Below are 144179 nucleotides of genomic sequence, written 5' to 3' on the forward strand. Positions count from 1 at the left end.
CATTTCTGTTTTGTTTTTCCCCTGTTGACTTGATAACTGTTTCGCAGTTCGTAATTTTGTGTCTGTCGAATAATAATTTAATGATAAGAACATTTGAATTCTGCTGTTTACATGGTAAACCAAACTGCATTTAGTTTAATGTAAAATTAACTTCATAAAATGAAATGTAATACCGTTTCATAAAAATCGTAAAATTCCATTGCCATTCAACTGCAACCAGAAAGTAAATAAATGATCTCAAGTTAAATATGTTATGTATTCAACACTCAGTCGCAATCGTTTGAATTTTAAAATTAACATTAACATTTGCGCTTTGTAAAAACTTAAAAGCCATTTTGGGATATGAAGTGCTTCCAGTGGTTAGGTCACATATTTCCGCATTCGGCATTTAAATTCAAATGAATCAATATCCCTCAAAAAATGTGTGTATGTTTTTTTTAGCAATGAAGATCTAGTTCTTAAGTGCCGATCAGAGAGACAGAAAAAAACAAAACAGGAAAAATCTTGCTACCAGTTTGGGATTAATGTCGGGCCCGAGTGCAGTTAGTATACGCAAAAAAGTGACAAAAAAGTGCTTGGCGAGACAACGTTTTTTGTTGTATTTCGACGAAATAATAAAAAAAAACCTCCGAAATTCGGGCGCACGCTCAAAATAGTAGTAGCAACAGTCAGGAGCACCAAGCAGCTGTCATATAACCTTTAACCGATGACGTCGTCATTCATAACATGCCAAACCGAAAAAAGCGCGTATTATTACTATACTTGTTTTTGCTTTCTCTCTCACATATACATAGTTTCTGCACACAAATACACACTGCACAACATAGAACGATTGCATCAAAACGCACACATTCATATGATGTTTTACACAAACAACCATATTAAGCATTACACCACAGATGTTACACAGCTCTCGCATCAAACCCGGATGGATTTCCAGCACGAACCAATGAAACACCACATATGCACAACTCACTGTTTTCGTATGCACTATTGCAGCAGAATAAAATTGAAAGAATTTTTTTTCGGTAAATGTTCAACAAAAACACACGAAAAATGTACAAAAACATGGAAAATGTTTTTGAGAGAGAGAGAGAGGGAAACTTTAACACGTATGCAGCATAACGTGTCGAATTTGTTCGATTGCAATTCGATTCTTTTCGGTTGAATACAGACTTTTTTCCCCGAAAATATATTGAACGAATATTCAACTTTTTTTTTAAATTTATGGATTGTCAATTTGCAAACACAGAATTGGGTAAATTTCATGCAGAAAATGCATGCACTTTTTAACAAAGCAGAATTTCATTCAAATTCTTTTCATATTCAAAAAATGGTGCAATCTTTTGGAATTCATGCAAAACATCATTTTGGAATCATTTCCAACGAATCAAGAACTTTTTCAACTCGTATATTTTTGTCTATTCAATCGCAATGAGGATTTCAATCCTTTTCTCCGTTCCACACAAATCGATATAATGCGATTGTAATTAGACTACATAAAAAAAGAGAAATCACCTTGAAGTAAATTCATTTATAAATGTGAACTTGAAATGTTGGCACACGCTTGGTGTTTAAGATGGTTACGTTTCTTAAGTGTTCGGTATGTTTGTCGGCACTTCTCTTGATGACGTTTAATTGGTATGTAATTGTATCGTTGGAAATAAAAGGCAGAAAAAGGGATTCTAACATCACTCTCGTTTCACAATTCGGTTTTTTTAAAAATATGTATGGGTTGTGTAAAGAATGCCAGCGCGCTATTGTTATTTGCGTCATCGTTTGATTTTGTTTTGCAATAAAAAAGGAGTTTTTTTTTAAGATTTCAAGTGTTATTGAAGAACAATGCGCACGCCATAAATGAACGACTCAGAATAACTCTTATTTTCATTTCAAAATCTAATGTTTGCCATTCGATCGGTATGTAATTAGAAACAAATCGGAACAAAAGGATAAAAAAAATCTTTTCAAATAAAAAAGAAAAACACAGTTTTTTCTCTCTTGTCAGTAATGATTTTAAAAAGTGGGCGATTGCCAGATAAATTGAAGAAATGATTCGGAACAATGGATAATCAAAATAACAACAACAAGCAACGACGACAACGATATGACAAAGGCATTTGGAATAAAAGAAAGTCGGAATCAAGAAACAGAATGGGAATAGATTTGGTTGAGGTAGGTTGCTATTACGGCATGCGCTACCTTCTAATTTAGCCATATAAATTAATCTATTATCGATGCAATTGCACACATGAAGGTAGCAAGCAAAGACGGCTTGCACTCACTCTCTTTTTTCTCTGAATCGCGCGCGCCTACCCATTTCATCTATTTATTTGTTTACGCTTTTCATGATAATAATTTCTCTCCTTTCGCTTTCTATTCATCTCAGGGCAAACAATGCAATGTCGTATCGGGCCTCAACATCTCCGTTACATTCATTTTTTTTCTTTAGCAATATGTTGTTTTCGTTAAATCGATTTTGTGACTCAAACGGAACAATTTTGAATAGAAAATAAATACAAATCGATTTGGTTTTTTTTTTTGCTCGACACGTGATATAAAGCATAATAATTCACAAATAAATCATATTATATTTTCATATTTCCTTTGTTGCCTATAGATCACCACATTTTCAATGCAAAAGAAAAATGAAAAAAAAATATTTTTGAGGAAGAAGTGGCCCACAATTCAAATACCAAATCTTTCAAAGAAAAATATTTTTTGAAATTACATTTTTTTTCGTATTTAATGGATTGAACTAAAACTGTGTTTTGCTTTTAGTATCTTATCTGTTTCTTTTTAAACCTTCATAGGCTTGATGTATCGAATGCGATGCTATAAGTTCCATCACATTGCGGAAGATGCACATCACAAATAATGTTCATTATAAAAGAAGACAGATTTCATATTGTTGTTACAATTTCAACGGAAATAAATAGAAGTTGCCGAGCAGGTTTATTCGATGCGCGCACGTTCAAATATGGAATTTGTTGATTGAAATGACGAGAGTTAATCGAATGGGCAATTTTGTTTTCGTTTGCAAAGATCGGATAAACCTTTTTCTTCTCTTTCGTTTTGTGTTGCAGTTTTCAAATGCAATTTGATGCAACAAATGTACAACATTCATGCATCGATCTGAGATTATCTGCTTCTCTCTTTCTCTCTCATACCAAAAATTGGTACGAAAGCGTAGAAAATAGAAAATTAACCAGAAGTTTTTTATTCTATAGATTATGCTATAGAACTAACTGAAGAATGATATACGTTTTGTGTGTGATGCACAAAAAGGTAATCTTCGGTCAGATCGAAGCAAATTGTAACGCACATTTCAAATTTCAAAGGGCAAAATAAAAGTAATAGCACACAACACGGCAAATTAAAAAAGAGAGAAACGATGAATCGATATCTCTGTGTGTGCATCTTAAGAACAATGGCCAATGTTGAAAAATAGAGTAATAAAACCAGAAACATTTTAAGAAAAGAATCCTTTAATATCCCATTACATAGTTGAATCGCCAAAAAAAAGTTATTTCAATGTTCATTGTCAGCTCTATCGTATGAAACGTTTCCCATTTCGATTCTGCTGAAAATTCCAAGAATTGTTGTTTTTGGTTGCTCAACTTTAATTTCGTTTTCCTTTTTCCACATTTTCAATGTATCTCTTTGCCTTTGTCTTCATACTTCATACGAAGCACAAAAATTAATCTCGTTACGTTTCGAGTGGGAGAGAAGAGATCATTGCTGAGGCGGAGGTAGACGAAAAATGGCCAAAACTATGATAAAGTCAATTGTTAATCAATCGTTTTTCTTCCTTTTTCACGTAAAACACGGCCGAAATTGACCTGTTGCTCTCTGTTCTCTTTTACGTTTGGTCGATATAGAACCTTGAATCTTAACTCTATTTTATCTTTCAATCCAATGTATGATTTGCTATTTTCTTTTTTTGAGATGGCCAAATCAGGCAGAACCTCTATTACATCACTCATATAATACGGAAATTTTTTTATTCCTCTTTAGCAATTCACAAAAGCAAATTGTAATCAAAAGGTGAATAAAAGCGCTAAAAAAGTAAAATGTTGACAAAATATATATTTAAAGCTTGACATTAAGATGAAATTGGGATGGAAATCATAAAGAAAATATATGAGAAAAATGCGGACAATGTACAGCCAAATCGAATAAATGGATTACTTTGAATGAAGACATAAACATATTTATTTTTGTTCGATCGAGAAAATGAAAATAAAATCGAAAATTTAATCTAATTAAACGATAGAAAAGTAATAATGGCAGCGATATGTCAAAAAGAAGAGATGAAATCAAAAATAAAAAAGGAGCATCGGTACTATGTCAATCGATGATAATGATGAGTGCATTGGTGTGTGCACAGGTACAAATCGTACATGCCATATTATTGGCGTCAGCAAACTCTGCCATAAAATATGAAAGAACTTAAAAGAAACCAACTGAAATGTCAATTTATAACCGGCGTATCGAATTTTTCTTAAATCCTTTCCGTCTCAAGAAGCGAAAAAAAGGGAAAGATAGTGACTCTTCACAAAAAAATTGGTAGGTACGAATGAAATGACGAATTTCGAAATCGAAGCAATTTTAATCCCGTAATAGTGCAGATTTGGATTGATTAAGTGGTCAGACACAGACATATTTCAAAACGGGAAGACCTTTTGGGTTGTTTTGCTGTTTTAAAAAAACAATTTCGGCTTTGAAGGGCCCCTTTTTAAATTCCAATCAACACAGGTGGAAATCATCAAGAGAAACATAATTCAAATCGATCGAAATCACCTTGTGTATCAATTTCATGATGATTTCCAAGCGAATGGTGTCCTTCAGTTTTAAACTTTGTTTAAAAAAAATCCACAAAATTGACAAAAATGTTATCGCAATCCCTTCATAAACAGAGTATTAACTGTCATATTGATTCAATGTCTTACGATAGTGTGTATGTTTAAGAATGTAACGGATTGGAAACTGTGCACCCGCAAATGTAGTAACATATAACTTTGAAATGTTGTTTATGAAACATACGTTTTTTTGGTGGTTTCCAACTGTGAATTTAAGAAGCGAAAAACTAATGCTCTTCACTCAAATTGAGTGAAAATAACTAAAACTAAATGAATAAATGTAAATCTCTCTCTAATTCTCCTCCTCTTATATAAAATATTACCAATAAAAATTTATTGGCTGATATTCTCATTCGATTTTCTTTTGTTCCACTCATGTTCACTCTCTTTTGTCACAGCAGTGACAGTCATCGAAAATGATCAAAGGGTGCAACCAGTGAATACAAAAAAAAACTATATAAAAGGATGAAATGTTGGGTTTTTGTATTAATTTTCAGGTTCGGTCGATTATTTCCTAATAAATAAAAAAAAAACAATCTGGATTTGTTATTTGGATATGGAGTTGGTTTTGTTGTTAAATTTTGAGGTATCCGAAATTGAGTATCGATTGAATTATCGACTGTTTTATGAGCCCACCGATCAAAACCGGTAATAAACACTCTTCATTTTTTTTTGTTACCCCTTTTTTGATCAAAAACGAATAAATCAACATTTACCCTCGAGAAGAGAGAAAAAAAAAATCAGCTGACAAATGAATGTTGTTTAGTTCATTGGATCTTTCTCTCTGATAGAATCTCTCACTTTCGACGTAAATCTATCGATGGCAGATAATGTGAATGTTATGTTAGGTCTTATTTATATCGCTATTTATTGCCACAATTTTATCCACTCGACTCGCTTTTCACAATAACTCGGGCCCGCGAATTTATCCACATTGGATCGGATGATTTGTTTTGTTTTTTTGTCAAGCGTCTGTGCCGCTGCCATCGCTGTTGCTTTTTGTGCTGTTGTCGCTTCTGATTGCTTTAATGCGCCAAACAATAAAATCATCATTAATAAATTTAACGAACTATATTTTCATCATTGTTTGGATATGGTTTTGAAGTGCTTTCGGCCTTCATTGCAATAAAAATATGCTCTCTTTCTTGAAACATCATTAATTGATTGGAGAATGAGAGCAAAAACATTCACATTGAAAATGAGATTTAAAATGGTATACATTCCGTTTCGTATTCCATTGTTAATTGAAAGCACTCTCGCGCATTGATGGCCACTTTTCCATTTCCCAGCGAATGCAATAATTAATTGCCCCATTTGCGATTATGACACTTACTTCAATGATACAACTGCGAACAATAATAACAAAAATTATCGCGTTTCCATAAATATGCCAATAAAATGAAATCAATTCGCATTTCCATATTTTCTTCTCTTTTCTTCGCTTTTTCTTCATCTGCGCAATAAGCCAATTCAATACAGTACGCACTTTCGCTTTGTCTCTTGTTTTTTGTAGAAAAAAAAAAAAAAACAAGAAATAATGTTCGTTGGCCGGTAAAAACGAATCAAACCGAAACAAGCGACAATTTGAAATCGTTTGGATCAACGGCATTAAGTCGGGCAGTGTACCAACGCGAATCCCAAAAGCACTTTACTATATTTATCAATATAATGACAACAATTCAATTGACGTCCAATGCATGTGCTTTATGGGTGAGCTCTTTTATGGTCCCATTAATTCATTAAAATTGCCATATTTAAATGGCGTTAAATGTCGAAACGCGACGCGGCCACTTAATCACAGTGAATGCGCTTAAAATATCAACAAAAACCATATGACAAATTTGTTCAAACATAATTAAAATGTATGCTGTCTGTCACAATGCCGGAAAATGAGCCTTCTGGGATGTGATATCCAACTGAGAATTACTGCACCAAAGTGCGCGACACCAAATTGACCAACTTTGATCTCATTTTTTTTTGTTTTAAATGATTGAATTGCTTAATTTCAAACATTTGTCAACTATTCGCTTTTTGACCAATTCGAGCGAGAGTTGCTTATCATTAAAATGTTAAATTTGAAAATCGATCGGTAGAAGTTGTTTATGCCAGACATTTCAATTAATTTGCCAAAAACACACACACATATATACAAATGAATCGATGACGTTGTTTTGAAATATGGGCAATTAAGCGAAGACGAAATAAAATAAAAAAAGAGAAATGTGAAAATAACGAAATGCACACGCACCTTGTATTGATTGTTGGCATTTTTGCTTTTATTCAAAGGAACGCATTGTTTTCCATTTCAATTGTTGAACAAACGAAGAGAGGATGAAAACCTAGAAAAGAATAAAAAAAAACTTATGTTTTGCTGATTAAATTTCAGTTTGCCGCCAACAAAAACACACCACCAGCACTGGGTATATGGTTGCAGAGCGACAGACGCAACGAACTCCAATTATGTGGAAGAGAATATAGAAAAGAAAACAACACACGAAACTAGCAGGCCTTGTGTTATTTAAATAGTAAGATCTTTTCATTGTTGGCAATCTTGCGTCCATATGACGATTAAATAAATGCAGTTTTTTTTCTCCTTCCTTCTGTTTTCTCAGATCATTTTATTTTTCTGCCTGCTTGTCATTGGTATACGTTTTTTTCCATCGTCTAATGGCAAACGTATGCCGTTAGATTAGTCGTTATTGAGTCATAGCCGCAGAAAATGCAACGCTCACAGATACAATAAACGCATTTTAATCCAACAAAACAGGCGTATGCACACTTCTACCGGCCATTGTTAGGATCTTCCATTTGCTGTTTTGTTTGGCATCAAGACGAACGATGACACCTGCTAGTTGTTAGTGCACGCTTCTTTCAACCATTTACATGTTTGTGATCCTTTGCACCTAGACACTTTGTATTGTGAGTGAGAGTGAGTGAGAGTGTGTAATCAATGCACGTTGCATCCCATAGCCGGTTGGTTGCATCCATCTAAAAACCACACTATCGTGCCGTAAACCATCACAATCTATGTATGTCAAAAGCATTTCGAAATTAAAAAGAATAACATAGAGATTCAGAAGGAGAGACAGAGAGTGCACACTATTCAAAATTGTATGTTTTTCACTTCCTTCTCTTGCCTCACAGCGACCATCGACAAATTCACAAATCGCCGATTAAAAGTGCTGATAACCATGCTCTTTTTCCATCTTGATTCTTCTACATTAACTCGATTTATTGTGATGTTCGCTGTATTTTTTCTTCGTTTTTCTCGTGTTTTTTTCAATTAGAAACATCGTTCTGGTTTGAGCCTTTTCGATAATTGTATTTGGAACGGGCTCTCTCCAAGTCCGGTTACGATGGCGTCATTGATATTGCTTATTTTCGCTTCGGTGCCATTTTTCACAATCAATCGAACTCATCATAAGATTAACAGAAACCCATTTCGAATGAAATTTGATGCATTGTCGAAATCCTTCATCGTATTCAGCTGTCGATTGAACTTGACCATCCATTCCATTCCAGTTTTTCAGTTTTTTTTTTATTTTGCTTCACATTCTTGGTCCGCTATTCATGTCGTTGCTTATAATATGTTTTCGTTTTGGATTTAAACACCATTTTAACGGGATTAATCGATGCAAGAACCCGTACGAATCGATTAGCGTTTAAACGACAGACATTTTGATGAGGCAAACAAAATATTGAGAAAAACAATTAGAAATACCATCTAGATTGACTTCACACAGAGACCATTAATAAATGAATAATGTGCGCGCTCTTTCATGCCCAACAAATGGTTTTCATTCTCTCTGATGGACAGTGTGCACACTTTTTATTCGGACATATCGGACTCGGTGGCTGGGGTGGTTAAAATATGCGGTTGATTAGCGATATGGTCATGACCAAAAAAAATGATAAAAATCTCTCACAAGAATGTTAATGAATGTAGTTCTATAAATTTTCGTTGGTTCAGAGTGCATGACGACATTTAATGAATAAATTAAATCGAAAATTCACATGCATGTGCACGTATTGTAATCGATTTTCAATGTAAATTTCATTGTCGACATTTCTTCACCAAATTTTTTTTTTTTGTTTATTTTCGTTTGACTGACACTGAGTCAACGAACTAAGTGTTTTCGAAACAATTCGCACGAATAACAAATAAATAAAAAGAAACAAAATGAAAACGGACTTCTGTGTCGGTAACGCTTCGACTAACATTGAAATAGTTTATGTAAACAAAGTGCTTTAGATTACGATGATCGTATTCATTCCGGAAAAGAGGGATTTCATAAAAATTGATTCAGGTGGGAATGAAGCACAATAATTCTGAAAATGATTTGTGTGCAAAATAAAAACAACAAGTGCATCTCATCGCTTGTTGTGAGTCAATCGATAAAAAAATGGCAATACAATGGCCATTTAACCCTTTTCCCAATTACAACCAATCAAATTCAAACCATTCCGCCATTTTATTTCACACATTAAAAATGTGCCGATTTTTACGCAAAGCCAAATCAATCTCATTTACAATTTTTTGAAAATACTGCGCAGATTCGGTGTGGCCAAACCCTTTCGATAAAAGGGTTCATCACAAAATCAAATCAAAAGGGTTGTGTAAATGGGATTACTTGATTGATCAATATGATTATGGTGACAAAATCCCATTATGTATTCACCATAATTGAACCCTTTTTTTATAGCTGTAAACACTCAAAATGGAAATTTAACACAAGCTCAAATGGGCTTGTTGAAAACCATGCACCAATTGAGCATGGCAAATAAAAAACACGTTTATAACTTCATTGTTCGCATCAAATACACCAATAAAAAAACCACGTTGATATTTTCATTTTGTGTCGTTAAACCCTTTCGTCATGGAAAAAAGGGTTAAACCCTTTCATGTCACATTTGTGAAAACAAATTAAATACCATCAAATAACAAACAAGATGGTTCAATGACATGCGCATGATTCACCCCTTTCGTAAAAATTAAACGTGTCGTGTACATTTAACGGAACAACTGAATTTTTCATCAACCACGCACCTAAATACACCGATCAACGCCCGAGAATAAAAAAAAAACTCGACTCGACACAGTTTTGAGCGAAAAAAAATGTGGGTATAGACAAGAAAAAAATGTGAGTGAAAGGATTGAGCGATAAAAGAAGAGAGAGCAAAAAGGGTGAAAACCCTTTTTTTAACAGGTTGATGTTTTTTTCTATGGTTTTTTATGAACCTTTTTTTTTCTCTCTTAATACATTCCATATTTATGGGAATTCGAATGCTTTTGGGTTCGTTGTATTTTTTTTTGTAGGTAGAAAGTATGTGATTCGAGTGTTTTCCTTTTCTTGGTTTCGATCATAAATTCCTACGCCACACACTCAGTGGTGCTTTGATGTGGCGCATAATTACCATATGTGTGTGTTTTATTGATTTATTTATATTATACACACCCATCACATACAAATTGATGTTGAACTTGCACATCCAGCGAAATATTACTGGGTATTATTGAAAAGGGTACGAAGAATTCATTACGATTTAAACCGATAAGAAATATGGTCGAAAGGAAAATCGAAAATGACAGAGAAATGATAATGATTGAGATTTATTTACACAAATTTTGGATAATAATAGCAGAATATAAAGCTGGTGGCGCTATCGCTGCTTCAATCGCACACTTCCGCATTCTTTTCTATTTAAACCTTTTTTTAGTGCGTCTTTCGTTCTATGTCTATGTCTATTTCTGTCGATCTTTCTCTCTCTCTCTCTCTCTCTCTCTCTCTCTCTCTCTCTCTCTCTCTCTCAATTAAGTGCCGAAATATAAAGTGAAAGGAAAATCGACAAAACTAAGTGATTAATAAGTAATAATAAATGGCAATAATACAAAAAGAGAGAAGAAAACACACTGAAAAGGGTAAACAGCAACGAAATCCGGTTGAAAAAAAGGGTAGGGGTCTTATATATCATAGACACAAAAAAGTGAACACCACTCATATCTACACACAATCAATAAAAAAAACCTATGAAAGAAACCGCATGCCAATAAAACATCGAATTTATATATATTAATTTGGCTTTTGTAAAGCTACGGATAAATGAACCGGTTAGAATAACTTTGAAACGAAACAAATAAAATAAGATGCTATCAACGACGAAGAGATGGTGAAATGGTAAAGGGGAAATGCCAAATAGATTAATTGGAAGACAGTAAAAAGGATACTCGTTGAATGAAACTTTCTTCGGAATCGATTGTGTCGATTCACTTGTTTACCTCTTTCGATTTGCTGGGAATTATCGTTGAAAATTTATATGTATGTCTGAAGATTAATTGAAACTGATATAATCGAATCAACTATCATTGAATGTCGTAATGTAATTGGATACCCGAACATTCTCCAACTCAATAATAAACTGAAAAAACTTTATCCTTTAAACTTTGATTTTTCCAAGTGGCAAAGAAATTAAATCCATATTTCATTTCATCCAAACTTCGTTTCAATGAACAAAACCATTTTCAAAAAAAAGTATCGCCACCAGAAATTCCCCATTCCTTCCATTTATTCCTCATGTATACAAAAACTTTTGTATTATTTCAATTAAAAATTCAACAAAATTTTCTTTTTTTCACTAGTTTGAAGCGCTTTGTCCATTTGAAAAGTTGATTTAACAAAATAAAATCTTAATAAACTGAATAAACGACCTTAAAATCAATAATTAATGAATAAAAAAAAAACAAATCAACGCTATTTCAATGTATTTGTGTGCCAATCTATCGAACGGTGTTTGTGTATTTAAGTAGAAAAGTGTTTTTGTTGAATGGCATCAATAAACAAAACCAACAAAAGTCTCAATGGGGTTGCTTCATATTTTCTGCACGCATTTGGTGGCGCGCACCAAACCAATATCTCTATGACAGTGCGTTGCGAGTCGACAAAGAATAAAAAAGCGCAAGATGCAACAACCAGACAATGAGATGAGCTGGAAAACCCGCAGCGTTTGTTAAAACGGCATTGTATTTTACGAAGATTACACATTCATTTGTGCAACAAACTTGAAACGCTATTTTTTTCTCTCTTTCTATCTCTTTTATCTGTCAAGCGCGCTATTGTCTTCGTTGTTGTATATTTTCCAGTGAAACCCCAAAATAAAAGTATGAGCGAAACAGAGAAACAGCCACGATGGGTCATAGTATAATCGAAGACAAAACTAAAGCATTTAATTCGGTGTTTTCGTCTGTCTCTTTTTTTTACTTTGCTCTATTCGTGTATTGTCTGTTGACACTCTTTCGTCTCACTGAAAGAAACAACGAAAATACCTATTTTTTTGCTGTATATTGTGCAAGTAGCGCGCTTCGAAAACCGATCATCGAAGAGAATCGTTTTATTATGACTTTTTCAAGGTATTGTTGTCTATATTTTATTCTGTGTATTTTTTACTCCGTTTTTCTCCGCGTCAGTGTGTCATTCATTTGTTCGTATTGCTTTGTTGTGCCATTGTTTGAACTTAAATTCCTTTTTTTTACCTGAACACGCGCGTAAGGGTTGATTATTCTCTCTGTTTTATCGTGATATTCTTCTCTTTCTCCTCTCTTTCTATCCCTCGTTAGATCGTCTTCATTCGCATTTGATATACGATTTAAAGCGATGCATCTATAACGGATAAAGTAAGCATGGTGCCGTTGGGTTTTTTCTTCTTCTTTTTTGAACTAATCTTCATACCCTTTGCACCGTTTTCTTCATGTGATTCATTAATTTTCAATATCAAGCCGTTGTGTGTGTGTTGATGGTGCCTCAATTGCCACCACAAAACTATCGCATACGGCTTTTTCTTTTCTTTATTTTTTTTTCTTTCGAGAAAAAAAATTAATGTGCTATAATGCTCGCGAGCTGACTGTGTGCTACAATGCAATCCATCAGATCAGATGCACACGGGAGAAGATATATAAAGAACGTAAGCGAGAAACACACACGATCGGATTCAACGAGTTTTTTTGTTTCGAAAATTGTAAATGATTCATTTTTTATTCGATGAACAAATATCCAGGGAGAAAGAAAAAGGGAAAAATGCTCAAATAAAAAAAGGATATCCACGCGACAAACAAATTTAAGGTAATTTTGTGTGTTTCATTTTCAGCGAGTGCTTTTTTTCTCTTGATATTAATGTTCAAATTACGATGTTGTTTAGCCATTAAGTATTAAACAAGGGAAAAATAGAAAAAAATATATAGAGAAAAAACGCACACAACATAATATGTATCAATCGCATCAAATGCTCAAGCCACGAAGACACACACATATGTTGTTAATTGAACCAGCGTGTGCAGCATGTACTGGTGCGTTGAAAACATTTGAACCCGACCATAGTTTTTTTTATTCACTCTCATTCTTTATCCAAAGTAATACGATTTTGTAGCACACGATAGCGCGTTCAGTTGCGCCTATTTCTTTTGTCTACATTTATCTTTTCTTTTCGGTAGTGTTTTTTTATATCGACGCTTTTTTTCTCAAGTGTGAAAAACTTCGATTAAACGTCTTTGAACAAATTAATGACAATAAAAATGAAGTCACTTATAAACCCTTTTATGATCTCTCACACATTGTAAATTACAACGCTTTTATTATTCAAATTAAACAAAAAATAAGAGAAAGAAAACTCGTTTTTTGTGTACATCTTTCGACTCACCTGAATGATTTTCGATAAAAGGGAATTTGTTTTTTTTTTAAGTATTTTTATTCTGGTGAAAAAAGTAAATACTTCGTCGGCGTCTTTTGTGTCTGATCGGATTTACGACGTAAATTATAAGTGCGAAATTGTTTGAAGGTGTTAAGCTGCTTAGTCTACGATTGAACGTTGCAAAAAAAAGGCGATACCAATAAATACTTTAATTTTCCTCTGCATAAAATTACAAATGAATATACTTTAGCCTCTAATAATACACATTCTCTCTCTCTCCCTCTATCTATCTCTCTTATGGGTGGTTTAAATTTTGTTCAATTGTTTCGTGTGTTGGTATTTTCAGATCAGCTTTTAGAGAACTGGAAAGGATTTCCGTGAACACTTTCGCCCACGTTGATATTGAAGGTGTTATGTGTGGCTGATTTCCATTTAACATAAGCAATTTGATTTTGAGATATCAAAGATGTTTTTAGAAAAAAAAAACAATATACGAGCGTCTATTCAGAATCATTTTTAAGAGGAAAAAGATGTTGTCCCAAAAGCATCCAAGAAACGCTCCACCCATGAAACGCGCAACATTTTCAGGGCCATTGAAGTAGAAGCGTATTTCTTGAAATCTCTATTTTTTTCTTTCATTTCCAATTTCGTACATCGTTGATTCCTTTGCATATTAGGTTTATTCCATCTTCTTCTCCTTCCCATTCAACGACGAAAAAAAAACTAATAAAAACCTGGAGATTCAAAATATACATTTTAAAAATAAAAAGACGAAAAAAAAAACTGGAAAATGGTTTTTAAGTTAATGTTATGTTGCGCATTTAAAACATCCAATAGAAACAACACATAACCAACAGAATCCATTAGCATTTTTCCCGTTGATGTGTGTGTGCGCGCGCGCTTGTATGTGTTTGTTGAAAAACCATACGCGAATAACGAATAAAAAATAGTAGCGAAAGTGAAAAAAAAAAGCAGACAAAATAATACAATGATGATGGCAATGGCATTGCGACTGAAACACGAATAAAAAATAGCGCACATGATGCGCGCGTGTTTTTTTCGCCTGTTTTCTAAATACATAAGAGACTTAGGATATATACACAGTAGCACATGTATTACCATTGGTATTCCCCACATATTCATGTAATGTACAACATATGATGAGCCGGTAGTTAAATGCCACGCGTATATTTATTTTTAGGGTTACGAGCATCTTCCTTGCATCATGCTTTTTTACTTTCTCCGATTTTCTATTCGTCATTACATATGCACCCACACTCCACACTCCACACATATGTGCACATCGTTCGTTACACATCAAAGTTAAATATACGCCACATAATATATACACACAAAGAAAAAAAAACCAGCATAACATTCAAGGTATTACCAACAACAACAAAAACCACACATCTCAAGTTCGAATAACAAACGCACATATGCGTGCATATAAAATACTCTCCCGCTTCAACTGGATTTTCTTTCATTTTTTTTCTGCTATGTGACGAATACATATGATTCTTTGTTAAAAGAGAGAAAAAAACGCACGCAACGATTAAAATGATAAAGCCAAACCTCCATCGAACCATTTCTTTTTTCCATTCGTTTGTGTGATTTATGCTCGCTCATATGCATATGTGGAGAATGGGCTGAGTGAATGGGATTACTTTAAGCCGTTTTTCGAACGATTTTTTTTTCACTCTCACTCTCTCGTATGTATTCAGCCAATAGACTTCTTATATTCATTGCCATTGAAAACATTGAAGACAAACATTTTAAAAAACGGAATCGAAAAAAGTGAATAGTAAACGGTATTGTGTGCAGACATTTTATTATGCTTTGGCACCGTGATATTCACCGGTTGACTTGTGCGTGACAATCCTTCATTCGATGGTGTGCAAATCAATGAGCGGCATAGAATTCAAATTACCTCGTCATTTTTTATCGCTTTCTTTTTCCATCCAATGAATATTTCCGTTTACAATTACCATTTTTGTTCAACAGTTTCCTAACCACATATATTTCTTTTCATCAAAAAGGAACAACAACAAAAATAAGCACATCGCATGCAATCACTCACTTACCCGTCACTCATTTTCAAATCATTTATGTTTGATTTTCATCATCAATTTACTATCTCTTTATATGATAATACGAAGAATTGAGCAAAAAATGCACAGTCCTTCCTACCACAGCACCACCACAAATCACGAAGAAAAAAAACCGTAACGTTGAAGAAAAAATCGACTTTCAAATGAAATAAAAAATTGAGGAAACTTTCACTATTTGAAAAACTTAAAAGGAATTGAAAATATACACGTAATTTTTTCACCAGTCCAAAGGGCTCATTGATATTTCGTTATTTCGATGGTAGAATTACCTGAAAATGGCATAAAAAGAGTTATGGTCTTTTGATGACTTGTCGATAATTTAATCGGAAATCATTGCTAGAATAAACAAATGACAAACCGTCACCCCAATCAACTGATTGAGTTAAGAAGGTGTTTAATCGATACAACTATAAAGTGATTTGGTTTGTCTCGGTTTTACTAAAATTAACATATATCGTTGTAATCAAATGAAATGGTTTTTCTATGGAAATCCAATTGTATGTCATTTCGAATGGTGTTTCGTGCCAAACAATCATAAATAAATTCGAAAAAAGTTTGGCAACGCGTGTGTGCCATTTCCAGGTGACGTCGGATTTTTTTTTTATTTTGGTATTTTGCCGGGCAGAAGGAGTGGTGGTCGTGGTTCGAAGGTTTTGGATGTATTATTTTTTTTACACCTATTTTTATATAGATTGGTAGATGGGCGGCATTGATTGGTTCATCGGATGATTTGAAGTATGTATTGCCACGGTGTCTATGTCGATCATTTTGCATGTCAGCAATTCATTAGATGGCAAAAATCGTTATTGGTTTTGAATCCTCATCAAAATGTTCAATAAAGGACAAATTTCGAAAGTGATTTCTTCACAAATTTATCGCCGCACTAAATCCAAGTGTGTGTGTATGTGTGTGTGTGTGTGAGAGAGAGAGCGAGAGACAATAATTTTTGCTCGAATTTTTCTTACCATAACTTTATCGGTTCATTGCGTTGTGAATAATTGAAAATGATACACGTTATACAAAATGACAATGGTGATTAATTTTTTAAATACTTCCTGTCATTTATATTTAGAATGTTCAGAGATTTTCGCATCTAATATTCATTTCCATCAATTATTGTTGTTCATGTTCGTCATTTCATGGAGATTGACGTGCACAATCACAAGATAAAATAAAATCATTTTTATGCTATTGTTACGTACATCATTCGTAACGATACATGTGAGTTTCGAGCATATATTCTTATGTCGATTACAATCAACTCACCGACACTGTCAAACACTTGCTAAAAATATAACCTTCCAACCAAATCATCTCATATCGAAGACGACAGATTTTTGCGGCACTCATTCTCGCTTACAGTCTCGATACACACATGAATGACAACGGTTTGGACCGACGGAAGGGAAAACTAAATAATGTTCACACACATGGATGCCGTGAATTTATTAAGAAACAAACATCAAAGACAATGGCATTGACTGACATTTTCATATTATATTTATTGAATAGCAACAAATTTAACACTCATTTTTCTCAGTCTCTCTCTCGGTGTCTCCAAAGCCAATATGTAATTGATTTGTTCCACCGATCTGGTTTCGTGGTTATTGGTGTACTTGCGATATAAGTTGTGCTCCTGATTTTGATCGAATGTGTACTATACTCACGTAAATCGGGGGAATAGAAAAAAAAGAACAACAATTCCATTCGACAATGGCAGAGAAATATAAACTAAATACATTAAAATATGTTCAATTATTTAACTTGAATGAACAATACGAACGAGAATTCGCCGATTTCTTCTCAATTTTTCATACACTTGAACACATCATGTCTTTCAGTCTCATTTCACTTTCCGTTTGCTCAACAGTTTGGGCCTCTTTTGTCATTTGAGTGAAATGAAATTCATATTTCAGTCTTCATTTCATTTGTTTGTTGAAAAAGAAAACGAAAATAAAAAAACCAAACAAATAATAAATGCGATTCATTCGTTTGATTTGCTCTAAACACTGATTGAAATAATGAAATGGTAATCAAGGTGATGGATACCATGTGTCCTTGTATCGAATCCGTATTCATTTTTTTTTCTCTTTTGACGAACTCAAGAAGCCTACTCTCAATGTCCAATTACTTGCACTGTTTCGTTCATCTGAAATGGAAGCATATTTATCAAAATCAAAAGGCAAACGTATTGATAAGGATATCAAATATCACAATATCAATTGCTTTAAACAGCAAAACATTTGACAATGAATTGGCTCAGTTGACTAAACTCCCACCCAATCAATAACAACAAAAAAACTCGCCAACTCCTTGGTAACCGAATTGTCTCCAATCAATATCGTTACGACGTTGTTAATCTCATGCCATTTCAACTCCGTTAAATTTTCATGGCATTTTGAAAAACGGCACCGAGGACAACACTTGAAAGGAAAATCATTCAAAATTGGAAAAACTCACTTCAATAGACAAAGCAAAGGGCAGTGATTTCTTAATGAAAGAGCAGTGATTTTGAATTGTGAAAAAAAAAAAAATATTGTCAACATTTTAGCAAATAGTCAAATTAATTCAAAATATTTAGAATGATAAAGGAAAGGTAGAGGCAATGACCGTCATACATCAAATTACTTTTGCTCGGCCGATTCACTTGATTGGATCATATGCATGAATCTATTAAATTGAATCTGTCCCATTAAATAGCCTACGTCATATGCATCGGTGCAATGATTCATTGCTGCTCATTTTTTAGTCTTTTTGTTTAATATTACGGTTTGAGTCATGATATTCATGTCTGTAGTTGATGTAAACGGAAAAATTGATAACTACAGAAAAACAAACACAGTCAAAAATCCATATTTCTGAGAAAAGTGTTGCATTTCCAAATAGTTGCAAATATAAGAATATAATTCAAAAATGAAAAGACAAAAAAAAAACATTGAAATGAAACGCAAACACGAAAAAAGCTATCCATTTCTCATTAGTACCGTTTACAATGCATAGATAATTATGCTGTGAAAACGATTTAAAAAAAAAAAAAAACTATCCTAAAATAACAAATTATAAAGAAATATTCTCATAAACGTATATCATTTCAAACTATTTCCCTTTGCGAAACTAGAACATTTTTTTCAACAATGATTTTATGGTGTGAAACAAGAGGTGAATGCAATTACTCTACATACTCTGCGTTTTAGGTGTGCATTGCGATCGAAAGTTCAAACAAATTAGCCATTGGAAGGCCTAAATTCTCGGAAAATAAAAATAAAATTTTGCAACATGTTTAAATGCACAAGGTTAACCTATGTGACGCATTTTGCATTACCTTTCATGTAATTTCGAATTTTATTTGCAATGTTATTTTTTATATGCAGTTTTACATCTTTTGCAAACATTTTCGGTCGTTCGTTCCCACTCCTTCGATGAACCAGCCAACCGACCGACAATGACATACAACTTAATGGCTACATCATAAAAACTGGAAAAATGTTCACTCCACATTGGCCAAAAAATGTCCGTATGGTTCAAGCGTGCGATGGATGGTGTATATATGTGTGGGCATTGGCACAGAGCATCGATGACACATTTTATGGCTCTCATCAGGCAAATAAACGATTTACAAACATAAACGTGAGCATTTCTTCTGTCGACTAGCCGGGTTAACGACAAACACAGATTACTCTACCAAATGCCAATTTCACTTTCCACCTCGTTTCGGGGTAACAAGCTATCCATTTTTATTGAACTTATACTCGGGCGCACACACACACACACATACTGACAATTGCACAGGACAATCTCGCCAAACCGAAACTAGTGCAACATCGAACCAAGAAGAAGTAGAATAAAAACCCATAAAAATATGGTTTTGTTATCGACATTTAGTGTGATTTTTTACTTACAAATATGCTCTACTGCTGGAGTCATACATTTTTTTTGCTTTGCTTTGTTCGGGACAAAGAGCAGGTTTATGACTTTTCGGAAATGCAAGAAACATAAACGGTTTACCTTTTTTCGAAACTTTTGTCTTTCGTTGGATATGTAGTTGTGTGTTTTTTTTGCGATGCGTCGAAAAAACCTTCATTTTTTCAGTGAGTGCGGGTGGGTTTTTTTCGCAAGTCAGTAACAATTACTTTTTTACGATCGGTTTTTTTTGGCTTATGCCAAAAAATCAATCTGTATGCTACAACACAGAGTAATACTTATGTGTTGCGGTTAAAAAAGCCATAAAAGAATCTCCGCATATTGGTTTAGTAATAACAACTCGTATACGATTTTTATTTTTCGTTCACATCGAAACATTTGTTCATTGAAATTTGATTAACTTTTTGAATTTCGATACAACGAATTATTCTCTCGCCACCAATAAAAATATAACTCCTTCTGTTGTTTTATATCTTCTACATTTGCTACATTCGCCAACGTAGTTCAATCGGTTTTTACTTATGTTTTTCCGTTAATGTCGAACATATTTTTGATGGAAAATGTTTTGACTTGAATATTTCAACCCTCGGACTTAATTTAATTTAAATCCAGTCGTCTATGAGCCAAAAGCACACACATCTTTAATTAAAATGACCTAGAGATGAATGATGATGAAATTTCAGTTGTTTCTTTTTTCTCTTGTTATTGATTTAGACGAAATGACCAAATGTTTGTAGAGTTGAACACGATAACTTTTTGTGTTCTCAAAATGTTGGGCTTCCTTCATTCAAAAAAAATAAAAACAATTTTTATTCCAAATATTCAGATCAGTCATGCTTTCAAATGCCACATATGGTCAATATGCCACGTAGCATTCGGGTTCGGTTGGGTTAAACCAATTATTTGGCCATTGTTTAAATACAACTCTTAACGACCACAGAAAGGATTATTGAGCTCATATATTTTTGAGGAATGGTATGGTTTATTTTACATAAATTGCTCTTAGAGTCAGAAGGCGCCATGCATTTTTCAATACCTGAATGTGTATGCCTGAATGATTGATAACATGATGCCATGATGGTAAATTGATATCTTTGTGGATGAATGATATACATTTTGCGAGAATGTCTTTAGTATTTTGAGTACAATTTCCAAGTTCAATAACTTACATTTACGAATAAATATAGTAATTATAGTAATAATAATAATAATAATGCAGTACAGTTATCTTATTGATTGTCAATACAATCAATTGAGATGGCAATTGAAATCAGTTTCGATTATTTTTTCGAATCAGATTCGTTCTTCATTGATAAGGTGGATTAATCTATATAGATATTTATAACTTCCAGATTCTGTTTGTTCAAATTCACCAACACGATAGTTTCCCTTTCCATGATTTTTTAAGAACCTAATTAATTTGAATAAAAACAAATTTTCGTTTAATTTTTTTTTTTAATAATCGATGAAATGTGACTTGAAATAATGAACATACGTCTGCAAATAAACTGTAAGAAATAATGCTAAATTTGTAAATATTCAATGTTTCGAAAAATCTGGAACGTTGAATTATTAGTGGAATTTTGATTTTTTGCAATTTTATATGTCCTTACATCAGAATATTCCGTCTGCAATGCTTGCACTCCGAAATTAAAAATCGATTTAAAATTGATGAAAAGCATATTTTCCATAAAAAGATGTTGATTTTACTGTTTCAATGAGTTTTTCAGCGATCCAAGCCATGAAAAAAATCTGACACAGAACGGCGAGCAAAGAGAATGCAAAGATAATAAAATGATCGTTATATTCGGTCACCATAACCCAGAAACCCATTTTACAAATGACGCGTGTACTAGTAATATAATTTACCAAACTCGATATGTAGAATATTTCATTTAATTTACGACTTATTCTGTAAATATCGAAAGTTATGTGCAGAGAGAATAGTCCACTGTAGTCGCATTTTTTTAATTTTCAAATAATTGATAGCATTTTAATTGATATTGACATTTACCCAATAACAGTATTTTGTTTTGACACACATAATCTGATAACGTCTAATTCGTTAAATTTGTCAATTTATGGCAAGATTTGTGGTTGTAATTCAATGAAATAACGATGAATATAATCGAATTGAATGCATACTAAATGAACTATTGCCAACAACAGTAGATCGGATGCCGAAAGGCTTAACGATGCACTGAAACCAATCCATATTTGAACAAAATAAACGGATTAAAATGTGGGTATTTTCTCTGTTTCGAATGGTAGCCAAAATTTCAATGGTAATTTCATTTTCCATACTCCAGTCGAATTATACACTTTGATATATGTATAAAACGGTAGTACAACATATGATGCAATCATAAAAAATTATATGCACGAATAACGTAACATAAGATTTGTTGTTAAAAACTACCTTTTAATATTGTACTCTGTTTGCTCATTTACGGATTTTCGGATGAATATCATCCAAAAGGATAAATAACTCTTTTTGTTTCGAACTCGACAGGCAATCGCAATGATTTTACTGAATGTAGTACTTTGGTATGCAATACATGATTGAGCATAACAAAACTCGTTCAAATCGAAATCAGTGGCAATTATATGATAAATAAACTCTACTTGCAATAGTGCAACACAAATCAAATATATAATGTTACACCAAATCGCAACAGATCTAGGGGGTAAACAAACTAGAAAACTAAAAAAATTAATGGTAAGAAAAATTAGCAATACTTAAGCCCGTGTCTCCCCCTAGCAACAGATACACTTGATTTGCATCGTTTTCACTGGTTACACACATCAATTCCAATAAAGTACGGATCACTTTGTAGAATTCACTGGATGATATCACTCTTGATGTCTTGGACATAATTGAATAACTGATTGAATTTTGACAAAATTTACCGAAATTTATAGAGTATCTTTTGGACATGTGATTCAAATTATTTTTCTGAATCAAGAACTTATCTAAAAGCCTTTTTTGGGATATTCATTTGATCTGATAATTGACGATGACAAACAAAAGAGATAGTAGTTGACATTTGACGTGAACATTTTTTATTTCTGGCTCGTTGAATTATTATGAAATAACCGAAAAAGAGTATTGAAGTAACATTACAGGTTAAAAGAAAGAAAATGTAGTTTTTTCGAAATAATTGCCCCTTTCAAAGAAACGTATCATGTAAAAATCTCTTACTTTGAAGTTCAAACATCGTTTGAATATCGAATTTAAATTTCTTTTAGGAATGTAAAACGTCTTTTGTCATAAAAAAAACTTGACGACAGTTGTCCAATTTGAAAAATGACGTTGATTTTTGTTTTGTGTTTTAAAAAAAACTCCTAATCACTCAAAAAGTACATTCTATGAAAGGATTATGACCAACTTCATTGTTTGAGTCGCTTAAGGGTTGTCGTATGGGTTTTGGAACAAAAACCATATACTATACATTACACAAGTCATTGTTTGACCGGAAGTCAGACACAACTTCATAAATATTTGATATGCACAAAATATGGGCTGTGCATTACTATTTCATAATTAATTTCCACTCGAATTTGTTTCCACTTCTCTGTTCATTTCATTTAATTTGGTCAACATTTTGATTCGATGCGATGAAAAAGATAAACAGCAATTGTACGCACGCTACCATCGACATTTTGCTAATCGCACCAGGCCATACAATGCGAACCGGGGTAGTGTATGTTGGTGAAGGTGTGTACTGGCACTGTAATATTCCGGCAATGATGGTCATTAATATTGTGTACGCGAAGGGTTAAATGGCGCATAAATATAACGTTCTCTGGTTATATCGATTCCGATGACCGATAAACTTTTCATATCAAGATTTCATTTCAAATATGAAATGGATAAATTAACCTCTAAAATGAATGTAGAGGATGCGTGAGCGCTAGCACGAGCCAGTAATTATAATTAGCAGTTTACTTAAAGTACAGCTAACGATAAAATATGATGGCGAAAATGGTTTCGAATTCGTTCAAAAAGAGTGAAAACAATATGTGCACCCACCAATGGCACAAACATTTCAAATGTAATCAATACGGTACGAAATGCGTCATGTGAATTTGCACAGAGAATAACACGTAAAAATCAGTTAAGTTACATTTGGAATTGATGATCGGTGCGAAAGTCATTACTATCCTTTTAATGGCATGTAAACCTTATTAAGACCGATTTCACGCACAACAGGACATCTAGAAAGGACAACGCGTAATATGAAGAAATAAAAGCACGCACACACACACACTCACAAGTTCAATACCTTTTTCCAATTTCCTATTTACTACTAATCATCATCGGTTTCCATAGAAATAAGCATAAGACTATTTGAAAAGGATTGGCCATTTGCTTCGATTTCTTGAACAATAAAATTGTGAATTTGGTGTTAGTCTTTCGTTATGTACTGAACGCCATCGAAATCAAATCGCCCGTATTTTGAACAATCATCATCTAGAGACCACTGAACGGATGTGAGTGGTGTGGGCGAACGAGTGAGAGAGACTTTAATGGCAATTTTGTGACTATTTCGAATCATACGGCAAACGGACCAGTTAACAGTATATAAATATTGGAATCGGTTATGTAATTGCTTAGGCGCGCACATCGTACGCATTTTTATCGAAACATTTTGCTATTTATATATACAGAAGCATACAATACATTCAGATCCCTGTTTGGCGATTACCGTACGCATTGGTGCTTTATTCGTTGTTTCTAAATGGCTTTCAATTCTGACTGTGCATGTCTATGTTCTGTGTATGTGTTTTTCTGGCATAAGCAATGAACAAAGGGTGAGTTTGCAACGCTGGACAACATCAGTATAATACGGCAAACATATTTTAATGATTGCGCGTAAAGCAAACTACAGATTAAATGCGTATGCATTGGCTATGGCTGGTTCATGCCAGGCATTGAATTGTTTTCTCGTCATATTACGGCTTGCTGGCACAACAAATTGCTCATATTTTCATGTGGCGACGATGTAATATAAAGTGCATTTCGACAGTCCCTATGATTCGGATAAAAAATTTCCATTGAAATTCGACGATAATGAAAAGGCATATTGATGAAATTTCGAAATCGAAGTGTTCACCTGGAATGATTGGCATCGAATACAATATTATGCAATGCAAAAGATTCACAATACCATATTGTTAGCACAATAACACACTAATCCTTTGCTTTATCCAAATTTCGTTCTTCTTTCATTCGTTTTCATTGAAAACGGGCTCTCTGTTCATTTCAATCGTTTCCATTGTCTAAAACAGAAAAAGCACATAAAGAGAGAGAGAGAGAATCACGCAGAACAATGGGGTACTCTTTCAAATGGACATGATTTATGAAATGGACACACACTCACAAATACATAGATACGAAACGGATAGGTGCACGGATCATTTATGAAAGAGGAAAAAAAAAATGACCGATACGAATGAACGCAAAAACAGAAATAAAAACCCATTCATTTTGATCTACTGTAATGGGTGAGTGAGAGAGGCAAATTCAGAAGGGAGTCGCCGGCAACAACAACAACAACGAAGAAATTGAATAGAATGCATGTGTTTCTCTGTTTTTGTGCAAAGCGATATTGTTACATATGCGAGCCAGAGATTATTTAATGCGCTTTGCGAAAGGATGGACATAAATCTTCGAGTCGACAAAATGCATGTGTTCCAATCGAACAAAACAATAACAATCGAATCTTCCAGAGTCAAAAAGAAAAAAACAAAAAACCATCGAAAGAAGAAGAAGAAGCATGTACGAAACTATAAAAAAGCGAAAGAGATAAGACACTATAGAAGAAATTCATTTGATTTCAACATCAACACCATCCAAACTCGAAAAATGAAAGTGAGAATTGATGCTTCCGTTTCAAAGAGTAATATTAAAGCAGAACGAAATGATTTTCACTAAAGATGAAGCCCATGGAAATGGACACAGCAATTAACAAAGGAAAAGTCTATATCATCACAAGCAAAATCCAGCGGCCACTCAAAAAACCATAGCAAATCAAGACCCCCCTGTGCCCATGTATGCAAAGAATCAAAGCAGTTATGTACGTGGCGGTGAGCATCCCAATTTTATACTGAATGAAAATGAAAATATCTACATTTTAACTGAAAAAATTGGAGTTTTCTATTCTTTATTTGTGAAATCGAATAATTTTTATTGAATAATCTCTTTATTTATCAATTTAAATATACATTTTTTTTTACCAAACTTTCGTTTTTTTCACGTGAATGTGTATGTTATTAGATCAAATCATCCATCAAATGGTTGATTGGCTGAATTCAATCAGCAATTTGTTGCTTTTTGTAAATTTTGCTTTCGATTTAAAGTTTCAGCATCGTCCAAATCATCAAGATCTTCTTCGTTAAACAGTGTTGATTCTGAACGCGACGAATACGTGCTAAGATCTTCTGGTTCGATTTGTTCCGATATTGGTGTCATTTTAATGGCATCTTCCTTAAGCATGCGTAAAATGTTACGCGGATCATTCGATTTATGTGTATTTCGTTTTTCGCTACTTTCTAAATTTGATTCAACGCTTAAATCAAGCGGCATTTCATGGCTCGGGTTCGTTTGTTGGGCCGCACGTTGTTCCATTTTAAAATGTTTGAGTAGTGGTGCATTTGATGTGCTCAAATCTGATGATCGTTCACTAGTTTCTGATCGGGATGCTATTGAATTATTTTCCAATGAAATGGCCGGCGATGTGGCCGGTGTCAATGGTGCATTTGCACATTTATGATTTACTAAATGATGACTGTGTCGAAAGCTGGCATTGCATGTTTCGCAACGATATGGTTTTTCATCTTTATGAATTATCATGTGGGCTTTGAGTTGATTCGAATCGGAATATTTGCAATTACATTGATCACATACGTATGGTTTTTCACCAGTGTGCACACGTAAATGACGTCGCAAATTGGCCACTTGCACAAATTGTTTGTCACAATATTTGCAATGATACGGCTTCTCACCGGTATGTAGACGCATATGTGTTTTCAAATGATGATCGCGTGTAAAACGTTTGTTGCAAATTTCACAGGCGTATGGCTTTTCACCGGTGTGAGTGCGTTCATGATTTTGGAGTACATGTTTGTAGCCAAATGATCGGTTACATGTTTGGCATGTGAACGATTTATCACGTGTTGGCTCTTTATTTGGTGTGGCACGAATTGTTGATAGTGATTGATGCTTCATCGAACCAATTGACTGTGGTGATGAACCAGATGTTTGCGGACTTATTGAGCTCCGACTAATATGTCTTTTTAAATCATCTTGCATATTTAATTTGTAATTGTTATTTGTAAGCTCTTCGCTGGTTGTCGTTGGTACGATGTTATTGTTGTTTTTCACACTTTTTATGCTGAGCGCAGATGAAATGGGCGAAATTGGCGGCGATGCAACAGCCATTGGGGGCAATTGCCATGAGAAAAAAGATGGATGTGGATAGAGTTTTGAAAGTAATGCGGCTGCAGTTTGGTTGGCAGCAAACATTTGCGGTGTTAGCATACCGATCGATGTAAGACCTGAGTATAAATTGGATGTTTCGTGCATACCAGCATTTGGTAATGTTGCACCAACCAATGATGCTGGTGATAACGGTGATGATTTGTTTAATTCGTCATGATCATACTTCATATTCGATAAGAAACTGGCTTGGAATGCAAGTGAGGCATCTGTACACGAGACGGAAGAAAGGATATTTTTGGTTGGTTACAACTTTTATTGAAAAACTTTGTGGCAAAAATTGTACGAATATTTTCTATGAACCCACACACCACAAAAATATGTGGAAAATAACGAAATTTTGAAAATTTCAAAAATAAAGGTTGGAAAAAACTTACTTCTTGCATTTTGTTCTTGTAAAAGGCTCAGCGCTGACATTGACATGATGCTTGCTTTCTTGTCTTCCAACAGAACTCGATTTTAATAATTTCGTCAAATTTTATAAAATAGTATTCACTAAGTTTATTTCACCAAATTCATAATTATTCTCAATGTTCCTTAATTTTTTTTTTCTTGTTTCGTTTATATATATATATATAATTTCTTTGAATTTGTTACGAAAACTTAGTTTATACTTTATTTAAAATGTTGTATTTGAAATTTTTTTACTTTTGTCGATGTATAACAGAAAATAATGAACAAAAATCCAAAAATAAAACTCAGTATGTGAACCAATTTAATGCCAAAACATAAATGAGCTATTTTTCAAACCTACACCTACTAATATCGATGTGCGACCAATAGTCCTCGCAATAACATGCGACAATAACACCGTAATAGCAGCAATAACAAGAAAAGCAACAAAAATAGAGCAAGAAACTGCACGTTTGCTTCACTTTACCCTGTACACTTCTTCCTCCGTTAAAATATGGAAAAGGAAAATAAAAGGAATAGAAAGATGCATTCGTAGGTATGCAAACACACATACACCATGACATAGAAGATTTTCATTTAATTTGCTACACTTAAACTCACCATCGATCGATTGTCGCTGATTCGTAATTTTTGCACGATAATCTATTTATGAATGATACGATGATTTAAATAACATTTTTTCATTCGATTGGAATGTGTGTTCCAATTTTCGTTCAGAAAATATGTAACTTCTCTGCAAGCGCAATACAACGGGTCTTCGTAGAAATGTAAACGATTAGGTGAAAATATGTAAAATGTGTAACAAATGTGCCAAAAAAAGATACAACCAAAGAACTACAGAAAGTGACAAGCACCCTCATCTAAGAAGACAAGAAAAGTTCATTAAAGAAGACAATTTTTGCAAACGAAATGATAATTCAATCAAAGGGACAATGAACAATTTTATTACAACCATAAAAAAATCGTCTTAATCTTGTTAAAAACATATCATTTGAATCCCTTTTGTTCTTCTACAGCAATATGCAAATCATAAAATAGACCATGTACACATTTGAAACGAGTTTAAATAAACACATGTCAGGTAAAGAGAAAAGTAAAGTAAACGCACTGGAAAAGCAATACTTCAAATTCCAGGGAATATCGTCAGATAGATTTAACAACTTATGTGAATCGATGCAATGGATTAGTGAAAATATAGTTTATTTAACCTGATAAATTCATCTGGCAGTATTCCCTACCCAAATGTATGCACATTTTTTTGGTGCAAAAATATTCATGCAAATGTCCATGTTGTAAATGCACTTTTCTAAGCAGAAAAGAAAACAAATCATAAACAAAACTGAACGCATTTCGACTAAGCAAAACACAAAAATAAAAGAATCAATACTTTTTTGTCTCTCCTTCTATAAAATAAACAAACAGTCAACGAATTTTTGGGAGCAAACCAAAGTGGAAAGTGTGATAGCAAAGGGAATATTTCGGCCATTTGTTATGGCCAGAGTTAAAAATGTATGCTAAAAATATATATTAGTCTTGCTGCTTAAAAATCCGATTGCTTATACACAAATTATCTGCAGTCCATATTTACACTTAAACATTGAACTGATTAAATTGGACTGATTTTGTTATCATCGTTTTTGGAAAATTTCTTAATTTCAAATATTCACCGTTGACACTGCATTTTAATTTTTGTCTGTTTTTTTTTTTATTGCGATATTTTATCAAAATTCTTGCAAAATAAGAGACATTTGTGTGGGAGTTGCTTTGTTTTGGATTTTTTTATTCGATTGTAATTCAGTCGGTAATATCCGCTACTAGAAAAGTTGAACGTTATAATAAGGTGATAAATATCCATGATTAGATGGTATTTACGTGTTTTAGCACGAATTCTAAAAGAAGATTTATGACGAAAGATTGGCAAAGTAACGAGAAATGGATGAAAAAAATGAAGATTTTGAAGAAATCAAGATTGGTTTGATGTGTACAAGCGGTCTTCGATTATATTTAAAAAAAGAAATTTTCAACCGAATGTTGAGCATATTAGATTCAAAGAATTTTGATAATACTTATGAAATAGCTCTTGATGTTACGATTTTGTTATAAGTATCTTATGTATGGACCATGCATATCGAACATCATAGAATCAGAGCTATAAATAAGATTCACAACAGATATTGGAATGAACGGAAAGAAATTGATATCAGACAATATATTGAACTAACTGGTCAATTGAGCTGACAGTACGTTAGCCAGCTAAATGGGCTAAAACAATAGAAGTGACTCATCATTATAACAATAACTTTGATTGTTTTAGCCCATTTAGCTGGCTAACGTACTGTCAGCTCAATTGACCAGTTAGTTCAATATATTGTCTGATTGATATCAATCGACCAAACGAAAGAGCTGAATTTTTTTCTAAAATGTCTATAAAACAATGTACGTTGAATATACTTAGCTTCTTCTAAAAAAAATCTCAACCCCAAATGGATTCTTCAAAAATTTATGAAATTCCAGAATGTGTAGTTATTCTATCATAAAATTTCTATCAAATGGGAATTGAATAGTTCAATTCATTATTTTATGTATTTAAAATATATTTTCATAAAAAATTGATAAAAAAATGTAAAAATACATAGATATAACCACCAGGGGTGTTCTAAATATACATTTAAAACAAGAACACGGAAATGAAGCTCCTTTTTTTGAAATGGATTTCGAAAAAAATTCGGATTTTTTCTTCATCGAAACGGATTGGATTTAAAACGGTAATTAAAATACAAAACCAACACGACAAAAAAATTACGCTACAAAAAAAGTTGTAAAAGTGAAATCGATCCGAATGCCACACATATATTAATGAAGGAAAAAAACACTCCGGAAAAAATCATCACTAATCTAAATTTGGCGATTTGTACAAAACTAGTTAAAAAGAGGCTGAAATATAAAAAAAGGATGTGATGAAGCAATCCTACGTTCACACGAAAATACAGACGCATAAAATCCTATGAGCTGAGATTAAATGTTCATTATCCAGATGTGTCATTTGAATATCCTGCGAAAAAAAACTGTAACCGTCCGTTGTGAAGCTGAAAGGAAAGGAAAAAAGACCGAACACACTGCCTGAACTGAATGAAAACTTGCGAGTTAGAGGGAAAAAACAGTAAATGAGAGAATGATGAACATATGAAAACTGGGTGAAACAAGGATGAATATTAATTTATAATGTCTTTATGGTATAACGGTCTTTATCTTTCAGTTTTGTGGCATTGTTTCGTCAGTTTTGTGGCATTTTGCGTTGCGCGATGCGCAGCTCACAATAATTAATCAATCGATTTTGGAGAAAGTTTTTTTTTGGTAAGGCGTGAGGCAACAAGCGAAGAAAGAACGGTGGTAATGAAGCCAGCGACGTTGCCGTTAACAAGGCACCGGAAATACCAGTGTGTCACTTGTAGTTATGCGTTCCAGACAAAATGTTTCGTTAATTAAAACACATGAATTGTGAAATATAATTATGATTATTCGGTTGTAGAGCCTACAACGACCGCATAACGATTTGCATTGATGGAATTGTGGTATGTGCCATGGTTTTGTTGCACGGCATTCTGGTTTCAATTTATATAAACATTGAAGAGCCTCTCGCCCAAGGTGAAATATACGTATATGTTGCGCAGCGATGTGCGCACATGTGCAATGATCGACGACTACAACGATGATGATGAAATGAGTCCTCGGAAAAAGAACGGTTTTCAGAAGAAAGAGTCACTCAATCTTCAACCGAATAATTTTTTGGTTATTCCATTTCAAATATCATTTGGTTTTTGAAGATCACATTTTATGCTCACATTAGATTTGAAAAAAGGGAAGGAAATGCTGCAACTGAAGCAGTTCGTGTCGCTGAATTCCAACGCAGAATGATTGATTTGAATAAAATTCATATAATTAGACAAATTTTCGGCATTAAAGCATGTGGCAACAAGAGATACTACCGGAAAACAAATACGATTTTTTTTCTTCCATCGAAATGTATTGGTAACATTTTTCAAACGGTTGTTCAAATCGATATATTCCTTTCACGTCGGTCACATCTTTATAAGGAACACTTGTGATTTTTCTTTCTGTTCCGTTTGAAAACAGCTTTATGCAACCCGAAAAAATGAGCAAATTTCATGCAATTCACATAATCCGAACTTAAATAAATACTACTTCATCGTTCTCAAGAGTTGAGCATATCGGCTTGGCAAAAACCAGGTCATAAATAAACATGCAATAAGATAATAATCCCAAAACAGAAAATCGGAATTTCTCTGTGTGTTTCCGTTTGATTTAAAAACGACAGCAAAATATAGAGAGAGAAAATACTCTTTTCTACCCGCTCATCCTTGAATTTTTGTTTTGGTTCCCACTCGAGTGAAAAAGATTCGACTGCGAGAAAAATAAATATGTTTTTCTACCACTTTTTTGACAAATGTTTTGCCCGAAATGGAAACAAACAACAAATTTGAAAAATGAAACTTCCAAACGATATTTTTTTTTCTTCTCTTCTCGCTCTCTCTCTACTTTTTGCTTGGTTCCGAAAATGGGATGAAAGAAAAAAAAACTCTATGATTTCCTGAACATATAAAGTTATTGGTGGCAAAATTTAAGATAAACACTTATCTTAAACTATTAGAACTAAACTCTATGACGTTTTTATTTCTTTTTCTTGAGTTTGTCCTCAAACATGAGACCAGTTTTATGATTAACGGAAAATCATTTCGGCGATTCGGTCGGTGAAACAGGTTTCACACACACACACACGCACTCATGATATCATATGTGGGAAAAAAATGAGCACGTCGCGACCAATTTGAAATTACCGACCGGATCTGAATCACGGAAATTTGCTCTTTCCGACAACAAGACCGAGAGACGGTTGAACGAACATTTTTCGATTGGAACAACGAGAAAAATGAAAGTGTCGCATATAATTTCATATCGCACTATTTCATACGCTATATTTATTTATGTTGATTTTATATATGCTGTGAAATGTATTCTTCATTGAAAACAATGCACATAAATGCATCTTCCATTTGATACAAAAATGACCATCAAAAAATGTTAAAGAAAACGTTAAAATAATATGTTATTTTAAAAAAACACACACTTTACAAATTTCTTCTTCTAATCAGCAACGAATAAACGCCACATTTTTACTAGTTTCTTGATTGATCAAAAGTATCAAACATTTGATAACAAATGAAAAATGGCTAAAGAAATAACAGAAAAATCCATCAATTGTAGAACAAAAATGGAATTGAATGCTCAATTTTAAGACCAAAAATCGAATTTTTCAAATAAACCAAATTCTTGAAAAAAAAAAATGACAAATCTAACGATATTTTCTATAAAGATGTGACCAGATTTAATATATTGTGTCGTCCAGCATTTGGTCTCAGTGTCGCCTTGTTTCGCAATTTGAAAGGAAAGAGAATGCCATACAACAAAAACTCGATAAAAATTTCATGGAATCTATTCTTTGTTTCCGTCGTTGTTATTTTTCCCCCCCCCAAAAAAAAAATCGATAATGTACATTTGAAATTTACGAGCAACTAGAAGAGTTGAGCATTCAAAGGATGGTCATTGTTGTGTGTTCCTTTACTTTATTCGTCTCGTTTCATCATGAGGAGGAAAAAATCAAAAAAATGACCCGATCAGACATAAGGATACGTGTTGTGCAACCACTGACTGACTGTTGGCGATTTGGTTCGGTCCAATTTCATTATTTGTTTTTCACTGGCATTGTGGCGTTGCACACACATTTATAGCATGCACCCTGAGCATCATAATGAATAGTTACAGACTTTATTGATGTTCGATACTTTTTTTAGAACAAACACCCAGCAAGAGACCTATTGAGTTTTGGTAACAATGCAAAAAAACACACACATACAATAAAATTCTAGTGCAAGAATTTTGGTGCACTTTAAGTTTAAAAAAAGGATGTTGACAAAAAAAGGCATTGATTACAAAAAAACCCATCTAAAAACAAAAGCAAATGGTCAACGTACGTTGCCAGAGATAGACGAGAGGATATTGTTGTGTTGATTAAAATGCAATTGATATTGATGAAAATGTGTGCCATATATTCTATTCAACATTTTTCTCATTCGTCGAAGGAAAGGACAAAAAACATAAGATAATGAACACCTTCACATTGTGAGTTCTAATCATGAGGCCTCAGATAAACCATATATATCTTTCCGTTGAAGTCGAAATCAAAACCCATTGCATTACCTGAAATTGACGTCATCGACTGTCGCCAAATAACCACACTGAATGCGCTCTCCTTTTCTCTGAATTTGGCAATTCACAGCGAGACATCGTATATTCAGTGCGAACAGAGAGAAATAAAAGATTAGTTATTTTAATGGACTGATTGATTTCAACATGGATGGCGGGAAGCACTGCAAGCGTGATGAGGGGTTAGTTATTCACAAATGTCGAATTTGAATAAATGTTACGTGAAATTCACGTAAATGTTATGAATTTTCTATACTATAATGCATCGATGCATTTTGGCTTGAGAAACGAGTGTATGCGAGAGAGAGAGAGACCCCCTTGAACGCATCAACAGCCAGCGACCGAAACAAAAATCGAGGGAAAATTTGGCTAGTTTTCTATTGTTATACTCTTTATGTGATCTCATTTCGATTTCGATTCAATTCAGAGCGTTCCGCATTGGCTTAAAATATATAAAGAGGACGAAAACATTTTTTCCCATTTTTTTTTTGTTTCATTTCGATCAAAAATGTTGCCAATGAAACGGAAATTCTCCCTTTGCACCCTTCTCTGGTCAGTTTACAGACGATAAATGTACACATATACACGCATATACGCAATTTTGTGTCAGTCGTCCGTTTCACATACACATACAGTAGGTAGTAGTAATAATGTATTTCTCAACCAGTTCTAATATAATCATGTGTTTAAATGCTGAACTTTTTTTTCGTTATTTCAAAGGCAAAAACAGCAAATTGAAATTGGAGAGTGCACACCAAACCAAATGTGAAATGGAAAAATCGGAAAACGAAGCCGAATTGCATGTGTCCAAGAAAAGGGCGAAAAAAAAATGAAATAATAGACACAATAGAAAAGTGATGGCCAATAGACATAGACATAGAGATAGATAGAGAGAGAGAGTTAAAGATTCGAGCAGTTGGTCAAATTCCTTGAAGACAAAACACATAAAAATCGATTCTGACGTTTTTGAATTTAGTTTTTTTTCTTCGTCTTCAGTTCGTAATCGTCATCATCATCATCATCGTCGTCGTCGTCATTGCCGGCTTCCATTATTGCTGATTTAAGAGGATTTTCTTATCTTTTGAATGCATGCTGCTGGTGCACACGTTTTCATCTTTGTTTCTCTCATTCTTGTGCAAAATAACGTAACAAAATGCAACTCAATCGCCACTCATGTGTCTATATCCCTGTTTGTCGAGTGCAGTCGGTTCAAATACGCATTCAATTCGATGGCAATATGGTAGGCGAACCAGCCATTATTTCGAAATGTGTTCATGATGCTGAAAACCCGTTGAGCCATTTGCAATAATGGGCAACACATGTACTGCATTTCGTCTCTTATGCTTTTGGCGCGCGATCGAGATATGCAATATTATTTCATCTGGTCAATACTTGGAATGAACTTTTGTTAGTTTGTATCAAATATATTTTCTCGTCTTTTGTATCGATCGGTACACAATCAATAATTGTAGAAATGTTGAATTTATTGACGGAATGATCAGGTAAACGGACCATGGAATGGAGTAAAAATCGATAAAGGATCATCATTTCGTAAAGTCACCTGAATAGAATTTTGCAATGGGTAAAATTTATTGGTCGTTGGTAATGCCGAAGCGATCCGGTAAAAGGCTGGGAAAAAAAGATACCAAACTGATTGAATCTCGATAGTTTTGCACAGAGAGACGAAATGCGTTGAGTCATTGTTGTGTTTCACCAGAGCCAAAACTGTTTAATATAATTTCTCTGAAGCTTTTGTTGTACAATAAATGATTTTCAAAAGTGAAATAGTAGAAGATGAGCAGAATTTTCTTTCTTCTCTTCTTTTTTCTTGCAAAAGAGAATATTTTTGATAGGTCATTAATATTGTTTATCGGTTATGTAGTTTTGTTTGGACTGTGAGACAATTTGAGTTTTTCTTCTTTTCCATCTTCTTTCTAATATTTGGCAAAGATCAGTGCAATTGTTGATTGTTTAATACTTTTCATCTTCAACTCGCTCTCTATTTTTTTTTAGATTGATGCACATTTTATGCGCTTAGCAAATTCACAAATGGGAAAAGAAAAAAAAAACATTATTTGACAAAATAATAAATGGATGCAATGCAAAAGAAAGAAATGAATCATGCACACAAAAGATTGCTCTTTTTTTATATGTGTGCGTATTGCAACAGGAAAGCAATTTATGAACGATTTCAGCAATTACAGGTACACAAAGCACAGTAAAAATGAGTAATTATGAGATTACAAAAGTGCTGCGACCACCATAAAAACCAGCAACATTGATGTAGCCTGGAAAAATATGAAAGTAAGTCGAAACTCTATACTCTTGAATAAATTGATTTTCTCATTCTTGTTGCTCGTTGTGAAAGTCTCAATGTCACAGAGTTGTTTTTTCTATTTTCTTCTCTTTCCTTTTGCAAACAAAAAAATCACATTAAAAAGAATTAAACGTAATGTACACGAAGTAAACCAATATGGATAATTGGATTTGAGTGAAAGAAGAAGACGATGAACCGGAGTTTTGAATAACCAAAATTTCAACTCACGACGAAAGAAAAACCTATTTCCATACCATTCATATGAAACCAATCAAAACCATTTTTGACCTCCAAATGGTACTCGTTTCAGCCCTATATCTATCTATCTATCTATATATTTTTGTTGATTTGACATAAAAGTACCTCTGATAAACATTATTTTTCAGTTTGTTTTTGCTTAATCATTTTGAAAAGTTTTGCAACATTTTTTAAAGTTTTAAAAAATTTAGTGGAAAATCATCCATTTCAATTTTCGGCCACATTTAAATGACACACATCGAATTCCCATACGAAATGCTATCCATTATCGTATCGAGTTGGTAAAACCACCTTTGATTCCCACGTGAATCCGTATGATAAGTTGTGACCACCATATTCAACGCCTATATTGGTGGCGTCGTTGAAAATTTGAACATGACGCAATTGCCAATCATTTTTCTACTCACTTACAAATAGCAAATTGTCAAAAAAAACTAGCACATGATAAACATACAACGAATAAAATCAAAACACGATTCGTCTCAAGTACTGGAGTTTTTCATGTGATGCATCGTTCGAATGTACTTGATTCCCCACGGGCTTGATTTTTTACACTTTGCAAATCGAACACGTTTTTCTTTTTATAAGTCCAGTTTTTTTTAAACTTCTAAAGCGCCAATGTGACAATGTTGATTTCAGCAGCAACAACAACAAAAAGTTTAAAACCAAACAATATTTACATTATGCACATAGCAATCCATGAAAATATTGAAGACTTTTTCAACGACAAAACAAACTTTTTAATTCCATTGGAATTTATCGAAATAAGATAAACTTCCAGCATTCGCATTTCATTTATTAAATAAATTCTTTCGTAATTGAATTCAATTCGAATTGCATGAATACGAGGGGAAAAACGACAGTTTCATAAAATGAGAGGAATATATTCAAAACAGGAAGGTTATAAAGAGTTTGTTGAAAAATCAAACATCATTAAAGTAGTTAGATACTGAAATAGTTTTTTGTTCAGTCATGAGAAAACTACTTCAGACAAACTTTTCGTCGAAAAAAAAACTTGACTTGACTAAGTATGAAAAATGTTGCATGAATTCGCTTCTGGTGATTCAAAATGATTTAATTAGGATTTTACCGGTATATGCACAGCATCATGAAATAATGATGTTAGCAAACATTTCTTTTTAAATTCAGAAATATTCGCGTTTGTTGCTGGAGAAAAGTTTCCTTTTTTTATGAATTCAAGAACAAATCAGATAAACACAAACAATCTCCAAAGGTGGACATATTTCAATGAAGCAATTTATTTTACATTAAATGTTAATCGATCAAGAATGCTTATAGTCAGTTTGAAATTTGGTCTGATTTAACAAAAAAAAAATCGTATTTTGGTTGGAAAATAATTTTGTTTTAGATAAATTTAACGAAATTTTTACATATTGCCTAACCATGCATGGTATTTCTTAATTTCACATCAAATTTTGAATTTCCGATACAAATTCATCGAGTTTAAAAGAAAAGTATTTTAAAGATCGGTTTACAGATTTACAGATTTCAATACAAGCTTTCAACGAATTGTAAAAACAATTCAATTTCATTGTAATAGATGTCGCCACATGCTAACAATATTTCACGTGAGTGGCACGAACTTTCTAGACGTTGTCAAAGTGGCGAACAGCTAATTGAGACTATAAAACATCTGTAACGCATGCATTTTTCTCTTTTAGTGTAAAACTCCATATCTTTTTTTTTTCTTCAAATTTATTGGTTGAACGAAAAAAAAAAACAGTATTGACCATTTTCGCACTATACAATAAATGATAGGCATTGAAGCGCAACTGCAGGAAATTTAATTGACGTAAGCTTTATTGCGTGACAATAACGAAACGTATGTTGTTAGTTTGATTTATTTTGAACGAAAGAGCAATAGTAAATGGCAGTGCGAGAGTGAGATAACAACGGTATGTATGTTTGTATATATGAGTGTGTGTTTTCCGCACAAAAATAACATCGTTCCATTCAATCGTCATTCTCAAAACGAAACGGTGATACTTAACAATTATATGCAACAGAGAAATTGGCAAAACATTGAAAAATCGACAAATTTCATGGGAAAGAGATAGAGAGAGTTGTCAATAGTCTAGACAGTTTTACAACGATATACGTGTGTGTTATCCGGAATCGTTTGTGAATAAATATTTCGAGTGTTTAATCGTCTTTAATCATAGAAAATTGATTATAAGTTGTATCACTGAAGCAAAAAAAAAAAAGAGTATCGGCATTGCACAAAACCGAAAAGAGAGCGAAAGAGACTTTACAGAGCAATTTGCAAGTGTTTGTAAAGTCGGAAGCAAAAAAAAAATCGAAACGAAATACAAAAAATACACACACAATATTTCGATCTTTCGAGAAAGTGCATTAATGCTATTGTAATTATATCGAATAGGCAAAAACAGTACGCGTCGAAACCGGCATAATATTCGTGTGGTATTTTATAAAAAAAACAGCGGTGACCAACTCCAAACCATAACAACAACGCAAAATAAGGTAAAAAGGAAGAGAAAAAAATGGCACAAATCGATGACAGTATCATATGGGCGATTAAAAACGGCGATTTGGATCAAGTAAAGGAGCTCATCGAGCAGAATGGTTTCAACGTGAATCAACAGATTACAACACGAGCTCCCATTCATTATGCGGCCGACTATGGCCAAAGTGATGTGCTGCGATATTTGATTAACAAAGGGGCCGACGTCAACGTGAGTATTCATTTATATTTTTTCTCTCGGTGTTTTTTATTCATCCATGCGTCTCGTGTAAGTGTGCCTCTATTGAATAATACCTTTTTTATAATAGACCCGTGATAAACATGGTATCACTCCAATATTGGCAGCAACTTGGGAAGGCCATACCAATTGTGTTCGAATCTTGTTGGAAAATGGAGCTGATAAAAGTATTACTACTCCCGATGGTATGTAAATTGGAATTAAAACTTTTGTGTTATTTGTTTTTTTTAAATTTATTCATTTTTTATTTAATTCAGGTACTAGCCTAATAGACGCGGCCGAAAAACAAGAAGTTAGAGACTTACTTTCTTAATTTGCCACATCAACGATATAGAAAATTAAAAAAATATGAAATGTCTATCAGTCTTCAGTAAAAAAAAGATCACAACTCATACATACAAAATGTGAGAGTATAATATAAACAAATAATTAAGTAGACTCTTTTTTTTCAATAATAACCCAAACGAAAAGTTTATTCATTTGAAAGTGAAACGCAAGTGAAACCGAAAGCACATATTCAGCGAAAATATGAGTTTTTGTGATTATTCGCATTAAAACTAGTAATCATTTTGACTTCGTTTCAATAACGATATGTTGCCGCTGCCTACTTGCTAACAAAACTAAAAAATCACGCACTCAGAAAATGGGCACGAAACCACACGTTTATTTTTTGTGTTCACGTCATTCAAAATGCACTCAAAACTTACTTTCGTTATCATTTCATTCGCGTGTTTTTGAATGCTAACACTGAAAAAACGATGCAAACACTCAATCTCAATCACCAATTATGAGATTGCATTTCTATGCGAAATGAAGCCATTCATATAAAAAAAATATCCATTTGGAAGTCGTTAATTTTACGTCAAATTTTTTTTTGTTCCATCAATTGAAATGCAGCAATTGTTTCTTTTTTCATTTTTATTCCATTTTCACCATACCGGAAAAAATTTCTCAAAAATAAATTAATTTCTCTTTAAGTAAATTCATAAGTGATTGTGAAAACATGGAAAAAGAAAAAAAATCTCAATTTAGTAGAAAAAAAAACAAATTCAAATATTTGGCTAAATACTTAATAGAATCGATCAATTGCTGAAATTGAGCATTTGGATTTTGTCAGCTATAACAACAAGTCGTAATGATTTATTTTGATTCTTTTTTTCGGCGAATTCAACTGACATTCCGGACAATTCTAAGATGCGATTTAATTAAATCTTAAGTAATAAATGAATTTATATATTTTTTAGAATATAAGGAAGAGAGAACAAAAAGTATTTTTTATGACACGAGCATTGACCGTGTCTACTTTGTAGTCAAACACGGAAGATGCACTATCGTGCCGCTCAATATATGCATACAGCAATTCAATGTTCGCTTTTAATCAATTAGTTTCGTGATTTATATTTGTTTTGTTTTTTCTTAAGATATTCAATTTCTTGATATCATTTTGTGATGGAATAACGAACAGCAAACAGTTCTAACAAACATATAAAAATTAACAAAAACTATTGATCAAGATGAAATTTATGACTGTGGAATTCAGATGAAAAAACTATCGAACGAATTGAACGAACGAAAAGAAAATAATACAGAGAACCATATACAATATGAAAAGATAAATGTATTCTTATTTCAAATAATAAACAAATCCAGTATTTTTGTTAAAAATGCTAAAAATCAAAATAAAAAAAATGTCTTTTTTTTTAACTTTCTGATTGCATAAAAAAAATTTATTCGAGTATAATGAAAATTTCTAAATTTTTATGATTTTCTCTCGCAAATCGAAAGCTAAGGAAATCGATATATTTTTTTTTGTTGATCCCATCAAATAGAATTGGACCAAACCTTAAAATTCATAAAATAGCCGCTATCGATCTATTCAGCTTCATTGGCTTCCTTCTTGAGCTGGAAGAGTGTTAATGGAGAAATGGTGGTGTTTTTGAAAGATTTTTTTTTTATTTCTCAATTGAATTAATGCAGTCAAAATGTGAGAGTATCCTGTATCGACTGCTCCCTGTAACGAATGCTTGATCGAATGACTGTAAGAATGAGCATCAAATAGTTTCTTTTGAGTGTTGAAACTTTCTTCTGAAGTACTTGTCTAACGAAAAAAGCACTACAACGGCTATAAACAGGGATATGGGGAATGATGGAAAATAGTTGTTGTTGTTGTTTTTCGCAGATCCATGAATGTTGAAAGGCGCAAGCTCGAAATTGCGTATGCAGGTATTTGTATGTTTATTAACAGTGTCATGCATAAATGGTGAATGAAGTCAACAAAACTTGAACGATGAGATATACAGAATTGAAAACATTGGTGTTGTGATAGTATACAAAACATATTGCTGGAGCTTTTCGAACAAAATTTCTGAATCTATTGCTATCGAGCGAACGAAATTTTCACGCACACTATACACATATGTATAGATTTGCTGAAATGAAAAATTAGTTGGACTAAAAATCAAAGACAGAGATAGAACGAGAATGATTTCAGCAAAAGAATGAGAAAGATGTGTGAGTGTGTGTTTGTGTTCACTTACTATTTGTTGTTGTTTGGTGTGATTTAATAATACAAAAAAGCTGAATTTTTTTTAGTTAGTTCGTCCATTCGGCAACAATTGTAAATAACGAATTTGATACAGCGAAATTGATTGATGTAACAGTGCTGTTTGCCACTTTTATACATTTAACAAAAAAACAAGAAAAACCCATTTGTATCGTCATTTCTTTTTATTTATATATATATATCAAACGATTCGACGCAGGATTTTGTTTCTTTTTTTTTCAATCGTTCAAATGCGGATAGAATTTTTGACAATTTCATGCTTGAATTGGAGGAGATAGAAAGAGTGGTGAATCGAGAAATATCCGTCGCAAATAAGCTCAAACCAACAACAATAAAAACAAACACAGTGTGAAACACACGAAACATTGTGATGACATGAATAATACAAAGTATTATGCATATTGTGCCATCGTGGAAGTGGAATGAAGAAAACAAAATACAAATAGAGAACAGAGAGTGATGTGGTTCAATTGTGAACTTTATCAAAGTCAGCTGAGATATAAATAATCGCATAAACTATGATACAATCACCATTTTTTATTCAACATCGTTGAAACCCTAAACATTAAGCACGTAATTCGACTTTCTTTGACTTGAATACATCATTTTACTGCTGATCGATGTAATTCATTGTGTTTTTACATTTCTACTATTTTAAAAAGCGAAACATTGCCAAAGTGGAAAAAAAGGGCAAAAACTGAAACTTAAAAGACTTCTTTTTACTACAATCAAATTAAACATCATCAAAAATCATATCAAGCTGACGCTTTAAATGGTTGGTGGTTCGTGAAGAAAAAAAAACCATTTGTCGAAATAAAATATAAAATCGATAATTGTATAGTAAACGAAAAGAAGCCAATGGAATACAACTTGAGTTCACTTCATCCACATTATAAATGTTTTATACAGGAGTTGTTTTTTTGGTGTTAAAATATTGACAGAAGACGAAAAAAAGAACTACAATTCGATGCAGCATTAAACCAATGAATCAGTCATTGATTGACATTTTGCTCTTTTGACTAATATTTGCGCGTAATAAAATAGAAGAAGGCGAAGAAAAAAAAAACAAAGCAAAACCAACGGACAAACCATACAGTGGTAACAAATGAAAATCAGTCACAATAATCACAGCTATTTGTCACCATCGAAATTGAATAGCCTTAGCAGCTTGAAAACAACGTTGCTAACGCCATCAAACACGGATGGCACGTATACTGCAAATGATCTTGATAAATTAATCATTGAAAAATCAACAGATCTGGATAATTTGAATGAAAATGAAACGAATGACAATATATTGTCGATGCCAGCATACACCGAATACAATAGCCCATATCGAGATTATATGCTGGCCAAAAATGATAATAATATACAATACAATCGATCTGTTGACACCGATGATGTTCTATGCACACCACAAAGTGCGAATACCGTAACATCATTTCGATTTGGCGATTACAATAGCGATGCTGTTTTGCTTCCATCAACAAAAATTGAAACGATTTCAATTCCAACAACGGCCATTAAACCAACCACACCTGACTTCCTTACCAAAGATTTTTCACAGTTGAATCGCATTCAAAATATTGACGATATACTGAGTTACAACACTGCCACTTATACAACGGCCACAACAACAACATCGTCCACATTGAACGATAGTTGGAATGATGCCAACAGCGAATTTGCGCGCAAAGAAATCGCACAAAGTGTCAGCAGAAGCAGCGGCAATACACGCAACCCATTGCTATCAGCTCAGAATCGATTTCTGTCACTTTCCATCTCACCACCGCTCAGTCGACGCCAAGATATGCCAGTTCTTCGTGGAACTTTTGTTAGTCTGTAAGTATTTCATATTTTATATTGTATTTTGACACTTTTTTCGATAATTATTTTCAACAGATTTTTTTTTTGTATTAAATTTTTCCATCTTTAATTATCAATTATTTTGATTGAATAGATCCGAGCCACGTTCATTTGCCTCAACATTTCCGAGTGTTCGAGCAATAGTGGGCATTGTGCCCGAATCAGAGAATTGTAGTTTATATGGATCCGATGAGGAGCAAGAGGATGACACCCAATATTGTCGCGGTGGTTATCATCCTGTGGTTATTGGTGATGTTTTTGACGATCGATATCGTGTCGTCCGTAAGCTTGGTTGGGGGCACTTTTCAACTGTTTGGCTGTGTCGTGAGATTTTGTGAGTTTTTTTTTTTTTCAAATTCCTAACTCCTTCACAAGCAAATCAGCTCCGTCAATTAAAAACAAATTAACGTATCAAAACCTCTTCTAGGAAAGATAATTATGTTGCGTTGAAAGTGATTAAAAGTGCTCAACATTATACGGAAACGGCGGCCGATGAAATTCGATTACTGGAGGCAATTAGACAAAATGAATCGCAGCACCCGTACTGTGAGAAAATTGTTCGTCTTCTAAATCATTTCACGATTCGTGGAGTGAATGGTGTGCACACATGCCTAGTGTTTGAGGCTCTTGGCTGTAGCTTATACAAGCTTATTGTTAAAAATAATTTTCAAGGATTACCCATTATTATGGTTAAATCCATTATTAGACAGGTAAATGACTAAGCTGACGCAACTGTGTTTGCGTCAAACAATTAATATTGAAAACCAAATGAAATTCAAATGAAAACATTTATTTGACGTTCGCGCATAGGTTTTACAAGGATTATATTATCTGCACGCCAAATGCGACATTATCCATACTGACATTAAACCGGAAAATATTTTATTGTGTCCCAGTAATCCAAATGAAATCAATCGACAAATTGACAATGAAATAACAGCCTTAAAAGAACGAAACATCAAACTTCCCGTGTCTTATGGTAATTTTTAGATTTCATTTTTTCTCTATTTGGACAATTGGCGCAAATTCAATGTCGCATCTTTCTTTTGTTTTCACCATTAAAAAAACGACAAATAAACGTATTAATTTGGCCGTATGCAGTCAGCGCAAGCACGAAACAAAAGTATGATCGTGATTTTTCTGATCCGGATATATCGAGCTTTTCGAACTACGATAGTTTGCCAGCAGCTGATTTATCTTCCAAAAATGATTTTGATACAAATTCTATTGATAGTTTAAGCATTCAATCGGATAAAATTGATTTGATTGAAAGGTATATGCCAAACGCATCGGCCAGCACCGCCGCCCTCGCTATCAGTGGCGGTGGAGTGCACATCAAACGCTACAAAATGGAACGAAAAAATAGCCAACAATCACAACATGGAAAACAAGAATCATCATTGGCAAGCGGTGTCAATTTAAATATTGAATGCGATCCAAATTTACTTGAATTAATTGGTGATACGGATATTTGCGTTAAAATTGCCGATCTGGGTAACGCTTGCTATAATGTAAGTCATTTATATTATTTATTGCATACACAAGTGTCAAGTATTCACATTTTATTTTTGCCGGATGATAGGATCATCACTTCACCGAAGATATTCAAACGCGTCAATATCGATCGATTGAAGTCCTTTTGGGCTCTGAATACAATTATACGGCTGATATTTGGAGTACAGCATGCTTAGCATTCGAACTGCTCACTGGTGATTATCTATTCGATCCACGCGGATCCGATGAATATTCACGTGACGAAGACCATCTGGCGCATATTATCGAGCTGTTAGGCAACATTCCACCACACATCATCTTTCAGGGCAAATATGGACACAAATATTTTAATAGCTACGGTACATTGGCTTTTGTCATAGTCTTTTTTTCTATTTTTAGAAGCATTTCTCTATTTTTAACATACTCGATTTACATTTTTAACACCCGGACCCACAATCATTCCGTAGGCAATCTACGAAATATAACGAAATTGAAACCATGGGATCTATACAGTGTTCTTGTTGATAAATACAATTGGAATTCATTTGATGCGAGGGAATTCACTGATTTTTTGGAACCGATGCTCAATTTCGATCCAAATGCTAGGGCAACGGCATCACAATGGTAGGTTGAAAAAATCTATTTTTCATTAATTTTTTTCGTCGTCATTCATATCTTTCGTTTTTCATACATTGTATTGCTTTTTGTTGTTGTTTTTTTTTCTATTTATAGCCTAGATCACCCGTGGCTTTTAGAGGAAAACTGTTGAAAATCAACATTGAGACTGGCAACCTCAATGCATAAAAACACTAATGTTAATGTTTCTTAGAACTGAATTTCAATGCCATTTAAATATATGTATTTAAAACAGAAATTTGATTCAAAAACAATTTAAAACAAATATATATATACATAAAATAAAAACAAATTTTAGAATCACTTTATGTATTGTACAAAGCATGTAGTTTTTCATTTTATTATTCGTTTTCTTCTTCGTTTTTCTTTTTCTTATTCTTCCATGGAGGGTTTATAAAGGGGTATAGTCAGTCATTTATGTCATTAATTCTAGGCTGTAGATGATAATACGACCGAAAAAGTCGGAACTTTTTTCAAATACAATCGATAATTTTCTAACATTTCCTAGTGATTTTCCATTTGTGTTGGCATCAAGTGTAAATGTTTGCAAATCGTTTATATCATCTGGATAGAAAGATTTTTTATAAATATTTTGACTATTGATATCATCCAGTGACACGGTCATAACATTTCCGACAAAACCGCCTTGAAACTTTATCTTCAGCTGACACAAACTCAAATTCAATGATTCAAGCGGTTCGTTGAACACAATATTTATGCTTTGTGGTAGACCCTATAGTTTGAGAATAGTATGAATTATTTTTTTTAAATTACATTTTTACGTCATTCGAAATGAAAAAAAAAAAAAAAGAAAAACATCAATCTGCTACCTGATCGGAATACCAAGCTGTGTCTTCTAGCCCATCAAACATAAACGGTTTTCCGTATTGTTTAACATCCTTATTCAGTACGGAACTCACACTAAATTTATACGAGACATTTTTATTAAAATCTTTAGCAGAAAATAATTGCAAAACAATATCCCCAACAACCAATTACCTGCATTTAAATTGTTTATTTTGGAAAATATTCTGTAGTTCGGACATATTTGATTGTTTCTCTTTTTTTTTGGTGATGGTGTGCATTTGACGTTTCTACTAAACAAATGCCAAAACCATGTGTCACATTGAAAACACACGTGCGTGTAAATGAGTAGCCATGAAACATATACACATGTATAGTCTAACATACACATGTATATGTATAATTGTACAGAACAGCAAATAATTTTTTGAATAAAAATGATTTGTTGCGTCGACACAATTTCAACTAAAATTAGCCGATTACGTGAGAATTCAAGACAGATACGAAAGAATGAATCATTCAAAATGCACATTGTAGTGCTCCAGTGAGTGTGACACACGAATTCTACAAAAAAAGTGTCATATTCCGTTAGAGCTGAGCTCTATTAAATAAGAATGTACTTCAAAGGGGTCAGCAGAAAAAATCAAAAAGAATTTTTATATATATTTTTTTTATCAATAACTTTCATTGTTTGACTTTTTTTTTTCTTCAAATTCTTGTATTTACAAATATTTCTAATTTGTTTTCACTGTGTCTTAAAGTAAAAAAAAAAATGAATGAATAATAGATTTTATTTTAACATTGGGAAATCAATTTTTGTTTTACAAGAATTGGCTGTCGTGTTGATTTTTCTTTCACATAAAATGCCAACTTTTTAAATGTTTCTACTTCTTTTCTTTAACCCATGCAGTTAGTTCTTTTTTATTAAAACAAACGGAAATAAAATGAAGGAAAATGTTTTTAAAATGAAAAAGAATTCCAATGATTTGAAATTGCGGCTGCTCTGTTGTTGTTCTTTTTTCGCTTTGTTTTTACTGTAAATTCATAATTTGTTTGTTTCATCATTTGAAAATGTCATTTTGTCTGTTTTCCATTTTTATTATCATCAGTTGTGAATGGTGTAAATATTGTGTTTTGCTGTTGTTATATATGTGACAACGTTTCGTTTATGGTCCATCACGTGCACCACCATAATCTCGTGCACCAACATTCAATCGATCCTCCGCCGATGTTACTGAGAAACCCAAAATTCGCGAATCAAGCTTTGTCATTTTGCTTTTCTTTTTGTCCTTTTTTGCCTTGCTCTAATTCAAGTTGAACGGAATATAAATAAAAAAAAAAGAAATAGAGAGGAAGACAATATTATTTTATTATGTGGTCAACTATGCAATCAACGACAAAATCACGGAATTGAATAAAAACACTAACCTTGGCCTCTTGACCATCACTAGCTGACGTTAAGCCAGGTGTTAAAGCCGGTGCTGGAGATGACATATCATCAATGTGTGCATTGGCGGCACGTTGTTGATTCTTATATTTGCTGCGACGTTCGAGGAAATGTTTTGCAAATTCACCGCATTCCTTTGTTTCACCTGTGTGAATCACAATTTAAAGATAGGTTTTAGCATAACATTGAACTTTTTCCATGCACAATTTTCAAGCGATTTACCTAAATACATCCGAATGTAGTCCTTGACCTCAAACGGTGACTCAATGTCACGCAAAAAAGACACAAATGTTGGCACTGTATTTTTTTTTCAACGAAACACCAAATTGTATTAGCATTTTAAAGCGTGCGATGGTGAATAATGTTTTGATTTTATTTCATTTTAAAACTCACCATCAATATAATCATTATGGGCTGCAAGTGCCTTAGCGCACCAAGCACCAAACTCATCATCTCCATCTGAAATGAATTAATGCACATTAGTGCTGTCCATTGTATTCTTTTAAATACAAATAAACATACCTTTTTTCGAATTTGCATTGCTGCCTTTAGCTTTCTTGTTGCTATTGTTTGGAGTTGAATTGGCAGCGGTTGTGATGTTGCTGCTCGAATTGGTTTTCGATATTGTCGTATTGGTTTTGGATGCATTTTGATTGGCTTTCGGATTATTTGCAATCGTTTGCATATTTGATACTGTTTGACTCTTGGCCAACGGTTTGCCAGTGCCATTTTGTTGAATATTTGGTTTTGTTGACGGTGGTGGTGGTGGTGGTACCTTGGCTGGTTCCTCCCAGAAGCAATTGGCACTGCCGTTACTTGATGCCATCGTTGCCCCATCATTACCCCAAATCATTGACCACTGAGACACTGATGCCCATTTTTCCTCTTTCTTGGCATTTTGTTGCTTTTGCTGTGCCGCCTGAAAAAGAAAAAAAAAACATTTAAACATTTTAAAAATTCATCCAAAATGTAATCATCTTACATTTGCCGCCGAAATTTGTTGAATGGTTTGTCTAGCCTTGCTCTCTTCCGCCTGAATTTCGGCCAATGACTTTGCTTGGTTTTGTTGCGGTTTCAGCTTCCATTTGAGTACCTCCTTTTGTTGCTGTTGTTCCATAATTGCTTGATTTTGCTGTTGCGCTTGTTCAATGCGATACAATTCGGAACGTCGTTCACGTTCGGCCTTTTGAATTTCAGCCAGTGTGAGCGGTGACGCAGATGCCATTGTACTAGCATTATCCGTTATGTTTGACCAAGGTGCTGAAAGTATGATTTGATTTTATTTTTTCGATATATGGCAATCGCACTAATATTCAACTTACCGACAGATGCAGCCAAATTGTTACGTTTGGGTTGTTCGGGGCGAATGGCATTTTGATCAACTAATTTTGCTTTGCGTTGAGCGGCAATCAGTTCAAGTCGTTTTCTTTCCTCCTCTTCTTCCTGTTGTCGTCGCTTTTCTTCGGCGACTTTTTGGTCCTTTTCCTTCGACTTTTTCTTTGTACTCTCTTTCACTGAACTCTTTGGCGCTGCTGTCGCATTTATTACATTGATGTTATTATAAGCTTTGTTAGCAACATCGCTTGAACTCAAAATGCTTGTTGGTTTTTGTTGAACCTTTGTCTCATTCACCAATGGTTTTGTGACATTTGCAACGACAGTTGTGGCTGGTTTCTTAATATTTGCTTTTGTATCGATCTTATCCACTTGCTTCTCATCATTTTCAAGTGCATTTCGATTGATTTTAATGAGATTGGATTTTAGTTGGTCCGATGTCGGTTGTTTTACACCGGTTGATGTATCGATTTTAGCCTGGGCTTGTTTTGCCGTTACACGATTTGCTTCATGTTCTTTGATATTTTCGTTCTTCGTTCGGAAGATGTCAGTTTGTTGCAATAATTCAGACGGGGTATTATCAAGTACTAGCGACGACGGTGTTATCTATTTACATAAAATATAGCATTTTAGATGTGAATTTCATGTCGAGTCTGTCACATATGGAAACTCATGGAAAATTCGCTGAACATTTACCTGTTGAACATCTTGATGGTGGGGCATTTGTTGTGGTGGTGGTTGATGTAATGCTTGATGCTGTTTCTTCCATTGATCTAGTTGTTGAGCAGATTGATTCTCGAATTTAAATTGTTCGATGATTTGCATTTCAGTTTTCATCGATGAACTTGGCACTATAATAGGATAATAGGATGAGAATTAAATGAATGAACACAATTAAATTAACATGCAGGCATTTCAATAACTCTTACCAACTGGGGGCGCACTAACATTGGCTGGTGGAATTGGTAAATCCCAAATACCAGCCGGTTGATGTTGATGCTGTGTCTCGTCGATGGAATGATGAGGCAACGGCAACGACGGTGAATTCATCGCATTCATTATGAGTGATTGTTGATGATGTTGTTGAATTTGCTAGATAGTGAAGAGAAATGGATTTTATTTAAATTTTAAATTTCATTTTAACTAGAAATTCAAACCAAATTGAATCAAATGACGTTTTTTTTTTTATTTAGGAGTCACAAAATTGTCATTTATGTCGTGAAAGTGAGTTATGTAAAACGAGCGAAGATATAAGTTACCTGTTGCAAATGTTGCTGTTGATTATGCATTCGAATCTGCATCAACATAGTTTGGAATGGACTGTTTTGTGTGGTAGTTTGTGGCGGAATTGTCGGTACTTGCGGTAGAATTCCAACTGGTGGTGAGATTTGTTGATGATTTATGGAATTTAACATGTGATGCATCGGATCAACCGAATCGGATGGATTGAAATCATTTTTGTGTTGGCTTAAAAGATGTTGCAATGATTGGGTTTGATGTTGATTTTTCAGATGTGTTTGTTTGCTCAATGGGTTCGGCAATGTTGGTATGGCCGAATTCGGATGCTTAGGCAGTGAATTCGATAAGACTATTTGAAAAACAAAACATAAATATCAATTTGGCACATCTTTTAAGGCGACAATTTAAAAAGCGAATGAAATCAACTTACGAAATTCATTTGCCGGCGGATTCATAAGACCAAGGAAATTTTGCGTTGGCAAAATGTCGAAAAAGGGTGGATTATTGGCAGATGTGGGTGGTGGCAGTTTGCCCGTATGAACTAATGGATTGGCTAATGGTTTGATTGGTGTTGATGGTTTGACACTTGATGCGGTGCTTAAATTGATTTCGTTGGCTTGACTTTGTAACAATGGTGGGATGATTGGCGGCGGTGCCGGCATTGATATAAATGGAATTGAACCGCTGCATGCTTTCAGCAAATCGCCAAGTTCAATGAATTGTGGATCACATACGCGTCGTACATTCAATGTTTCATCAAAGTAACCGGCTCGATACCATTCAAGCATTTCGGTTGCGGTGAACGGTCCTTGCACCTTACCTTGTGGATCACGATAGAACCATCGATCGGTTTCTTTCGTTTTTTCATTTAATACATCATTCACAATCGGATGCTTGGGTGCATCGCGAGCATGTATATGTGATGACGTCAATAGTGCTTCATTATCGCTTTCATTACACGATTGGTCATCGTCCATGATTAGTTTTTCAATATCTTCGGCCACCTCTTGCAGTCGATCGATTGGCGTTGAATCCGAAACTACATTCGTTTTATCCGTGATGCCAATCGATTTAGGCACTGCTTCACGTTTCTCAGACGCAATGTATGTTGAGGTATTTTTGTATGATGAACCAACACTCATCGATGTCACCTGCTGCTGATTATTCAACGATGTTTTCTCATCATTTATTGGCTTGACCTCCGATTCGTTTGGATTCAGTTCTTTTTCTTTTGCGATTATAAGACTGTCATCCTTCTTAAACGACTCATTCGGCAGATCATCGAGAGCATTTGAATTTGACGTTTCCAATTTTTCTTTTGTGCGCATAATTTCGGCAGCATTTTTCCCATGTTTATCAGTCGCTTTATTGTCACATGCTGGTTCCATTGATTTTTGATCACCTTTTTCATTCGGTTGTGAAGTTGGTTGCAATGTATCCGATATTTTCTGTTTTTCGCCCATATTTTTATCATCAGCGCCCAGAAATGCGCCAGTCGCATCAAAACTACCACCGCCTTCGATGGGCTCATCCATTGCCCTAGAAAAACGTGATTAATTATTTAATTTAATTATTGATCAAGTTTCTTCTTCTTTTCTTTTTTCAATTGTTCAATTGCCTACCATTCGGGTAGATTGTCTTCGTCCCATGACGCATTCAGGCCAAATCGCCGATTTATTCCTGAACCCGGATGATTTGAAGAATCTGGCGGATGTTCTCGACTCTGCAAACTACCTTGTGTTGATTTTGAACGCTCTAATCTAGGTGGTCCACTTGAATCCGAACTAAATCCACCTGCACTTGAGCCCGGATCATTTTCACCACCTCGCCAACTTGTTGAACGAACAGCTGCAAACAGATAGAAACAAACAGTTTGATTAGTGATGCCTTCAGATCGATTTATAAAAATGTGTGGTCATTTTCGATATAAACGTCAAATTCAATAGATTTTTTCCACTATAATGTACTCATATAAGTAGGATAAAAATGGAATGTGTCTATATTGAATAGACTTACGCCACTTGTACATGCTATTACTTGAAGATGATGTAGACGTTCGCCAACCCTCGTTTGCCGTTCCATTCAAAATTGTCCCTGTCGGAATCGATAATTACATATTAATTATTGTAAAAAACGGCAAATCCCCGTACAAAATGGTTTATTAAAATCATAAAAAAGAACAAACCGTCGTCTTCAACTCGACTGCGTCGCCAACTTTCACCCGAACTGCCCGATCTCAGTGAGGTGAAATCTTTTCTTGGGCTTGGACTTCCGTTTGCTGTCGCATTCCAATCCGTTTCGCTGCCATTTCGTTCCGACCAAGAGCGTTCGCCTCTCGCACCAATTCCACGTGAGTCTTCATCGTACATGAAACCCGATCGCTGATAGCTACCGAGTGATGGATGATATAGACCGCCTCTTGATGCACGGCCTCTGCCACGATCTATTGAGGTGCCACGTATTCCACGGCCCGACATTCCAAGCGTACTGCTCATACCGCCCAAAGCACTACCACTTGAACTATTTGTTAAACCTAAAGCGCTTCGATCGCCCGACAAACCACCAATTGGCGTTAATCCTCGTGGCTGGAGATGAGAAAACATACACAAATATTTAATTTATTGTACAATGGATAAGAAAGAAGTGCTTTTGAACTAACCGCTTCTTCGTCGGCTGATGGTGGCAATAAGGCCAATGGACACTGCATTTTTTCAATGTATAGCTTGTTGTATTTTGGCAGTAGTTCTGGTATTTTAAAATTTTTATCATATAACGACAGCATTTCCTCTCTCCCGTATCGATATTCAGCTAACGGAAATCTTGTACTTTCTGTTCACCACCAATTTATCCCAAACCATATTTAAATGAAGAGACCACCGCACAAAAAGCAATACGAAAATAGACAAAATCAATAGAGAAAATAGATATTAGTTTTTTGATGTTTTACTATGTGCATTTGATTATACGCTCGATGATACGTACGACTGTTATATGATAGGCCTCCTCCACTGCCCATACCAGTCGATGACGACAAACCGCCCGTGTCATTTGACATGCTATTTCTCAACCACTCTGGACCAAACTTGATTGAATCGCTCATTTTGATTGTTATCAGTACACTTTTTACTCTCTCTCTTTCTCTCGTTTACTTTTTTCACTAAATTTCTTTGCTTTTCAGTTGAAATTGTCAGTTGAATGCTCTGAAAATATGATTTCATCGAAACAAAAAGGAAAAAAAATAAAATTACTTTTTCACGCAATCTACATTTTTGATAATGGATAGGGGTATTTTAAAAATTGAATATATCAGACTGTGCGCTACAAACATTTTCAAGGCACACACACACACACACACACAAAATTTTCCCTACTGCCTTCAAAATCACTTGTCACATTTTACTGAATTTTTTTTTTTTGATTCAGTGTCAAAAGTTCACCTCTCATCAAATCGATTATTTGATTAAATGTCATACATAAATTCATTGATTTAATTTGTTAAATTAAAATTTGACCAATTTTTTTTGCGCTTCTGCCTCACGGTCGCTTTGTATGCGTTTCTCTAAATAATGAATGACAACATAAGCAATCACATTTTTTGTATGTACTCTCGTAGCTCGTGGGGTGGTATTATGCACGTTTGACAACTGACTGATTTCGATTTGTTGTTATTATTTTTTCAACAAACCATCAAATTATGCTTTTTTTATTCAAATAAATGGATTGAAGTAAAATCAAACAATGGTTTTGGTTTTCAAAGATTCTTGGAGCTGACAAAAAATTCCAGTATTATCGCACCTCGTTGCTATTTTTCAACGTCAAAAAAAAACGCGATGCGAATGCTCACACACCAAACTTAGTTCAACAGCAGTAGTAGTAGTAGCAGCAGCAGCAGCAACAACAACAACAATGCAAATAGCAATAGCAACAGAGAGTTGTGTATGTGTACTTCACGTTTTGGGTGAAACAATGTGCTTTGCCTACTGCTGTCTTTGCTCAACTGTCTTTCGTTTCTCGACACACACGACCGAATCAAATAAAAAAGACCTACAACAAAAACAATATTGACGAGTTGCCGAATAGATGAAAATTGCATGTTGTTCATAAAAAAAACTATGTGTTTATGTGAAGAGAAGCAGATTCGAAAGATCGACATTTTTTTTTGTCATTTTCACAACGAAATGGAAACACAATTTTAGACCATCAAATTTCATTGAATAGAAAAGTCTGCTACTACAACTTATTATTACTAATTCCACTTGAGAAGTATTCTCTAGAAGTTGGTGTGTGAGTGCAATCGGAGTACCAAGATTCATAACTTAATTCGAAAAATAATCATCATCGTTGTCGTCCATCTAAATTATATTTTCTCTCTTCTGACCAAAATTTCACGAATGCATGAGATGCGGAGATAAAATTAATTTGCATTCGATTAAAAATAAGTCGATTTCTATTCAAAAAAAAAAAAGAAGTCGAGAAGAAGAAGAGAAATAGCGCTGATAAATAGCCCCTCTCACTCTTTCTCTCTCTCAATCATTGCATGATGTGGTGTGAACCTGCACTTCATAGTGAATTATTACATGCGTTCGCATATAAATTTGTTCCTTCATTTCAATTGATTCAACCAGAAGATAAAACTAATTCAGTTCGATTGATTTCATCATCCTCATCATTAAATTTCAATGCAAACCGTTCACATTTTTTTTGTCTTTCCATTTTTTAACACATAATTTGTTTTTGTTTGTCGTGATTGGTTTTTTGATGGTGTGATAAAAAAATTTCTTGTTACCGTAAGTCGGTTTTTACACTAGCAAATTGAAAATACACCAATTTCACTGTATAGAAGAGCAAAATCACTTGATGTGTCAAAGAGAGAATTGCACAAAATAACCACAATTTTTTAATGTATACAAGAACAACGTACCGACAAATTCTCAAACCAATTTTTTTTTTTATATATCTATATATATGATTTCGTTTTATCGTAAATTCTTTCAAGGCACACAAATGCAAAATTGTTAAACCGAATCGACGTATAAAATGATAAATTTGTTTTTAATTAAAATAATGTGCGAATTAGTGGTTTAAATAATTTCTTATAAAAAAGAGGTCTCTTTTCGGAAATTTACTTGCTTGACGATTTTGATAGATTCTTTGCCAGTGTCGACAATAGACAGACGTCGGTATTTGAATTTCGTTTAGCGATGATTCGATTTGACTTGGTGTATATAAAAAAATATATTTTATATATATGGGTAGAGCATTTGTTGTTGTTGCACAAAAATACTTATGTGTGTATATTTTTAACGCGACCAACGACAAAAATTTGAAGACTTTTCGACTTTTAGATCACACTGCTGACTACGCTTCGTTATTATAACACGCACGGAAAAAATATATATGTAAGAGGCTAATATAAAATTACTACACTATTTTGCAATATGGAGGACAGATATTTTAACACATCAGTGGCAACGAGAACAATAAAAAAAAACAACAAATACATTTCAACAAACATACAGAAAGATTTTTATTCACTCTCTTGAGCTGTGTGTGCTGTGTGTCGTCGTTGTGTTCCAACACGAGATTTCATATATTTATATACGAACAACACAAACAGACAATTCAAAAAGATACCACACTCAAAACAACATCCGTACACATTGGAGTCAAACCAACCAACGAAGTAAAGAGAGCGAGTGTGAGCGAGTGAAATAGAGACGTGTAACAGAATCATTCAATTTTTACATAGATTTGTCTCTTTCACATTTTGCTTCTATCATCTGACTGAAACCTTGCAGTGCAATACTAAGGTGTATCTTTCAGTCAACGAACAAAAAAAAAGTCCGGAGATAACGACATCTGTGTAAAAGTGACAGTTTTTCCCCTTATTTGCCACGAACAACAATTCGTGTGTGTTTCATTCATATGATTCTGCTCTTTTTCTTCGTTTAATACCAAACAATAAATGGTCATAATATAGATCGACTTCAATTTTCAAGTCGCTAAAGATTTTCATATTTCACTGTTGAGATGGTTATACACGTGCATATGTATGAGAGACCCATAACTCGTTCGGAGTGAAAGTTATTGGTATTTGAGCGCTGAACGCACACACACACACATTTAAATCCTATTCTTTTTCTAAATGTATGAGACATTTCTACTTGAGAGAAGAGAACTGTTATCACATATGCGAAACGTAATTATGTGAGAGAGTTAGCTGTCAATACTCAATCGTTCGTTTAGTGGTGCTCAAGAAAGATCAACTACGATGTATGTTTACAATATTCGTGCCCGATGTATACGTATGACATATACATTTGTGTAAATTGAACACCAAATTGTTGCTTTATTTAAGCCTCATTCCGTTGCTCTGCACACGATGATCCTTTTTCCGTATTAGTTCATGTCATACTTTTTATGAGGAAAAATTTGCAGATACACATGCAAACAACGCGGATTATTTGAAAACATGACATATTGCAATGGTCATATTTAAATTTCTAATCTATTTGGAACTTGTTTTGTGTTTTCGTCAAATGTTTTTGTGCATTCAAATCAATTCAGATGCAAAAACATCAAAAAATTATTACATCCCTAACTCAAAACGATTACGTAATATAACTAAGTTTGCATTCGGTGTCAGTGACGAATTTTATTGCCAACATATAGGTGTATATCTTATGCGGCTTTGGTCATCTTCACATCGACTCATTTCGATTTTGTTCGCCTTTCGTTGACTTCAAAACAATTCTATTTTTGTATGAGCCGCATCTACTTCATCATACTTCTTCATCTCAATGATTTCGTTGTATGCGCGTACACGCACACAATATTGACACTTTACCGACATCAAAAATTCAATGTTGCGATTTTTAATAATATGGCCGTTTTTCTGAATGAGTACAACGAAATGATCAGAAAGTTTTAAAGAGATGATTGATTGTTCTCAATAAATATTCCTTGCCATATGATTCAACTCAGTTAAGTAGTGCCCTCTGTTGTAAGTTTATTGCAACCTTAGATCATATATACTGAATGCTTCGAATCCATTAGATTTTAGTTTGCTATATTTTTATCAATAATTATATATTATATCTTTTTACGAATGATTTTATTTATTATAATATCCCTTCTTTCTATTTGAAAAAATGATGTAATTTTATTTAAAATTATAATTTCCATTAAATCACAATTAACGCACCCCTTCTTTAAAAAATGTAAACGACACAATGAATTTGGATTAAATTCCAATTTTTATTGCTCAACGTTTTAGAATAAATAATATTTTGCAATTATCTTCCGTTTTGAAGCCAAATTAAGGAAAAAACACAAGCTTTTTGCTTGAAAATGCCATGTGTTTGTTCTATCGTTGAACACTATTTGAAAAGATTTGGCTGCCGTCTCCCGTAACAATTAATTTAAAGGCTTCTTTTTCTTTCCTCCCTGTTACAAACATATATTGTAATTTAAAAGGCACTTCTATTCTGAAAGTCAATTCATCTATAGCAATAACCAAAACGATAAAAAAACATCCAAGATTCATTAAAATAAGTACATGAATATGTGTATTTCGAAAAAAGCAAAAGCGATATTATGTAAATAAAAAGAAAAGGGGACCAAAGAGAAAGAAAAAAATATTAATAATAATATGAATTTTATTAAAATAAAGAATTCAAATGATAAGTAAATCTTTTGTGTTCACTTGAAAGTGAATGCCTGTAATCGAACACGCTTAAGTCTTAACGCAAAAGAATAAAATGTAAGTAGTTGTTTTTTTTAAGCATTATTATACTGAGGTCGTCCGCCCAACTCGAGCAAATATCGATCCGGATGATCAATCCAATCGGCCGATGTTAATTTAACTGTGCGTTGTCGTTCAGCCTCCGTCACTTGCCACTTCTTTATATCGAGTTGAATATCGCGAATTTGACGATCACCACAACCGTACACCTTCAAATAAATTCAATGTAGTTGAAAAAAAAAAACAATTTTCAAAAATGAATAACATTTGCTTTGTTTGCGACTTACTTCAATTGCAAATAGCACATTTGGAACACTACGATATTCAATTTTTTCAAAGTGTTCATCGACTGAAATGAGTGGTTTTCTCGGATCAGGGCCAGCTCTTAAGCCCTTTGGATAGCCCCGAATGCATGTATTCAAGTACAGTAATTTCGGTCCTTTTTCTAAAATTTGAAACCTACGAATTGTAAAAAGAAAACATTGTTTTGAATCATATGATTTCTTTTTTTCAAAAGGCACTTAAGAGACATTACTTTGGTAATAGTTGAATAATATGGCAATCATCGGTACCAGTATACAAATGCGTTTCACGCCATTCAGATGGCGATGCTAAGCAGAATATTTCATCGGTTTCAGAGTGTAACAGAACAAGTGTGGGTCCTTTGTATCCAATCACATGGTGCAGGAAACGATTTGAACCGACACCTTTAAACAACGTCAAGTGGCATAAAATCAGTGAAATCTTAAACATTATAATTGCTTAATTATTCACTCGTAAATTTACCATGTTGTTGTGAATCATACAAAAGGGACCAATGCGTTGGAATTGTTGACATTAAATGCGAAATTGATGGTGTGGCTGCTGCATCAATTGATGCCATCGAAGCTTCGGATGTATCCAATTTGTCGTTGCGTGGCTGTGGTGTGGACGGTACTTTGCGGTCTTGAAGCCGTGTAAAGACATTTGGTAATGCAGCGGCCAGTAGCCATGATTGTGATAATGACATCAATTTACCAAGACCACCGGTATTCACCGGTAATGTATTACCGGTGATAATTTCCGATGTTCTCTGTTCAATAGCCGCTTCATTCAATTGACGTAGCTCTTGATTTAATGCCAATAATAATGGATTCATTTGATTTGTTCCGGTCGATTGTTGACTGTGTGATGTGGTGGCCGATTTTTCGACCTCTTCAATTGTTCGATACACCGTTGTTAGCGTATGCACACAAAAGCGATGCAATGGCATTATTAAATTTGGTAAATTCTTTTCCAGCCAACGACAAACAAAGCCAACGCTTAGCGTATCTTTTGTGAAGAAACATGATTGTGTGACCGAGGTAATTGTGCGCTTTATCTACAATATACAAGAGAGAAAAGCGTAGAATGGTCAAATCGAATGAAAAAAAAATTAATGATTATTATTATTCAAATTTACATGTGGACAAAATGTATCTGCCGAAATGGTGGTTGTGCCAGCAACATCACTTTTGCCAGCCGATGATATATAGTTGGCCACACCAATACGAAAGCAAATCAGCAGCAAATCGGTCAAACCATTTGTATTGATGAGCAATAATTCTTCATCGCTCAATGGTTGCTGTGATTGTTGTCCACCGTCCTTTGTTGTTGCATTGCTGCCATTTGCAAAGAACATTTTTACATAATGCTCATGAATTAGAGCATCATCCAATACGCTTAAGTACATTTCGCATTGTTGTCGAAATGCCGTCACACCAAGATGCTTGGTTTTGGCCTTTGCCAATTTATGCATTTTACGAAAAATGCGCTCACCCAAATCCGGATACTGTGGAAACACATATTTCTGCAAATGATAGAGAGAAAAATATAACTATTGTTTGCACAGAAACGCATTAATTTCACATAAATTCAATACATACCACAAATATCTCTTGTGTAATCCCATTGACACCGCATTCTTGATGAGTTTTATGATGCAAAATCTATATGGAATGATAAAAAAAATAGCGGAAGAAAAAAAATCCCATATACTATTAATAACTTCGTATGTAATGAAAATGGTAACGTTTTTTTTTTTCTTCATGAAATGTGATCAATATTGTATTACTTTTGACAATTTTTCTAATGGAAAAAACAATGAGTAGGTTTTCTCATTGATATCGCTGCCGGACGCTGTGCGTGACATACCATCGCGCGGTGTATTCGTTGCATTTTTTTCATGTAAACTCGACGTTGTACCTGTGTATAGCACAAACGAAACCGTTTAGTAAACAACGCAATTAACAACTTTTTTCATTTGTTTGTTAAAAATAATGGATTGCATAAAGTTTGTTTGTTTTTTATGACAACAGCACAATTAAAATAAACAACAACACTCAACGTGTACGAAAAAAATGCAAATCACATTTGGAATTGGAAAGTGTAAAAACTTACTCGTTGATGCTTTGCGATTGTTTGCGGCGATATTTGGATGTGATTTATGCCGTTGATTGCCGTGCTTATATTGGCCGTTGCCCATTTTGATGCAGTATTCTTTTTAAATTGATTAATAAGTTTGGCTCTTTCGAATTTCGCATGTGCTTGCAATTCAACTTTGGTATATATGTATGTGACAAATTGTGTCCTTCAAATAACAGATACCTACACCGATGATGATAAAAAAGACAGTTCGTTGTGATTTTTTTATTTTTTCAATACTGCGGTATGTTTGCGGTCTTCTTTATTAATTTGTTGTTTTAATTCAATGTAATGTAATAGATAACACTCTGGGCCTACGGCTGCACATATATAAATATAAAGAAAAATGTAATTTATAAAAACAAACAATTCCACACAATCGTCGACGAAATTTTGTCTATGCTCAATCGCTTTGGGCCATTCCATACAATAACAATTGAACAAAAAAAAATATATACCATATTATATTCATTGACATTTTGCCCATCATGCACAGCGAATTAAGATGCTTAAGTAACTCGAACACACCAAACAACCATTTAATAACAATACATTTGCTAATACGCAAAACTGATCGAATATCAATTTCATTGAGATCACATGTGACCATACATACTTGCCTTGATATTTATTATGTATCTTTTTGCCTCTTTCGTTTCACCGAACTCTCTCACTCTCACGCACGTATTTCAATTTCGCATGGATGTATTTATTTGTCGTTTTTTTCATTTATTCTTATTGTCATTAATTCACAGCACATCATGGGCTCCAGACAGTTATGACACAATCAATGGAGAATTTGGCAAAACAGAGAAATTGAGCTCTCTCCCAACGGCAAAGCCAAATAAAATGCGTATATGTGTTTCAAGTACGTTTGTTACTAAGTTCGTGGTCAAAATTTGAGCCAAAGTTTGCAGTTAAACTCTTAATACAACACACTGTGTGTGCGTGCCGAAATGAATGTTGTTCAACGTGTATATGATAATAATAATAAAAAAGGGTATAATATCGAATTAATGTTCAAAACTGAATGTAATGTTCTATTTTTGTTGTTGTTTTTGTCTTCTGAAAGAGAAAAATAATCAGCGGACAGTTTTTTTTCTCCTGAAATCCGTGCGAATCGACGTTGGCTCAAAACAACTCGTGATAATTGTATTTATAGAATAAAATATTTTGCAACGACATTTTCTTTGGGGGGTTCTTTTTTTCACTTGAATTTATCAGCGCTTAATTTTTTTTTTTTTTGATTATTGTCGCTTGTGTTTCGTTTCATGTTTTGTTTTTGTTTCCGAATGCGTTGTCAAAATTGTGATGTTTATAGCTACAATAACTGAGACAAAGTCATTTCTTCTTCGTTTTATTTTTCTCACATTTTTTCGGCGAAAATGCACTTGCTCACAAAACCGCAGAGTTTTCTCTTTTCTTTGATGCCCTTCAGATCACGTCTCTTTTACTTATCGTCATCACGATTCATTTTTCACTCTTTCAAACCATTCTCCATAACATTTTCACACTCTGTTGTAATCGGTTTTTTTTTGTTTTGTTAATTTAACTCGTTTTGCGACGAAATTTATTTGACTTTTCTCACACAATTTCACTTCGACGGTCGACTGTCATGTTGGAACCAGAAATATACAATAACTGAGTGAAAATGATAGCACAAAACTGACGAATGAATGAACAGAAATTTATTTATTATTAATTTTTTTTGCTCACTAATCGCTTAATATTGAGGCTGAGCAATTGTATCGTTTCATATTGTGAGCGATTCTACCAAAACATGTACATGTTTGTGGATTTATTTATTTTTATTTCTTGTTTTTTTATCGTTTCGAAGTTTGTATTGTGCAATGCAAATGTAGTGTGGAATACTAATGCGTACTGTACAGAAATTGTGTGTACGTAAATGAACACATATATCAAGTGCAAGCACACAAATGAACAAAATATGAAACAAAAATCATAACAACAACAGTCATTCGATCGAACTAAAATGACATTATATGTCGAATAGCCCTCTATTTGTGCCGATTGAAAACTACGTTTAAAACGCAACGGTTTCGGTTCAACGTTGATCATACGTCAACAAAATAAAATTCTCACTTACTGTCAAACAAAAAAATATACAACGAACGAAAGGCCGTGCCCAAAACATATATAACAGTGTGAAGTAAACGGTTTCGTCTACACGCACAATGTTTAGAACAGTTTTCGAAATTATTGTATTTTCAAATTTTCCCGGGCAAATTTTCTCCGTTCGACTTTTAAATCGCACGGGAAATAAAAATTAGTTCATTATTTTTTTTTAAATTAATTTTTTTTAATGGAAAAATTAAAAATATTAATTTTTAAATATTTAATAATATGTTCATTCGAAATGTTTCGCTTGAGATTTGTTTATTATTATTTTATTTTGTTCCTCGAATTTTAAATGATGAAATTTTAATGATCATTAATTTTAAATTTTAGTTTTTTATTTCGTATCCGTTCCGAAGTTCGGAACTGCTGAATTTTTTCTTTGGCAAAGATGATTAATTTTTTTAGGGTTGATTCGAATGTACGAATTCGAAGAAGAAAAAATGCAAAAAAATTATTAATATAAACATCAAAAAGGAAAGGAGAAGAAGGAGCGAAAAAAAATTTGTGCAGCAGCCGTGCCCATAAAATGTCAGAATGGATGATGGATGATGGGAAAAAATGCGTTTATATGCGGCGCTCACACTCCTACAATGCAATGTTTTTGCTCTTTCATTTTCATATACATATATTGTATGTAAGTATATGCACCTAGCATGCCATGAAAAATCGTGATTATAGCATAGCCGTTAAGCCACAAAGCATAAAGAATGCGATTTAAGACCGTCTCTAGTTGAAATTGAAGTGAGTATTTTATGCGCATACAGACGCATACATACATTCATCAAGAGCGCATACACACATATGGCCGTGCACGAAGTGACTATAAATCCAATATAGTTGATCATTGAAAACACGGTGCGAACATCAGAGACTGAACGCCGCATCTGTTCACTTCAATATAATAACAATTATGACATATGTAAACATTTCAGCATTGCCATTTACACATTGATTCCCCTTGGGATGTAATTCATACGCGATTATCAAAAGAGGGTTCAATTTTTAAATGCCTGACATTCATGCAATTTGTTGTTTATAATTAGCGGAGAGAATTTTATTCAAAATTAGTTTCGCTTTAAGTTAGTCTCTGTAGTGTACGGCGCCATTTGATTCAAAAGATGAAGGACCGAATTGCACACACAAATAGAATTTTCTTTTCTGAAATTTGTATATGTTTTCGTCTTCTTTTTTTTTTGCTTGGTTTCGTTCGAGTTCGATATCCGAAAGGTTTGTGAATGAGCGCTTTGGGTGTGAATGTATGTGTGTATGCTATTGTGCACAGAGCGCACGCACAACATTTTTCTTCAATGTTTTTTTTTTTTACATTCTACAGTGCATCGTTCGCTTGTTATTTGAACCATATCGACAGTATGCTGCACCACTACATCAATACGACCGTAATCATCTACACATGAAATACACAACCAATTCACTTCAGTGGTACTGATTGAGCCGAAGTAGAATCGTTGATGAATGCGAAAGGAAAAACAACTCACGAATACAGTGTTACCGTTGTTCGGATGATACTGCTGTTGTTCAATCGCGCATATACATACACAAGAGCAACATGGAAAATCAGTTGTATGTGTACGATATATGTATGGATGTATGTATGTGTGTGTGTATTTGGTTTTTGGGCAAATGAGAAAAAAAGAGAAATAATACCATTCCTAATATATATATCCAATTTTAAAATGGCCGCCACAGTCAATGTACAACACACATCAGCAGTGAGTGTCCATTTTCAAAACAGCCAACATAGTACCTATTCGAATATCGTCGACTCTGCAATACAACACAGAGAGTGCTGAGAGACAGTGAGTTCGAGTGTCTTTTTTTTAGTGTGTGTTGTTTCGTTGAATAAAAATTGTAAATTAAATCAAGATGGCATAATTATGTGCCATTCAAATCAATTGAAAAACAGTGCATTTAGTGCTTGTGTACAGTGTGAATTTTCATTCAAATTTACAGAAAATAAACTATATTAAATAGAATTTTTGTGATATGTGTATGAAGACAAGAGAAGTGAGAGAAAGAGTATCGACACAGAGCCAGTGAACGGAGGCTATTGTATGAAGAAGAAAAAAAAATAATAAGAACGAATCACTAGAAGTTGAAGAAGAAGACGAACGATCTTTGTGTATAGAAAATGGAACATTATAAATAGTTTGAAGCAAACATAAAGTAAGTGATGTGCATAAATCTCTGACCAAATACCCAAATTTAATCAATTACACAATATTGATTCTACTTCCTTCAATTTTTGTTATGGGTTGAATATTGCGATTGAGAGAATCGACCACAGAATATTATGTAGATTTATTTTTTGCTCTTCACTTCAAATCTTGACATCTTGCTATGCTAGAAATGGTAGAAGAAGAAAAAATGTTTCTTATTCGAGTGAAACTACTTCGACAGCCGCAACCAATCCAAAAGAAAGAAGAAATTTCGATATAAAGAAAATGTAAGACCGTCGTGATTTGAATTTTCTAGTTTGTGCTTGATTTTTAACCATTTTTTTTTTGCTGTAGTTGTTTTGTTTTGTTTTGAGCAAGCCCATGAAACCCAAGAAGGCCTCTAAAAATACCGTAGCGAATTTTATTGAAGAAAACAAATCGTAAAGTATAGTACAGTGTGTATTTTGAGCATATCGATTGAATTTTTGCGGATGGTCCTTTTGTGCTTTTTTGCTGTATGGATTCGGTATCTATAATTTTTATAGAATCGGCAGTTGAACTATCATTTTCTGTTGTAGACGATGAAACAGAGAGACAGATAGATAGAGAAAGAAAGAATGAAAGAACGATAGAAAGCGAATAATATAATATGATAATGCAAAATGCTAAGAAGCCATATCGATTTAAATCGTGCACTGATTTATATTGCTTTGGATTTATTTGCATCAATGAAATATGAAATTGTAATCATTCATTGTTTGATTTATATTATAAATACCAAATAGTGTGGTTGTTGTTGTTGTTGTTATTATTTTCGCCGAACCAAATAGCAATATACTCGAAAATCCTGTTCCGTCCATTTGGTTGTCCGTCCATCTATCCATAATTTAACGAACGTAAGTCGGTGCAATTTTGCAGGAATATAAACAGGGGGAGACTGTAAGATTTTCTCCTATCTTTCTACAGTCGTAAGTTTAACCGAAATTGATTGTTGTTGTGTCGTTCACTCCGTATTAAGCAATTTAGCTATTGTACTCTCTGTATATTTGCATATTATTTTGATAGAGAGACAGAGAGCGAGTCGACAGTTCATTAAATCAGTAGTGAGTATGTTTGCAACGTTTTCCCTGTATGTGACTCGAATTCGGAAAATGGCAAAACGCCATTCGGAAAATGAATATCCTCCTATTGATTGAAACAAACAGAGAGAGAGACAGACAGACAGAGATAGACAGAGCGAGCAAAAGAATAAGAGATGGATACCGTTGAGTATATGGTGTATGATTGTTGTGGGTACCGTTGCATGTTTAATTCATCACCATCATCGTCGTCAACCATTTGAATGTGAATCATGATGCAAAGTCGAGAGAAGAGATAAAGAGAAAAAATAGCAAGTAGATACAAAACAACAGGCGAAAAAAAACAATCAGTTTGGTATCGTTTGTATTTCAATGGATTTGGTTCATTGCTTTGGTTCAAGTATTTTTCGAGTGTGACTTTATAAACGTTCAGCGTATTACATTTTTTTTTCTATCAATTTCCACCGTCTCTTGTTTGACCTGAGATCTCTCTTAGTTCAACGTAAACAGAATGGAAAGAAAAAAAACGGTTACGGAACCCAGAAAAATATATAAAAAAACCGAAATAAATACTAAGATATACACACAAAATAAGCATGAAAACCAAATATTTAATCAATCGAATAGCAAAACCGAGACGGAGAGATTCGACTTGCAAAGATCATATTTGAAAGAAAACACATTATTTGATTTAGTCATCTGGAAGAGTTGTCATGGAATGGGGCGCGAGCGAGTGACTAGTATATGTTTATATAGAGAAAAAAAACATTCAAAACACAGAGTAGATATAGTAGCAGAAAAAAACGATTTAAGTCGCAACTCGAAACTGGCTAACGAATCAAGTTGACAAATAAGCCAATATTGATGCACTCATTGGTTCAATCTTGGAATTCGGGTTTTTCAATGAGGCGGCAATAGCAGCCGCAGCAACAGAGCAACAGCAGCACGGGCAACATTCTTAGCGATTCAACAAAAATATGCAATTGATTTGTGCAACATATACAACACAGCACATCACACAATTCCATAGCCATACAGAAAGGCAATACACGAAGCGAGGCTTTGTGCAATCTCTATGCATTCCGAATCATATAGTTTTTCGATTGTTTTTGCTGCCGCTGCTGCTGCTGCTCTATGTGTTGCAATCATCCATTCGGTTGAATTTCATTTACGATCGATTAATGTGAATCAACGTAACTATTAAAATAATAGGCCATTATGAATGCGATTTGAAGCAAAGTGAATGATCGAAGAGACATGCATATCTTCATAGGCGGTATTGAAAGACGTGCGCTCTCTTTAAACGCCGCCGCCGCCACCACCGCTGCTGCCGCCACTGATGCGTTTATTGTTTCTTATTTTCATTCTCTTTTAACATTTTTATTTTATTTTTCAATCATTCGTTCGCTCATCGGCGGTTAAAATATGTGTAAATGTAAGTCTGTGTATGGGTCTGTTTGTTTCAATTTTCCCTTTTTATTTTATTTCAATTCTCATCGATTGTAAAAGGAATTTACTGTTTGTGCGTTGTTGATTTTTAAATGAATATGTGCGATGATGATTGTATACATTAGAAATGTTTTCATCTTCTATTTTCAATTCCTTTGTTTTTCATGTTCATATGATATTTTGTGTTTGTGTATTGAAACAGAGTCTTTTTTGTTCATGTTCACTCTTGTTGCGTTTTCAGTTTCGGGCTTGTTGGTTTCATAGCTATATTTCTTTCTCTATCTAATTCGCTCAGTCTTGCTTGCACCGATCTGTATTCGCAATGCAATTGCTATACATGCCATCGTCGTCCAATTCATTTATATATTTTTATATATATATATATATATATATATATATATTCGAGATTTTGGAGGCTCCGTTCTGTGTGAGCCATCGAGCGGGCGAGATTCAGTAAGCGAATGTATGAATCTACAGGCATTGCAACCATTGCTAGCAGCGCACATAATCTTCGATAATTGCATACATGATTATCGTTCGAATAGCATTAAAATGCATGAATTCTGTTGTTGTTGTTTTATTCGTTTTTCGTCTGCACGAACAACAAAAAATTGTTTACATTTACACACTGGCTGCGTTCACTATTTTGCGGGTACGTCACAATCTCACTTTGGGAAACAACATTTATTTATATTCATTCTTCATGCGGTTACAAATGTGCGTAAATAAAACCAATTCAACCCAGACGTGGCACATAAATTTAAATACAACATTTTCGTTATCGCCTTGTCAAGAGGCACAAGAATTTTTAAGACGGAAAAAAAAATTGAAACAAATGTGAAGCCGAAACGAATCGATAGCAAGCAAATGACTCTGGAGTGCAATGGTCGAGAGATAAATAGATAGATAGATAAACGAGAAACGGAGAGATAGAGAAGAGAGAGAATAAGAGCATGCGGGGGAAAAAGGCAAACGAAAAAAATGAAATAAATGAGAAAAATGCTTAACTAAACAAACAACACATCATCCGAAACCATAGAAAATATAATTTTTCAATAATCTATCTAAACGGCATATCCACTTTATGGCTTATTTGGCTATATCCTTCAACATAATTTTCGTATCGACAGTATGTGTACATTCACTCTTCTTCAAGCTGCTTGCACAACATGCCATGAGGCAGAAGGAGATTGTGTTACGCAGTCGGTTTTTAACTGCACACAGAATTTCGAAGAAAAAAAAAACTTGAGTTTTTTTTAAACGAACACACACGTAAAAATGAAAATACAAACCATTGAAAAAGAGCACCACCGAAAACTAAATACCTCTATTTGTATGCTTTAACGTTCGTTTCATCGGTCTGCATTTCTATTTTTCCTTCGCATTTTTTTCCTTCTCGCTCTCCGTGTGTGTGTATGTTGGATGGTTTTCGGCTGTGTCTCTCGTTGATTATGTGTATATTATACAAACGTACGTATGCTGCTATACAATATCACATTTGGCCTACTCCCTTTTTCCGAAGCACTTAACCGAATGTTTCAACATGCATGAACGTTTCATAGATAAACAATATAAGAAAGTATTTTTCTCTGCCTGACTCTCAACACAAGAAAGAAGAAAGAAAATGTTCTGAATTGTATAAAAAGAAATAACAACCAAACACACGAAGAAAAACATCTTTTTCTTATAAAAAATGTGTGTGAGTGTTTTTTTTTTATTTTCGTCTGTTTTTCTTGATGAATCTGCGTGACACTGTTTGCGCTGACTGCGGTGGTGCTATTCTGTCACTTTGCTCAAATTTCGTTTTCCTCTCTTTTGCTGACTTTTCCTGTCATCGTTTTCCATCAAACGTAAAACGAAACACGAATAGAGAGAATGAAAAAAAGAACAAATTTATTCAAAGAAAAGAGTAAATTGTAATTTATTGCGCTTCATTTTTTTCCTGTTCTCTATTCCATTCATTTAAAGCTGTCGTTTCTCTTCGATTTCTATACATTATTACTTTTCGCGGTTGTTCGCTTTCACATTATATTAACGAAGGGTAGGAAATGGTCTTTTTTTTCCACAACGAAATCGCAAAAGCGCAATCATTGACACCATCATAAACATACAGACGATGGAAAACCACGCAATTTTACCCTGGCTTTCTTTCCTAATTAAAGCCCGTCGTCATCGTTGTCGGTTTTCTTTCCTGGACAAATGAACCGTCAATTCTCTCGCTCTCTTGACGGTCGTCGGTTCTCTTTTTCGCCGATAAGTTGATATTGCATTCTATTTCACTCTCGGCTTTTTCGTTTTTGTTCTTATTTTTACCACGGGACATATGCATAATTTAACATACCATGAGAAGTTCAGGAAATGACTCTATGAATAGCCATGCATCGAAATAATGCGTGCACATAAATTGTGTGTGTGCGCGCACATACAAGACTCGACAAAGAGAGAGAGAGAGAGAGAGAGAGAGAGAGAGAGAGAGAAATAACAATTTGAGAAAAATAGTGTAGGATATGTCGGACCATTGCCCATTCCCAAACTAATCAACATGGAATTGCCTTTCCTTTGAAATGCGAGTGAGTGAAAAAGTGGCCATAAAAATGGTCCGAATAACAAAAACACAACAAAACAATAACATAACATGCAGCAACAGCAATATAAGCGGAAAAGAAAAATAAACTAGATGACAATAACAATAATAATAATAACGAATTTAAGAATAACGATTTTGTTGACGAGTCCACGAGATGTAATAAAAGGCGCGTTATATTCGCTCATTCACGCGGACACATATTATTGAGAATTTCTCTCGGTTATAGAATTGAAGAACGAGGGCGATCATGAAAGAGAAGCGACAAAATGGACTAACGATAGAGAGTGGAATGAAAAATTCGATAACTTACCAATGAATCGAGAATGGTCATATATTCATCATCACAATCATAAGCAACAAAATGAACACGGTTAATCACCCAATTCATAGTAAATGTATGCAATGACAAAAAGTCTCTCTGTTGGGCTGCTTTTAAAGCTGTGAACATAAATGTACCACTCACTCACTCATTCGTTCGCGCAATCTAGCCATCGACGACAACAGCAACAATAACAAAAGCCATCAATCTATATCGGTAATATACCAAATGGAATATTAGGCAATTCAGAGTGAATAAAAACACACGCTTCGATAACCATTCAAAAAGGAACATAGAAAAATTAATCAAAATATTGTGTGCGTTGAATTAATAAGAAATTGGACAGCAGAAAAAAAATGTTTTTGAAGAAAACAAATCAATAAAAACTCCGAGAGAATGTCTGTCGCTTTTTTTTCATTCTGTGATTCCTCTCGATTTGTTCATATTGATTTTGGTCGCAACAGATAGAGCGTTAGCGTTAGCGATAGAGATAGAGAGAGAGAAAGAGGTTCGAGTTTAAACACATCAACGCATTGAGAACAACCGTTGAGGTACAATCATATAAATAAATATATTATTATGAAAGATGAATCGAAATTATTAAAAAGAATATTTATATATGTTTAATCCGCTGATTATTATAATTCGATATTTTTCTCTCTCGTGTCGCTCTTTATGTTCTGTGCCTTTGAAAATAAAGAAAGAATCAATCATCTACATTTATTATTCCTCTTTCTTTCTCGTTCGCTTTCGATTTTCTGTTATGTGCACATCTTCTCTATGTTCACAATGCCGCTGCCAAGCATTCAGAGTCGGTTTTTGCCTACTCAGTCCGTAGAAAATAACTAACGAGCTAATGAACGACATACAAAAACAGACAAACACACACACATCGTATTCATGCAGCAAACTCGGCATTAAGAGAAGAGCATAAGAGAAGGAATTGTGAACAGTGAGTGGCAACGTATGAACGAAAAGTAGAGGAGAAAAAAAAAAAGAACATTGAATCTCTGCTCACCTCTCGCTAACATACGGCAAACTCACTGATCGATGGAATTGAAAATCGATGCACACGCCATATGTATGCATGCACATTCTCATATCTCTCTTTTTATCTTTTTGTGGCAGTGCATTATTGCCAGACTGATATGCGTTAGTTTCATTGAAATTTTTTTTTTTTTGGACATAAATATGTTGCTATCGGCGGTGAAAAACCGAAATTCATCGATTTTCAATCCAGTTTCCCAAATCGATGTATTATTGCAGCGATTGTAGGATTTGTATATGAGCGTGCGGCTGCACACTGAATCATTGTTGATGAAAAAAAAAGAAGAATGAAAATGTGTTCGTTGCCATTCACTCGCATTGCGGCCCATTCACTTCCAATGGTCATCTCTCATTTTTTTTTCGCTCTATACTTTGGCTCTTTTTCCAACTCTCTGTACACTTCTCTTCGCCAAGTAATTTTTTTGTTCTCTCGTGTTTCATTCTCAGTGGGTTTTTTCTTTTCATTTAGTTAAATGCATGTTGTTCTCTCTGCGTTACTCTTTTACTCCACTGGCAGTTTTCTTGGATCTTTTTAAATTTGTATCCCATTTGCCATATATATATATTCTTTTTTTGAGGGAGTTTGGGTTGTATTATGCAGTTTTGCAACGCATGTACTATCAATACATATGCGCTTCGACACACTGACAATCCATGCGAATCCCGTACACATGCATACACACTCTGGAATAAAACATGCCATTCCAATTCCATTCTCCACTATGGCTTTGGCACTTCTTTTTTCTTCCTTTCAGAGCACTCCATTGCTATGCTGTACTGTGTGCGTGTGTGTGCCGTTTTCCTACAATGTACTCACTGAGAGAGATAATTTTTTATTGTGTTTTATGCGCTCTTTAGAAAATCTTATCTTTTCTGGTTGCTTCTTCTTCTTCTTATTATTATTTTTCTCGTTCAACCGTTCATTCGTCCGTTCTTTTTTTTGTTCCCTTTTTTCTCTTTTTTTTTCGAGCCAACAAACGGCTGTATTGTGCTTGGTTGCTGAAGCCGTTGTGTTTTGGTTTATTGTTGTTGGTGTTGCAGCCGTTCTTCGGATTCTCGGCATGTTCTCTCGTGTTTCGCATTATTTCTGTGTTTTACTCGAAAATTCACTTCTATTGCTAATTTGTTTGGTATGTGAAACTCATCCGCTCATCGATGTTATATATGCGCTTTTTCGGGATTGCTTTTCTCTTCCTTTATCTTATTTTTTTTTTTATTTTGGTTTTCTTTCGATATGCTTTTCATTTCTTTCTTGTTCTTCATGTGTTCGATATCCAAATGCAATGTAAGCATTCACACTCTACACACATGCATATATAGATATAGACACATCACTGAAACACAAATCGGCTCATATATCGAATGTACGGACAAGGCTATCAGGAAACAAAAACATAAAATTCCTTTCAATTCGATTATTTATTTAATGGCATGTCCCATAGATTTCGGTGTATTTTCAAAAAATAAAAACACACAACAGATATATAACACAAAGAGAGAACACAAGAAAAATTCTGACAAAAACACACATGCCCGAACATACACTAGGCGAAACAGATCGAACAAAAATGTTTACATTGTATTATGGCCAATTATCAGTTCACAGTGTGCATGCACATTTTGTGTCCTTTTAATCCATTTGCATGCTGCACAGGAACCTAGTGTGAAAAAAAAAATCATAGTTCAATTAACCGAAAAATGACGAACAACACAATACATTTATTTTTTCGTTCATCATGTTCGTTCATTGTTGGGTATTCATGTGTGTTTTGTATTGTTGAAAAGCTGAATTTGAGCCGTATCGCGTTGTTCCGATTATTCCAAACCATTTTCACAGAGACATTGAGAGACATTGAGAGACATTCATCAATTTGAAACAGTCAATTGAAATCATTTATCCAAACACATTTCGTACACTCGCATACGGCATGCACACACACACACACTTTAAACTTAATATGTTTTATTTTTTCTTTCTTCTCTTTTCTCGCCATACAACTATATAAGCCATTTGATTTCTCGTAAATTTTTATTATTGTTTTGCTTATTGTGTTGATTTCAATTTTTTCCAGTCTTGCATACATAAAATTACTCAAAATGAAATAGAATTTTTATTTCTTCATCATACAATTCATTCGATTCATGGCCTTATTTTTCTCATCGTCATCATCAACAGCAATAACAGCAACAGCAATACCAACAACAACAGCAACAACACCGAATATATCAATCCACATGCGCGAACGCCCCATCAACGTACTCACGAACACAAAATTCAAAATGACATTTTAATTGAGCATACGGATTCATGACGATTTTGTGTTTCTAATTTATAATTTCGTTGAGCGTGCGTTCTGCTTCTTTTGTATTCATTATTTGTTTTGTTTGTCGTGTTTTTGATTTGGCATAATTTCTTTTGGCTATTAACGTTGTTGACATTGGCTGAAAACGGTGGTAAGAGAGCGATAGCGCTTTCAAGATAGAAAGAAAATGAATAAAAAACCATAATATTCAATTTTGAATGCGAAGCCAAACCAATTTTATAATTTAGATATACGGTTTTTGTTCCGCCTTTGTTTGTTCACGCGCACCGTGCACAATGCATTGCGATGTCGTTGCTCTTGTTGTTGTTGGCCTTTCATTTTTTTCGCGTGTCAATTTAAGGTTGAATATATATATATTTTTTTTTTGAATACGGCAAAAGATCTTTTCATTATTAACGCTTGAATGCGCCAGGGTATGAGCGTATTATTTCTCGCTTATTCCATTTGATTACAATTCGATTTGAATTCCATTTCATTGCATGTACACAGAATTGCGATGGAGATTCATTGCCTCCCTACCTGTCCCATTCTCTTTCACGCTTCAAATCAATTGCCTATGTTTCGTATATTCTAGTGGTAGCAACGGTGGTGGTGGTGTAGTGATTCCCTTCTACCGACTGTGTATGAATTTAATTGATTCGAAATTCATATGATGAGTAGTATATATAAATGTGTGTGTATGTGCGTGTGTGCCAATTGAACGGTCGACAGTGGTGAGGACAATTTCAATTCAATCTCTAAACGCGAATCAATTTGGAATTTTGATTGCTCCTTTCAGTTGACGATATGCCAAGTATATCATCGCTGTCATTGTGAATGTGCGTCTATTTTTACATAACACTAAAAAACCCTATATGAAAAAAAGGCAGCAAAAAATATGAATACTTCGCGCTGAGAATTCAATTTGATTGAATAATGAGTGTTGTTACAAGTTGTGATCGATGGTTGTCGTCTCCTCCTCATCCTCCTCCTCCTCTTCACGACAGAAAAAAAATCATCTCAATTTCCATGTGCATATAGTTAATTTGACGAAGGAAGTATCTCTCAGCAGGCTCGAATCGAAAGAACTATTGAATAAAGAATAAGAGAAAACGAAGGAAACGAAAAAAAAAAAGAAAAATGTAAAAAAGTGTGATCATCGTTGAAACTGACATTCGGTTGAAATGAATAATAAATGCTAATGGTATTGATTCGAATGGATTGGAAATGCGGTATTTTCAGATTAAAAGGTTGCTCAAAATTCTCCGATAAATACTTTTTTTTGTCGGTTTGTTATTTTATGATCGCTATCTCGACATGATACCGAAATGCGTGGTTCGATATATTCTCGCCAACCATTTTACCCATATTTTATCGGTCTGATTATGTGAATGTTTTTTTTTTTATTTACAAAACAAACTACCTTTTTTGTAATGATAAAATGTCACCAATTTCTAATTTTATCTCAGCAATAATTTGTTCTCATTTTATTTTCTTTTTCTCTTTCTTCCCTTTAAAATAGCAGAGGTGCAAAATGCAAATCGTTTGGTACCGCACAAAAAAAGCGACCGCATTTCGATTGAACATTTATGAATTAGAGTGGAAACCAATTTGTTTGAAAGACTGATATCAAAATAAAAGACTTTTGTGTGGAAAACAAAAACAATCGAAAGAGAAAAAATATGAAGGATAAAGCCACAATGCGACTTCATTGACTTTAGTTGATTTAATAGCAAGAAAAAAAAGTTAGGGAAATAAATTGCAAAAAAAAAAAACATTTTTTTGGTGAATTAAGCATCATAATCAAGCGTATCTGAGACTGAAGACGGATCAAGTGCAAAGGCGCGTCACGCTGTGTGACAGCTCTGCAGGTGCAGTGCTCATTAGTTTAAATAAAAAAAAAAAACGTCTATTCGTTTGGAAAATCAAAACGGGCGCTCAATTGGCAAAACAATTTGCATCGACGCAATTTCATCAAAACTAAACTATTGTATATTACAATACATATAGATAATATATAATAAATTCTGGCTGATGCGCATTTATTCGGTGCCCAGCGTTCAGCTTCATCGAAATTGTCGATAACCTCGTTTTTTACTCGACGAGTGGCTTCAACAGCCATTTGTGAGTGAATAACATTCGCCATTTCAAGTATGAAATCCGCCTCGAAAATGACAAGCCTTCATAATGAACACAGTTACGACCTCATACACACCGATTGCCATCACACTACGACGACGACGACAGCATCAACAACAGCAGCACATCATGAGCATCGACATCGACAACACCAGGAGCATCATTATCACCATCGATCGATAAACCATCGAAGAAATGATGTACAAACACATTCAATTTCAACTGCCAAACATTCAAAATGCGCTTCACATGACAAATCGGTTGTCAAATGCGGTCGTACATTAGATAAATCATCAGACTTTTTCCGATGGCATAAAACGAAATTGAAAACAGCGTACCGCTGGCAAATGACTAAACGATATATTTTGGTGATAACAATTGTTCTATTTGCATCGCTGAGCGATATACTGATATGTGTAGCACATGCTGGCGACGTGACCAGTTTAATACGGGTCAGCGACGATGATAGAAGCAACAACCAAAAATTTGCTGCCGATTTGGCTATTACAACGGATCCATTGACACGTGATAGTGGTATGGCTGCATCATCGGCTAGCAATCGAAATCATCCAGGTCTATATAATTTGGATCGAATCGGCAGCAATCTGGAAATGAGCATTGCTGCGGTTTTCAATAAAGTTGCTTACGGCACCACAACTAAACGTAGCATTTCCGATAATGTATTTGTGCCGAATCTAACCACCGTTCCAACGCCGCAATTAACCACGTTCCGGTAATTTTCGCCCAATTTTCTTTTACAAAACTTTTATAATTACTTGTTTTATTTATTTTATATACACTTAATGTATGTAAAGTGAAGTCTAAGTATATACCAGTTTCTATCCACATAATCCACATTATCTACATTCGCATTTAGTTTAGTTTCGTTTAGTTTGTTATTAATTGGCTAATTTGTTATTTTTATTTCTTGTTATTCTATCCGGTTACGATATTTTCAATTGGTATTGGTGTGATATATCACATACACACAGGTATCGTGAAAAAGAAAAGGAATTCGATCCGAAACAACAGCAACCGCATCATCAGTATCAACAACATTTATCATATCAAAAACATGCGAATTTCAATAATAAATACTCATTGGATTTGGAACACGACCATGTATTACCAACGTCAGCGCCCAATGCGGATATTTTGAAAAGCAACAGCAATCCCACATATCCGAACCCCAATCGACATCATAATCATGGGCATCGTGCTCATTTAAATTCAACGCCATCACCCGCAGGTAATCATCTTCTTCATTTAAATTATTACCGCTGAAACAATCACATTCATTTTGATAACGAACATGAAAAAAAAATTGTTACAAGAAAGGGAAGACAAAAAAAAATCGGTTGATAAATAGTCAATAATACCGGTGTAAAAGTTTCAAAAAAGCATTTATAATTGCATATCATTAAAATGGTCGCCTTACGCCGCATTATACTTTCGTTCATAGGTCATTTAATGAAAGGTCAGGCGACTGCACCAATGTTTCAGTCTGAGTTACCATCATATTCACCGCCAAATCGTTCATTTTTAGCACCACGCGTGCCACCCGAATATCCACAAAATCCATTTGCCGAACAACCCACGTTACGCGGTACAAATAGCGAAAGTGGAATTGTCTCTGGTTTCAATATAAATCGACGTCCGATTCCACCACCAAGCCTAATGCCTGGTCATGAAAAAATTCCATACCTACCACCTGATCTTAATCCAAACAACAACAACAATAACAATAATAACAACATTGGGAATGAGCCAAAGAACAAAGCCCTCGTCACTGGTAAGCATTCTTTTTAAATGTCATGTTTTGGTCCTAAGTATGTTCTTTATTGAAATGATAAGTGTTTATTTAGTTTAGAAAAACCTCATTTCTATTTATTTATTTATTTTTGAATGTTCCCTTTTTCTTTTTTACGCACGTTCTTAGACCCGGAACGAAAAAAGGTGTTAAATACACCGGCTCAAAAACTAAATCTAAATCGAATAAATTCAAACCAAGCGGCATTGAATTCAACAAATTATTCGGCCAGTAAACCTGCTGGCATTCATTTTCCAAGCTTTTCGCGAATTCTCTCAGGTGTAGATGGTGGTATACCATATACACCAGATAATATATTGAAAGGTGTTACATCTCGACCAACTGAAGTGCAATCGGAGATGCCGACGCGCGAAAGTGGTGCAGAAAAGGCAGTATCGGAAAAGCCAGCAGAAATTGATGGTGATGACAATACAGACGAAGATACAAGCCCCGAAGAAGACTTTGATTCGACCACATTCAATGGTGAAGGGCCAAAAACACAACCGAAAATAAAACAAGGAACAACGATTACTGGACAAAAAAGTGCAACTACAAAGAAATCCGTCATCACCGAAAGTCCAGCACAAAGTGATATGGTGTATTCGACGCAAATCATTCAAAATTTGGAGGCCACAAATACAGAGAAAAAAGTAAAACAAATCACTGTATTGGGCAATAGTAAAATAACCAATGAACGATCAACATTGAACACGTGGACCGTGGCATGGAATATTCATGTTTATTTATCGGCCATTCTATTTACCATTTTGGCAGTGTATTCAATTTTTAAAATGATTTTCTACGACAAACTCACACATTTGGTGAATCAAAGTTATTTCATTTGCTTGCACTTGCTGTTGATCATCATATGTTTGGCGCGTATATTCTTCCTTTGCTACGATGCATACAACATTCATTTAAGTTTTCACATGTTCATATCGGAATTGTTGCTAAACTTACCGGCCACATTTTTGACGATTTCATTTTCGGTATTGATTTTATTTTTACTGTTGCGCAGCCTTAATCATAAAAACAACCGTTACTCAGCGTTAATGCGACCATTGACGGTGGTCGTTGGCAGTTCGGTGCATGTGTTTCTTTGCGTAACGTTACACTATGTGGAAAGCTATGGTCAACAACGAAATCAGCAAATTCAACAACAATTGCTGTTACGGAACGGTGATGGTTATCGTGGCAATCAAAACTACGTTTATCAACCACCCCCACGCGTTCTATCCCTCATTTGCCAACTCATTTACATATTCATTTGCCTAAGCTTGGGTTTCTTCTATCTTTACATTTACAAGGTGTTGAAACGTGTACTACAGAAAAAATCACAAAATTACATTCATGGCTATCAAAATCTTTCGTATGCCATTCACATTACAATTGCAACGGCATTGTTGTTCATTTTATTGGCGGCGCTACAAATCTATGGAGCTATTAGCATTTCGACCACACGACCGATTGTGTCATCGTTATCGGATAACGATTGGTTACAATGGGGTTATCAATTTTCATTGCGTTTGATTGAAATTGCCATTATTGCGTTGCTGTCATGGGTGACTGGGTTAAAAACGGGCACCACTAAGGTAATGCAACGTGACAAAGTCATGGAACAACATAATGTGTCCGGATTTGCGTTGTTCCCATGTACATCATCATCTAGTCAAGAGCATTTTGAAACCGATTACCCGGCCATTTGTAATGCAAATACCAATCTACATTCGTACACATTACGAACGGGTAAACCAATTTACGATGATACATTTGCACTGAATTCATTGGGAATGGAAAATCCCGTACCAATGGTTGGTGGTAATACACAGATTCAACAACATCATCATCATCATCATCCATCACATTTGAATACAGTCGGTAAAAATAATCAATATTCGAAAAATGGTCAAGAATATCAATTGAGTGGTCCACCAACATTGACAAATGAATCTGGCATTTATGAAGGACAAATGGGAACATTGTCAAAACAAAATAATCGCACCACACCAACTTATCCAGATCCAAGAGATTCAAGAGGCAGCGAAAATTTGAATGACAGCGGCACCATACCGGATCATTATGAAAATCCAAATTTTGAACTACATTCCAATTCGAATAGTAATTATCGAAAGCAACAACATCAACAAGCCTACATCGATCAATGTTATACGGAACCAATTAACGCCGAAATGATGTACAATTCAAAAGATGTGCCGAGCAATTATGATTTTCAGAATTTTGAACGTCCAAATTATACGGAACGAAATTTGTTGCCAGGCAGCAGTGCAACCGAATTTCGGGCATCGAAAAATTTAAAGGCATTGGTTAAAAGCAACAGTGGCAACTACGATCCACAAAATCAACAATTGAAACAAAACAATTTGAGCGTGGGCGGTGGCAAATCATCGCACTATAATCCACAAACACACAGTTACAATTCATTTGATCGACGGGGACAACGGAAAAGCGGTAAGTAATTTATAAAGTGATTTCGTTCATTTTTTTTTAAACATTCTCTTTATTCAATTTTGTTTTCTTTTCCATTGCGTGCCATTCATCGATCACTTACATAAACACGCACATTGAAACAGGTACACGAACATTGAATGCAGTGCGTTCATCACAGTATCAGCATGATTATCATCCGAATGGCCAGTGGCAACGAACTTCGGCTGGCCGATCGTCAAATAATTCGGGCACGTCAAAAGAGCGTAGCCATCATAATTTTTTAGCGACAACAGCAACGATGGCCAACGATAATAGCATTGTTGATAACAATATTGATGCGGCGGCCAATGAATTTGATACGGTAAGCAATGCGAGCAGCAGTGATGGTGTTCGTGCCGTTAACTACAATCCAGATATGGTACTATTCAAAGCCCAACGTGATCATCAAATTGATGCAAATGCACAAAATAGTGCGAGCAGCGGTGATTCATCGACGTCAATGCTTGTGGCCGAACACGGTTTTGTTCGCTTTCGACCGATGGAAAATATCGCAAAAGATAAGAAACCAGAAACAAAACCATCAAATAGTGATAACAATAATAAAAATAGTCCAGCCATAATGCAACGGCATCACAAACGATCATTAACAAATTCGTAGTGTTTAGAGAGCAAAGAAGTATAAATTAAATACAATTTAAATGAAATTAACATTTGAAAGACATGCAACAAAACAAACAGAAACATAAAAAATAAATAAATAAGATGCAAATTAAATTACTATTAAAATTATTATAATTATGGAAATTATTGTATGCAATTTTGACGAAAGAGAAAGGGAAATACACAGAGATAGAGAGTGAATGCAGCAAATAAAAGTTTGCAAATGAAAAAAAGGAAGAAAGAACAGAAACGGAACAAAAAAATTATAAACGAATAAAAACACAAATTCGAATCTGATGCAGAAGAAAGCAGAACGATGACGACGACGACGAAAAAAACATATTGCAACGCTAAAAATGAATTGCAGAGAAAAGCGAAAAATGGTTGAAAATGACTACTACATAGATATTTATCACGTAAGGGAATTTAAATGAAGTGACATAAAAAGCGTGTATCCGCCGAAATCCAAATACAAACTCACTCATTCACTCACTTGCTCGATAAAACATACTAAAATGATACATACACATACTCGGGGTATATATTTTATCCACGAAAGAATATTATTCACTGGATAGACAGAAAAAGTATTTACATTTTACCGTATGCACGAAACTGCATTACACGATAAGAAAACATATTTAATGAAAGGACACAGGAACAATATATATATATAAAATGCAAAATGGAAAACGAAGAAGAACGGAACTGAAGTTCATGAACAAAAATTATCTATTAAGTAATAAAAATGGTGTGATGGCGTAATAGTATACAAAAAACACACATATATAATAGTAGAATAGCTTTTTCTCTCTCATACTCACACACACACACTCACAAACTCTCACCAAAAAAAAAATCTATCCTCTTCTACACATTTAGTATATTTAAAACTTAAATTAAACGTTAGTTTTTTTTTCCTAAATACATTACAATTTAACATCATCATAAAGCCGTTGAGGTGTATGAGAGCAATAAAAAGATGAGACACAAAAAAATATCACACAGTCCACAACGTTGAAAAAGTTTCGGCAATGTCGCCCACTTACTTCTGGATAGGATATGCCTTAAATTATGTGGCAAACCGATGTTCCATTTTTGCTCAACACATACACACACATACGCACTCATTTACATTCCGTTGCTACTGCCAAAGTAGAAGCGCATTTGTAAAACTCCAAACTCGGGAACGAAAGAAAAAAGATAAAAAGAAATGCTTTGTAGACCATGAATATACATTGCCTTCCTACAATCATTTACTTATTCGCCAACATTCATATATCCATCCATATGTCTAACTGACATGTACGGCAATCATGTGAGTGTTTGCTTTTTTTCGTCTTCGCTTCAGCCAACTAACTAGACAATATGTCATTCATCTCGTATGCAATGTGAAACTATAAATAATGCACAGACCCAAAAAAGAAACTTTCAATCACCGCCTATAAATAACATGAAAGTACACATGTCGTCTTGTTTTCCATTTCATGGGAAAAAGATTGAAAATTTTCCATCCAAAAAACCAAAACGTCAACTTAGCCCCTGTATAATTAAATAAGCTGAATAATGTGGATAGATGCAAATTGTCTGAACACCGATAAATACTATGTTTAACTCATTACTAACAATGTAAGTGTGTTCATTAAATTATTTACGAGAAAGTAGATCGACCATTATTATTTCGGTTGACGGTTTGGTTTCGTGAAGCTTTTGTTTCATATACATATAGATGGAAATAGATGAAAAAAAAGAGTGCTGAAGGAAATGAAATACATAAAACTCTACACATAAATGATTGTTCACAATTTTCCATTTCATGTCATGTCACATTCCGGCCCAACAACCACCACACACACACACACACACACAAAAGCAAAATATATTCCAAAAATGCTTATTAATAAACCCCAAGCACACAACCAATTTCGAATATATATATATATCTATACACCCACACACATTATTATATATATATATATATATAATTTTGAACGATTGACCATGTGTATATCTCAATTAACTGTTGACAATTCATAAAAAATGCATGTGATTTTCTCGGGGGGTGTGTGTGTTTTCTTTCATCGTTTGGTTGGTTTATTGATTATTGGGAGGGGTGCATGAACGGATGAAAAAAAAATTAACGTCAATTTATGGCGTCTCATTTCAAATTACGCAATTTGACGACACAAAATGAATAGCGCCACTCGGTTTATTCCCGCATTCATTGTGATCACAAAATGTGGTCGCCACCACCATCACCACCAACCATCAAGGATCGTTAACCAAACACGAAGTAAATACACATTGAAAAATCTATTACATGAAAAACACACATTTATTATATGTAAAAGATGAAACAATGAACGCAACCGTATACTTATACATTTATAGTGCATTTAATAATCTGTAAAACATATAAATAATTTCTCTCGCCCTCTTTCGATGATGCAAAATGCTAAATGATTAAGTGCAAAAACTCGAGAGCAGCAACACAAAGATGAAAAGTAACAAAATTATATGAACATATTCATAAAAAAAAAGAAAAGAAAGGAAAAAAGTTCAACTGAAAATAGAAAAAAACCAAAATTATATGGTTATATATATACACACAATATTATTTAATGTATATTTATATATATGATGCTCACGTTCACCACTTAAGCCCACTGTCAACTAAACAAAAAAACTAAGACATTCATAATTATCGTTATGCACGAAAAAAAAAATGATAAGCGAGGACACAACATAACACGTATCTTCTACCCAATTACTCCTCCGATTTGAATCTCACTCATACACTACACAGTCTGTATTGTGTTTTCTACTGTCGGTATTTGTCTCTAGTATTGTTTGTAACCGCATTCGCGGTTTTTTTGCTCTCTCTCTCGATTATTTATATGTGTGTGTGTATGTGCTGCAGCTGTATCAGCAGCATTGTTATATGTTTCGATTGTGAGCATGCATCAAAAGAGCTGAATTGCATAAAAATGTTGTGCTGTAAAGCTTGCAAATCATCATAAAGCATGCGATATACGACCCCATCAAATAAACCCCGGGTATTATTATTTGCGTCTCATTTTTTTTCGTTCACTCTTGTCGTTTGAATATAAAAAGACGATACCCGTGACACATCTCGGGTGCAATATCCCGTTATATTCTTGTTGTTATGCAACGCGTTAACAATGCAATGCGATTGTGCTTTTTTGTGTGTGTTCTACACAGTCAGAGAAAGATAGAGATGTCTTGTTAGATCATTTGCAACTTCATTTCATTGCAAAAGTTTCGAGGTGAGCTCTAGCGCTATTAAAATCGCACCATACTGTGTGTCACCTCTGGCGGTGTTTTCTCTTTCGCATATAAAAGGATTTTCCAACTAAAGACAAACTTGTACAAAAAAGAAGAACGAAAATATTCAGCTCTATCGGAGGATTATCTTGTATACACACACACACACCACGAGAAAAAAAAAAAACGAGTAGCAAAACATACATGAACACAACAAACAATCATAATTTGTCGTTTGATGTTAAATCCTAGAGATACTACAGAACAAACAAACATTTAAACAATATAAAACAAAAAAACGTCCCTCCTTTTTGTGCACTCTTGTATCTTTCATAAATTTCATTTCACTTGGGCTTGGTAGCAGTTTGCACGCGTTTATTTCTCTATTTGGATTAAAAAAAATCAGGGAAATCATAAAATACTCAATTTTCAATTTGTTTTTTTGTCCATCTCTTTGTAATAACGACACAATCATAATCATAATCTTATACTCGTTTCTGTAACATACGCATGTGTTCATAAAGGAAAGGAAGAAGTTGAAGAAAACTGGAAATTTTCCGACATTTGATTTTTTCTCTCTTCTTGCTTAACAGCCGACTGATTTTCGTTATTAAATCATTTTTATGCTCGAAAAAGAAAGCAAAAGAAATGAAAAGAATATTAAAAGAAAGCTTTTTACCGCGCCTTCCATTGAATAGGGAATTGAAACTGAATAATTATTTTTTTCTTTCTTTCAATGGAACTTAAATTTATGGAATACAATTTATCGCTGTATTTATTTCATTTGTTTGTCCTTTTTTTGTAATGTCCTTTTGTTTTTGAAAATATTTTTTTTGTTGTGAATCAGTTATCGTGCATTTTTGTACACCATTTTTTTGATAGAACAATATTTTCGTCATCGTGCATTTCACACGTGTAAAAGTTGTCTGATTAACTTTAAGAACACATTCGAAATTATGTTTACTTTTATTTCTCGTGCGATAAATCCGAATTTTATTTTTTTGATGATTTTATGTCAAAAGACATACATATATAAAATTAAGCGCGGTGTCACGCACATGGAAATTTAGAAGAAAAAAAAAAGTTTTTTTCAATCGAATTTCAATCAAATTAGAAAAAATTATATATACATATTTTGGGGATATTGAGCAAGAAAAAAAATTCCCCTTCTAATTCTTCATTGTATTTTCTAATCACTTCATTGACATACATATTTATGACTTGTAGCCAACATCATATATGAACTATGTTTTGTTTCCTTCGTTTCGAATTGCTGTGCTGTACTGCAGCATATTTTCAAAAAAAAAAAAAAAAAAAAAACACGTGGAAAAAAGAGATAAATAAAAGTAATCAAAGAAATAAACAAATACCATATGAAACTACCACGTCACATGCCAATGCTTAAATTGCGTAAGACTTACATAACGACATAAATGATATTAAATATTTAATATGAGGCAGCAACAGACACGCAATTCCACACTCTCTCTTCGTTTAGTGTGTTTTTTTTTTTAATTCGTTCGTTTGTTCCTTGAAATGATAGATTCTTTGGTTCACGCGATTTTATTTTTTCATTTCGACGTCGAAGAACATGAACGAAAAGCAGGAAAATATAATTTTTTTTCTTTGAAAACTGTTCTTTTTTTAAAAAAACTATTATTTTATATTAAGTCTATTCATATATAATTAAAACAAAAAACAAATTTATATAATATTTTTTTCTCTTCTACCTTTTTAGAGAGAAAATAAAGTAATAGACTTTTTTCTTTGTACAAATATCTTTACGGCTCGCCCTTTCTTTTTAAGTAAAATTATCTTAGAGACATTTTTATGCATATACAAATTAGGATGACACAATTTTATGGCAAATTCGAGAAAAATTAAAAAAAAACCTGAAAAAAAAACAATTTAAAAATGACACACTGAAAAATATGGAAACGATTAAAATATTTAAATATGTTTACATTTATCACGCTTAAGTTCAAAAGAATTTTGATAAAAATTCGAATCTCAAACAGTATTTTAAAATGCCAGTTTTTACTCACAAACCGCTCTTGCGGCGTATAGAATTCCATTGTTCGATGATTGTTGATGACCTTTTCGTTTTTATTGTCTCTCTTTTCGTGCATATAGCGTGCATTGTATATGGATTGCATTGATTTAATTGGGGTTATTTATTGAATTTTTAGCCCATATGACAACGAACGAATGATTATTCGTTTGTGCACCATCGTTCAAAAGTTCCTAGAAATCAGCCATTCATAATAAATAAAGAAAAAAGCCATTGTATTTTGAATTTAGCTTAAAATTAGCATTTAAACAAAAAAAACACACATTTTTACCATTTTCTCACCTAAATACCAATACCTTGAATAATACTCAAGTTTTGTGGACGATCGAAACGATTGCCCGGATTGAATTGCTAATTTTTGTGTAGTGTTCCGAAATGAATTTTTTTTTTTAAATTTCATGAATTCTTACAATGTTAGCAATTCGACATGCAATCGTTTTTTCAATGTTTCAATCACATAAAATTGCAAAAATGTGCGACGAAATCATGAGACATCATTAACATGTCATCGAACATATTTGTGCCGTTAACTTTATTTACAATTGAACTCTATTTCTTCGTTGTAATTTAAATGAAAAAAAATTATAATATCGATATTAAGAGATACATTGAAACGAATTATAAAACAAATGGAAAATTGCATAGGCATAGCCAGACAACACAAACACATATATAATATTAAGTACTCATACACTCCAATGACAAAAATAAATAAATAATTAAAAGAACCGATAATTATCGTAAAACCATCCGAAAACCACACATAATCGCAAAGTCGAACACACTATTTTTCAGTTGTTGTCTAATGTAAATAAATAAAAATTATTGAATTAGAATTCATAAAATGGAGATAAAGAAAATAAATCTGTGAAATGCGTTGTAGCCCACGCTGGATAATAGAAAAAAAAACAACAAATAATAATGTAACACATAAAAATGAATGAACAAAAACAAAAGCACAGGACAAATTTATTTAGTAAATACGAAAAGTATAATTTGATGACAACAAAATGATACGACCATTGAAATAAATAGAATTTTATTTTCAAAAAAGTATTGAAATGTTCGTGAATATACAAACAAACAAATAAAAAAAATCCACAACCAATACATAGAGTTGATACAATAAATACACAGACGATATACAAATTTATTAAATCGAAAAACAAGCGAAATCAGCATATACATACAGTTTACAATTGACATCGTATTTGAACAAAATAAAAACAAAAATAAGCATAAACAAATGTCAACAACACACACACACAGTAACAGTACTTACTTAAAATACTATAATCGCTGTACATAATTAAATCACAAACGTATTCAAAAATGAAATGGCTCTGTTGTCTTTTTTATTATTTTTATTTTCATCTATTGTATGGTCATTTATCATGTTCGATTACATCAGCATGTAAATGTTAAAGGTCATATTTGAGTCGTGAGGTAAGGCTACATACTTCATTTATTACTGTTCCAGCTGACATGAAATGAACGAAAAATGCAAACAAACGAACTGTGAAGACTATATTATGCACGATCATGCAGACACGATGATGGCCATTTGGTACTCGATTCAAACGTATTTCAGATACATCTAATGGCAATTCAATACAAAATTATTGCCCCGGTTGTTGTTTTTATGTCTTTTCATTGCCGGTTTTCCTTTTTCTCTACCGTTCACTCTTATTTTCACTGTCTATGTTATACATTGGGTACCCATTGAATGGTGCAATCGTCACTTCTGGCACATACACAAAACTATAAATAAATGCGTTCATCTGCAGTAAATCGTATCGAAAAATGGACACACGTAAGCATAAAATACAATATACTAGATAGCGAAAAGACAACAAAAATACATTATCATGTACTTGAAAATGCAAACGAATTAATAACATTATTTAGAATCGAGCGAAGAAAAAAAACCACCAAACACCAATACAAAAACGCAGCGAGTACACATCGGGTTTGTATCGAGATCATTTCCAAAGATGATGATGATTTTATTCATGCTTACGACTACTATTTGAACACGTTTTCGCTATTAATTTTATTTATGTATGCTCAATGTTAGTGGAGTTGCATGCATGCGGAATGATGCGTATGATAATAAATAGACGCTTTTATTTTTCGGGCGGTTTTAACTTTGGCCAATGTAAGTATATATTCAAAATAAAAATAAAATAATATGCACTCAAACCCATGAAAATGAAAAGAAAAAAACTGCTCTATCGCTTCGAAAAATGCCATTTGCCGAGAAGGAAAAAAAAACGTTATTTGTAAAGAAACCCGAAACACAACCCAAATGAAAAATGAAAATAAAACAAAATACTCGACCCATGCCAGAGAAGGAAGTTGTGCAGAGAAAAAAAATTATGGCAAAAACAGCTCACAAGTGGAAAAAAGCCGCTGAAAAGGAAAAATTATTATATTCATATGAGTATTTTCTATAATATACACAATCGCGCACTCACTAGACACCTCAACCACACACACACACTTACAAATAAAGCAAATAAATCCGCAAATATTTATTTTCACGAAATTTATCTGGCAACGATAGAAACGGCAATGCATTGAAGCACACGGTGGCAAACAGAGCTAATGTGGTAATAATGTAACATTAAAGTTTGCATGTAAGTTTAAATCGGTCTATATATAGTCTAGTACTATAGTCAACACATGCTCGAAATCAACAAATGCTGAAAGTCAATGGGTAGCAAATCGAAAATCCATTTTACTGTGCAACATACGCGATTTATTGGCGATAAGATGTTTGTCCCTCTTTTTTTCAATATCAACATCACCATCATCATCATATTCATAACATTTTTCTTTTTTGTATAAACTGCTATTCGCGAAAATGAACCGCAATATTCTTGATTTTCGTCGTCGATAGATGAGAAAATCACTTCAATTTCGTTTATTTGTTTGCATACAAAATGGCCAATTATCTTAAGCAGCACAAAATTAAAATTTATACATATATGCATGTCTCGGTATGCGTTTTGTCTAATAATAAATACATCAAGTACGTGGTTGTGTTATTTATTGAACTATTCGTTATTGCCAACATTTTTTCTCGTGACTTTTCTTTCGCAAATATAAAAAAAATCATATTCGCGCACGGTAAAAAAAGTCGCCGGATCATTTTATTATTATTGCTTTTTCATGTGAATATCGTGTGCCGAAAAGAGAGAGAGAGAATGATATAAAGAGGGTGAGAATGTGCTCTTCTTTATGTGGATTGAATACATGAATTATTATTATGGCTTTTACCGAAAAAAATTCCAACCAAACAAAACATCATCAGCAATAACAACAACAACAACAACAATGAAAGTGAGCGTCTTTGAAATTTGCTTGCTAGTGGGCACCATTTGAATTCGAGGCAACTACATACACATGCTCCAAACATATATTATACGTAAAAAATGACAATAGTGTGCAATATCAAGATAAAAACGCATAACGCACCGCATATTTTAAATGCAATAATTTTCCGCCGCATGTGGGAAAATAAAAAGTATGACATTATAATGGCCTTTTAACAATGTGCACCCGGCATAAGTGTGGCTGAAAAGATGAGTATTCTTCATACAACATTTATTTCAAGACTATTCATTTATTTTCAAACCAAAAAAGGTAAACCATGGTTTTGCAATTTAAAAACAAAAAAAAAATAACCAGAATCTTAAACGTTTGATAAATGAGTGTGATGACTTTTCGATGATTCAAAGTATAACACGTGCATGAGAAATTCTCACAATACCACATTAAAATGAGTCAGTTCATCGAATCGATTTGATTTGATGTTTTCTTTATTTACCACAAAAGACCATATAGACATGATGAGCATCATTAATAAGTGGACATTTATATTCAAACACGAAATTTCGTCTAAATTAAGTAAAATATAAAGTGGACAAAAAAGAAAACCGGACCGCAAACGCATTAGTGCCAATGACTAAGATACGTTATTCGTATTCATTTGATAAAAATCGCAAATCGATTAATGAGTAAATTATGCGAATAACGTCAGTCTATAAGTTGTATCGTTGTTCAATTAATCTCAAGTAGCATGTGTCACATGGCAGTATATTATGTGCGTTACATTGCTTGGAAATCAAAAGCGTTGAATTGATTGAATTAGTGATGGGTCATGTGATAACCATTTCACTTTAATACTAAAGTACATTGTGTGTCATTTTGAGCACTTCTGAATAACAAAGGTGTTTTGAAATGCAACATTTACCACATCCAAACAATGCACCCTGTTTATTGTGTATTGTATAATCAATACGCAGGCAATTTACAGTGTTAATGTGATGAATAGCATTCACCGTCATACAATTCCAAATAGAATCGTTAACAACGTATAATCATTCATTCGCTTACACAGTGAGTGCGAAGTACTGCTTGCACACCGTACAAATCACTTGAGATGTATTGCAGAGAGACAAATGCCACATGCACCATAGTACGGAGAGTGTAGAAAGAGTGTTGAGCGTCCCTTTGAAATACGCTTGACTTGTGCTCGTTTGTGAAAATGCCAGACATCAGCAGAAATAACATTCCTACCTTCTCTTACCACACGCATTGTCAACATGATGTGCATAGAACCATACACAACATACTTTAAATGTATATCTATTCTGTTGTGTCGTTTCATCCCTTGCCAGCAGTTAATCGGTGCTTGGTTCGTAATCAAATTATATTGTCTACTTTTCGTTTCATGATTTCAATTGATGCAGCTCAAAACACATGCAGCCATTATACAAGCACTTATGATCCATATATTTTGCTCTCATCTCATCTTCTTCACTGACAACGACTACGAGAATGCTGCTCAATGCGTGTCGCATGTCGTATTTTTGTTTCTCGTTAATATTCAACCAGCGAGAAAAATCACATTCCGACTTTTGTCTGCTTTTTTTTGCTCATTTCAATGTTGTGATTATGTTTTTATGCTATGTTTCTGCTTTCTCATTCTGACATAGTCGTTAAAAACTAAAAACTGCGAATTGGTTGGCATTGAATAATCACAAAAAGATACAACAAAAATGGGCTAATCGTTGCGGATGTTAAAAATACCAACAACGATAAGCTACGCAACAACTCTTTTGGCTACGATTCTTTTTAATTACTGCAGATGAATTTATCCAAAACGAAAACAACACTAAATTAACCAATTCATTGTAAATGATTTATGCAAAAATGCAAAGAGTAGCTATATCGCAAAAACTCTTTATCACAACGACTCCTTTTAAAGGTTTTGCTGTGAAAAAGGCGTTGGTTTAAATTAATAATACTTTTACACAATTTTGTATTTACAGTGCACCATACAACATATATATATTTTACAAATTTCCACATTTTTAATTCGAGAAGTAATTTTGGATAGTTCATCTTTTCCTTTTTGTAGTTTTATGTTCCAATGAAAACACTTTCAAAATATTCGGCAAACATTTTGTAACCTTTGTTACTGGTTTCTTATGATTCGAATTCGATTCTTCCAAATTATAATTAATATCTGCCCACGTCGAATGAGGTATACGTTCAAGTGAGTTACCAATTCTTCAAGATACTCAATCAATGGCATCAACGATTTTTGTTGCGTGGGGAGCAATATTTGTTTTTAATTCATCGTGCTTCTTCATCAGGATCAGTTGTTTTTGAAAGTTTATCGCAGATGGAGTTACTTGTAGCATTATCCCTTTCCGTTCTCTTGATGAAATCTTTTGAAATACGGTTCTTGGTTAGCTACATTTTCTTTAACTATTTGTACGTTTTTCTCTTCTTTTCATATCTCAAACGATTCACAAAATATTAAGTCGTTTACAGCAGGTACTTTTCTTGTAACTTCTCTCAAAAAAAATTTATTCAATTTTTTTTAATTGAATGACTAGGTGAATATACAATGCTTTCTTTCAAATCCAAACAAAGATCTTTTTATCATCAGAATAACTACTTATATGACTAGTTCAATTTAAAAAAAAATTTTTATTTATATGAATGAACATGAACCTATTTTCAAATTTCCCCGAAAATTAAGAGCCAACACTGGCTCAACTAATCATACAAAATGACAAAGAATTGGTCGAGTAAATAAAGATTTTTCTAACAACTCATTTACTTGAAATGTTCAAGCTGAAAATCAATCAGAGGATTTGAAAAATTCAAATGATCTAAACTTGATCACCCTTTTTTCAAATAGTTTGTTCGAAAGACAAACACAAATGATCAATTAACATTTAGAACACAAAAACATTTATTGTCCGATACATGTAAGCCAAAAAAAGGTCTCAAACTCTGAAAATGATGAAAACTGTCCAAATGTCTGGCATGTTCTCATATTTGTTATTGGAAATTTTAAATTTTATCTTAAACATTTCCTTAAAATTCAACCAATTGTCTAACGAACTGAAAACAAAGCCGTTTACAATTTTAATATATCGTCAATTTTATTATACGGTTTGTTTTCAATGTGTTCAAACATTCAAAAGACAAACACATATCCGTTAAATGTTCAACCCTATCAAATATTCGCGGGCGTATTTGCTCATGTAAAGAGTGAGGGTGTTCGAAATACATCCAAGTAAAAATGTTAAGAAATAAACTAGAATGGGTAAAGAAAGCATGATGGCAACAATACGATAGAACCATTCTCGCGGATGCCATTGAGAGACATCGAGCACAGTCAACAAAACAAATTCCCAACAAAAAGTTTTAAATTAAAAAGAACAATATAACAGCAATATCATAAAACAAATTAAACTTATACCAAGCGAAACGATATTAAAGAGAAGGAGAGAGGTAGATAGAGAGAGAGAATGAGATCGAAAGATGGGAAAAATCCGTGAAATGAGATCAAAAATGAAATGGATTCAAACATACACTAGGCAATCTCATATAAATAGATACATGCGTAGAATGTGTGTATATTTATTGTTATTTCTTTTACAAAGACAATGCGTATGTGTCGATGCGACCGAAGAAAAATATCATTAAAAAATAACAACAAAACATTTTTGCCGCGTTACAAATAAGAGCCATAAAAACATAAACAACAGACACATTAAAATGGTAATCATAAATTCAGTTCTCCACATCGAATGGCTCGGATGCATAAATGCATATGTGTACTGTCAAATCGATTCGAAAGAGTTTACGAAAATTAAAAATGAATCTTGTATGAAACTGAAAGGCAGCTGAAATTTTAAAATGCCATTTAACTTCTTGTTATTTAGTTCTGGTTATTTGTTCCCCTTCAATTACTACACTGGCTGATGCCGCTCTATTAACCATCTCTCACTATGCCAAACCTACCAAACAGAAGCATCTCAAAAAGCAAGCACGACGTTTTCTCATCGTTTTTCTTCTGTGTACACAATGACATTATCGATGTGTGCAAAGAGAGTGTGTGTGGTGTGCTCAAAACGGAGAAAATTTACAAAATTAAATTTTCTCAACAACATCGTTATTGGCATGCTATTTATATGTGTTTTATGGTAAATTCACATATGCTTCATCAATTTGTCGGTTGGTTTGAGCGTTGTACCGAGCTCACCGTCGCAAGTATGGCAAATTTGAAATTAAACTTGAACAATGTTTTGTGTCAATGGGAAATTTGATGGTTTTGGAACTTTAACGAATATACCTGCTTTTGTTGATGGTACAACCATAACATATAATTTGATTTGATGTTCAATTTTTGATGCCGTATACATTTAATGGACGTGACGCGTGTTTATGAAAACAAGCAAATCACCAACTAATTGTTGCGCATCTACATGTCATCTGAATGCTTTTCATTTAAAACGGCAACGACATCAACTCATTTTTTACATTAAAACATATACACTGACACGGTGAGGGCGATTTAATTTAAAGAAATAGAAAAATACCTACATCAAATGGAGTCTGGTTTGTGTTTCACTGAAATTGTTCCGCATCTTCGAAAGGTAAAAAAGATTGCGCCGAAAAATGGTTAAAAATTAAACAAGTTGCTCGGGAAAGATTGCACGCAAAAAGGTATTGCAAGAAGAAAACTATTTGATAGATACCTGACTAGGGTGGTCCAAACGTCTCAGTCATGATGGAAAATCGTCATTTTTTTGGCTTTCAAGAAAAATTGACACACAATTGCCACAATTTTTCACAATTTTCCGCCAAAAATTTATTTTAAATAACCGCCGTTTGTATTTTCTGAAATACTCCCGGCGGCATGCATTTCATTCTCCAATCTAACAACGTCAATAAGTTAACTTGAGCCCATAATTTATTTTATGCATCGGGGAGAAATTCTTATTCAATATTTGAGCCACCCTACTCGACACATCGAATCCCACGTATTTAAATACAACTCGATTTTCATTAAGCGTGAGAGACTTTATCTCATAAAATAATTTAATTAAAATGTAAGAAATATACTTGAAAAAACATATGCATATAGTACCTGTCGCCTTAAGTTTGAATAAATAAAAAAAGGAACGTGAATAACTGCACGCACGATTCAAGAAAAGACGACAAAGAGACAGGAAGCATACAATTTAAATAAAAATTACTATTCACTTATCAAAAGCAGTAACGAAAAAAAAGGTGAAAGAACGTGCAGAGAAAAATCTACGCGCGTCATTGCAAATCACCGAAACAATGTGTGCGATTGTCATGTGAAAAATGTGTACATTTCAGCATTTTAAATTCAGTGGAATGCAAATATGCGCGAAAGAGGAAATTAAGGCACATAAAGAAAATAGAAAATCTTATTAATTTTCAGCAACATTTTTAGTGTCGTCTTATATTAATCTGAACTGGATGATGCCTTTTCTCGTTATTTCAACATTCTTTTTCCTTTAAAAAACAACTTTGTTTCTTTCACTATTTCATATGTTTCAAACTCTCGCATTGTCATATGGCAATCTTTCAATTGAAACATTATACACGTTGATGTGTGAAGAGTCCTAAGTGGGGTGTTTTCAAAATGTGATTTTAAATCAAAATAGCAAATCAAATAAATTAATGATGGCTTGAAAATTTCCAAATAAAAACAGTCCTCAGCCGTTTTACATACAACGTTTACACGGTGTATTACAACGCGGTCACCTTGCGGCAGAGCTACGCGTCGGTCGTATATATTCTTTATGTATAGAGCGATGACCATAGCTCTGCCGCATACAAGTGTGAGCGGGTCGAGTCTCGCATAGTATACATAAATAATACATACGACTGACGCGTAGCTCTGCCGCAAGGTGACCGCGTTGTAATACACCGTGTAAACGTTGTATGTAGAACGGCTGAGTCAAATGCTGGGGGACGGACACAAAATCTAGTAAAATCTAGTTTCATAGTTTACTGCTAATTTTGCTAATATTTTTCTAATATTAATAAAAAAATCTACTATTATACAGACATACTAATATTGCTAATATTGCTAATATTAGTTCACTAGTATAAACGTCAAACGTCAAATAGCTGATCTCAAAGTGAAATCATGTATGAATTCTTCATAAATTCTTAGATGAACATTTAACATTTTTATTATTTTTCCTGGTTTAGAAAAAATAAAATTTATTTCTATTAAATACTAAAACATTTAAAGTAACAAAAAAAGTTTTCGGTGAGCAAAGTGCGCAATTCTCTAACAAGCAATGGTGAAGCAAAACAAACTAATTTTTGCTAATATTCTAATATTTATAATGGTGTCCGTCCCCTAGGTCAAATGAAGTGATGATTTGAAGTGTCATATGTTTCGAACGATTAGAACATTTAAATTTGAGAAAAATTCAAATCAAATCAATTTATTTGATTTTAACATTGATTTCAATTGAATATGTATTTATTATTTTACTAAAAAATATACAAAATATATTGTGAATTGAATTTTTTTAATGTTTTGTTCCGATTTTTCAAATCATTTTCAAATCAGAGAACTATGAATCCTAACTCATATTCATTTATGAGGAAAAAACTGAAATATGAAATCAAGCCCGTTTGTTTTATTTTTACTCCCGTTTACTTTTTCGACACACGCGTGCTCAAAATATACGTAGCTACTGAAATTATGAGTGAAACGTATATGTTCTGTACTATAAACGAATATATTTTGGTATGCTGCTTAAAACTTTGTTTCTTAAATTAAATTGTTTTCAATCTTTCTTATTTCTAAATAAACGTCAAAGGTGTCTACACTTTTATATTAGATCAAATGAATTTTCAGCTTCTTAATTAAGTGATTGATAAGATGGTGAAGAAGACAGAACTACACGTCAGTAATTGTGGTTTTAATCATGATTTGGTTGATTCGTTTGTTACATCGCAATGGCAGTCGAAGTCCAGAAACACATTTTATTTAATATACCGCTGGTGCTTTGCGGCATTTGTGACGTGTGTATTCGTCATTTCACTCTATGCACATGTTCAGGGAACAAATAATTTTGGAAAGTTTTTTATTTATATAACGCGATGGGGCCTAATGATTAATTTGATAGTCGGGATCTATGGCGCTTTATTGGTTACATTGTGGCATTTTTGCGATGAGTATAGAGGTGACTAAAGAGCATACAAAAAATATTATGATAAAATAAAAATTGTGCCTTTTTACTTTTTGCAGATGGTATTCAAACCAAACAAACGATTCCAAGGAAATTTCAAGTCTACTGGGCATTGCACACCGTTGCATTGGAATTATCTTTTGTAATAACAATAGTCTATTGGTCAATTCTATACGATCATGGTGGGTCATCAAATTTTGTTCATATTATTGAACTTATAAATTTATAAGCTAAACGTGATGATGATAAACATCAAATCCATTTATATATTTTTCTGATTGCAGATGATTCTATAGACTTACCGAACATCTTAGCACACATAATGAACTCAGTTATCATGTTTCTGGACTTTCTAATTATAGGATTTCCAATGAGGTTGTACCACGTCATTCAACTGATTTTCTTTGGAGTTTGCTACGCAATATTTTCATATATTTATTATATTTGCGGTGGACATAATGCGTGAGTATATTGCAATCGACAACAATTATGACAATTTAAGAATATCTCTTCATTTCAGGAAAGGGAAACCGTACATATACCGTGTATTGTATTGGAAAGACATAGGCAAAGCATCAACAACTGTATTTGGTGTAATTACTCTAGGTATTATTATTCATTTTGTTCTGTTTTGGATATACAAACTACGTGTATTCATTCGTCGGCGATTCTTCACTGCTGAACTTAAATAGCTGAACAATCTTTAAATTATTCCAGCAAAACGATACTATTATGAAATTACAATATTAGCCAATCAAATTAAGTTTAATTCTCAATAAAATTCCATCAAACACTCTGATGTTATAATTATTCTCTTTAACTCTTAAATATTCCAATCGGAGGAGGTAATTTAATATATTATTTGAAAATACTTACGATCAACAAAATCATGAAATACGAGATGACTGCACACAGAAAAATGAATTAAACATTTTATTAGATATATCATATCTATTGAATATATCGATAGGAGAGTATGTTTTTAATAAACTTTTTATTATGCCATTAGACATTATAGCTATAGATATATTCAATAGATATGTGTCCATGGGAATAATAGTGGCAATACAGATGTTTAATTTGAAATACGTACGCTCAAAAAGTGAATTCTAAAAAAATCAAAGCGCGACAATGACAAGCAACGTTGACCGTAGTGCCATGGTGCGGTTGCCAGCGAAACTAAAAAATGACATAAATTTCGATCGCCTGAATCAAAAATGGTACAAATTTGTGCCACCCAACATAAACAGTGACAATAATAATGAACTTGCTGCGTTGCCCAGCTGTCATTGTCGTCGTGCTTTGAAAAAAATGTAGCATAGATGTATTCTATTCAATAAATATTACTTAAAATGTTGATGTCAATCGTTTTATTACGCTTCATTATATTCACAGCGCACAATCTCTGCTTTATTTTTTAGAATTCATTATTTTAAAGATTGTTTACTGTATACTACGTTTAAACCAAAGAGTGCGAATAGTACACAGAAAGAAAAAATGTGGTATTTTTAATTCAATTTTGGTAGATTTAATATAAAATCAACCAACAACGAATTAAATTTACCATTTTTGACATCTCTGAGGCATATTTCTCAAAAGAGACTATCAGTTTAATAAGTTTTACCAATTGCTTCATTTCATTCACCAAATTCATGGGTTAGCGTCATCTGTGGTTTCGAAAAGTTGGTAAATGTAATGAGGAAGTTTGTAAAACTTATTCAACAAATAGTCACTTTTGAAAAATATGCCTCAGAGATGTCAAAAATGCTAAATTTAATTCGTTGTTGGTTAATTTTATATTAAATCTACGAAAATTGAATTAAGAATACCACATTTTTTCTTTCTGTGTACATAAGAGAAAATATAAATGAAATTGGATCTGCAGAAGTGCTGCCAACTCTAAAATTAACAGGTTCAGCTCCATAAGAACATGTACGAATAAAAATGGTTGAGAAATGAGGTAACAGCGTGTTTATATGAAAAGCCGCCAATTACGGCTAGATAGCACATCTGCAGTTCGCAAAGTATTACTACACTTTGGTTTAAACATACACATATACACACTGTTACCTCCGAATGTTGTGTGTAAGATATAAAGAGAATGAAAATTCTTGAGAGAGAATGTATTTTGGCCATCGCTTTCAGTTTTGCGTTGACAATGAACAATCAAAATATTGAGCAAACATTTAATGTGATCGATACTGAAGGTACCGTTGTTGTGAAAACAGATGCGGCAAACCAAACCGATGAACAAACGATGGAACAATTGCAGCCATTGACAAATCAAAATGTGAATCAGATTGATATCACGGGGGACGGCAGTCCCCCAAGTGACGCAATACCAACATACATATGAAATATGTATATTTTGCGTCACTCTATATATATTATATATACTCTAAAGAAATGAAAATCGAAACCGCTGACTTTTGGAAAAGGGTTTTTGCATATTTTAGTAGTGCTCGGGCACCAAATTAAGAATCCGCAAAAAAAATAAAAAATTTCAAAATTTGACCGCTAGGCGGCGTTTCAAAAAAAAAGGTAAATTTTTGGTTTTGTCCATTTTTGACCACCCAAACCAGAAACAAATTTCCGAAAAATGGCATATTCGGAAACTGGAGTTCGGGTAGATAGTGTTGAAAAAAAAAATTGTTGGAGTCGATCGAAAAGTGTCCGAGATATGAGCATGTCAAAAAATCTTACGAAAAACACGAAATTGTTGAAATGATATGTTTGTTTGTCGGCAAATTTTTTTCCGTACTTTTTGATAAATCGCCGGAGACCGATTTTATTCGAAAGTAGATGGAAAACTGAGCATACATGTCTCTTCGAATTTTTCGATTTCGTCACGCAAGTGTCTGAGGTCTAGGTTCGAAAAAAAGTGGAATGCACTTTTTCAGTTTTTCATCGAATGGCCTACTTTCTGTGCATATGAAAGGTGGGGTAATGATCTATATGTCGTTGGAAAGCTACGAACCTCAGCTATCCAGATCTGACGTCAGATTGGAAAAAATTTCGAAAATGATCGCTAGATGGCATGTGTTGTTTTTTTGGAAAAATGACAATGACTTTTTTCACACCGACCAAAATTAAAAAAACTGCACTCATTTTTTTTTCGTGAAAAACTGAGCGTTTGTTGGGGACTAAATTTGTGATGTTTTGGTGTATGTGTCATATCTGGGAAAATTCGTTCCAAAAAAAATTTTCGGTTCCAAAATTAAAAAAAAAATTCGAAAATTTTTGATTTTTGGAGAATTTCTAGATTATGGTACACGGGGTGTTTTTCAACAAAGATACGTCATTTTTGGCTCTTTGGCAAGATATTGAGCTCCTCTAGAGCACACAGCGAAGAAATTTTGAAAAAATTCAGTGGAGATGGTTCAATCCATTTATGACCATACTATTAAAAAATGGGGAAAAATCGATGAAAATCGTAATTTTGTTTAAAAAAATGTGTGAAAAACTTTTTTTTTAATCATACATCGAAAGAGCACTCAATTTTGAACCAATGTGCACATTTTTTAAAACCAACATTTTTCAAAATTGGTCAAAATTCGAAAAAACGTGTATTTGGCGGACCACATTTTTAAGATTTTTTAAATAACCAGGAAACTACACCTTGAAATGATGTTTTGAGGGCTTTATTCAATTGAAAAAAATGAATTGAAACATCGCTGCAATTGGTTTTGAATAGATTTGGTAACCATACATACTACAAATTCACCGTAGAAATGTCACCTTTTGTTTCGAAATTTTACAAAAACAATTAAAGATGCAAAAAAAAAATCGAGAGCAAACATTAAACTCTAATTCAATGTAAAAACAAATGATGGCAGAAAGCAAAACAAAATTGGCGTGCATTGCAAGAAATCGATTAATATAAATATTCTTGATTTCCAATGTGATGAATATCAATATATGAATAAAATAAAAGAATATATGACATGATGAGAGTAAAAAGCAAATAAGTTGGGTTAGAATGCTGTGCAAATTTGAACCTTATTGTGTATAACAATAAGATTCATATTTGTATAGAATTCTAACCTCACTTATTTGTTTTTTACTCTCAGCCTCTCATATAAAATAAAGGCGAGCGTAGCGACTAGCGAGGCAAATTTTTTTGTAGATTTCAAACAGAAAAATTAAATTTAATGTTAAAACAAATGATATAAGTAAAAAACACTTCTTTGGAAGTTCTCACTGTGACGCAATACTGCACATCAAATCTGAAAATGATCTGATATAAATTTTCAGTGACGCTTGCAATCAAATACACAAACAATTTTTATATTGCGTTGCCTCTACCATTTTTAGAAAAATAAAAATGAAAATTTCATTGTGATAATGTCCAAGAGGAACTTTCCCTTTAAGGTAATCGCTCAAATGACCATTACTTTGCGCTTCGCTTGGCGCATGAACAAGTGATTTAATATGCAAAATGCGTTTTTGCATACGTATTTATAACGTCACTTTGCCCACCTCTCTAAGCGTGAAGTTGAAGAGGAAGCGAGTAGCGCTAAGATTTGAATAAAACTAAATGAGGTCTTAATCTAGTGAGTAATTATAATGAATTTTAAATATACAAAAATCTTAAAACTAATTTAAATTATGTTCAATTTGAAACAGTGGTTTTTTCCGCCAGTGCGGCTGATATCAAATCGAATTACAGCTAATTAAATCTATTCTCCTGCTCTAAAATTAAACTTTCCATGAATGACGCATCCGGCTCCAAGTGACACAGACCTTAAATTATAAAATACGCGTGCCAAGAACTGGATAAATTTATGTATTTTTCAAGGCTTTCTTTGCTGCATTTTCCAAGCATTCCAACAAATGCTTCAATCTCTGCTCGTTTGACAGCTCATCGTTGCGGTGTATCAGCACTTCAAAATCTTCCTTCCATCGCGGTCAGTCTTGTGGACTGCATATTCTGCGTACAACGGACCATTTTGTATTTCATTCCGACGAACTGCATGTTTAGAAGTCTTTGCTTCACCGTCATATTTTTGCATATCTTCATCGGTAGATTCACTTCATCTGTTGCATTTTCCGATTCATCAGACGCTTCTTTTGCCAAAGCGTATGCTCCATCATCCTTTGATTCCTCCAATCGGGACGATTTACTGGCTGCTCCTTTTCGTTTCCTGAATCATCAATCGTGATGACTTCGCTTTGCTTCGAGGTTCCAGCATTTTGAAAAAAATGAGTTTAATTTCGATTTCTGTGATTGCTAAATTCCAAGATGGCGGCATACAAACGCATTGAACTACTCAAAGTCAAAGAAATTCCGCACAAAAGAGAATAAAAAATCCATGCAAAATGTGGCCTACTAGTCGATTTTCGGCATAATATTCAAAAATTAGTACTGCGTGCACTTGTGAACAGCGCACATGTATACTAATACAAATATGATACATGTTATTTTGGATGTACATTGCGTATGTATTTTTGAAAATAGTAAAATGAAGAATATTTCAATATCACTATTCGGAGATTACGAATAAATGTGTGTACCCCCTAGTTATTTGTACAGCAACTCTGTAAAAAGAAACTCTGTGTTCCACTTTTATAGACTTTGCGTACAAGTCGGATTTTTATTCTTACCCATTCAAATAAATCAATATATAAAATAACATTTTACATGAATACGTATCATTTTAAAATTTCAAGAAGTATATAAGGCATAAGACCAATTTGCTGATAAAAACTTTTTTCTGTACTTATTGATGGAAAAAAAATTGTGACATTAAAGAAAATCATAGACCTTTGCACAGAGTGATAATCATTAAAAGATATTTTTTTTAAATAAAACTTTTAAATTCTTTACAATGAACGTTTTTACAGTTAAATTGATGGGTTTGAAGAAATTGTTTGTAGGATGCCTGCTTATTTGATATAGGCGTCGATGTTGAATCAATCATTCCTCTTCTATTTGCGCCATTGATTCCATTTTTCGCCAACACGATAGACCTTTTGTTGTCTTCATTCAAAATGTGAATATGATCTCCAGGATGTAAAGTACTAAGAATACTTGCGCCAAACAATCCTTTCCTGTGAAAAAAGTTGTTTTCAATGCAAAAGAATTATACGCATGAAGAAAATAATTTAAAAAAATATTGTACCTGAATCTGTAAGTCCGCATGTTGATGGATTTGCCGTTCATGGCATTTTTTCCCTCGCTTCCTATTCCATCGGGTCCTCTATTTCCATCCGCCCCCGAACATTTTATGTTCGCGGATCCTAAGATCATACATTCTCCTTTTTTACCACCGTAGCCACCAGCACCGCCATCATGTCCATCTTCAGCTGTACCCTTTTTACCATCTATGGTGTATATACGGAAATTTTCCATTCTGGATCTTTTGTATTCCGTCCAAAACCATCCATATTGCCCATAATAATCTTCCCTGACATATTTGTCCATTTCATCACCGGTCATAGGTCTCCACCCAAATGCAAAACCACGATTTTGCAATTCATCAACTCCTGCTGCCAAGTCATTGGTATTTGGAAAATATGCATCAGCTCCATTTTGGGCGAAACTTACAAGTTGTCCGTTGCAGCCAGAGCCGCCGTTTCCACCATTCTGAGTTATTTCAAGATTTTGATCGTTGACAAATGTTTTTCCCCATGCAAAGAAATTTCCGCCACAATTGCCGGGCAAACCAGGCTGTCCATAGCCCTGCCAATAAGATGATGGCGCGCTCCCGTCTAAATTAATGCGCCTCTTACCGATGATTTCCCAGATTGGAGCAACGATGGATAATTGTTGCAAATATCCGTTTGATTTAATGTCGACGTCAATGAAAATTTTCGTTATCGCAAAGATCTCTGCATAACGTATGTCCTTGTTCGCCATATAGCTATTTAAAGCACTCAATTTTACAATGTTTCCAGTAATTCTTAATGTTTGCGATATGACCGTAGCTTCGATGTTCGAATTCAATATGTTCGCCAGCCAATTATTCAATGCATTCATCTTCAATGCATTTCGTTTTACGTTTGGAATATTTAAACCGATTGCGCCACAGAAACGTTCCACGTTGTTGTAATTTATTTGATGTGTACTGTATTGAACGTTGTACGAACTCAAAAGGTCGAAATTGTTGTACAAAAAGTTGTACCATACTATTGTCTCATTCACATAGTCAGTAATGTCATGAAAATCAATATGATTCACGTCTTGAGACTTGTGGTATATTTCTTTTAAAAAATTAGAAAAAGCTATATTAGTCTCGTCAAACGAAAATGCCATCTGACTTTTAGTAAACAATTCTCGCAGATATAAAATCACTTCGGTGTACGTGGCAAATGCATGTCGGTTGTCTCTCAGTAACATTTGCAATATCGATTCGAAGAATTTTAAATCGTTAACACTTTCGATGGCTCTTTCGATATTCTCAACATTTGTTCTAAATACACGCAATGCTCGATCAATTGTTTCGTTCATTATTTGTCGCGATTGTTTTACGATTGCATCCAAATCGCTTGTCGACACATCAATTTCACGCATATCGTTCGAATTCTCTCTAGCACCTCGTACGAAATTCTTATCACCACCGCCAACTATATTTAAAGTGTTTTTACCATTTTCTGTCAAACGGAATATACCTTCGAATCGATCTCCAGTGTGCGTCATATTCAAATCGCCACTGGACCATTTCCATTTACCAATTATTTCGAAATACGGTGCGACGAGTTTTATGTTCACATCACGGTTTAAATTTGCATCCAAGAAAATCTTGGAATTAGCATTTATTTCTACAAATTTAACATCTGAATTGCATTGACGCAGCACGTCGCTTAATCGAATAAAATTTCCCGTTATTTTTACGACATTGGACGGCAAATATTTGAATTCGTGTTTGTCGTCAAACAATGTCTGTAGTATCGATAGTAAATTATTACGACCTACCAAAGTTAGTGTGAAATTTGAAATTTTGGCTGCAGTTTCCTCCCCGATGAAATGCCCGAATAACCGGAGCAAGTCCGTGCTGTTCACTTCACAAGTTTTCGAAAATTGTTCTTTGATATTGATAAAAGCTTTACTTGAATCGATTGCTTTGTATTCGTACAGCGACTTACGCAACTCGTTCAAATAATAATACCAACTGTATAAACGATCGACGTTTGTTCGACACGTATCAAGCATACTCGACAAATGAACGGGAACTTCTTCTGTTGTTTTATTCGCCAAATTCAAAAGATACATAAAATCTCCGACGTTTTCTTTAAAATTTCGTACGATCGCACTGTCCGAGAGATTTTTCTGTGGCAACAGTTGCAAAATATGAGATAAAAACTTTTCCGGATGTGTATGTCGATTCTGGCCCAAACTGTATAATTCGTCGTGGTAATATTTTTTTTGTGTCAAAATATCGATGGTTCGGTTTTCGAAATCGAAGTAATAAGTTTCCAAATTAGAACCAATTTCTTTGACATTAGCGAATAATTGGCTCTTGATCGTTTCGAGGGCTTCATTTATAGCCACTTTTGCTTCTGCAGATAAACTCATGCCTATCTTTAGATCTTTTGCTGGAATAAATTCCAGTTTTTCCTTAATCACATTTGCGATAAAATTTCTTTCGTTTGAGATGTTTTCGTCGTGCATTGTCGGTCCAGCTTGGCTCGGTCTTCGCACTATCGCAATATTATTGTGCTTTAAAAGTGCATTCACAATACTTGTCATTCTACTATCGTAGTTCTTGTACTTCGGCAAGCGAGGCAAAGCGTCCCTCAGAAACTTCAAGACTTTTTCAATTTCTTTATCGTCGTCTGTAGTGCTTTGAACTTTGTTGGCAATCAGCATAAAGCTGTTTTCGAATCTGTCCAAATTGGGCAACAGACTTACAACATATTCTAAAAAATTTGGAAATTTCTTTCGATCGCCAGTGGGCTTTACTGACTCTTGTTCAATGACAAAAGCAAATTTCACAAAATTTACAGCTCGCATAATCCGATTTATCGCGTACGAAATAGCTAGGTCATACTCAACCTGTCTTGTGTCATCGAATCCCGGACAGTCATAAAAGGACAAATTATTTTCGGGATCGTACAAAAATTCCGGAATAGTGGTATGCGACTCAGTGGTTTCACTGACATCTGAAATTTTATTAGAGGCATCTTTTATTGCGTATTCTTGCCCACCGGACACATATTCCGATGAATTCAATTGCGTGTCGTTGATCAAAATTCGAGCCACCGTACTCTTTCCATGACCAGTTATACCGATCAATATTGTGACGTTCGTTTTTTCACCAATCCATGGATTGCTTTCTAATTTATATTCAAATTCTTTGAAGAACTTTGTAAATTGATTTTCACAATGAATCCCACACAGGAGTACAAATAAAATCGCAACGTTTAATTTCCACATCTTCACTTTCATTCGATCAAAATTAAACTGTGCTGGTAGACAACCAAATTGCTCATTTTATACCAAATTTAATAGCAAAAAAGGATCGTACGTTTTAATCGTAATATATTATTAACATTATAACATTGTTTATATGTATTGAAGTTACAGTATGTTTCATTATAGAGAGAGGTTGATTTAACTACCACAAATTTCAAATATCCTAAAAATGTTTTTGGTGTTGCCATATGAGACTCTAAGCTACTACGCCAATTAACAATGACAGCTCTCAAATCAGTACAGTGTTTGTTGTGCAACGAAAACATTATTTCCGAACATTTTCATTCACGGTTTGAAGCCGTTTTTCTGCATTTGCATCCAAAAGGACAAAGAATGTCGATCACATCGACTGCTAAATACATTAAAAAGTCAAAAGGGTTCGTAATAAAGTGAATCCAGCAGTATAAGCATGAAAAAAAAGTGAACGACCAGCCCAATCTGAAGCCAAACTGAGCCTCCTCGCAACAGGAAGATAAACGGAGAGTCAAGTTGTTCGATAAAAATTTAGGTATGTTGTTGAGCCAAGGTGTTGAACGGCTACGCCGTCTTAAAATAGAGGTCTCGCGCTCTACTATCAGGAGAAGATTAGATGTTGCCGGTGTTTGTTATCGCAGTAAATTGAAGAAACCGCTTTTGACAGAAAACCAGAAGAAAAAGGCACTGACGGGGCAAAGCAAAATTCAACAAGAGATTGGAGCGAAGTTATATACACTGACGAGTCATTCTTTTGGCTGGTGAATAGCACTACCCATGCCTAGTCTAGAGCCCAAAAGAGAATGGTCGTTCGCACGGTAAAGTATCCGAAAAAGGTGCATGCTTATGGTTGCTTTTGTGAAGCTGGTTTTGGAAAGTTGACCATATTCACGGGGATTCCAAGCGCCGTGAGGATGAACCAACATTATTCATCGACACAGTTACCCATCGCTAAGAAGTTCTATGGCAACCACAATTCGAATTGGCTTCTATTAGAAGACAACGATCCAAAACACAAAAGTCGTCTATGCAATGCTTGGAAAGAGGAAAATGACATTAAACAAATGGACTGGCCGCCACAGTCACCCGATTGCAATCCGAACGAAAATTTTTGGGCTATTATTAAGGCATGGCTTCGTGGTAAAACATACCGCAATTTGAAGCAGCTCAGTTCATTCATTCAGCGCCAGTGGAAAGGTTTTCAAAGCGAATATGCTGAAAATTTGAGCAAAAGTATGCCGAATAGATGTGCCTGTGTGATCGAGAAGGCAGGAGAATGGATTAAATATTAATTTGTGGCGCCGTAGCTTAGATACTAAATAGAATGTATATAAAATAATTTTGTAAAACTCTTGAGTTTTATTATAAAAAATCAACCTCTCTCTATAATGAAACATACTGTATATTATAATATTAGATTATATTATCTTTTATATAAAACGAATGCTTATTGTCTTCAGTTTCAAAACCTAAATTATCAGACGAATTTGGTTATTTTTCACTCTGTTGCATACATTGTTTTTTTTTGGATAGGATAGATCCGTAAGATCTCCGCAAGAGATGGATCTTAGCGTGCGTACATAGCCGTATGATACGTGCATCGTTATAATATTGGTTGCATGCAATGAACACATACAATATATTCGCGTGTCGACGCACGATTAATTCCAGCTTTTGTTTTTTATGGATCTATCCTATCTTAAAAAAACAACGGCTTATCAATTTTTGCAATTTGGGTTTTTTTGAAATATGAATCATTTTCTACGAATTTTGATTCTCTTTCGCTTTGTATGAGGCTATTTTTGATTACATTCTGGGTTTTTTTAATTACAAGCCATAATTTGAATTTATCATGCTAAGGACACAAATAATCTATTATCAGTGAATGTATTGTGGCTGCCACTGTAGGAGTGCTATTTTCGAATAGACAGTCGAATGTAGACCCATTGATTTGTTTATATAAGGAATATCTAGGGGAGAGAAATCAATGCTAGTTTTTCTAGTTTATAGCTAATTTACTAGTTTATTGCTTGAATAATCTAACAATGCTAATATTCCTTTATGAAATTGCCAGTCATTACGTTTCGCCTATGGATATAGCTGCTGCTATATAGCTGCTGGATATTAAGTAGGCGCTGTGAATAGGAGCTATGTGACGCATGTGCGCTCGCCGCACGTCGCGTATGTTTTCCGTTTCTCCTTCACACCAATACACAACGACGTGCACAAACGCAAGCAGATGAATGACGTTTTCGTTGAAAAACATTATCGCTTGTGATGTGTTGAGCGAAAATTTTTAATCGCACTGCCAAATTCATAGGATTATTTATCTTTTAATGTTTTTTTAACTTTAATTTTAAAGATGTTCAAATTCACTCGTCAAATGATAATGTTGTGATGACGTGCGTTTGATTTTATTGGTATTGGTGATTCGATTGGTACTAATAAAGTGATATTTTTGTTACAGATTGTATCATAGCCACACATATTTTCACAAGATGAAATTGAGTGAACTATGTATGAGACGACAAACTAAATACACTATAACAAACCAAAAGACGACAAACGTCTTGTTCAAGGGGCAAACTACTTCACTTTCGTAATTCTTATAATTCAATCTAGTACTCCGATAATTCCAAAAAATTCTATATAATTCCATACAATGCCACATAATTCCAAACAGTTTTTGAAGTATTTTAAATAGTCGTTTATTTACACAGAATTTTTGTATGAATAATATTATTTCAACGATAATATTTTTCGATATTTTTTTAATTTTCATAAATATATTTTTATGCAAGTATATACAACCGAAACCAAACTATTTTATTGGCTTCATTTACTGAACGAATCGTTTCGAAAATTGTTTGCACTGCGATGTGTTGTACAATTTGCATAGCAGCGAAGTTGTATACTCATACATTCAAAGCATCGCTCTTCACGTACACACACATTGTCGTACAAATCATTTTCGGAACGTTCCCTTCGTTTCAATCACATACAAATGAAACCAATTCAAAATAACTCTCCGAAATCTGTAATAATAAGGGTTAACAGAAAAAAGGAAAAATGTAATTTCAAGCAAAAAAACGTCATTTCAAGCAGAGGCTGTTTCTCAGATCAATATATGTGAGGAGGAGCGCTCAGAGGAGCTGGGGAAGCACTGGAGAGTAGAGCTCCTCCTTACTAAGGACTCCTTACTGAAGAGCAAAATATTTAAAGTTAAAAAAAAATGATTCAAATTGATAGTATCATGATTTTAGAACGCCATGTTAATTACACACAATCGCACACAATTAAATCATACAAAAGTAAACAATTGAGCTTATAAATGACTAAATTAAAATTATATTAAAAGTGATAGGTGTCACGAATTATAACACAATTTCTAAAAAATATTGTGAATAAGATAACAATATGACGCAAAAACATATTTGAATGAGGTAGAAAAACTACTTCTCAAAAAATTCAAAATAGAAACGATACAAAACATTAGGTCATGACCATACAATGTTGCTAGCTAGCTTTTTATATCAGCTATTGCTATAGCGATATAAAAATAGCTGCTATTTATTTTATGTTAAACATTTCAAATCTAGCAACATTGTATGGTCATGATGGTTGATTGCAAAAAATGAAAAAATTTCATGTTCATAATATGATGTAACATGTAACTTATCAATGAAACTCGTTGTCATTATCAGTAAACCATTGATTTAATTCGCTTCAACACATTGACTAAAAAATTTGATTTATAAGTAATTATAAGGATTAGTTGAAAGAAAAGAGAAAAAACAAACAAACAAATCAACTCATTCACATTGATTGTTAATAACTTTTACTGTTATAATTTCCAAAAAAAGTATATTTTATGAGTAAAAAGCATCAAATACGTGATATACGTCACGTTTGTTCGCTATCAATTATACAATTTTGTATAGATCTACGATTTGGTTTTCACTCAAATTTTAAACAAGTAATATTCATACAAATTCGAATCTCCTGCTGAATCTGATTTTCTTCTAATAACCGTATGTTCGCTTTCATTGTAGTACATGGCATGTGAAAATGATCCGATCGCTGGAACATCCCAATAGATTTTGATTGTACTCTTAGTGAAATCTGAATTTTCGGTTAAAACGATTGAAGCCTCAGTGCCGGAAGGTACAAATGCTCTTCCCGACGAGCAAACACGCACTGTTTGTAATTCATTGACTGCCTTATTTGTTGGTGCTGAAATTTCATCCGACGTACCTATTGATTTATAATTTGGTCATTACATGCTAATTATATGCAATAAGCAATCAATTTTAAAATCAAACATTACCAGCGCCTTCCGTCCATTTTCCATACAAAATCTCACTACCGACAATTTTGTAATTTCCTCGCATCGACTTTATATCTGCACAATAATTTAGCGATTCAAGACGTGGCTGAATTTCTCGACATTTTACGAATGAACTAACACAAATGAATACCACTAGACAAAATATTCCGTTTGTAATGCGAAACATTTTCGATATTTTTTTCAAAAAATGTGATGAACAGAAATAAACGTAGATTTAAACCTTAACGTTATCGATTGTTACTGAACATTTTAAAGAATTCGACTGTCGACTTATATAAACGATACATATCTCTACTAACCACTCGAACTTCAACTTGTCGATTTCAAGTGGTTCGATCACTTGCCAGTAAAGCTTGGCAAGTTAGTAAAAATTTTTTTTCATTTCCAGATGTATGTGTATGTGATACAATATTATGAGGGATTTGATTCCTGCCATGGACCATATTTAAGCCTCATAATAATAATTATTATTAATTTCCTACCATTTTTTCCCCTATATCACATACAACAATAATTTTGGCATGAAAATTGTGACTGACACCAAGGTATCCTCACTGGTTAGCTGTTATATTTTGGCCCGATTCATCGTAATTACTTTACGTCATATTTCTAATTAATAGCGATAACTTCAAAATATTTTGTGACTCATACTCTATCTTGGAATTAAATAAGTCACAATATTTTTGATTCAATAGAAATTGATTTTTCTCTGCATTTTGGATAAATTTTAAAAATCAATTTGATACAAATATTGGATCGATGTTTAGTTGATCTGTGCTCTTTTCATGACACTCAAGTTCATTATTTTTGTCATTTTCTCATTGAAAATGTGTGAAAAATTGAAATGTGGTTTTCTACTTTGTGTTTCATTTCTTATTTATCATCGAAAAAAAAAACATCTCATTTCCACAAATAGTGATTTCAGTGAAAATGTCGCACATTTTTCAAATTTCAATTTGATTACATATATCTCGTATTTTTTCCTCTTTTTCTTCATTATTTTCTCCAGTTGTACGTTAAACAAAGAGAAAATGTATAAATCCAATAATAATTCAGTGTCAACGAATAAACTAATTAAAAAAGTTGTTTTGTTCATTGCAATGTCGCAAGAGCTGTATGTTACGTCATGCAGTAACTTATTCTGTTTCCATTGGTGAATTCATCGCTAATTTCAAAGAAATAAGGGGAGGTGAGGTAACAGCTTAGTCATAAATAAAGTGACAATTAAATTAAAACGAAAGCACAAAATATGAGTGTTTGCCAGTTGGAAACATTTTCTCACGTAGTTACACGAAGAAGAGTAGCAATAGCACGTTTGTTTCTCCAATTTTACCGAAAACAGAAGAAGAATAAAAACGAATCCATCGAATGACACACAAGAGGTAAAGAAAATGAAGATTTGAGAATAAAACTAATTACTTACCTCTAACCCTATTTTGAACACATATACTTACATTGCGAGCGCCGTTGACGCCACCCTTTTTAAAATGTGAATTTATTCATTTCTTTAAGACTTTATTCGTTTGAAATGGAAAGAACTTTGTATAAAAAAAAACTCTCAAATTGTTTTTTTTTTCTCTAATTTATTATCGTCCACATTGATTATATATATTGTGGGCGCGAGTTGTTTCTTTACAATCAATATTTATGATACATTCATATATGTGAGTGTGTGTGTGTGAAATGTGACTTAATTGTAACAAAGTTTTGTTTACTTATTTTGATAAAATTGTTAATATGAATGTTGCGTTACATTTTTTTGTTTAAATTATATTTTCGTTCACATTGCAATTGCATCGTTTTAACTAATTTTAACATATCTCGCTTTCAAATCCAATTGAAATGATTTATTATAACAAATTTGCAAAATATTTTTCACAGAGACGTCCAATTAATTGCTAACTAAAAAAATAAAACATATAGCTCTTTCTCTTCTCATAATTCTGTCATTGTGGTCGTCGTTTTAAACTGAAAATCGTAGTGGATGCGCTTAATGTACGTCAAGATTTTCTTCAGCTCAATTCTCTGCTTTAAGCTAAACATTCAATAAATTCTTTTAGTACGTTTTTTTTTGTGTTCAAATAAAGCGATTCAATATGTCATTTTTTTTCATCAAATTTCGTTACTTTTGATTTTTGTCCATGAAAAAATTCGGTAATTTTCAAATGATTAAGCCAAAAAAAGAACGTTACTACTTTTATAAATTTGATAATTAGGCAATTAATTTACGTTTTAAAGAAATGCATCCGATGATTGTGTCTGTTTATTAGCGGAAACACAGAAATCGTGTCATTCGTTTTCAGTCGACAATCGCGACACAGTTTCACAGTTTCTTAGCGAGGAAGTAATTGCAAATGAGCGTTTTCTTGACAAAGCCTACTGATTCGTTTATTATTCACCATTTATTTTCTTCTTACAATTAAAGAGACTTTTGATGTATGATCTTCTAAATGTATTTTGTTAAGTTGGTAAATGTACATACTGGAAATAGAGTCGAAATGTAACATATATAGCAATGCATGATTTGATCCGCTGATTCACAGAGAGAAATGATCGGAAAATCAACATTTTCTCTTTTAATTTATGATTTACCATTGATATGCTTGTTTTTGTCAAATTTGTTGCATTCCACACAAAATGTTGTCGTTACACAAACATTTTGCTTTCATCCATGCCATTCTATTTGTTTCGATCGCCTTTTTTTTCTCTTTTTGTTATGCATTTCATGTAGAATACTGAGAATACATGTATATTTTGTTTAAATAACGAGATTCATGACTAATAACTTTAATACTTTTTTTTACAATTACATTCAGTTCAAGCCGTTGAATCGAAAATTTGTTGGACATTTCACACGGTTTCCATTGCATTTTTTTCGTCGGTGTATTTTGTTTTATATGGATAAATATTTGCTGAGAAATATGATCTTTTTTTTGTTCTTTTTTAATATGTTTTCTCCATTTACATATTTCTTCTTTTTTTTGTATGATTTATTTTGAAATGTGAACTTATTCAAAATAGGAACAATTCACATTGAAAGAAATAACTCCTCTATGTTATTACCTATTTATCTCGTAAATGTTTGAATATGATTTTTGTATTAACTTTCGAAAATCTGCAGAAAAATATTGAACAAAATAAAATTCCAAATGAATCTGAAGTATTCATAAATCATTTAACCAAGTATTTATATGATGATTAAAAAGACAATGAATGTTTTTCAAAAAAAAAAGAAGTCCATTGATGTAACAAAATATTGATTTTAAGTTATTAAATTACAAAAAATAACATATTAATAGTTACATTCTTGGCATTTATAAAAAGAAAGCCCAGAAAAGTACGAAAAAATAGAATCGATGAATATATGGACTTGACTCTATGTGCAAATAAAATCGACCGATCAACTTCCGAACTAAACGGATGACTAAAGTCACCAATCGACGATCATTTTGACTACAATAAGTTCGAGTTGATAATATTATAATTTCATGAATGGGGGGATGGTATTTAAAAGCGCATACATCAAACATTTGAATTTTATTCATCGAAGAAGTTGCCCAGTCACTTTTGTTTTTCAGTGCTCATTTCTGGCTAAATATCTATTTTTATCTGACTATCCTCAAACATTCGTTTACATTGCTCGGTCACCGTGATGGTACAGATACATGTAACTACTTGTTGTTTCATGTAGTAGTAAAAAAAACTCAATGTCAAACACACCAAAGTGACTGTTGTTTTGTATGACATTAATACTAAAATACTATCGACTTTTATTTTCCGGGGTATTAGTAATTTGTGACTTCAATATTAGACGGGGATTAGGTGTTGAATTTACAAATGTGTATGTTCTTTTGCATTCTTGAATATGTTGCCAGGAATGAGCACTGTTTTTCTCACAAGAGTATCTCATGATTTTGGGTAGACATGGAATATGGCTCTACTTAATAAGATTGTGTATGTTTTTTTTTTAATTAATACGTTTATACCATAAATTGCCATTAACTATAACATTAATTATTTTTTTTCTTTCTTTTTAATATGTATAATATGTGTGGATTGTGTCGTATAATTTTATAGACTAAATAGATTAATTACGTTTTAAATGGTTTCAGAAAAAAAAAAACGAAACATTTTTCGTGCGTGCCGGAAATACGTATGCGATTCATACAAACTTTGAGTCTTTTTCAATCCATATAACCATTTGACTGAAGTTTTTTTTTTCATTTCTAACTCCTTCTTCATATGCACACACCTTTTCACATTTTATATCTTTTATTTTAGTAATAATAATATTAAATTTATTTTGATTTCAAATTTCTAAATTCTAAAATCTATTCTCATATGCGTTTGATATGAAACAGTTACCCTCAGATATATAGTTATTAAACCTTACGTAAATCTAACAAAAAATGAACCTACCAAATTTTATGTCCGATTCTCATATTTCGTTCTCCGTTTAATTTAAAAGAAAAAACGACCATTTTACGATACAAAATACACTCCAAATAAAATATCGATCTAACGAACTAAAACGCTTACACTTCAATCAATTCGAAACAAATTTAAAATGAACATCCCGCCGAATTGTCAATTTTGACTAGAAATTATACAATGACATAAATGAAAATTCTACACATTTTTTTTTCGTGAATCAATTTGGCCGTGAAAACTCTTGAGTGAGCTTGATTTCGAATATTATTTGTTTACAGCTCATTTAAGAAATGGAAATTCGCTTTTTCCTCTTAATTAGAAAAACCAAACTTATGATTATTTGAATGACATTCTATAAACGCAAAATTACAGTTTGACGAATTTTCCCAGTTTTTGTTTCGGTTTCACTTTACTTTACATTACATTTTCAAATAAATCGAAATATTCCACAGATCGTATCAGATTGTTTAATGAAATTTAATTTTATTTTTCCCTCAATAAAATGATTGCAATTGAAAATGAACATTTCAGTTTCAAATAAATAAGCATCGTCAAACTGTGCAAATGCCATCAATATTCAAATATTCATTGATCTATTATGTTGAACATTGTATTTTCAAATTGTTCGTTTCGTACATTTCATTCTAAATATGTATCGTTAAATGTTTGATCCTTTGTAGCTTGCATAATGCACTGCGTAATTCATAATGCATTTTGCATTCGGTGGCAAAAATTTTTTGTTGCGAAACAAATGGAATCAATTGAGTGTATGTGTAGTTCTTTGATTCGATATATATGGTTTATTGTTATGCCGCAATTTGGTGTGTGTGTGTGTGTGTTTTTCCCACAGAACTAACTGCTGTCATCGATGTCGGTGGAGAGTATGCATATGGAGTAAGGCGAGAGCCGAAATGCGCATGATGAAAATTAACCGGATTAGCAGTGCACAAGAAGCGATTGATCGATCCGATTTCTTATCGAGCAGTCTCATCATTTTCTTTATCTAGTTACTTTTTATGGCTTTGCCGTGATGTGTATGCGCTACATCAATTGCGTTTATAATACACGAACGCACCAGTATCTACTCTTCTGTCGATGTTTTACAATTGCTCACATTGTTTCAAAGCGATGGTGCGTCGCTTCTGCACATCACACATATTACTTACGCTAAAATGATTTTGATTCAGAGACAGTTTTTTCCGCTGTGCCGATAATCGGCCCAAGATACAAATGGTGATTTTGGGATGAGATTGTTTTATTTCGATTTACTCCCCCATCGCAAATAGAAATCACATTGGCCAATGCAAAGAAAATGACAATATTTAACGACATTTGTAAATACTTACAATACTTTCATTGTCTTGGTTTTTTTTTTTTTTTTGCATCAATTTTAAATTTATCGGGGTTTTTTTTTTTTAAATTTTTTTTTTTTTTTTAGCTTCATAAATATAGTTTGTGATAAATTCACATTTTATATACACACAGGCAACCTCTCTCTCATTCTCCGTGTGCATTTTGAACGCTGCTCTCCTTTTTATCGCAACACACAAACACCAACAATCAAATTATTTCGATTTCTGGGGTTTCACACGGTGTGTGAGTCATCGTTTTAAGTACGTGTTGATGCATTGACGCCACTTTGGTTTGATGTGATGGTTTGATTTAATTGGCGTCTCGTTTAAATAAATTTGATATAATTTGCTGATGTTTATGCATTTGTTGCTCGTACTGCTGTGGTGTCAATTGTGGACTGAATGGATGCTCATTCATATCCATCGATCCCATTGGTAGTGATTCCATTTTAACGCCAGACGAAGCAATCGCACCATTTAAAGTTGAGCTACATTAAAAAATGTGTACGGAATAGGAAATTTTGCATTCGATTTTTATTAAATCATCAATAATGCATCACTTTTGAAAAAAAAAAAAATTGTTTTGGTTTTTGCTTTGTGATAAAAGATGAGTTGAACAATTGTTGTCTAATTGAAACATCATGTTCATCTTTATTTCATCGCAAACATACTCTTGATCTGCCAATTCTTAATCTCGTTGAGTAAAAAAAATCATTAAACTTACATAAAATCAAAGCGATTCAGATGTGGTATTGGTGATCGTCTTGGGCTGGCCGAATGGCATCTCATTTTGTCCGATCTCAAATGTTGATGATGATTTGCGAGAAAAGTCTCATCCAATAATCTCGGTGGGCATGGCCAAAAATTCTAATTTTGGTTTTGATTTGGAAGATTTTGTTTTGCTTAACAACCAAATTCGCTTTTGATAGTACATATCGAATCAACTTACCTGTAAATTCGTTTGGAATGCATCCTTTGGATACAATGCTGACGATGGATTTGGCAACCTAAATAAATAATTACCAACAACAGAAACAAAAAAATCAGACTTTTTCAACGAAGTTTTTTTTTCTTTCATTTTTGTTTATATATAATAAAACTAAGTATAAGATAAATCGTATAAATGAGAAAAACTGATGTCAATCCAGTGAATTACATATCGTTGTCGGTGTATTTCAATGGATATTTATCAGCATATGAAAGGAGTATTAAATTGAAAGTTGAAAAAAAAAAACAATTGAAAGCGAGTTAAAAATAGAACTTTTGAAAAGTTTAAGTTTTTAAATAGAAACTAGTTATAATAAAAACTAGATTAAACGGAATTGTAAAAAGTTAAGCAAATAGGAAAAACTGTTTAAAAAGTTTAAAAAAAAGTTTAAAAAATTCAATGAAGAAAAATGTTAGAAGAAAAATACAAAAAATTGATTAAGAAGAAAACGTAGACACTTAGATTGTTTTGAGAGAAAAAAAAAACATGCAGAAGAATTAAGAATTCGAAGAAGATTTTGAAAGAGTTTATTAGAAAATGTGGAACAGGACAAAAAACTACTTCGGTTGTTAATAAAAACATCAAAACGACAAGAAATAAGAAACGACAACAATGACATGCAAGAAATTCGAACAATTGCTTTTTGATGGAAAGGCTAAAAAGTGAGTAATATTTGATTTACTCATCGTTCATGTGACGGAACGATTTGGCCAGCCAGATACAAGAAACATGTAATTAAAACAAACAACTCTACGAAACAACAACAACAACAAAAATGAATACGTCAATCAAATGGCTCTTGAGAACAGCGCTTTTAGAAAATGCGGGTGAACAGCATGCATCACAAACATGTCAAATTTTCATCAACAAAATTGAATTATGATTAGAATCGTGCATGTGAATGAAGAAAATAAGCGATGTACGAATGTGGGTAATTCTTTTTTTATAATAATAATTATGAGAAACTTTGGACCGAGTTTTCAGTTGTAGACTTTAATATCGATTTTTCTTTAAATATAATAATACATGTGTTTTGTTCATCAGTACTTTCACTGAGTCTCAAGCCTAGAACTACAAATAGAACTAGAAACAGGACACTTTATATAACAAAATGCTATTTGTTTCAAATGAATTTTAACTTAGAAGCCAATTATCAATTAACATCGTCGATTGCTTATTCATTTAATTCCATTTTTTCGTCTGTTTATTAATAACAATTTGCCAAAGATGCTTTCTTTATAGTTTTTTTCCTATGTATTTTGAACTACAAAGAATGACTTAATTTATCTAGAATAATTTTTATTTGTTAGACACTTTTTGATTTGACTCGACCCCAAAGTTGCATGACCTACCTAAAAAAATTAAAATTGAACAAAACGAAAACGATGTCTAGCCAAAATGAGTCTTGAAGCGAATTTTGATGGTGATGATGAAATTTCATAAACTGTTTTCAGTGTTTTTTTTTTAGAAACAATTTTAGTTTTGCGTTTAACATAGAGCTGCATATTCTGATGTTGTTATTTGTTCAGGGGCTAAATGTCGATAATATGGAACATTTTATGTGATCTCATCAAACAATGGTAATGTAATATGAGTGAACAAAGAAAATGAGCACTTAAACAATCTAGAGCAAAAATTATTCGTATGAAACGAAGTGCTGTGTATTTGTAACATGAACATTAAAAACTACACTAAACATTAAACAATGATTAAAATTGCTTGAATTTTTTTATTGAATGCAAAGTATATAACTTGAACGAATGGACGAAAATGCGACAAAAAATGTATTGATTGTTCGGAGAAAACCAAATATGTCATCCCATTTATGAAATAAGATCAATTTACAAAAAGATAATTAAAATACAATTCGATTTGATTTTAGTTTTTTTTTTTGACGATTCGACGATTTCGTGTATTGTTCAACGAATCATCATCGTCATCAAAGTAATATGCGCAAACAAACCAATGAAACCTTATTAGAATTAAAAAAAAAAATCAAACAAGAAACTAGCTGTTTTTACCACTAAACTGCTGTCGAGTATTTTATTTGACATACAAAATGATTGCGAACGTTGCAATTTACAGAATCAACAAATCATAAATAAAATAGTAACAATTAGATTATTTTGTATAGCAAGCTTACGTAAGGCTCTAATTTTGATTTTGTTCATATTCATTCAAATTTGTGGAGATTTTTTGTGTTTTTTTTTGTATTTGTACAGTTGTAGCCAATTGAATTACTCAGTTCGGGCACAAGCGAATTGACGAAATGAATAGAAGAAAAGCCTTGTGCAAAAACTGTTCTGAATGCTTTTGAAATTTCTGATTGCCCCCATAAAAATGGGAACGTTTCATTTTGTTCGTAAAGTTTTACGAAAATATTCGTCGGGTGTTCGCGATGTTTATGTAGTTGTGCGTTTTCTCAAAGTATGTTTTTTTTTTTAATCGATCGACACGCGCGATGTCGATCAAACCAAAAATTAAATAAAATATTGAGACAAATGACAATTTAGTGTGTGATTTTGTTTGATTTTGCTTACTGTGTAGGAGGCACCGGACTTGAAAAATAATGATGATTGATGCCATTGCTCGGTTGTCCTAAATTCGTTGTTACATTTTGCATGAGATGTGTTGCATTTTGTTGCATTGCATTCGAATGATCGTTATATTTTGACGATGCCGACGATGATGATGCACCATGCGAACCAGACGGCACTTTTGTGTGGTGCTGTTGTTGCTGTTGCTGCTGCTGCTGTTGATGATGTTGTTGCTGTTGTTGTTGTTGCTGCTGTTGTTGATTTGGATTTGATGACGATTGATTTGGCGATTGTTGTGATTGTGACTGGGCTGATGAATGATCTTCCGCTGTTGATGGATCATATTTGCGTGGTCGACCCCTGGACAAATGGCGCCGCTTCACAAATTCATTATCGTCCACCTTTTTATGTTGAATGTATAGTTACGCCATTGCAATATATTTGGTGGTTCGATAAGTCTTTGACCTGACATCAGGTGATGGCGACACCGATCAAAAATTCTCTTCGTTTTTGAAAAGTATCATCTGTTTTTAAAGTACTGAAGACATTTCAGGTGAATCTGTTCACGAACACATGAGTTACAGCGATTGCAAGAGACCGACCTCAAAATATACCTTAATTGATGATTTTTCCGCCATGTTTCCGCCATATTTAGAATTTGTTTACTTTTTGGGGCTATGTCGACTTTTGATAGCCGTATAGCCCTACATTGATTTATAGATGGGATAGATCCGTAAGATCTCCGTAAGAGCTAGATAGAGCGGAGTACACCGCCTTTGGGTGCTCCTCTTAAGTATTCACTTGAGAGTCATAATCTTTCAGCGCGAATTTGTGATTTAGTCGTATCAAGGTGTTCACTTTTCTTTTGATTGTTCAACCATGTACAAAACGAATAGAGAACATAATAAACAGCTCCAGTAGACAGGAGAGAGTTCAAACAATACCACCAAACTTAGCTTTAGCTTCGTTGGCGGATTTATCATATAAAAATTGAAGTTTATTCAAGGGATGAAATTCGATTTTTCCCTCTCTCAGAAAAAAGTGAAAGGAGGTCTCTTTCAAGGGCCGTGAACTTGTGGGTCCGTGAACGGATTCACCTTATATTTCTTCAGTAGTCTACGTGTAGAGTGTGTTCACAGATGGCGCTTGTCAAAAACTATGTGAATTTTTGATTTGTGCACACAGAGAAGTAATACAATGAAAACTAGATGACTTGTCGTATAAAATGTGGAACTAGTTGACACTCCGTATAAAATTGTATTTTTCCATCTAATTTCATACCAAACATCGTTTTTGTGTATTCTCTTTTATGCGGATCTTCTTCAAAGCATAAACGGAGAAGAACCGCACAAAAGAGAATACACAAAAACGATGTTTGGTATGAAATTAGATGGAAAAATACAATTTTATACGGAGTGTCAACTAGTTCCACATTTTATACGACAAGTCATCTAGTTTTCATTGTATTACTTCTCTGTGTGTGAAGAGATCAGACATTCAAATACTTTGTCAGATCAAGACTTGGTGAACCACCGAATAGATTTCGATATAGAGTCTATAAAAGGTCCAAAAAAGTCAACTTTCCATCCAAAATGAGCCAAAATCGTCTTCATATCGTACGAAGCATTTATGCAGCGACAGGTTCGTCCGGATCGCATTCTACGGTTATTCAATCAGTTTTAGCATTGATTTTCTATGTGTTAAAGATTCATTTGCCATTTCATGTTGACTGTACAAGCCATTTATATGAAATAGAAACGTTATTCGCAAATATTTCCCTCAAATGTCAAAAGCTCAACACATCTGCTTCAGCTGAAACTCATTTCTATTGTACACTCTCTAAATACAGCAACTGCTCCTATTCATCGCGTAATTCTTTATCATTTGAGATTGCTTCCATTTAAACAAAGAGAAATTTATACTGAAAAATCGCCTATAATAACAAAGATAACCCCAACAAAATAATTCCTGTCAAACCATATCGCCCAATCATCGACAATCTTGTGTGAAAACTTTGGCTACTCGATACACACACATCGTTCAAACAAATCAAAATTGACAAATTTGTCTTCAATTCAGATTATTATTCATTTTGGAATGCAATTTGTGAATTTGTGCGTATTAGTTCTAAATAATTGTGTGTCAGTGAAAATTACAAGAGACGTTTGAACGAAAAAAAATCAAAAATATCAAATGAAGTCAGTGTAAACCAAAGGCAAAATATTTATCCATAAAATCACACTCACATACACTTTCACATCAATCAACTGCCATGAACAAAAGAAATAACGAAATGAAAAAAGAGAATACTTTAATTACTGAAATCACGTTTAGTTCAAAAGAAACCACTCGTTTATCATTGAGTTATCAGAGTTAGTTAGAGAAAACTAAATGTTGTTAGAAAAGATATGTCAGTTTCAAATATATTGTGTAAGCACTAAGGAAAATAAAGAACGAAAAAGCTACGGTGAAAATTTAAAATACATTTCATCTAATTTAACTTACTTCTAGAATAGTACAATTAATTTAAAATGTAAAAATCGTAGCAAACTCGAATGAATAAAATAGCTAAGAAAGTCGAAAATGTAAAAAAGAAACCAAGCTTAGAATTATAAAAATGAGATTTAGAAATGTCTATGGAAAATCGAAAAAAGTGAATAAAAAAATCCACAAAAATGAATGTATTCAAAAAAAAACTATTCAATGCGAAGTTTTTTCTAGAAAAATTGGAAGAGAACATGAATCATGATGAATGAAATAATCGTTTATTTAACTTGAGATATAAGGTTTACTCATGTACATATCGAATACTAGTAGTGTTTTGTATGTACGGGAATGATCATTGGAAGCTTTAAACATCTATCATCGGTTGAGAAAAATATTCATCGAAGAATAAATATAATACTGATCAAGAAAGGAAAACAAAAGGAAACTGTAATACTTCGCATTGATTTAATTTAACTACGAAAACTAAAAAGATGGACAAGTTCAAAAGATTTGAAAGTTAGAGTTTAAAAGAAGTTAAATTGAAAGAAGAAAAGAGAAAGGAGGATATACTAGAATGTATCAGACTATTCGATATTGTTCAAATTTCTACAAAATAGCAAAATTTGCTATTTACACTCTGCTATAAGTGTAAAAAGAAAATATGTCTATTTAGTATTTACACGGTGAGTATATTTTCGATTGACGTTTCTTATGTGTTCAGTTCAGTTTGGTGTCAACTATCACAAGATCAAGTCATGCCATAATCAGTCTAATTTAAAATTATGAATCAATTTTTGTGAAATTAATGAACAAACGAATAACAAAAATAATTTTGACAACGTGTTTTGATTGTGACGTTTTAATAACCTCACTTTATTCATATGGCGTTTATCTGAAGTTTTATGATGCTATGATGTATTTGCAGCGCTCGATCCTCGGATCCTTTACACCAAAATGAACTGAACAGATGCAAAACAGAAAGTCCTTTCAGTTGACGTTTTTTGGAGAAAAGTTTAAAAAAATTGGACCAACCAACACGTTAGGCGACGCCACTGACGAAAAAATATTTCTTTTCGCCTTGTAAGTAAAAGTATAGGAATAAGGTCCTATTGATGCAAACCGTCAATCTATATCATATAAAATATATGTATGCCGGGTAATTATCGGGAAATTTAGTGAAAATAGCAAAATATGCAATGTTGGAAGAATTTAAGTGTAAATAGCCATGTATTTTCCCAATCGAATTGATAAATCGTTTCAAATACTTGAAAAATCAATTGGTAAGTTCTAAAGCATTCAGCTTTTAAAGCAAACTAGGCCAAAAAACCAATATCTTGGAATAAACCAACATTAATTTTGCTTATTTTTTTCTCAAAGTCTGATAGATTCGCTCAAAAAAGTAGAATTTGGAGATAAGCAAACGACACTTGACAAGTCTTATACTTAAAAAGAAGTTTTCTTACAAAAATACCAGAAAAAGCTCCTTATATTCACTCGGTGCCAGACATTCTACTGAGATATTTTCAGCCAGCTGTGTAACCATACAAATCCCTAGGGAAAGCTTTCATTGTTTTCATTCCATTTCCGCACCTGGCGTTAGCTTCTTCAGCTGGCTGAAAATATCTCAATATAATGTCTAAAAATACAGCTGCACTTCGCGTGAACTTTATGTAAAATTACAATTTCACCTGACTTTCAAGTATCGTTTGTATAAAAATACATTTAGATGAAGTAAAAAGATGTTATTTTGAATTTCGAATAAAATGTAAAGTTTAATGAACTGAACCAATAGTATGAGTATCGAAACATGCATAAAAAATTCTAAATGAAAAATAAGATATAAAAAATAGGTGTCAATTCAGCTGGAAAGTGTAGTTTTTATTGTGGCAATATTTTTATCGCAACAAAAAAAACGCAACAGAACCCAATTGAATTTCTTGTAAAAGGAGAATATATTTTGAATAGTTGAGTATACCAGAAGATAAGAAATATAACTTTTTTTTAAAAGTGAAATGAAAAAAGGATTTAATATATATCAGTTGAATATTAAGAGATTTTGCTTATATCCAGAAATGGAAAAGATTTTGAAGGTATTGCTACGAATATGAAAGATTTTTAAAAATGAATCGTCATGAATAAAGTTAGTTGTGAGTCTAATGGATGGCTAATCTAAGACGTTGACAAAATAGTAAATATATATATATATATATATATATTTGTGAGTGTGTAGTATATTATTTGGTTGGTTAGTCATTAGTTGTATATAGTTTGTGTAATTTATAAAATGAGTGAAGGTGTTAATATGAAAAAAGTTCATTAAATTTCAGTAAAGTAGGTTTTAGAAATAAAATTATCGAAACATAAACGATTTTAGTTAAAAATGTTCGAAAAAGAGAAAATAGATTGAAAGTTCTTTGGAAAAAAACCCGAATAATTATAAAAAATGATAATTTTTGCGACCACAAAAAATATGTCATCACATTTTTGTAGGTCGAAAGTCATCATTCGTCATAACAAAGTAAAGTTTGAACAGTACGTTTTTTTAAATAAATTGTATTTCGAGTAACTGGAATAGTTGTTACGAAAAAATAGAGATTGAAATAGAAGTAAAGTAAATAAGTGTCGCACCTCTGATATCCGCCGGTCGTTTTCAAATGTAGTGCTGCGGCAGCAGCAACTGCCGACGATAGGGCCGCATTGGTGGATACTTTTTGATTTGATTGAAATGCAGCAGCGGCCGCTGCGGAAATCGGAACTTTACCAAAATTTGTGCTCGAATCGATTGGTCGTTGAAAATTTTGGACCATTAAATTGGCCGACGATGATGCATTTAATGTTGAGTTGCTGCTGCCGCCGCCGCCACCACCTCCACTGCCACCACCCACGTTGTTCATCTGATTGCTGTGACTTCCGACACTTTGACTATTTGCCGACGAAGACGAACTACTCGCCCCGCCAGCACATCGTTGCGGACGACGTTTATAAAACTCAATTTCATCGACAGTCCAAACGGCTCCCTTCACATTTTCCACTCTCATAAAGCATTTATGCAACGACAAATTATGCCTAACTGCATTCTACTCAATTCAGATCGGGTTTTTATGTTTACAAATCAATTGATTAAGATTTGTTTGTTTTTTTTTGCCAGAGGACATTTCCAATTTTAGATTGAGATTTTTTTTTTTGTTTCGTTTAAATTCGATTTTGAATAAACAGAAAATAATAGTTAAAATGTGTGCTTTTAAAATGTTAAATCGATTTCGTTCGATTAAATTAAATCAAAATTTATTGTTAAAAAAAGTATCAACTGAAAGTCACTAATGCAAAACCATCAACTCTGATGTTCATGAAACACTGCCTTTGATAACTACTCAAGAACTATTTATCTTATTTGCTTTCCGCTCAGATTTTCTTCTAATTCATCTTCTTTTTAATGACTATTAATTTGCCTATTTTAAGTTGAAAATTTGAAACTATCTATTTGAACTATCTTTGAATTGAATTAGAAAACTAGATAATGGAAATTAACAGCAGCAACAGCTTTGTGTCGTTGGCATTTTGTGCCGCATTAATTTTTTTTGTCTCCTATTTGAGAAATGTTTTTAAACCCCACGAATTTTTGTATCCTCTTTTAAATACCGTTCTTTTTCTTAAAGAAAAAATATATCTTGAATTTTATGCAAAATGTTCTCCTATTCGCACAGAAATTTCTCGTTTTTGATCGATATAATCGCATTTCCCCTATTTAATGACCACACCTAAATAATGGTATCCCTAATCTAGACCCATCTCTAATCTCGTAATCTCGACATTGACGTTTTTTTTTTCATCGTTACAAGTAATTTTCGCAAAAGTGAGTGAACATTTTGAAATGTCCAAAAGAGAGTGTATAAATGGAGCATTATAAATACCTTCCATGTGGCTGCATTTCGTCGAAAGTAGCAAAACGTGTTTTGAAACCAATTGTAAATTTCATTTAGCGTCAATTGTTTGTCCGGTGACTCGATGATTGACTGGAATGAAATTGCAAGAGAATGCAAACAAATTTTGCGCAATCGCTTTTGATTAGTTGGACGGCATTTTAAACATACTAAGTATTGTCATTTTACTAATATGTCAAACAAAATGTTTCGCCAAAGAAATCTGTGATAGAAAGCATTCTAATGTATTATGACAATTGATCCATTTGGCTTTATTCAACTGACAAAAAATTCAGCTGGAGATGGAAAATTATCGTTTTCCAAATGAAGTTGGACATTTTACGAAATGATTTGAACATTTTTGTTTTGTTTTGATGACATTTGCAGATAATGTTAAAATCGGTCCAACAACTTTTGGACAAACGACAATTATCAATATCATGCTGAACTTTTTATAGATGTATTTTTCTTAAGCGGCAAAGTGTTCGAAGAGAAAAAAAATTGAAAAAGTGTTGGAAATTGAATTGTAAAAATGTGCAAACGACTTATTTTCAAATGAAAGTGTTTCAATGTTTATCAAATTCTGTGTCTATGCTCTATCAAGCCTGCATCAATCTTTAAAACTATAATTTACCTGACGAATCAGCGATGCATAGGTGAATGGAGGTCTGACATCTGCATTTTTGTAGAATTCTCGGTTTCGTTGTATTTCTGTTATTGTTTTTTTTTTTTTGGTAAATAAATGGCATTCAAAAAGAAATATTCAACATAAAATAAGTAAGTGACTAATAGTAATAACAATTACAAATAAAAATGAATTCAACAACATTCAAAAAGAAATTAAAAGCCAAATAAAATGATAAGAAGAGATATGTGTGTTTTTCTTTCGTGAATTTGTTTTCCGCATCATTATTCGCTAGCATACAATTCGCGAATGCATTTACTTGCCCCGTGAGGGAGTGGTCAATGATAATGTATTACTTTCAAGGCGTAAACTATGTGCGATAACTGACAGTCTGACTGCAAGAAAATTTCACTTGAAAATTCAATCGCTTCCAATATTTTATCGAGCAAAGTGCATGTTCACGATATGAATGCTAGAGTCAAAAAATTGTTCGAATGTTTATTTTTATCTTCAACCAATAGCGGAAGCAAACGGAAAGATTAGTTTGATCAAAGTTCGAAAGTTATTGATTTGTTGAGTAACGAAAAAAAAAAAATGAAGAAGAAAGAAGTGATGTAATAAAATGCGTATAGTTTTTCAGCTTCATAGATTCTGACCTTGTTGAACGTCAAGGCCGGCTCGTTCAAGCATATATGGTAATCCTTTTCGATGTGTAAGTATCAAAAATGTACGAAAAGAGAACAAAAATAAATTGGCATAAAGATTAGTACATTACTATATGTTTAAGAGAGAAAATTGGTTTGGTATGTAGGTTAGTTGGCAATGAAATGAAGAAAAAGAATAAGTTCTTAAGAAAATTGATTGCACTGATTGAAAGTGAATGTGATTTTGAAAGTGAAACGAAAAAAAAACAAAAAACGAAGACGAAAAAAAATTTAAACGAAAAATAAATTCTATACCAAACGCACCACCTGCTAATGAAAGTGACGATTTATTGCTCATTTGACGGCGTAATGGGATGTTTGTGCCGAGAATACCAGGCGAATGGCTCAACGACGATGTTAATTTTGACGTTGGACTCAAATATGGTGACATGCTCATTTTTCTACTGCTAAACTCTCTATTGCTTGTACTGTTTTGATGATGATGATGGTGATGATGATGATGATGACGAGACATTTGTGATGCATCCAACTGATCGAAAATGCAATTTTCATTGTTGGCATTATTTGGTGAATCATGTTGCTGTGACGGCGGCTGTAATGTATTCGACAAACTTGCCAAATCACCAACACCTATAAATAAAACAGTCGATTTTCGATTTGGTCTTGGTTTTCGTTTCAATTCTTTATGTTGATCCAACTGTTTTAAGAGTGTAAAGCTAAAGAAAATGTTGATGGTGTGTTACTTACCATTGTCCTGCGGTTGTCGCGTCGAATCTAAATGCTGTTTTGATAGGTACAAATGATGCATCATCGCTTGAAGTCTGTCTCTCTCCTTTTGCAATTGTAATTCTAATTGTGATACAACTTGCATTTGAACGCGTGCCTGTGCAATCGAACGATCGTCCAAATTGTGTTCGCCATTTAAATGTTTGACGAACGATTGTTGCTCATCAAAAATGGCTTCACAACCAGGCCACTTGCAAATACCATTGCCATACAATGGATGCTCGGTCACCGAAACCGGTGACATCGATGACGCCGATAATACCGGCGACTTGTCCACATTACCATCATCCATATCGTTGTAATTCATCGAAAAACCGTTGCTATTACCCAGACCCAATATCGAATCGGCTATCGTAGTACAATCTTGTTGAGAGAATTATTGAAAGAAAATACAGATTCATCATCTTGGCTAACATTTCAAGTAGTCAACATTTGGCAGTAATTCGATTTTTCAAATGTTTGTCGTTGTATTATGTATTTTGTGACACGTTTTTTTTCTCACACAGATATTCAAATTGAAATAACTTAACGGCAATTTCTGATTTGAAATTAATAAAAAAAGATTCTAACTAACCTTCAGTTTTTATAACTTCACTATTGTTATGGCTATTGTTACTCCCGCTAACATTATTATTGTGGTTACTGCTATTGTTGTTAGTGTCATTGTTGTTCTCATTTTCTGCCACTGAAATTATACGTTTTCCAAATTTAAAATTATATACATAAATAATTGGTCCAACCCACAAATTAAAAAAAAAATCGAGTTTCTTTTTGAATGCCAAATAAAAAATCACAGCATCAATGGTCATTAATATATGAAACATGTATTAGGCAAATCGACACAATATTTAAATAGCTCCAAAATACTTTAATTTTTTTATTAGAGCTTATTTTGAAAATTTAATGAAGGTCAATTTCACTTTGAATGATCAAGTACAGTGCTAATTATAACTATAATCTAGTTTTCACTATTAAAACAAAAAAAGCTCTATAAACTAACCGTTTTGTGCTGAAGTCGTAGCGGGCGCTAAATAGCAAAATAATGAAAAAATTGAAAAAATCGATTTTGATACAATTACTAGTATTCATTGAATTGTCATTTCAATGTTTGAAAGATAATTTGAATTGAAATGAAACTCTTACCTAATTTACTATCACTATCATCTCTATCGTTTGCATCAGTTTCATTTAAATTCGTATCATTTTCACCGGTTGCGCAAATATCGTCGTTGCTATCTCTACGCTTTTTGCCCACATTAACATTTGCATTTGCCGCATCACCACTATCAACATTTGTGGAAATGCTATTGAGGCTACCTAAAATTATTGGTTTACTATCAATTGCTTCTTTATCGGTATCGTCGATATTGCCATTCTCAATGGATCCATCATCGTCCTTGTAGTTAATCGCTGCTTCGGACCTTGTTTCAACGTCATGATAATCTTGATCTTCATCAATTGGTTCAACTTTGCTCATATTAGTGCCATTGAAATCAACTTTTGCATTTATTTGATTATCATCTGTTTTGAACATAACATATAAAAGTTGGTTTGAAAAAGTTTATTAGATAAATAATAGTGAAATGCATACTTAGATAAATCAAATCATGCAATGACGTATTTTCGATGCAATTATTGCCTAAGCCATCTAGTGCACCAATTTTGATAAGGCTCAATGCATTATCCACTTGAAAGAGATCTATGAGCGAAAAAAAATAATAATTTTTGTTGATTCTTTTTTCTTACTTCAATTCCAAATGTTTGTTTTGCTACTAAAGAAACCTACCGCCGTTTAACTGTTGAGATTTTTGTTTGTGACCGAGAAATTGCTGTTGCAAATTGATACCATGATGCATCAAATATTGATGATGTAACAACTGCAATTGTTGTAATAATTCTTGTTGTTGTTGTGATAATTGTTGCTGTAGTTGCATCTTTGATGTGTTTGTTGATTCGATATCTCCATTGATTCTTGGCTCATCTAGAAATGTTGCATTTTAACGAAAAAAAGACCGGACTTTATTAGCATTCACATCAAATACACGACGAATTATATTATTTTAAATACCAGTGTCCGGCTAAATTAATAGCAAAATGAAGAATAAAAATAGCAAATAAAAAAATCGAAACTAACCGCATTGTTGTTTTGATGCGTGCAAACGTTTTAGATGGCGTTTGTGTGATTTTTGTTTGTAAATTGATGATTGTAGCAGATTTGTATTGTGTCGATCTTGTGAATTTTGCATATTTTTCTCGCGCACAACCACCATACGACGGCGACGACGCCTTTTCACTGTTTGTTTCGCCACCGCTTAAAAATTGATGTGGTTAGATGTGGCTTAAATGTGTCCGTTTAGCCAGTGTTTTGGAGTTGTATTTGATTTTTAAATTTTATTTTGAACTAAGCCACTACTTGAAAATAAATGTTCACGTCTTTTTTTTTAATTTATATTTTATGGTTTTTCTCCTCTCTTTTGGTTCTTTATAAATTTTCGTTTTCCCTTTTCAATTTTTTTTACAAATGGAAGCACATTGTTTTTATTGTTAGTTTTATTTTACACGCACGTTTGTTTACACTATTCACTGGACACCGAGTATCGTTACCAGCAGACAAAGTGAATGATTTGGGGTTTGGTAATTGAATCTAAATGGTCTATAAACGGTATTGTTGAAATTCGATTTTCGGTCCATTTCCACATTAAATTGTCATGCAATCACCGTGTGTGTGTACTTCTCAATCACGAACATATAGCCTGCAATGCAAACAAAATAAACAAACATTGTGCATGAATACGAATGCCTATATCGAGTTCTCGATACTTTGATTTTGGTTAAAATTACAACGAATCCCATTTGCAATAAGAGACGGTTTTACATCGTGCTGCTACACATTGGTTTCATTTTCTATTCAAGATTTTTTTTTTCAATTGAAATAGAACAATTGACCGCAATTCAACATTTTACATAGAATCAAATAGCAAATGATACTAAGTCAATGTGCGCGAGTCAATCAATATTCCGACGAATGTATTCTCGTAAAATAACAGTATTTAGTGCGAATAAAATTTCGTTTCACACATTTTTGGATGGCATGTTTACTCCGCAACTTCTTTTTTAACGTAAAATATTGTCAAAAACCATGACCAATGTGAAGACGCATCAAGTGCAAAAAAAAAAAAAAAAACAAATCGAATACATAAAAAAGAGAAATTCACTTAAAATGTGATATTCAATCATGCTAACCGATCAAGCTCACAATTCATACACATATGAAGTCACAATCCATCGTTATCACTTGTCATCGAGAAAGAGTGCTCTTTCCATTCATTGGTCAATGCCAATTTGGAATTCATGTCACTTTGTTGACACTTTGCACTGCCTGTTTTGCGTGCACTGTATGCTGTTTTTCATTAAGCATGATAAAATTTTCAAATTGACCGTCATTCCGTGCACCAGTATCGATGACCGGCTGTATTTTATATCTGGGTAATATCGTTTGTCTTCTGATTTTCACGCTGTTTTAGTAATTCCATATTGTGTTCGATTCGATTGGCCATAAAAAATGGCATGATCTTTTTTTCTTCTTCATCTCTTCAAATGATTTGACTCAGCTTAAAATATGAACATCGAAACCCGAATCACTTGCCAAATACAAAAGCATTTTGCCAGCACAATTGTAACCAAACAATAATAACAGTGAATAGTAGTAGCACCGCGAAACAATACTGGCCATATGTATACGGATATACCATAAATAACTGTTGGGTCGATGATGCCCATGGTCGGTCGGTAGGCGGAAATATTTCACTCATAACATCTTAAGAGCATACGGTTTTTTCAATACACAATGGGAAAATGGTTTCTTTCACATTTTTATTTCGAGACGCTGTTCAGTCCAGTCTACATTATATTACTGCATTGCCTAGTCAATATATTTACTGAAATTGAGAATAATAAATTTGTTTGTCGTATTTCGATCCACAATATATGTTTGTGTGATTGGCCAGTTTTTTCGGGTTTTTTTTCCCTATGATTATGCTCAAGTGCTTATTGTAATTTTTTATTTGTTTAACAATTTCAATCCCAAAAAAGGTGGTGTCATTTTTTATAGAAAAAAAAAGAACAACCCTTCCCTTTGTTAAAATCGTTAAAAGAGATGAAGTGAGTTTTATTTTTTTAAAAACGTTTGTCGTCATTTCATTCTATGTGAATGCATTTGGAGAGTTGGTGAAAAATATTTCGGAAGATACGGGTTGAAAGTAAAATCAAGAGGAGAGTGTATCTGTGAAGAGGCTATCGGTTTGAAAGTAACACAAAAAAAACCATATAAACCAAAATGCACCCAAAAGAAGCAAGTGGCACCTTCATTCATCTTAACCACCATTAAAAATGCTCTTGAAAGTCAAAAATCTCATCCCCCTAAGAGTTTCAGGATTTTTCATAAAGCATTCCGGATTTTCTTTCGTCAACGCCATGAAAAATGCTAATTTCAAGCGATACCGAAAAATCTCATCACATCTTAACACGATGGACGACGGGTTGAACATTTTAAGCACTTATCCCACTGAAATCCGATTTATCTTAAAATTAATGTTAAGTGACCATTAGATTAAAACAAATGTGCACAATTTACCGAAGCGCATTCACACCCCTTTCTGTTTCACGCCACCGACAATCGAACGTATATCTCAAGTGAAGCAAACTGAAGAATGTCGACGTGAACAGTAGTAGGGTTCAAAAGTGACCGAAATAAACAACAATAACAACAAGAGAAGAAAAAAAGTGCACATAAAAAGGATTTGGTGTAACTTTGTCTCGCCAATTGATACAACAATCCCATACAACAACAGTCGGAAAGTATAATCATCAACATACTGTGAACATGTAACCAAATCATCTTTTTCTGTCACTTTGCACTCATTATTAATTACAGTAATTAACTTTTGAACGGAACCACATGTTCTTGAATGTTCCAATGTTTGGGGGATTTTAAAAGAAAAATGACTTGAACACAATAAAAAAAAACATGTAATGTCGAATAAATGCCAAAAATCAAAACAATGTGTGTGTTTTTTAATTTCTTTTGCTTGCGAACGTTTGTGTATATAGACAAGAAAAACTTATTGAAGTGCAAGTGCGAGGTAGATTAAAAAACACCATGACAACTCGACTATTTTGTTGCTTAGTTTTGCAATTTGCCAGCGTTTTTTTTTTCAGCTATTTAATAGAAAATTTCGGCAAACATTTGATATTCGGGCATGGGTGTTGTAATGCTGCATGTTTTTTGATAATTAAAATGCTTTTTCGAGTCATTAGTTTCTTTCGAATAAGAAACACTTGAATAAAATCATCAAACGAGTGTTAAATGAAAAACAAAATCGTCATTCGATTTCATTTGAATAAAAAAAAATTAAAACCAAATCAAGTCTAATCTGTACAGTCGAAAGAAAAAAAAACTAAAAGTCAAAATATCGGCGGTTATATTTGAATGAAAATGTGAAAAAGGAACTCTCCTTCAGGAATACTTTTAGCGAGTTTTGTATGTGCGAATGAGTGAATCGGAGGCTTGGAATGGTAATTAATGTGATGTGGTGCGTCCTACTTGAAGGGAGAATCAATTTTGAATTTAATGTGAGAAATTTCTTTTTGGCGATGATTATCTTATGCCAGTTAGTTGACTGCGGGTGGGTGGGTGGTTGTGTGTGTGTGTTTCATTATTTTCGGCAATTTCTTCTCGGCATGGCATGGGAATTATTCGACAAAGTTATATTCGAGGCAGATAGAAAGACACACATTATAAACAGCGAGATGGTACAAGCGAACCAAAGACAATACAACGGAAATCGTTTATCTTTTAATTGATATTTTTCCCATTGAAAAGCTTTCATTGCATTTCTCATTTGAATTGCTTGACATAAATAGAGACGACACAGTCAACCGTTGTGTTTCGGTTGTCATGAAGGGGGGCAATCATTTTCATTTATGCCACAAATTTCCTGTGTTGCGGTTAATTTCTTTTCTCAACACTCATACAAAACACACACACACACACAGTCGAATCGAGTGTCAAGAATGCACAGTAATAAAAATCACGCAAAGTTACCAAATTAAAAATGGAAAGTTAATCGAAAGGAAAGCCGAAAATGAAAACACACACACACAATCACCAAATTTGAATGTTACTATAATAAAAAGTCGTTCAGGTTACTTTTCCGTCATTTTATTTTAATTATTATTCAAAGTCATGTTTAATGATCGCATAGAACGATACACCTTGCGCGATTCATTAGCAACATTGGAATATATCAGTCACAAGTGACGCTTCATGATTTTTTCGCACTTTTTTTAAAGCAGTAAATAAATTGTTTTCATTTCGGAAAATGTGTAAAAGAAAAAGATAGAAAAGTGTTCGTGTTTAATGCAAGCGAATTTAATTGACACATTTTAATTCCAGGTATTTTCTTTTCTTCTAATTTCAAGCGATTGAAAGATAAGCCAGTTTTAATAGTGTACAAGTCTAATCTAAATCACTTTCTATTTAGTGCAGGATGATTTTCTTACCCACAAAAATGATTTCCACTTGAAAATTTATTTACTCTAACAAAAATTAAAAAAAATTTCATTTCGGGATATCTACACTAGAAACGATTTCACAAATTTATTATTACACTCTACTGAAACTGCTTTTGTTTTTTATTTCAATGTAAAATGTCACCAAAAAAATCTATTTCTTTTGTATAAATAATTGGTAGGAAGGTGGTTTTTTCTTCATAAAGCACATATCAATTAGACAAATTATTCAAAATAAACAGCAGCATCAATGTCCAATTTGCATTGCAAATTAATTTGTGATGACCTATGAATTTTTTTTACCCAAAATTCATCACTGAAAAGATTATTTTTTTTATTAATATTTCATTTTTTTATTGCCATTATTCCTTGCATTTTTTGCCTCTTAAACAAAAACAACTTCGTTTTGGCCGAAAATAGTACTACAGTAAAAAAAAGTTTGATGTACATAAGTCAGATCGTATTGGGGCTTTTCATTCACACTTGATCACGCGTAACTTAAAAGCTAGTTTCAAAATTCACTCACTTGTAATATTCACAATGTACGAGCTTTTTTATTGGACATTCTTACATTTCGATTGAATTTAAATTGTTTATTTGTTTTTTTTTAATTGGAGTTCGATGGGCTGATTTTTCTGATCTATTTATGCAAATCTCAGTGCACCACGGTGAAAGGTAAAAATTGGCTAATCTATATTCCAAGAGTATCCTTGTGATAGTGTAAAAAAAACTGAGGTGCTAGCCAAAAGTCTTTCAACTCTTCCAGTCGTCCGAACTGCATCCAACAGCACTGTAAGCACGAAAATGAATCGGCATTTGGAGGAGCAATGAATTTGTATGGTAATACTGTGTGCTGCTACTGCAAACGGTGCTGCGTGGTATTTTGTTATTATTTTGTTTATTTTGTTGTGTGCACATCAATGCAGTCAACTTGGTACTAGAACTGGTTGCTTGAATCTTACTTCAAGAGTTATACACAATTCGGCCGAACACACACACTATATTTAGCGCTGGTGCTTTATTTTGGTATGCGATGGTAGCTAACAATATAGTATCGAGTTTGCCGAGCACTCCGAAAAACCAAGAGGAGTGGCGCATTCATACACGGTACACAGTGTGTACACGAGACGACGGCGATAGAAAAACATAACACAGCAGACGCATAACACACAACAGAAATAGTTGTACACACTCATCGTCGCACTCTTACTCTCTGTTTGGGCGCAATGATGCACGGGGGAAGCGAAATGTGGAGAGAATAAGTGAATGCACACAACCACCGAGAGAATGCATAAGACGACTCGGTAGCATTGCAAAAAAAGGAGGCAATATGTGTGCTAAGAATGAGAAAAACAACAAAGAATTGGACTGCTGCTGGTGCTATTGATTTCGTTGTCGGGGTGAATGGAAAATGGGTGATTTTTTGAAATAATAACAACAACGCGACTGTATGTAAGCAAATTAAAATGCGCACGAAACGCTGAGAATGAGCGAAAGAGAATGAAGAATGAAAATGAAAGAACAACATTAAAAACAAGCAGCCAGTGGGAAGATGAAAATTCAAGCGCACAACAAAAGAAACGACACAGATACGATGTAAGGATGATAAGGAGCAAAATGGTACACACACACACACATACATTCAATTCAACAACGAAAATTTGAAGAAAACAACAGTTTCGCGTCATTTATGTTTCTATTTTGCTCGTTCTGCATTGGAGCGCTTGCTAAGTATGCAACCATCGTTATATCGAATCGAAAACATCACATTCAGTTTTGAGTACACAAACGCATACATTCAACACGAACAATTTTCTCTCTTATTTTCTTCAAATATGTATATAAATGAACGTTTGTGCTGTTGAATGAGCATGCATCCATCTCAAAAGCAACGATTCGGATAAAACATGCAAAGAACATGCACATAGAAACAGAGTAATACACAGAGAGAAGCAACATCATACACCGTATCATCATATCAAGAAACAGAAGATGCAATAACAACATTGAATTAAAACAACTTTCAACTCCACCAACTGCATCCTCAACTTACTCAGGCTCTTTTGCTTTGAAGCCAAAACGAATCATTCTAACCATGGAATACACATCAACAGACATAATTACGTTAGATATTACTAATCATGGGGAGTATGTTCAATGTATTACAATTTCAACAACAATGATGCACTTAATACATTTAAGCTTACTTCTTTTTTGTTCGTTTGTTTGTCCGAGAACAATGTTTGAAAGTAAAAAAAGTGGTCATATATACTCAATACAAGTAATAATAAGATTTTACAATAAAAAATAGTTTAACCATAATTATTATGATTGATATTTTATGTGAAAGCAAATGTCACCTATTTCGGAATCATTTTCATGAATTCATCGCTTGAAATTTCGATTTATTGTAATAAGAAACAAATTTTGCATCCATGATTCATTACTTTTACCCCGCCATTTTAAACTCTATCAACGGTTCAGCCAGTACTTGGCGCTAAATAAATAAATAAACATTGTCAATTTTCAGTAAATTAAAAACACGACCTTCGATCGAACAATCCCATTTATTAATCAAGTCTTATCATCAAAAAGTATTCGAAAGATGGTTTGCAAAAACTGAAATTGGAACCATTGGTTTAAGTTTTGACACATTTTAACATTCAAAAGCTTTGAGTCCACATTACATTTATACATAAAATGTAAATTGTTAGAAAACTCCCCCACACACAAAAGGCCGATTCCAACTTCAAGTTTTGCAGGATGTATCCTGTAATTTAACAATTTTTATATATAGAAAATGTATTTCGTTCACAAATAATGTGAATTCGGTGTAGATGGAGAGAAGGATAGAGAATATGGTGGTAAAAAAAGAGAAAAATCAGTAACACACAGCATGAGAACCTGAAACTATGTTGCAAATCATGAAAGATAAACTAAAACGATGCTGTGTGGTGCCCTGTTTTTCGTTCGTTGCATTGTGCATACAAAATATTTCAAAAAAAAAAAAAAAAAAAATTATCAACATGCGAACGTATTGCAATCGTCGAAAGTATTTATGAAAACAAAAGCCCACCAGCGCAAAATCGAGTACATAAAATAAGAAAGAAAATCGTTGGAGTGTTGTATATAAAATATAATTTGTGCTACGTTGCAAAAGCTCCAACTCTCGTATCGTTCGTTTCTTCGGTCGTTTTCTCTCTGTCACACCGACACATTCGCTCCAGCTCAAAGTTGTGCTTTCGATTTTATTTACTTGACAGTAGCTTGCAATTCCGAGATCCTGTGTAAAGAAATTTGCAATACGAAAATTGGTGCTGGCATTCGTTCATTTCGTTTGGTGTGTGTTTTTTTTTTTTGTTGCTGTCTCTTTGGTTGCCTTGTTGTTTTCCATTGCATGTTTTTCCCTCTCCTTCAACATACACGGGAAACATAAACCGAGCATTGCCGAAACAGCTCAAATTTTCTGTATGTGTGATAAAATTATTTACTTTTTTCTCTATACATACACGCTCACAAAACTACACCTGATGGTGTAATGTTTATTTAAAATGGAAAACACGGCAAATGGAAATAAATGCAGGGTGTAAGTATAAAAAACACACCCAAAATTGCAATTTTACAATGCACACACTTCATTTTTCAATCAATAATAATTTATTTAAATAATAAAAAAAAGAGATTCATTTTTAATGTCATGTAAAGTATTAAAATGATGTCAATTTTTTTTGGTAATTATCATACATTGATCGTTGGCATAAATAGCATTCAATACGATGGCAGAAAGCGAACGAAGTTCAGACATGTCAAAAGATACAAAATTTGCAAGCAAGTAAAATGCAGGACGCAGTGCATGGATGTTGTTCTCGCATCTCGCATTGCTTTTTCCGTTTATAAATATTGCGTGTACATGATAGTGAAGCCTCGTGTGCATGTATATATATACATTTCTCGATAATGTTGTGCATATAAAGAGATTCGTTTTTCGGATGCGCTGCACATTTTATGTATATTAAAGAGGCAGGTCAAAACATTTATAAAGCTTGCGTTCTAAGCAAATAGCAGCACAGCATTTGTGTATACACACACGTGCTCTTCTTCTCTGCACAACCGACACTGTGCGATGATTTTTGATGCGTCTTCCACATTTTCTCTACACGAGAGAAAAGCGATTCGTTGAAAATCCAATCCCTTTGACAGCCACACTTAATAAACAACAATCGTTTTGCAATTTTTTCTTCTCTGTCTTCTTTTTTTTTTTTGATAGCAAACAAGATTTCTTCAAGAAATTTTAATAAGACTTAAAAAAAAATACTTCACAGAAGAGCAGATCAACAGTTTAATTGGAAAGCATGGGTAAATGTGATTTTTCTGAATATGTGAATGCAATCGATTTAATTTGAGCAATTAACAAAAGAATTTTATAGGATCACAAAAAATATAGAGGACTAATAATTATGCGGAAAAGTCTCTTTGTCCTTTATCATATCGATTGCGTTAAATGTTTTACATGCTTTTGGCATTATGATGGTTTTTTATGAAAATATGAAAAAGTCACATATTATTTGCATTCAGAATGTCAGTGATTTGATGTTTTTGGAGTGTTGCTTTTAAATTATTCCATGAAAAATACCATGAAAATAACGGTTTATTGAAAATGGCTCTTTTTACGCTTATGTCTTGCCAAAAGGATGATTATTTGATGTTGTCTTCAAAATGAATGAAAAAATGTAAAAATTAAATTAAAAATTTTTGAAACCATCGAGCAGTAAATATGAATCGTTCGTACATTTTTACAAGTATTACTTTCTTTGTGAAAAACAAATTTGGTCTCATTTTGTTAAATTGCTAAATCGTTGTGAACTTTGAAAAATAATTGAAAATATTGTAATTTTCATTAATTTGTTTCTTTTTATTACTTTCGTCCAATTATTATTGAGCATATCCAATTTAAAAAGAAATTAAAATGTGTAAATCTTTCATTGATTGGTTATCAAATATTCTTTTCGATGAATTTCGATTTCGTCTGTATAAAATGAAAACAAGACAAGCAATTTACAAAATGTTTGAAATTTATTAGTTGGAAATTGTACAAAAGTCAATTGGGATGCCGTATATTACCATCGATATATTTATTTCATTAGATAGAAAATGCATTTTCATATAAAATCGAACGGAAATTGCTGTTCCGAAATGGCGAATTAATAATAGCATAGCATTCGTCGTCGTATTACTTTTTAACTGAAAAAGATAAAGGTGTGCGTGCATTTAACAATGCTTTTGGTAAAAGAAATGTATCTCCGATGTCGTATTTTTCATTTGCGCCAAACACAATATAAGTGTGTACGTGTGCATGCTGAAAATGAAAGAAATCGCATAAAATTTATGCGTCTTAAATGCACGAATAAATTTCCCCTGTCTCTCGTTTGCATTGGGTTGAATTTATTCATTTACGTTGTGTCCGACCATACGGAAATCTAAATCATTTTCTATTTTCTTCATTCAATCGTTCGATGCCATCGTTGCCGTAACGGCACAGTAGCAACAACACCACACTACCAGCATTATCATCAACAGCAATACTAGTAGCAATTGCAATGTTGCAAAATGTACGCGCTCGTATCGTATTCCATTTTGCAACAAAATCACGGGATACCAAAAAAAAATTGCAATTTTGTATTATTACATTTGCACAGAGGATTGTCTGTTTTTCACGCTCGTCGTTGTCGTCGTCGTCATCGTCATCGTCGTGGCTGTGTGTGCTGTGTGTTACATTAGCATCCCGTTTTTCGAATGCAATAGAGATGGTGTAGATGCCGCTTCGCCTGTGAAAGTTGTATATGTGCTTGTGCAACACGGCACTTCAATGTGATTGGATGCCTGGATGCAGTGCAATAATGCACATTTATTGGTAAACTATTTATCTTTTCCGTTGCTCGTCTCTCATCCTCGTGTCTCATCATTTTGTCTCGCTTTCACCGTACAGTCACTATGCAAAAGGATTTACTTTTATGTTGTACGCGCTCTCTCAAGCGCCTTTTCTTATGTGCAGATATCGGTATGTCGGTATGTCTATGTGTATTTGTATATGTATTAGTGACGTAAAGATAAATTTACGAAAATAAAATTAAATTAGTTTGTGCACCGAGTATTCGAAAGTACTCGATATTGTTATAGCCATTTCGGATGCTTTTCTGTTTTTCTCGTTCTTTCGCGATTGTATTGTGTTACTATTGCTTGCGCACTATGTGCTATTCCAACGTTACTGCTACACACCGTATACATAAAATAATGTTGTAAAATTTTGTTATTTGTTGTTTTTCGGCACGGTATAAATGTTTTGGCATTGGGTGTTACCGAGACACACTCACTTCGTTTCGTGCATTGAGCTTCTCTCTTTCTCTGCATATATTGCACCACTGATCTTCCCTGGACTATTGCATATTGCCGAATATCATCGGGCTTGCTACATACATTTCTATAATGCCATTGCATAAAACATACACCATTGTGTGCACACAGCAAAGCATACAAAAAAAAAATATTTTAAAAAATAAAAGAAACTGCATGGGGATAGGGAGTGAGGGAGAGAGAGAGAGAAAATATCGTTGTGTACAAAAATAGAATATAAAATGTATATAGTTTGTTCATTTGTGTTGTGCTGCCATGCTGTGTATATTGCTCCGCCCTGCATTCGGTTGGTGTCGAGCGTACGACAAGAAGAACTACAAAAAACAACACAAAGACTTTGCAAGCATACAAAAAAAGACAAAAACAAAATTGCCAAGAATGTTATTTGATGGAAAAGGAAATATATACATATATATGTAGAATGAGAGCCACAGCAAGGGAGAAGGAAGGCAAGGGAATAAATAAAAGTATAGCTGTATTTTGGCTCAGCACAGCAAAGCACAGCACATAGTCACAACGCTTAGTCCCGATCCAATCGATGGAATCAAATGCAGCGCAGTACAACAATATACTGCGACGATGCACATTACACAGCCTCTCATAAAAACTAAAATAAAAACAAACAAAAGAAAATAAAAGCTCCACACACACACACACACTGCATCGCAAAATTCAACAAAAACATGAACTAACGAATGAGCGAGCAAAAGAGAGGAAAATATCACAAGAGCAAAACAAATGAAAGAGATGGAGTGCTATGTACGGAAAGGAGGTGTAGTGTTATTACTGCTTCTGTTTGCAAAAACATAAGCAATATGCATTTGTTGGCTTGCAACCAATTGCACAAGAAAATGCTCTGATTCGCCTGCCATATCATCGCACAGTTAGTTCTATACATTGACTTACATGCATCCAGAGCCAAATACATACATACATGCTGCGATTCACATGGCTTCTTGAGCTTGAGCGTCGATCTCTTTACATTACGCTTTTGCATGCATTCTTTACAAAATCCAAGCACACAATATTGTTTGCCATTTTATCCACCAAAAAAAAAAAAACTATTACACACTATCTACGAATTTTCACTTCAATTCACCATAAATTTTCACACTGCCGTCACAGAGAATTACGAAGAATTTCGATTTTTTTTTCTACTCGTTAGCCGCATAAATTCTTTTATTCAAACCAAAGCGCTTATTGTTCCACTCAAAAATCAATGACGGCTTTTTTGAAAAATTGCGCCAAGAAGACTTACATTCAAAATATATAGTGTATGGTCATCGCATTATAAATTGCAGCGGAAAACAACAGACAAAAATGCACATATAAGGATAAATTATGGTACATTATATCCGAAAATGATACGCAATGTTAAATGAATATCAAAAAAAAATGTTCGCCAAACACTTTCAACAATGCGACTATTTGAAATATATTGAAGTATGGAACATTGATTTCTATACAAAAAGCATTCTGATTGTGTAAAATATGTTTAAATTCTTCATCGTGTGTGAGAGGAAGACGAAGAGAGGGACAGAGTTCAAAGTTTTTAATTTGTCGATCGAAGGCCGTCAAAATAAATATAACTTTTTTTTTGTTGATTTTATTCTGGGTCGATTCTATTCAGGGCGCGTGCATCATTTTCAATTAAATGCCCATCAAAATGAGTTTGCTTCGTCGTTCAATACCACTCGATTTTTACCTGCATCGAAAATTAAAATTGATTGTCTTTCACAATCAATGCGTACAAAAACATGGTAATTTTTTCGAATAGACCGAGAGCGGTTAATGAGAAAAGATGTGGACCACTTGTCTTATCTCTTCCCAATTCGTCAAACTTCATCTCAGAATAAATCGAAAATGCGCATTTAAATTGACAATCTTCCCATCGGCGAAATGATAATTTGTGGACTTTTTTTTTTTTAAATGTGTTGTTGCTGTTGCTTTTTGTACGAAAAATATCGTTATGTTTTTAATATAAGAAACCCATTTCTATGCATATATAGCATCGTCATTGTTCTATTGATCGCGTCACCAATTTTTCAACATTTATCAATAATTAAATGTCATTGGAGTGTGAAATAGAGCATATTCCGATGACACTTCTTTATTTGCATTGCTGTATCTGTCGGTTGGCTGAAGTGAATCAAGATTATCAGTAAGGGTTTGTCAATCAGAGCTTTTTATCTTCGTCCTCAAGAGCACACAGTTCACTCACATTTGAAGTTGCGATGTCGTTGCTTCTTCGATGAAACGAAAAGGGAGAAGCATATATTTTTTTTACTTTCAATTATGACAAACTGTTTATGTTACTTTATTTGCTGTGTTTCTTTTTCTCGCCCCAAAGCAGTACACGAAAGCTTATGAAGAAGATGAAGAACTACTGTCGCTGATTTCTCGAGAGTGACAATTAATAACGACCATTTTTTTCTCTTTCTTTATTTTTGAATTTATTGAAACAGAACACACCTTTTGGAGTACCGGTGAGAAAATTATATTGCATTGTTATGAAAAGAAAATTGCTTCGAAAAGCGTACAGAGAAAATGAAAAAAGGTGTCGTACGGAGAATTCATCAGAATGTATTCAAATGAATGAAAAATGATGTTGAAAAATGTACTAAACAGTGACCAGATGTTCGTTAATTTTGCCTAGAAGTTTTTTTTCGCTTTTCATTCCATTCGGCGTGCTCTTTTTTTTCATTGTTGACTCGTGGATCAACTGAAACAACCAACGCAAACAATACCAATCGAAATAAATACACAAAAGAAAATTCAAGATTAATTAGACCCTTTATTTGTGCGTATGGCTGCGGATGTCTCTGGCTGTGACCGTTTATTTCAATTGAAATTCGTTCGAGTTTTTTTTTTGTTCTTTGTATTTGAATTGAGCAGCGCATATAATTTGTCCAAAATTAAAATTGCCAACTGTCAAACAAATTTTACTTC

At 33.5% G+C, this 144179-nt stretch overlaps 11 protein-coding genes across 26 annotated transcripts; 4 read left to right on the plus strand and 7 right to left on the minus strand.

The window, feature by feature from the left end:
* Window positions 1-25835: 25835 nt before the first annotated feature.
* On the minus strand, window positions 25836-27614 carry LOC116345297 (protein krueppel-like). The gene is made up of 2 exons (XM_031774545.1): window positions 27449-27614; window positions 25836-27280 (listed from the first exon to the last, which is right to left on the minus strand). Exons 1-2 carry the CDS (start codon window positions 27492-27494, stop codon window positions 25890-25892), a joined length of 1437 nt encoding a protein of 478 aa, XP_031630405.1. The 5' UTR covers window positions 27495-27614; the 3' UTR covers window positions 25836-25889.
* A 10380-nt stretch (window positions 27615-37994) lies between these two features.
* Window positions 37995-39463, plus strand: LOC116345336 (myotrophin). Of its 2 annotated transcripts, none has more exons than XM_031774605.1 (4): window positions 37995-38155; window positions 38744-39056; window positions 39154-39268; window positions 39341-39463. In XM_031774605.1, the coding sequence occupies exons 2-4, from the start codon at window positions 38865-38867 to the stop codon at window positions 39394-39396; spliced, it is 363 nt and encodes a 120-aa protein (XP_031630465.1). In that variant the 5' UTR covers window positions 37995-38155; window positions 38744-38864; the 3' UTR covers window positions 39397-39463. The 2 variants fall into 2 exon arrangements, with proteins under 2 accessions (XP_031630465.1, XP_031630464.1); XM_031774604.1 differs by having other exon boundaries at window positions 38145-38258.
* Window positions 39464-41379: 1916 nt separating this feature from the next.
* On the plus strand, window positions 41380-45873 carry LOC116345354 (SRSF protein kinase 3-like). Its single transcript, XM_031774636.1, has 9 exons — window positions 41380-41594; window positions 41680-43488; window positions 43607-43846; window positions 43940-44222; window positions 44323-44491; window positions 44614-45023; window positions 45095-45365; window positions 45474-45630; window positions 45739-45873. The coding sequence occupies exons 2-9, from the start codon at window positions 42752-42754 to the stop codon at window positions 45773-45775; spliced, it is 2304 nt and encodes a 767-aa protein (XP_031630496.1). The 5' UTR covers window positions 41380-41594; window positions 41680-42751; the 3' UTR covers window positions 45776-45873.
* A 69-nt stretch (window positions 45874-45942) lies between these two features.
* LOC116345330 (nuclear receptor 2C2-associated protein) lies at window positions 45943-46857 on the minus strand. Its single transcript, XM_031774593.1, has 3 exons — window positions 46642-46857; window positions 46473-46563; window positions 45943-46375 (listed from the first exon to the last, which is right to left on the minus strand). The coding sequence occupies exons 1-3, from the start codon at window positions 46725-46727 to the stop codon at window positions 46058-46060; spliced, it is 495 nt and encodes a 164-aa protein (XP_031630453.1). The 5' UTR covers window positions 46728-46857; the 3' UTR covers window positions 45943-46057.
* Window positions 46858-47219: 362 nt separating this feature from the next.
* Window positions 47220-56084, minus strand: LOC116345017 (GIGYF family protein CG11148). 6 transcript variants are annotated; one of them, XM_031774007.1, is made up of 17 exons: window positions 55985-56084; window positions 53450-53667; window positions 53127-53296; window positions 52653-53052; window positions 52484-52561; window positions 52090-52315; window positions 50898-52006; window positions 50488-50816; window positions 50158-50320; window positions 49925-50079; window positions 49216-49834; window positions 48876-49153; window positions 48416-48812; window positions 48287-48352; window positions 48116-48190; window positions 47875-48038; window positions 47220-47750 (listed from the first exon to the last, which is right to left on the minus strand). In XM_031774007.1, exons 2-17 carry the CDS (start codon window positions 53565-53567, stop codon window positions 47613-47615), a joined length of 4485 nt encoding a protein of 1494 aa, XP_031629867.1. In that variant the 5' UTR covers window positions 53568-53667; window positions 55985-56084; the 3' UTR covers window positions 47220-47612. The 6 variants fall into 6 exon arrangements, with proteins under 6 accessions (XP_031629867.1, XP_031629871.1, XP_031629865.1 ...); XM_031774011.1 differs by lacking the exon at window positions 55985-56084 and adding an exon at window positions 55594-55873 and having other exon boundaries at window positions 52505-52561; XM_031774005.1 differs by lacking the exon at window positions 55985-56084 and adding an exon at window positions 55594-55873.
* A 2021-nt stretch (window positions 56085-58105) lies between these two features.
* On the minus strand, window positions 58106-61258 carry LOC116345256. Its single transcript, XM_031774476.1, has 9 exons — window positions 61112-61258; window positions 60630-60973; window positions 60304-60434; window positions 60116-60178; window positions 59653-60039; window positions 58998-59571; window positions 58747-58918; window positions 58499-58670; window positions 58106-58420 (listed from the first exon to the last, which is right to left on the minus strand). The coding sequence occupies exons 2-9, from the start codon at window positions 60712-60714 to the stop codon at window positions 58247-58249; spliced, it is 1758 nt and encodes a 585-aa protein (XP_031630336.1). The 5' UTR covers window positions 60715-60973; window positions 61112-61258; the 3' UTR covers window positions 58106-58246.
* A 3268-nt stretch (window positions 61259-64526) lies between these two features.
* LOC116345463 lies at window positions 64527-85415 on the plus strand. 4 transcript variants are annotated; one of them, XM_031774868.1, is made up of 6 exons: window positions 64527-64976; window positions 75276-76625; window positions 76885-77141; window positions 77355-77684; window positions 77832-80171; window positions 80294-85415. In XM_031774868.1, the coding sequence occupies exons 2-6, from the start codon at window positions 75907-75909 to the stop codon at window positions 80806-80808; spliced, it is 4161 nt and encodes a 1386-aa protein (XP_031630728.1). In that variant the 5' UTR covers window positions 64527-64976; window positions 75276-75906; the 3' UTR covers window positions 80809-85415. The 4 variants fall into 4 exon arrangements, with proteins under 4 accessions (XP_031630728.1, XP_031630733.1, XP_031630729.1 ...); XM_031774873.1 differs by having other exon boundaries at window positions 77439-77684; XM_031774869.1 differs by having other exon boundaries at window positions 75279-76625.
* A 10938-nt stretch (window positions 85416-96353) lies between these two features.
* On the plus strand, window positions 96354-97846 carry LOC116345324 (protein rolling stone-like). The gene is made up of 4 exons (XM_031774584.1): window positions 96354-96716; window positions 96782-96904; window positions 97007-97184; window positions 97243-97846. Exons 1-4 carry the CDS (start codon window positions 96413-96415, stop codon window positions 97412-97414), a joined length of 777 nt encoding a protein of 258 aa, XP_031630444.1. The 5' UTR covers window positions 96354-96412; the 3' UTR covers window positions 97415-97846.
* Window positions 97847-102499: 4653 nt separating this feature from the next.
* On the minus strand, window positions 102500-106100 carry LOC116345275. The gene is made up of 2 exons (XM_031774510.1): window positions 102845-106100; window positions 102500-102773 (listed from the first exon to the last, which is right to left on the minus strand). Exons 1-2 carry the CDS (start codon window positions 106096-106098, stop codon window positions 102524-102526), a joined length of 3504 nt encoding a protein of 1167 aa, XP_031630370.1. The 5' UTR covers window positions 106099-106100; the 3' UTR covers window positions 102500-102523.
* A 3822-nt stretch (window positions 106101-109922) lies between these two features.
* Window positions 109923-110715, minus strand: LOC116345248. The gene is made up of 2 exons (XM_031774471.1): window positions 110438-110715; window positions 109923-110364 (listed from the first exon to the last, which is right to left on the minus strand). Exons 1-2 carry the CDS (start codon window positions 110622-110624, stop codon window positions 110072-110074), a joined length of 480 nt encoding a protein of 159 aa, XP_031630331.1. The 5' UTR covers window positions 110625-110715; the 3' UTR covers window positions 109923-110071.
* A 5582-nt stretch (window positions 110716-116297) lies between these two features.
* On the minus strand, window positions 116298-130720 carry LOC116345045 (myb-like protein I). Of its 7 annotated transcripts, none has more exons than XM_031774078.1 (16): window positions 130384-130720; window positions 130036-130230; window positions 129841-129948; window positions 129393-129770; window positions 129250-129276; window positions 128824-128934; window positions 128211-128612; window positions 127770-128093; window positions 127455-127499; window positions 126808-126884; window positions 126165-126266; window positions 121351-121425; window positions 119770-120167; window positions 117191-117248; window positions 116966-117108; window positions 116298-116729 (listed from the first exon to the last, which is right to left on the minus strand). In XM_031774078.1, exons 1-16 carry the CDS (start codon window positions 130517-130519, stop codon window positions 116552-116554), a joined length of 2757 nt encoding a protein of 918 aa, XP_031629938.1. In that variant the 5' UTR covers window positions 130520-130720; the 3' UTR covers window positions 116298-116551. The 7 variants fall into 7 exon arrangements, with proteins under 7 accessions (XP_031629938.1, XP_031629937.1, XP_031629936.1 ...); XM_031774077.1 differs by having other exon boundaries at window positions 127767-128093; XM_031774076.1 differs by having other exon boundaries at window positions 127758-128093.
* Between the last annotated feature and the right edge of the window lie 13459 nt (window positions 130721-144179).

This window comes from Contarinia nasturtii, unplaced genomic scaffold, assembly GCF_009176525.2.
Source record: "Contarinia nasturtii isolate CC-2019 unplaced genomic scaffold, AAFC_CNas_1.1 Cnas_scaffold_1240, whole genome shotgun sequence".
Classification (NCBI taxonomy): domain Eukaryota; kingdom Metazoa; phylum Arthropoda; class Insecta; order Diptera; family Cecidomyiidae; genus Contarinia; species Contarinia nasturtii.

Coding starts and splice junctions, on each gene's coding strand:
- LOC116345297 (XM_031774545.1), bottom strand. CDS start 27,494: ATGTCAATGTCAGCGCTGAGCCTTTTACAAGAACAAAATGCAAGAA. Junction 27,281..27,448: donor ACAAGAACAAAATGCAAGAA/GTAAGTTTTTTC, acceptor TCTCGTGTACAG/ATGCCTCACTTGCATTCCAA.
- LOC116345336 (XM_031774605.1), top strand. CDS start 38,865: ATGGCACAAATCGATGACAGTATCATATGGGCGATTAAAAACGGCGAT. Junction 39,057..39,153: donor ACAAAGGGGCCGACGTCAAC/GTGAGTATTCAT, acceptor TTTTTATAATAG/ACCCGTGATAAACATGGTAT. Junction 39,269..39,340: donor AAGTATTACTACTCCCGATG/GTATGTAAATTG, acceptor TATTTAATTCAG/GTACTAGCCTAATAGACGCG.
- LOC116345354 (XM_031774636.1), top strand. CDS start 42,752: ATGAAAATCAGTCACAATAATCACAGCTATTTGTCACCATCGAAATTG. Junction 44,492..44,613: donor CAAACTTCCCGTGTCTTATG/GTAATTTTTAGA, acceptor GGCCGTATGCAG/TCAGCGCAAGCACGAAACAA. Junction 45,366..45,473: donor CAAATATTTTAATAGCTACG/GTACATTGGCTT, acceptor ATCATTCCGTAG/GCAATCTACGAAATATAACG.
- LOC116345330 (XM_031774593.1), bottom strand. CDS start 46,727: ATGCACACCATCACCAAAAAAAAAGAGAAACAATCAAATATGTCCGAA. Junction 46,564..46,641: donor AATAAACAATTTAAATGCAG/GTAATTGGTTGT, acceptor GTATAAATTTAG/TGTGAGTTCCGTACTGAATA. Junction 46,376..46,472: donor CAGCTTGGTATTCCGATCAG/GTAGCAGATTGA, acceptor CTCAAACTATAG/GGTCTACCACAAAGCATAAA.
- LOC116345017 (XM_031774007.1), bottom strand. CDS start 53,567: ATGAGCGATTCAATCAAGTTTGGTCCAGAGTGGTTGAGAAATAGCATG. Junction 52,316..52,483: donor TAATAGCATGTACAAGTGGC/GTAAGTCTATTC, acceptor ATCTGTTTGCAG/CTGTTCGTTCAACAAGTTGG. Junction 50,817..50,897: donor TCCGCCGGCAAATGAATTTC/GTAAGTTGATTT, acceptor TTTTTCAAATAG/TCTTATCGAATTCACTGCCT.
- LOC116345256 (XM_031774476.1), bottom strand. CDS start 60,714: ATGGGCAACGGCCAATATAAGCACGGCAATCAACGGCATAAATCACAT. Junction 59,572..59,652: donor CAGATACATTTTGTCCACAT/GTAAATTTGAAT, acceptor TGTATATTGTAG/ATAAAGCGCACAATTACCTC. Junction 58,671..58,746: donor ATTATTCAACTATTACCAAA/GTAATGTCTCTT, acceptor TACAATTCGTAG/GTTTCAAATTTTAGAAAAAG.
- LOC116345463 (XM_031774868.1), top strand. CDS start 75,907: ATGAAATCCGCCTCGAAAATGACAAGCCTTCATAATGAACACAGTTAC. Junction 76,626..76,884: donor CCGCAATTAACCACGTTCCG/GTAATTTTCGCC, acceptor ACATACACACAG/GTATCGTGAAAAAGAAAAGG. Junction 80,172..80,293: donor ACGGGGACAACGGAAAAGCG/GTAAGTAATTTA, acceptor ACATTGAAACAG/GTACACGAACATTGAATGCA.
- LOC116345324 (XM_031774584.1), top strand. CDS start 96,413: ATGGTGAAGAAGACAGAACTACACGTCAGTAATTGTGGTTTTAATCAT. Junction 96,717..96,781: donor TTTTTGCGATGAGTATAGAG/GTGACTAAAGAG, acceptor TACTTTTTGCAG/ATGGTATTCAAACCAAACAA. Junction 97,185..97,242: donor ATTTGCGGTGGACATAATGC/GTGAGTATATTG, acceptor TCTTCATTTCAG/GAAAGGGAAACCGTACATAT.
- LOC116345275 (XM_031774510.1), bottom strand. CDS start 106,098: ATGTGGAAATTAAACGTTGCGATTTTATTTGTACTCCTGTGTGGGATT. Junction 102,774..102,844: donor ATGCGGACTTACAGATTCAG/GTACAATATTTT, acceptor CTTTTTTCACAG/GAAAGGATTGTTTGGCGCAA.
- LOC116345248 (XM_031774471.1), bottom strand. CDS start 110,624: ATGTTTCGCATTACAAACGGAATATTTTGTCTAGTGGTATTCATTTGT. Junction 110,365..110,437: donor AAAATGGACGGAAGGCGCTG/GTAATGTTTGAT, acceptor ATAAATCAATAG/GTACGTCGGATGAAATTTCA.
- LOC116345045 (XM_031774076.1), bottom strand. CDS start 130,519: ATGGTGGTTGTGCGCGAGAAAAATATGCAAAATTCACAAGATCGACAC. Junction 127,500..127,757: donor ATTAGCAGGTGGTGCGTTTG/GTATAGAATTTA, acceptor CACATCGAAAAG/GATTACCATATATGCTTGAA. Junction 120,168..121,350: donor ATTTTGGCTCATTTTGGATG/GAAAGTTGACTT, acceptor CAACATAAAAAG/GTGGACGATAATGAATTTGT.